Consider the following 144,179-nt stretch of genomic DNA (forward strand, 5'->3'; position numbering starts at 1 on the left):
TGCCCAGCATGATGCAAATCAATAGAACAAGAAAGCCTAAGCCAGAAAGGAGTCAGGTGAGATCCAAGAAAGAAGCCTGCTGTCTCTCCAGAAATGCATTTGAATTGTTAAGCCCCAGAACAGTTATGGCACAATCAAGAACACCGCAGACTTTTGGAGTTGAAAAGTGAATCTCCTTAGCATGTTATTTGGTCTCTGATTAAGATGGATGGGCTGAATCTTTTGCATATGCAGTAGTTCATTTTCGTTTTCATATATGGTGACAGATTCATAATAGCTCCTTTCTCTTCTTTGGGAGGGATAGGAGGAGGAAGATGCTGTAAAGCACATCATCAAACATGCCTCACCTGCCAAAGGTGACAGCAAATAGGAAACCCACAGCAGACAGGAACTGGCGAAGCATTCTCACCCCCCCCCCCACCTTCCACCACCATTCTTCTGCAAAAAGGCTACATTTCTCCATGCTGCAGTCAATAGATCGGGGGGCCGGGGGGGGGGATTTGCTGTGGTGAAGGAAAGCTAGGCAGCAGCACCCTCGTCTGGAGAGAAGGTGACACAGCAGCCTATGATGACCAAACCGGGAGAGGAAAAGCAAAAAGCATGCATCCATTTTATGCAACAAGAAGATCACACCCAGAGAAAAAAAGGAGTTTGGATTTATATCCCACTTTCCTCAACTATAAGGACTCTTAAAGGGGCTTACAAGTTCCTTTCCCTTCTTCTCCCCACAACAGACATCTTGTAAGGGAGGTGGGGCTGAGAGAGTTCGGAGAGAACGTGACAAGCTCAAGGTCACCCAGCAAACTTCATGTATGGGGTGGAGAAAGAAACCTGGTTCACCATATTAGAGTCCATCGCTCAAGTGGAGGAGTGGGTAATCAAATCCAGCTCTCTAGATTACAGTCTGCAGCTCTTAACCACTACACCACGCTGGAAAGTAAAGAATTTCCCTCCGTCAACACAACTAACCAGACTCCAGCCTGATTTGTGGGAATATAAAAACCAATCATGACAGGCATTTGATAGGGATTGTTTTATTGGGGACAGCAGGTCAACAGAATCCCAGATGATGTGATCAGTCCAATTAGCAGCAGAATCCAGGGGAACATGGCAGAATCCAATCGGAGACAGAAAGAGAAGTATCGAGGCTGGCAGCACGGACAAGCCCCTCAGCACAAAAGGTCTTCGTTGCCTTATGCCAAGGCAAGGTCCCCTGCTGGTCTACAAACCAAGTGGCCAAGGGAAGACATCTTGCTTGTTCAAGTCTGGACTTTAGTACAGTTTAGTAACAGGTCTTGTCTACTCCTCCTCCCCATGGCAAAGAGATGCATCAAAAAAGTACCACATACAAAAGGATCACGTTTCCCACACAAGGAAATGGATGCTCCAATTAGTCGCACACATACACATAGTCTTTCTTTCTCGTTCAAATATACAAATGAGCATTGCCATCTGCTCAGAGCCTTTTTTTATATCTCTTTTTTACAGTGTCACATTTTAGTTTTTGGCCCAGCATGGCTTTTGCACAGATTTCTCCTTTCTCTCTCTCTCTCATTGTGTCTCTCGAGTAGGGAAGTGCGGATGGCCCCATGCTTGGTTCCATCTGGGCACACTGCATCCCATCTTGAATGTGCACAGAAGTATAACTGGGAGAGGGAGGACTAACCCAGCAGGCATGGCTGAGAGTTGCTATGGCAAAATGAGGTACAGCAGCATCTTGTCCTATAGAACCCCTTTGGGCTTGGTCCCAGCTCTCAAGACAGGGAAAACAGAGATTAGCACTGTGATCCCAGGATAAGATAGTGGAATTTGCTCTCCATTTGCACAAGGGAGCACAACCTCACATCTCCCCATCCCAATTCCCAGGTGGCAAGCTGGCCCAAGCCACGTAGTGGGAAGGAGCCCAGAAAATTCAAGTAGAGACTGGGGAGGAGAGGGCAGGAGCATAGGGGCTGCTCTAAGCAGATGAACAGGAGTCTGGATTCAACCAGATTCCGAATGGAAAGCCACATGGGCCATTTCTCATCAACAGTAGACGTTGGTGGCAACCTACACACTTCAAAACTGCCTCTATCTCGGTTGGCCTTCACACACCTTTGGTCTGCAGGTACCACTGGCTCCCTGGCTCCACAGACCACACCAGGGGTGGAGGGATCCCTGAACAGAATGGCCTATATAAATACTATCACGTTGCCACCCACAACTCATATGGTATGGATGCCACAACTAGGAAGAGAAAGCTATGGAAGGGCACCAGGCAGCCATTAACACTGGCAGCATCTGCTCCAAACAAACACACATAGATACACAAACACCCCAGCTGCTAGATGGCAACCCATCCCTCAGTGGTTGTGGCTGGGATCGTGGCTCCAGTTTTGCAGAGGGTGCTGTGAGTCTGTGGAAGACGGCCCAGGTCCTGTTCCAGTGTCACCAGTTGGCCTTCACAGCATTAATGTCATTCACTAGGTTCTGAGCTAAGCAGATACCGAAGATCTGAAAGAGAAAGTTGAGGATGAGGCATGTGGCAGGAGACACGTCCACGCTTTCTCTTTCTCTCTCTCACACACACACATGCAGAGGTCAGTGTTGCACAAGGGTCTGGGAGACAGATTCAGATTCCCACTCTGCCATGGAACCCCCTGAGAGAACTTGGGCCAGCCACTCCCTCTCAATCTAACCGACCTCCACAGGTTATTGTTGTGAGGATAAAATGCAAGAGAAGAAAACAATACAGCCTGTTTTGGGTCTCCACTGGGGAGAGAGACAACATATAAACAAAGTAAATGGACTGTTTTCAGGTTTAAAGCCTTTATTGGCATTATAAATTACGGTAAAACATTTATCATAAATGGACTATTGAAGAGGCTCTCTGCTTGTGATTGTTTCCACAGGTGGAGTGAATGTGGAGGCTAATGGAAGATCCTGACCAACTTTGCTATTTCAATAAAGCAGCCCTTTTAACTGAACATTAATGGCACAATGGAGGAGGAAAAATGGAAGACTCCAGACCCCCTTGTTTCCTGATCAAGGCAGCCGCAAGTGTGAGGCTGCAGGGCTGGCCCAGGGCATTCTGAGTCTGGAGGCTAAAAGTCCACGTGGCTCATTTCCCCTTCTGTTCGTTACCAGGGAATACAATTTGCTGGAAAGGTCTGCTGTGAAAACTGCACTGCTCTTGCAAACATCACGGTAATTTCCGACAAGAGTTCCCGACCGTCTCTGCTCCCCTTAATGGCATCTCAAATCTTCTCTTGCCATGTGGCAGAGACACCCTCCAGGTGGGTGGGCTTCACAGTCCATTTCTCCCCGATGAAAGGTGGACTTTGCAATCACTTTGTCAGGCTTAGTGGAAGCTGTGTTTGAGAACCAGCTCCTTTATCAACATGTGACTGAAGGCCCCCAAAAGATTCAGCTTTCAAACTGCGTCAGGAAGAGGAGTCTAATACCATGATAGATCTATGCTCTAGAACTGCCTGTTACTACTAATGTTAACATTTAATGAACTCAGGTAATATACATGATACAGCCCATGTTCAAAAAGGCTCAAATAAAACAGGGACTGGGGAGAGATGGCCTTTCGATTTCAGAATCAGACGATCACAGAATTATAGTGGGAGGAAAAAGCAAGAACCCCCTAGACTTGATCTCCCATATTTTACAAGCTCTCTAATCAGCAAACATGGAGGAGGGCCTGACACATGAGGTGGGGGTGTGGAGTTTGAATCCTTTCCCCAAAATGTAAATTAGCACCCCATGCGCACACACAAGCTAGGGAAAGCATGTTTTCCCTCCTGGGGCAGATGGCACAACCAGAGAACATTTATGGCACAAAAAGTGTGCAGCGGACAGGAATGGAATTGGTGCTCCCTGTGGCTGGGAATTTAGAGAATTTAAAAGAGATGGGAGATCTGATCATGGATCTCCAAAATCTGATCTAATTCTGACCCAACCCAGTGCACTATAAACCCTGTTTTGTGGCTGAATACTTCCCCAACAGTGAGCGAACAGAAGATGGAGCTAGTCCCCCTCCCAAACATTGTTCCAGGAAAGGGTCACAAAGATTAGCCAGTGAAGCTCACCTTGGAAACAATTTGAGTGTATGTGTGAGAGTAGCAGGCTGATCCAAGCCATCATTGCCTTGCTTCAGATTAATGCAAGATCAGCTCTGGCTGAATTTGGGGGAGGGGGGCAGAGAGGGGGTGAAGGAGGATCCAGATGGCTTGCAAGCATTCTTACTGTGAACAAAGATATTCCCACATGGCAGCCAACAACCTTAACATCTCCGGAAAGAATACCTGGAGCAGAGCAATGCCCACAAAAGTGCCAGCCACCACAATGAGGTTGTCCTGGAGCCATTTCTCAAACTGGACAGCACATCCCTTGGTGTGGATAAAAGTCTGCTGCTCCAGCTCCTACAAAGGCCCAAGAGCAAGCAGACAGAACAGCAATTGAAACAGAAGGGAGACTTTCTTCCATTCGTCGCCAACAAAAGAGCGTAGGAAATGAAATACGGTTAAACTGGACAGCCCCTCTGCAGCCAATTACCCAGACGCCATCTGTTCTACAGCAACTGGTCTCAAAACTGAACACCCACCCAGACCCACAACCTTCAGTTCAAACCTGGGTGGAGGCGGCTTGGTTTTTTCCTCATTGCTTTACCTGTATCCTACTTAAAGATGCTATCAACCCCGTCCACAAGGCTGAGGCAGTTGGGGACGATGATATTGCCGCGCCACCTCCAGAGGGCTTGCAGGTGGTGCCGGAAGTCAGCAAATGCCAAAAGCTCACTGTAGGCCCTCCATAGCTCAAAATGGACATACGCTGTCTGAGGGCTATGCTGGGCAATCCCAGCTCCGAAGGCGGAGCTTGTCCTACAGTCAGCTCCGCCTTTGGGAACGCCCCCAGCAGTGGCAGCGTCCACCTGGAATCAGAAGCAAATGTGGGAGCCAAGCTGTCTCCCAGGTTGGTTGCCCCTGAAGTCCGCGGCACCCACCCACCTCCCAGTTTGCCCTCCCTGTCAACGTGAACGCCATGTAGGATTGGGCTGTAACAGAGCGATCCTAAACAGTTACACTCCTCTAAACCCACTGATGTCAATGGATTTAGAAGGGTGTACCTGTAAGTAGGATCACACTGCAACTTGTTCTGTCCCTGATCCGGCCTTGTCTCATAGCCACAGCCCAGCAAACACATTCCCCTGGCTCGTTCCACCTTGGCCGTCGTCTCTCACCAGTTTAAGGCGGACATCATAGCCACACTGAGTGTTGAGAACATCCTCCTGGGGAAAGAGCAGACACAAAGCTGGTCAAACAATCTTGTGCAACTCAGCGGCCGCTTTCCTGGAAGAGATTCCTAGTTTCTTCCTCCAGCATTTTGCTTGGCAAGCCACATCCCCCCAAACAACTCAGCCAGACCCCCTAGTCCATAGCAGTCCCAGCACATCCACATCTCATGCAGTCATTGTGGGTCAGATCGGGTCATAACCGAATCTGCATACCCTAAGCATGGATAGGGTTTTTCCAGAAGTTCATATGTCTAATTTCAATCAAGTCTCCCAAAGAAGCGGATGCTATTTGGATCTAGAGGAAACATGAAGCCCCGCCCCATCCTGAGACTAGTGGCTCCTGGGGTTAAAAGTGGGGCTTATTACTCATGCTTCTTGCTTTAACACCCATTCAAAAGGTGCCTCACCGCAGGATCTTTGACGCAGCAGGAAAAGGGTACTCCACAGCGCTCCCGGCTGGGATTGGAGTCCGTGCAGTTGAAGTAAATATTGAAGTTCCAATCGTTCGGCCCATGAGCACCACAACAAGACCACTGCAGAGGGAAACAGTGTTAGGCTGGGATCAGCATGAAACCAAAAGTCACGTCCTCCAGCAGCACCAACACATACATTAAAGCACACTATAGAACTCGGCCTAAGTGGTGAGCCTGTTTCTTTGGAATAATCCCTTGTAGAGAGAAGTACTAAGTGGGGCAAGGCATTTTGACCGACCTCTTACAGATTACAAGCAGACAATCTACACTGTTTCCATCATGTTTAACAAGCTTTCAGTTTCATCATCAGCCACTGGATGGCAGAGTCACCTCTGATTTGGGACATTCTAGTCCCACAACAATCAGCCAGCGGGACCAATCACAAATTAGGGATTACTGGAGTAACAGACAGGTGAAGAGGGCTCCTACTGGTGCCAATAGCGTGCTTGAACTCAAATGCTGTACTAGGGTTTAGAGCACTGTACCTCGCTTGAACTTATTCAGTAGCACAGTTACCTTCCCATACAAAGTCAACAGACATGAGTAATACAGGGGAAAGATGTTCCCTGAGGTGACAAAGAAGTATTTAAAAAACACATTTTCATGGGGAATCAAGTCTCATCGCTTCTGCAGTTCTAAGGATGCAGGACTGGAAAGGATTTTTAGGGACATCTTTGCAATCACTTACTCACAGCAGGCAAGTAATGCTTATATGTCCAAATTAAGATTACAAATCATTCCATGAACACATTTTGCAGACTACAAGGTGGCAGATTCCCGCTCCAGAGATCTTACAATCCAACAAAATCAACACACTGACAGGAAGGAGGTGATAAGGAGAAGAATCAACAGAAGTTTCAGGGACTGTGACCTATATTATTATACTGGATTGTGGCCGATACTGTTGTATCATTGCCTATCACTGACAGTATGCTCTGAGTATGCAGTTTCTACACCATTTAATGTATTGTGCTCAAATGATTATGCTTTGTTTTAGTTCTTCTTTAAATTTTGGCTTGTTTTCTGTAGTCAAAAATGTGTTGCACTGTTCATTGCGCTGCCCCATCCTCCTAACTATGTTTGACTTACACTCTCTGATCCGCCTGGAGTCTCAGTAAGAATGACAGACTATAAATAACATAAATACATTCATTTCAAACATTTAAGATTACTTCCAGTAGGGAAGGGGTTGCTCCTAAAAGTCGTCATGTAAATTACGAGCATGGGAGAGAGGTGGTGTCATGCTAGGGTTCTGGGAGGAGTCAGTAGGGAGAACAGGAGACCTGTGGACTACTGAGGGTGGTGGGGCTGAAGAAGCAGAGAATGCTGGCAGGAATGCCTTAGGATGCATCCAGACTTGCTTCTCAAGACATCTGTGAGTATGCTGTGGCTTTCTATGGTGGGGTGAAGACCATGTATAAGACTCAAAGTAATGCTAGCTGCAGCTCATGACTGCAGAGCAAAGTCAGTAAGGGTTCTGCAGGTCAGTAATAATGATCACGGTGGTGCCAGCCGTTGTTGTTGATAAAGAAGTTTAGCTGGTCTTTGATCCAGTCCTTGAAGATGAAGGCCAGGACTCCAGCTGTTAGCTCCAGGAAAAATATAAGCCCCAGGAACACTGAGAACTGAGAAGAGAGCAGATACAGGGAGGGACCCTGAGTGTCCAAGAAGTACAGGGTGTAATCAGCAAGAACAACTGTATCATTCCGCTACAGGATCAGAATTGTTGTTACGCTGACAGGGCAACTGCAGCTCATGGGAAAAGTGCATGGTTGAGAAGGTGGTAGAATCTCAAAGCCACAGTGATATCAAATATACAACTTGAGCAATCAGCACTGATCTGTGATGATCAGGGGGCATTCCCTCCACTGCAGTGGAAAGAAATCAAGTTATTACTGTGTTTAGGCAAGTCTATTAGGAAAGGTACAGGGGAAAAAAACCAGTAACAGCACCAGGAACAGAATATGAACAATCTGGTTGCAATCCTATTCTGCTCTTCATTTTCATTTTACACACCTCACATCTCTGAATGCTGATGTCTTTTGTACTTCTAAGCACCAGTGGTGACTACCCTCGGTTTGCCTTTTCATCCTTCTCCTTTACTACCAAAGGAAAACCTCCAAACTTTCTGAACTTTGGTGGCAAGCTTTTGCAGGTGTTCATTAGCCCTCTTGGCCCAATGAGGCTGGATCAGAAACATTCCTGTCTAAATATGCAGCTGGTGCTTTTCTTCTGAGGGCTCAAAAGAGAATCATAGAGTTGGAAGAGACCACAAGGGCCATCAAATCCAACCCCCTGCAATGCAGGAACACACAATCAAAGCACTCCTGATAGATGGTCATCCAGCCTCTGTTAAAAAACCTCCGAAGGATACTCCAGCACTCTCCGAGGCAGTGAATTCCACTGTCGAACAGCTCTGATGGTCAGGAAGTTCTTCCTAATGTTTAGGAGGAATCTCTTTTCCTGCACCTTGAATCAATTTTTAGGGACATCTAGTCTCTGAGGCAGCAGAAAACAAGCTTGCTCCCTCTTCAACATGGCATCCCTTCAAATATTTAAACATAGCTATCATGTCCCCCCTCAACCTTCGAGTCTCCAGACTAAACATTCCGAGCTCCCTAAGCCTCTCTTCGTAGGGCATGGACTCCAGACCTTTTACCATTTTGGTTGCCCTCCTCTGGACCCATTCCAGCTTGTACACTTCAGGTACATTAACTCTGTACTCCTATACAGTAAACCAGCAGTAGTACAAATGAGGGAATAAGGCTGGAAAAGAGAGCCACTTGTTCAAAGCCACCATGAGCTCATGGCTGAGATTCAAACCAGGGACGTTCACCTCATATTTTCCCTCCAGGAAGAAAGAGACTTACAAACTTGAGGAGAAAAGTGTTCTCCCTCAAGACTACTTAATACATAAAGCTTCTTGCACGAACATGTCGCCTCGATGCACAAGGAACAGCCAGACCGGGGTCCAAGCCTTTGAATTCTGTGATGGATGGCTCTGAACCAAGGAAAGCACGCCCTGAGGAGAGAAGGGAGCTGAGGGTGAGGAACAGGGGACTGAAGTCAGCAGCCAAAGCCCCTTGAAGCAAAAGTCGAGCCTCCCCCCAGAGGTACAGACAGCACTGGTGTGACCCGGCCTTGCTACTCCGAGGCTTCGTATGTTACATCTCTCTCCTTTGTTGCTTCTGTTCTCTGCTGTCTATCATTACCTGGTTTCATTTCTACCGCTTCATACACGTGTGTGGTTTTATAGCTTTTACCTAGTGTGCTGGAATTTGATTATTATGCCCTCAGGTGCCTGCTGCTTTCAGTTATGTTTTTATGGATTTAAATGTTACATTGTTTTACAGGATTTGTGTTTTATTTGTGTTTTATTTGCTTTACTGGCAGCTGCCCTGGGGGCAGAAGGGCAGGATCACAAATCTGCTAGACCAAAACACTCTTCTGATGTTATGTGATCATGCATGCACAGCTATCAGATTGCAGGAGCTATCTGATGGGAAATGGCTGGCAGGAACAGCTGGAAACAGGAGAAGAGAGCTGACTGCACCCTGGCGGGGTGGGAAGCTTTGCAGGGCACAGCAGACCTGGAACTCTCCGCACTGTCTGTATCCCAAACTGAGAATGAAGAAGGGGAAAGCAGGGATCTGTCTCCAAAGAAGTACAGCAACACAGGCACACACTGGATACGCTATATTGGCAGTGAGCTCCCAGTTCTAGCTTAAATGGCTTTACTAGGAGATTAGGAGATTCATAGTTAATGAGTTCAGCAATAGCCAAATGGAACCTCCACGGACTGAGAGAGTATACCTCTGAATGCATGGTGTCAAGGACAAACCACAGGGGAAAGTTTCACAGCCTACTTGGGCGCTCTATGAGCCATCTGGCTGGCAGCTCTTGTAAACAGCATCCTTGATGACAAGATGGATCATGCAACTCTGTTCATGCAGTATGCTCATGCAACTCTTTTTTTAAAAGAAAGAACTAGTACTAAACTATGGCAACTCTTGTATCATCAAGGTAGCTGGGACTTCCCCAAGACTGCTGGATAGAACAGATGCTAGGTAACACCAGGGCTCAGTTCCTTCTGTTGTGCTCCCACCATGGAATACTGACCCAACCTGCAAGATCTCCCCCATGCAGATGCTCTTTCATTAGGTATTATGACCCAGGACGTGTCACTCACAGCGCTCGGACTGTTCTTTGTTCATAGGGCAACATTTTATTTGCTGCTTTCTACTGAATTTACTTGATATGATAACCCATACAAGCGCCATGAGGTTGCTCTTCAGGGAACAGGAGGACAACAAAAAGATCAGGCAGTCCACATACATGTCTGGTGAACAGAGGGAAGGGGCCCATAACCTTCCTGGTGAACCAAACACAATAAACATCATGCAATCAAGGAGAAGAGATGTTGTGAATGAATAAAAGGACCCACAACACAAGGGCTTTGAATTGTTAACACTTTCATCTAGGGCTGGTTGATGCATGCATGTGTACAATCTGATTTCACAAGAATTGATGGCCTGCAGCTGACCCAACTGAAAAGCACAGTTTTGGAGGTGATGCAAAATCACTTGGAAGTTCTGCCTACGGCTGCAGATCTCTGAAGGGTGGCTCTCTTGCACATGCAAGTCATCGCCGGGTGGTGCAGGTTATCAATTTGTTTGCGTGATGACTGCATTGCTGACAAAGAAGCATCCTAATCCAAAAGCCATTTCACTTGGAAAGTAGCTCCACTGATTACAATGGAACTTACTTCCACTTAAAGGGGTCTGCCTTTTCATGTAATCTTCTGTGTGTTTTTTATATGAGCACCAAATCCTTTAATCTCAATTTAATTTTGAGCTGGTGTTTCTCAGGACTGTTGATCAGGAATGAACTAATGGGCAGCACAAGGACGCCCCACACAGGATTTGAAGGTCTGTCTATGTTTTATGCCACACAGTCAAAGGCTATTTGGAGAACCTGTCATAATGTAGGATGTTGTTGCTTCCATGCATCCAATCACCAACCAAGCAACATTTTCTCACACCATTTTTGGCAAGAGCAGCAAACCAACCCTTATTTTTGTGTGCCACGTTACAGGTACCAACCAGAATATCCCCTGAAGGTGTCCAAGGCACTGGAACACTCACCTTTTCTGCCCATGCCCACAGACCAATGGCCATGAAGGCTGTCCCCAGCAACTGCAAAAGAGGAAAGACCACAGTCCTGAAGGGTTCAACAAGCAAAAGCCACATACAGCATTATGCCCTGCTCATGCTCTAAAGGCATCTTCTGTGCAATAAATTCACCAGCATTTCCCTCCCACACAAAACTTCTGCTAGGCACTGCACAGACAAATGAGACAGATGACCCCATCTTAGTAACAGTCTCAATCCTGGTATCTTCCTCACAGATTCAGCTGCCTTTAAAGAGTATACTTGAGTGTATCTGCATCAGTGAGAAGTTGGAACCCTGGGGACAGAGCTAACAAGGAGCTAGCATCCCCCTCCCCCACAAAAAAGTGGGCAGATCCAAAATGTCAGCCTCTCTAGCTCCCTGTTTTCACCAATCAGTTACCCCCATACAGGTCCATTAGGTAGCACTGAAACCCAAAAAACCCTGGAGTCATGGCATGGTCAGGGGGAGGAGTCTCAGTACATGTTAAAGGACACTGAGAAGCTCACCATCAGCTGCAGGGCCAGCACAGTGGCTGCTCTCTTTTGTTGGTCTGAGTCCCAGAAGTTGGAGATCAGAATCCTACAACCCTCCATTTTGTAGATACAGAACATCATACAACTTAGCTGTATTACACACACATGGGCTGAGTTCAGAGGCAATGTGAAACCATTGCTTATTTTTAACTGAGGTGAGATAGCTTGTGAAACTAGGGTTCAGCATGCTGACGATCACTCAAATCCTGGCTTTCCTCAACAAATGCCAGTTCTGTTGTCTTTGCTCTGAACCAGGTGTCTCTATAGCCAGAGAGTGTGCTGCAAGGGCAGCGCCAGAGATAAGCCAGGATGACAGCTCATGCAAAACCATAGTTAAGACTGTAGTTAATAAACCAACTTCAAATCTTAGTTTCAGGCCCTGATTTGACAGTACCTAACTAATTCTGCATTCAGACAACAACAGTAACCATAGTTAGTTTAATTAAATCATGATGTTGCTTTACGTCTCACACACAGAGACACCCATACTCTCTGTCTGTTTTATGCATCCATGTTTTTGGTACAGAATTAGGGTTTTTGACAGTCTGTTGTCACAATGGGGAGGACATGCTTAGATAGGCGGAGAGCGGAGTGCAATGAGCCAGAGACTCTTACTGACTGACTGAGATGAGATGCCAGGAATTTCATGATTGGGGCTCCTCACGTTCCTTTTGATGCAGGTATCAAGGACATGGGGGCCCAGTTTTGTCCACTTTATTTCTGTACCTGTCTGGGAAATGGCATGAAAGCAAGTTTAAACTCCTCTCATGGTGCAGTCTTGATCAGAATCAGACCCCCACATACATAACAACCACTTAAAAACTCAAAGATGGAAGGGACTGCCATCTGCACAGCACAATTTTCTTGCCTCCTCACTCCTGCTGAAGCCCAAAATGCTGCCTATATTCTTTTCCACTGAAATATTAATGTGCAATCAGTTGGGGTATGGCAGAAGAGGAAATAGTATGCTTCCACATTAGGAAATAGTTCTGAATGAATATGAGAATTATCATTCATTTTTAAGCACTGCCTTTGTCAAAACCATTATTCTGTTCTTATTTAAACATGGTTCAGCGGGAGGGGGGCAGAAACCCACTGGGGGGAGGAATCTTCAGACTGCCTCATCAATGAGGTGGGATGGGGTGACGGCAGTGAAGCTTAGTTTGCTGGGGGAGCAGGAGGATGGGAAGGAGCACACAGGGGGCCACAGATGGCCAAATCTATACAGAAAGCTCAGCTACCTTGTGAGAACCACACCTGAGCAGGGTTCTGGGAATAAGGAATGACAAAGACCAAATGAAGGGGGCAGGGGAAGCAGAACTAGGTACTTACTAGCACCCAAGTGAAGCATTCTACGACAAAGATCCAGAATGAGTCAGATTAATATACAACTGTACTTTACTCTTTGCAAATCAGTTCTTTACATGATCTCTTCAGGAATGTTGTATAGATTGTATTTTGGCACTATGAGTATTTTGGTGTTTTTCTTCAGTTTTATTGTAATTTTCGATGTTAACAATTCATCGTCTATATCTCACAATCAATTCCTGGTCTTATGTTAGCACAGAGAATAGAGATTCCCTATCTTCTACTTCTAATTATGAATATGCTATTTCTGTATTGGCCATCCGGTGATGTCCGTGTATACTATTTGGTTGCCTGTTGGTTGCCTGAAAAGTGTATTCAAAATGAACAGAGGGTTATCGTCACATAATTCTATGACTTTTCTTACCAGTGGTCGAGCAGTCTGATTATTTTTAATAATGACCACTGATTAATTTATTGGTGGTTTTAATGGAGTATGGTTGAGAAGTGACATGGGATACAATTTTTAAATAAATATTTTCATTTGACACATGCCCCAGGAGCAGCATTTTAGAAGCATTTTGGGAAGGGCACCCATGAAGGAGCTATACTCTTGCTCACTGAAAGATGACAGGAGATCTGTGAATTAATTCACCATTTCCTGGACCTTCTTAGTTGTAGAATGCTCCGCTTGGGTCCCAGTGCCTTTGGGACAGATCATCTAGGTAAGCACTAGACCCAAGCGGAGCATTCTAGGACATAGAAGGTCCTGGAAATGGTGGATTAATTCACAAATCTCCTGTCATCATTTAGTGAGAAAGAGTATAGAAAAGATTAAGTGTAAGGATGTGTCACTGGCAACCGAAATCAAGAGGATGCATGCCATAGTGTTCCCCATTATTATGTATGGGTGTGAAAGTTGGACAATGAAGAAAACTGACAAGAAGGAAGTTGATTAATTTGAAATGTGGTTTTGAAGAGCCAAAAAAGCAAATCAGTGGATTCTAAATCTCATTAAGCCTCCCTAGAAACTCTCCCTAGAAGCTAAACAGACTAAACTCATACTTTGGTCACATTATGAAAAGACAAGGGTCACTAGGAAAAAGAATAATGTTAGGAAAAGTTTAAGGAAAAGAAGAAGACCCAACATGAGATGGACTGACTAAAAAAGAAGCTACAGCCCTCAGTCTGCAAGACCTCAGCAAGGGTGTTAACAAAAACAATCAAATGTTTTGGAGGTCATTAATTCATAGGGTCACCATCAGTCAGAAGCAACTCGATGGCATTTAACTCATGCAGATGGTTGAATGGAATAAAATTCTCACAGCAGCAGCTACTAATTCTGCACTGGGGGTCATGTTGCAGGTATAATCCAATAAGGTCTGGGAGGTTTTCAGATCTCTTGATCTCTCAAGCCGTGCTGTTTCCCTCTGACTAGAAAATGTCCTTCTTTGAATCAATGTCAGACTGTCCCTTTGTTTTGCCTGTAGTCATGGAATCACCATCCCTAATGGTACACAAGACTCTTAAGAAGTGTGGTACATCAGTGGTGGGATTCAAATAATTTAACAACCGGTTCCGGTGGTGGGAATTCAAATAATTTAACAACTGATTGTTTACAAGCACCATTTTAACAAATGGTTCTGCCAAAGTGATGCGAACCTGCTGAATCCCACCACTGGGTATAGTGGTTAAGAGCAGCTCACTCTAATCTGGAGCAACTCACTCTAATCTGAAGAACCGACTGCCCGGCAAGGTGACCCTGGGCCAGTCTCAGAACTCTCCCAGCCCCCCACCAACCTCACAAGGTGCCTTGTTTTTTTTTGGGGGGGGGTGTAGTGCAGGCAATTGTAAGTCACTGTGAGACTCCTTGTGGTACAGAAAAGTGCGGTATAAAAACTTCCTCTTCTTCTTAACAAAGGTGCAACCCTCTTTCCTTGATCATACTTACAAGGCCAGTGTTAGCAAAGATCAGATTGAATTTCGATAGTTTTCTAACCCCACCGGAATGATCCCCCCCCCCCCCTGCCCTCCGGAACATGGGCCCTGTCTGCACTGAGAAACAAAAGGCTGAGGCCAGAGAGCCTGGAGTCACTAGAAGCCTGGCACAGGGTAGACAATGGTCACTCTGTTCCCATGGTAGGCGCTGGACATTCCAGAAACAGCAGCGGCAACGAGAGCGCTTCTCCTACTCACAAATTAAATGTTACTTTCTTTCCATGGCACTTGCTGCTTGCCCAGGAGGACATATAAGTTGCTGAGATAATGCAACAAAGTGGTACAGATACTGACCAAAGAGGAGTGCAGTCCTACTAGTAAACAGACTCTGCATCTTTGCCTGAAGTTACCCCACACCTAGCCATGCTGTGCCCTAAGCAAAGGTTTTTTGTTTGTTTTTTTAAAAAACACCTCCTTCACATCAACCATATTTTTATCCTGCCTTTTCTCCAAAGAGCTCACAGCCATTTACATGGTTATCCCTCCTTCTAGTGCAGGGGTAGGGAACCTGCGGCTCTCCAGATGCTCAGGAACTACAATTCCCATCAGCCTCTGTCAGCATGGCCAATTGGCCATGCTGGTAGGGGCTGATGGGAATTGTAGTTCCTGAACATCTGGAGAGCCGCAGGTTCCCTACCCCTGCTCTAGTGGTTAAGAGTGGTGGACTCTAATATGGAGAAACAGATCTGATTCCTCACTCCTACACATGAAGGCTGCTGGGTGATCTTGGGCTAGTCACAGTTTTCTCAGAACTCTCTCAGTCCCACCTACTTCACAAAGTGTCTGTTGTGGCAAGAGGAAGGGAAGGAATTGGTAAGCCACTTTGAGATCCTTATGGTTGAAAAAGGTAGGGTATAAAGCCAAACTCTTCTTCTTATCCACACAACAGTCCTGTGAGGTAGGTTTTGCTAAGAGAGGCCAAAGGTTACCTGGTGGAATAGAGATTTGAAATCAGATCTCCCTGGTCTTACTCCAGCCTTCTAACCACTACTTCTAACAACTTCTAACCTCCCTTCTAACCACTACCACACAGGCAAATCAAAATGATTTTACCAGATCAATGTGCTTGGTATGGAGTAGTAAATGCCAGCATTCCCCACTTGAGGATTCATGCAGATATTTTTATGTACTTCTCACAACTGATATGGCAAAACATCCTTTGTACTGAGCTTGAGTTTATGCAATAGCCTGTAAGCAACTGAAATATTACTGTTCCAGCACTAGAACAACATTAGCTGAAGGCTAGGTGGGAATAATTTTTTTTCTAAGAGAATGTCATAACAAATAAGCAAAGACCTTCCCAGAGGAAAAGATAAAGGTGTGAACAGAAGTGCAATGTTATATAAAATATGAGCCAGGAGATCCTGCCATTCTGATAAAATTTCTCCATCCCAAATACACCACAAAATACACAGTTTGTCTCATGCAGGATCAGTTGTTTTAAACACAACCACATTTTCAGCAATTTCATTCATGAAGGAGACATCCTTGGAACAGCTGAACCAGACAGAAAATTAAGCTATTATTTTCAGGACTGACAGGCTGCATCTGGAGTTTGGCAGGCCTTTGACTGTATGCTCCATACATGCAACAAAGGCAACAATTAGCAACGAAGATTAAAATATAAGCCTTACAGATCAACTATAACTCACAGAAATGAAGATGGCAGGGTTTGGCCATCATCGCCTGCAAGTGCCCTGTTCATTCCTTCAGCCCCACTACAGCTTTGGGTAAAAAGGGTTTTAACATAGCATAGGCAAATAACAAATAACGGGGGGAAAAAAACCCTTACATTCTTCAGACTGAAGTTCCATTATCCTTTTTCTTAAGAGTTGACAGCCAGATACCTCTAGAAGGGCTACATGTAAAGAGAAGAGGTGAAATCCCCTCCAGTAATGGGAAATGAGAGATGTACAATTTCCTTTAAGCCATCATGGCTAATAGATAGTACCGATAACCTATCTTTCTTGAAGCTGTCTAATCCCTGGTTAAAACTATCTATACTAGCAGCCATCACCATGTGTCAGCAAATTCCATGCTATTTTATTTAACAGATTTTTATATTGTTCTTCAAAAAAGCCTACAAAAAATAAAACCACAACAACTCCCACAGCGTCCTATATCGGCAAACCATACCATAATCAACATGAAAAGATTGCTTAAAACCATGACCAAAAACAAGATAGAAAAATATTTTTTCCTGCCTTTGAACGTTAACGAGGGGCCAAATATATTCACAATTATGTGCTGTGTGGAGAAGCACTTTTTTGGTCTGAACAATCAATTTCATTCAGCGGTCCTATTCTTGTATTATGGGAGTAGGAGGCAAAAATTCTGTCTATCTACTTATCTGCACAATGCATCACCAATTACATATTTTATTTATATACATGAAACCTCTGAACAGGGCCCCATCTGTAGTTACTTAAATCCACGGATAGAGTTGTGGAGAGAGAAATGAGATTTATGGAGGCTCCCCCAGGCTTGCAGAAAAATCTGGGGGGGGAAATGGAGGGGTTGATAGCACAGGCAGCCCTGGATTAACCATTGAGCAAAATAAGCACGTGCCTAGGGCCTCAAGTAAAGAAGGCCAGCAAAGAGGGCCTCGCAAAGTGATTTCTCTGTATCTCTGCTAAGTATTGAAGCAGATGTGTTACATCAAATTAATTTTGAGGATATGATCAAAGATTTTGCAATTAAAAATGCAGGAGAAAACTTTTTTGTAGTATAAAGCTACAAGTATGTAACAGTAAACATTCTGCATCTTTGATTAGTATAAATTAAAATGCTATGTATTTTTAAGGCAAGAAAGCAATGGAATAATATGTGTTTCGTTTCATACAAACAATGATATTTATTCATTAGAATATACGGGGGCACCATAATTTTCTCATTACTTAGGGCTTCTAAAGGTCTTAACCTGATCCTGAGCACAGGCAACATAAACATGCCATCAGTAGATTGGAGGGAGCCCACTACTGCCCTCTGGGGGCTGATGGGCAGGGAGAAGGAGTGGCAGCAGTGCAGGTGGGGTGGATCAGGAGCTGCCACTGCTGTTCCCACTTCAGTCAGCCTGGGACAGGAAGGCAGATCGGTGGGAAGCAAGAGCCGCTGCTGCCCCTAAGCACCAAGCAATGGGGAGGAGGGTGGATGGGCAAATGAAAAGGAGGTGCCACCCCAACTACCCTTTGCCACTGCTGTGTACACCACAGAAAGCCAACAGAGGAAGGAGCAGCCAATACTGTTGCTGCCAAGCCATAGGGGGGCTGCAGTGTAAGCATGCAGGCACAGAAGAAGCAAGCAATGCAGCGCTTCCCCTCACTGGGAGCTGCTGTTCAGCAGTGGCCACTCCACAAAAGCCAGCATGGTGCAGTGCTTAGAGTTTGAGAATAGGGTCTGGGAGACCCAGGTGTGAATGCTCACTCTGCTATGGTATCCCACTGAGTGGCTTTGGGCAAGTAATAGGTTTTAAGCCAAACTGACATTATAGGATTGTTGTGAAGATAAAATAGAGGACAGAATAATTCTGTAAACAGCTTTGGGTTCCCATTTGGGGGAATAGTGGGGTACAAAAAGAAGCAAATAAATAATAAATAACCCTAAAGATTGGGGACAGATAAAAGGTAGCTTGGTTGGTGGGTAAGAAAAGGAAACAAGGAAAGGTGGGGACATGGGACTTTGCAGGAAGAGTAAAACAGGGCTCCTCCTTCCTTGCAAAGAGAATACCGAGAGAAATTCAAGAATTGTCACCACCAGAGTCCATCATACAAATTCACCTTCCATTGCCTCCTTGCACAACAGACCCTTAAGATTCCTCCCATCACAGGAGAAAGAAAAAGTAGGACATAGTGTGGGGAGGGTTAAATGAGATCCACCTTGCAAGTTCTTGCCGGTCCCTTCTTGTAATTTTGTAAATCTCTGTTTAGTCAATTTTTAGTCACATTTTTTCTGTCGCAAAAAGCCTCAATGCTTTAGCCTTTCTTCAAGAGAATGATGATTCACCTCTTAATCATTTGGATGCTCTTTTCTGCACCTTTTCTATTATACTCTTTGTAGGTGGGACAGGCAGAACTATGAACAGTATTCAAGGTATTATTATTTCTTTATTCTCAAACCTTTTCCTAACAATCCTTGGACTGGAATTTGCCTTTCTCACCACTGCTGCATTCTGAGTCAATGTTCTCATTGAGCTATGAACCATAATTCCAAGATCTTTTTCCTGGTCACTACTAGTTCAGACTTCTTCCATGCATACATGAAATCAGTATCCCCAGTATGCATCATCTCACATTTATGGTTGGCAACAGACTGGTCGAAAAAGATCTGGCCAACAAGCCTGTCTAATATTAATCAAACATTGTCAAATAATAGATCACATATCCTTACAGCATTGACTTTATTAAGAACAACAACATCATTTTAATAAGAGCTATAAAATGTCTGGGTACCCACTTACCCAGACAACTAAATTGTACCTGCTAGTATGGGGCTCATAGCTAAGAGATGTCATACGTGGGGCAAAATCCAAAGCACAATATCCTTTCCAGAAGAATGTCAATGTCAATGGCCCATCTTCCTGCAGATTTCAGCCACATTGTTGCAATGCTAAGTCGCTTCTTCTGTTACCCTGCAACAGTGCAGGCATAACTGGACAGGCTCCAAGTGGGAAATTTCAGGAGAGGGAGGGGTGAATGCTTTTGCTGCAGTATTCATGGATTAAAAGGACGTTTGTCTCCATAGACTGATAACTGGACAAAGGACAGAAAGCCGCTTACTATCTTTTTTTAAGGCCTATCAAAGTAACACAATATAAGTGTGCAAGATTTTGGGTTCTCCAGAACTCAGCCAGGATGTTCTAGAGAATTTGAAAGCTTCCACACTATGCTGTGATATTTTGGTTGGTCTTAATGAAAGGCATTATTACAAAGCATTTGTTTCTGGATTTTGCTATGGATCAATACATCTTTGGACAAATCACAGGAAGCAGAGGATAGGAAGGAAGAGACCTCCCTCCAACGTAGCTGTTTTCCAAACAGCCTTAATTTCCATTCTCATTTTGCATTGTAGCCTATTTTTGTTCCTCATTTCCACACAGCTTTGTTAGCAATCCCTTGCTGTCCTGGTTAAAGCGGGTGTGGGGGCATACTGAATTACTGAGAAAACAAGGAATTGCTAAAAAAGCTGTATGGAAATGACGGGGTGAGACGAAACAGTAACAAAGGGAAATTAAATTGGAACATTAAGGCCACAGGAAAGTAAACATAGGGCTCCTTCAAGATTCAAAGTTGGGACCAGTAGTATTTAATTTGTTCATAAAATATCGGGGGTCAAAGTCAGCACCAAAGTGGCCATCTTTGAAAATAAGACCAAATTATTCAGGATGAGGAAAACCTAAGTAGACTGCAAGGATCTCTGAAAAATCCTTCCAGAATCCAGGGAATAGGTAACAGTATAGCAAATGAGTTTCCATTGACAAATATTTGACTGAGATCAGTAGTAAGAAGTCAATTGACAATATATGGCCAGTTATCAAATACAGTTGCAAAAAAAAAACTTTAACGTGAAATCGCTAGTGTCTTAATAAAAATATGCAAAATCACTAAAATACATCATCTCACTGAAGAATTAGAATGTAATGCCATTTTTTAAAAAAAGGAATCCAACAAATGACAGGCCACTTAGCCCACCATCTGTTCCAGGTAAATCAATGGAAAGCATAAACGTAGATGAAGCACAGACATAAATATGGTTTGCTGAGGAAGAATCAACATAGATTCTGAAAATAAATATACTGCCTCACCAACTTTTTTGAACTCTTAAGAGTGTTCAACTTGCTGGATAAGAGATAGAGGGCATTATATTATATTAAATCTGATAGATAGATAGATAAATAAATAAATAAATAAATAAATAATATTATCACACTTCTCAAAAATATCTTAAGTCCTTCACTGAAAGTTCTGTGTACATACATGCAAAATAATTCAGACAGAGCAAAAAAAATCTTAACCTTACATATACTTCAGTGAGGTTTGAAATGGGGGCGTCGTCAACGTAATATGTAGTAAGACAAATTTTGTGCTAGGAATTATTTAAAAGTGTGAGTCAAAACAAAACAGCCAGTAATGAAAATAAAACATCCTGTATTGCCCATGATGCAGCTGCATTTGAAATACTATGAACAGTTCTGGTCACCCCATCTCAAAACCAACACTGTAGCACTGAAAAAGTTCAGAACAATAAAACTAAAAATGATAAAATGAACAGCTTACAAGAAAAGTCCAAAGACTGCAGAAGGAAGCTGACCAGGTTAGCAAAGGTGGGGGTGGGTGAGTGGGTGGGGTGAAGAGTGACAGAAGTTTTAACAATTATGCACATACTCTGGAGAAACTGGATATCTTTCCCCTTCACGCTGTGGCATCTATAAAAACTGATGGGCAGCAGATTCAGGGAAGACAAAAGGACATACTTTGTCACATTCTGTATAATTAACTACTGGAGTTTACTGCCATGATGTTTATTGGCAGGCAGTATCTAAGACAGTTTTAAAAAGGAATGGCACACAGTCATGGAGGAAAAGTCCATCAATACCAATTAGCCTTGACAGCTTGAACAGGACCTCCATGTTTGGTGGCAGTATACCTTTGCTTGGCAGTAGTTGGGTAGGGCAGCACTAGGGTGAATGGTTTTACCTCTGAGCCCCAGCTATGGCCCCTCTAAGACATATTCTTGGTCACTGTGAGAAACATGACACCAGACTGAATGAACCACTGCTCTAAGTGTGACTACATGCCCCTTCTGACATACACAGCAACACTACACAAAAGCATCCTCCTGTGCCCTTCCTATCCAAAAGGTTTCCAAAATGCCCACTGAACCTATGTCCTTATTTAGCACTAAATCCTTCCAAATCTCCTATCTCAGCTTGCAAAATTCTAGCAATAGCATACAGCCTACACAGGGTCCCTCAGGAGACACCAATTGTATGTGATTTTGTCTTCTATGGCCCTTCCTGCAGAAGCCAGTTAAAAGTTGCTCTGCAGACTTTAGAAACACCAGAAGTGTGGTTCTACTGTGGCTGAAGAATAGTTTGTCTCTTTGGTACTTGCTTCTCATATTACAAAATGTTCCTCCTGACAGCACTGTCTCATCTGCAACCCCTAGATGGCCCTTCAGTTTGGAACAGGGAGCATTTCTGAAAATGCCTTGGCAGTCCTGGATTTCAACATCCTACCTATTCAAGTGGGATATCTCTATAATTTTACTGATGGCAAAAGAACAGCAAAAAGGAGGATTTGGACACTTTTAAAAGTAACAGATTTATAGATTTGTATAGGGTAGAGCCCACCTGAGAATCTTACCTATATTCTATGTAGCAACCTGGATTTTTCTTTCACAATTTACTGATTGTAATTATAATCTTACTAAGCGATCCAAAGGGGGGAAGGTGAAGCTGCATTGGAAGAGGCAGAAGGGTTAAACCAGTGCCCATGCCACCAGCGCTGTGCAAAAAGGGGCACACCATTATAAAATGGTGGCCACCCTACAGCTGAGCTCCGGCCTGAGCTCTCTTGCCCACCTGGCCCACTTGCTCTCAAGGCCTCTTTCCACAGACCTACCTGTCAAGAAAAACTTAGGGACCCAGTGATGGTGGCAGGCAAAGAGTAGCTCCATGGCCTGGTCCGGAGCACAGTGGCTGTCCAGGGAGAGGCGGAGGGGGAGGAGGGGGGAAAGGGTTGGTGAGGAGAGGGACCACCTGCAGGCAGGGAGTGAGAGGGGCATGCCCTGCCTGGTCACCCACCTGAAGGGGCCATCTCCCACCACTTGCCTCAAGCCCCACAGTGGCAGCCTGGCTTGCTGCCTCATCTGTGCACCCAGCCCCTGGAGAGACCCGCTGTGTGCCCAGTGTGCTGAGCCCTCAGCGAGGTACCTCTGAGCAAGGGAGGTAGGAGGCTGGTTGGTGGAGGCTGGCAGAACTCAGAAGCCTGGAGGAGGTGTGGCGGTGGTGGTTGGTGTTGGCAACACAGCTGGGTGAAGTCCTGGTGCTCCAGAGGCCTGCAGACAAAGGGCGTGCCAGGCGCACGGTTTGGGAAGGCATAAGAACATAAGAACATAAGAACAAGCCAGCTGGATCAGACCAAAGTCCATCTAGTCCAGCTATCTGCTACTCGCAGTGGCCCATAGTGGGGAGCTCACATGTAGGATGTGAACGCAATGGCCTTCTGCGGCTGTTGCTCCCGATCACCTGGTCTGTTAAGGCATTTACAGGTGGATGAAGCAGGAGCACCGGTGAGGCAGGCAGGTGAGGCAGGCAGGAAGGCAAGTGGGAGGAGCTGAAGCCGCAGGGATTATGGGGCTGGGGGGCAGAGGCTTTTCACGTGCGGGTGGGTGGGTGACAGAGAGGGGAACATGTGGGTAGGCTTCCTGGACTGCAGGGGAAAGGGAGGGGCAGGGGGCCAAAATGTGAATGGCACCTAGGTCAGATGCCCCTCCCCCCATTCCTCAGATATGCAACTGCATGCAAAGAATATGCAAAGTGGCACGGACACAGGTGAAGAGGGACTTACCTCGGCAGGCAGTCGCTATGGCACTCAAACCTGGAAGTTTAGCCCTGCAGTGACAGGCCTCCATTACAACAGCCTCCACCAGCGGGGGGGGGGGGGGTGTTCCAGGGGGTGGAGCCGACTTTAGTTGGCTCCCAAAAGATTTTCGGCCCCGGAACACCCCCTATGACAGAAGCCAACTTACACCATCAAAAACTGTGGCGTTATAGAAATCCTGGGGAAAGGATTTATCCCATTGACCAGTTCTATCAGACTTAAAGAAGATACCACTGCCAATGGTGAGGCTCACTGACGAATTACCTATTGAAGGTGTGGTGCTGGGAAAGCAGGGAACATCACCATAATGGTTGCATATGTATGGAAGAACAAGGACAATTGGATCAGATTAATACTGAATGACTAGGAAGTACGAGCTCCAAACCCGTTAGTAAGGAACATACATTGGCATTATTATCATGGAATATAATGGGATGCAATTATTTAAGAAAATTTAATTTTATATTATTGCAAGAGACCTGGTGCCTAGATTCTCCATTCCAGAATGGCTTTCAAATGTATGATCTCCCTGCAAAACTGTCTATTAGGGGAAAGGCTAAGGTTGGGTTGGGCATTTTGGTGTCAATTACTCTAAAAATGAAGGTGATAGAATTGGAATCATTTGCTCATTTAGCTATGGCTGTGTTATTGCTCTTTAAGCAGACAAGTTGTTTAGTGGTTAACGTTTACTTACCTCCTGCTAAGATAAAATCTCAAATTGATAAAATGTAGGATGGTTTGGAAGGATGTATAAAACTATTGATGAAGAAATATCCAACCCCATATTTTATAATGGAAGGTGACTTTAATGCTAGAATAGGGAATAAGCAGGAGGTTCATGATTCCTTAAGGATCGAGAATAGGAAGAAGAACCCTCCCATTTAATAGATATTCTAAAGATACTCAATGTAACTATGCTGGGGGTAATTTGTTAAAACTAATTATTTCAGTTAAAGGCAGTATACTTAATGGCTCATTCCTTGCAGACCATCTGGCTGAATTGACTTATTGCTCAGGGGATAGGTTTAGCATGATAAACTATATTTTGGCGTCTGAGGAAATGATGAGCCTTACTGAAAACTTTCAGACTTGTACATACTGTGACAGTGATCACCTTCCTCTTATAATGAGGGTTAGAATTTCAAATTTTGACATTGCCATTCAGGATAGATTTGTACAAGATTTAATTTATGAGAATAAGCATTGTAAGGTCAAATGGGATGGTGCAGTTGAAAAGAATATGAAACAATATATGAGTACAGGCCTTGGGAAAGAACTGATATCCAGTATAATTAATAACGAAAATGTAAGGACCTGTATAGAAGCATATGAAAATTTGACAGGTGAGATGAAACAAATTATGCTAAACAATGGTCCCAGTGCAGATAAGAAATGTAAAGCACCAAAAATACATTCCAAACCATGGTTTGATAGTGACTGCCAAAAAGCCATTAAGAGCACTATATGCAAGATTTAGGAACTGTACAAACTGTGAAACATCTCTGAAACCAACACTTAAGAGCAGCAGTGGCATAGTTGTTAAGAGCAGGTGTACTCTAATCTGGAGGAACCAGGTTTGATTCCCCGCTCTGCCACCTTTGCTGTGGAGGCTTATCTGGGGAATTCAGATTAGCCTGTGTACTCTAACACGCGCCAGCTGGGTGACCTTGGGCTAGTCACAGTTCTTCTGAGCTCTCAGCCCCACCTACCTCACAGGGTGTTTGTTGTGAGGGGAGAAGGAAAAGGAGTTTGTAAGTCCCTTTCTCTCCTTACAGGAGAGAAAGGGGGGATATAAATACAATTCTTCTTCTTCTACTTCTAAGCTAAAATGAACTAAATAACCTAAAGTGCTTTTATGAAGAAACCAGAAACTGTAAGTCTCTGTGACAAGCTCTCTTGGGAAAAGTGTAAATATATTCCTTTTGCCTTCTGCTTTATTTGCCTCATCCAAATCCATCTCCAAGTTTAATATTTCTCCCTTTGCCAATTCCTCCACCTAAATCTGTGCTATTCTGTTTAAGTTTATACCTGTCTCAGTATTGTTATTATTATTATTGCCTTTAAGGTGTAGTGTTTGTGGAAAAGAAAAAGAAAAGTCAGCAGACATTCTTTGCCTTCTGGGCGTGAACAGGACTCAGGGATTGTGCTTTCAACCAATACTATCTTATTTCTGAAGCACCTCAGTCCCTGAAGGGAAAAGGTGGGAAAAATAAGACTGAGTGGTTTCCCTGCCTTGATGATATAGAAGGCTGAAGTAAGTGTCCATCCCAGAGTCCCTTTTAAAGAATTGGTTGACCTCAGAGGCTTATTCTCCATGACATCAGATGAACTGTGAGCCGAAGGGCAGGATGCTTCCAGCAAATTCCTCAAGTTCTCATCTGTATACTACTCATCTTTGCAAAGTCAACTCAAGAGAACTAAGTTGTTCCCCAAAACCCAGAAGCTCATTGCACTGAGCATGCACCCCACCTTTTGCCCAGCAGTCACAAGGGACTCTGGGTAACACAACTCTCTACAATTAGAAGGACCATCTCCTGCCATACTGTCCAGCCTATCAGTTAAGACCCACCTCTCAAGACCTGCCCTGTCTGCAGAAATATGGTGGGTGGTGACTAGAGACAGAGAACTTTCTGTGATGGCACCTCACTTTTGGAATGCCTTTCCCTGTGAGGCTTACTTGGAGCCTACTTTGCTTTCATTAGGCACTAGGCTTAAACACCTTTTTTGGCTTGCATTTCTAATGGCTTGTGTTTTATACTATAGCTTTGAATTGTAAGCCACCCTGAGAAGGACACTGAGGAGATGGCATAGAAATATTCTAAATAAATAAAATGATCATACAGCAAAGGGTGAAACAGGACATTGAAAAGTGGAAAAATTAATGAAGTTAAGCAGAAATGGTGCACAGCTCCATAACAGAGCTCATGATTTTCATCTTCATTTTAAAAAACACCTAAGGTATCAGGTTTGGTATAGACCTCTGCCCAAAACCTTGCAGATGCCATGTCAGTCGTATTACTAGGCCAGATGGAAAACCCAGTGTAAGACATATTCACAAATTCACAGGGTCTTTTCACATGGAGCTTTTCCACAGCTTGGGTGCCAAGCTTCAGTGGTTGTTCTCTGCATTTCCTCATGTCTTCATTTTCCATTTGCTGCCTTTCTGTGTTTTCCTCATCATTTCTTTTTGTTTTCTCAAACCACCTTTGATTTAATTTGAGAAAATGCACAAAAGCCACAGAAGTGGAAAATGAAAATGTTAGAAAGCTCAAAGAAAAACCATCATAGGTCAGCACTGAATCTACATTAAAAAAAAACTTCCATGTGAAAGAACCCCCCTCCCTGGAGATAAGCAAAACTTTAGGCGGGGTCCAAGATTAACAAGGCACCCAAGAAATCCACAGGGCACACATTCAAACTACGGCAGCACCTCTAGTCCTATTTGATCCATTTCTGGATTGTGCTGCCAGTTCATGTGCTTAATCAAAACAGAGAAGCCTCACCCTATTCTTTAGCATGCTGAGTCAAGTCCCAGGGCTTGCACAAACTCTGGCTGTCCCAGATGTCCTTATCAGAAGAAACGCCTCCTCCTCCCAGTTGCATGTACTCAGTTCATCTAAGGAGGCTCTGTTGTCAGCATCCCACCACCTTAGATACTGTAGTTTAGATGCAAGACTAATAGTCTTCTTTCAGGATGGTATTCCAGATATAGAAATCCCAACCCCAGGAAGGTCTCCTAAATCCTTTTTAGAAAGCAAGTCAAAAGAGAGAGAGAGAGAGAGAGAGAGAGAGAGAGAGAGAGAGAGAGAGAGAGAGAGAGAGAGAGAGAGAGAGAGAGAGAGAGAGAGAGAGAGAGAGAGAGAGAGATATTTATTTAACTTCAGAGAGCTTTTATGTGGAGTCTGTGGACATTTTAACATGGAGAGCTGCTGTTTTCAATTCCTGCCTTGTGCAATGTTTTAAACATGTTGTTAACTTCATGGGGTTTTTCTATGACATTTGTTTATAGCGGTTTTGTTGCTTAATTTTTATTGTGAACTGCACAGTAATGGAGGTGTCTTTCATACACATCAACATTCACTGTACATGAACAGAGGAACCATCAAGACAAACAATATGGTAAGCAGCATCATTGAACCCTGGCGACTGAAGACATACATGATAATGAAGTACTATTAGTCTAAATTCCAGATGTGGCCAGTAGTGTCTACATTCTAAAACAAACATTGGAGCTCTGAACAAGTCTGAATCCTTCAGGTCCATCTCAGTTTGGTACAGGGGTTAAAGTACTGGACTAGAATCTGGAAGAACTAGGTTCAAATCTGCACTCTGCCATAGAAGCATGCAGGGTGACCTTGGGCCAGTCACATATTTTCAGCCCAATTTACCTCAAAGGACTGTTGTGAGGATAGAAAGGAGATAAGAACAATTTAAGCCCCTTTGGGTCTCCATGGGGCAAAAAGATGAGGTAAATGAAGAAAATAAATAAAACACCCACACAGAAAGCACTGTTGTGGAATACTCTGCATGTAATGCCACCCACTTACAAATGAATGTACAACTCTCTATCTAGTGATACCCTTTCCCCCAAGGAGCTCAGCACAACAGACATAGTTCTCCCTCCCATTTTGTCCTTACAATGACCCTTGTGACACAAGTTAGATTTAGAATGTGATTGACCCAGTGAACTCCATAGCTGAATGGGGATTGGAATTCAGGTCTCCCAATCCTAGTCCGCCACCCATAGTGCCACCAGCAACATGAATACACAGTGTACACAAAAATGGGACTGGAAGCTATGGTCCACTGTGATCATGTACAAAATCTGTGCAACAGTTGCACAGTATGAAGAAATGCTTCCAATGTAAGACTCCTGCTAACTTGTGAAGTAGCTCTAAGTCTGAAAGCAGGCGTTCCCTTTGTTAAAAAAAGATCAACTTGCTCAAAGGCCCCAGAAATGGAACTGAATTGGGGGCAACTTCCCCATTAAAACAAAACAAGGACATAACATACAGGTAGCATAGCTAATTAGCATAATTAACCACGCAGCACCAGCTAATATTCCAGGAGGGAATTTGCCAGTGCAGTACTGTGGTGAGTGTGTGACAGGACAATATCAAAGGCTCAGCCAGGTTTGGTGTCTACCAGGAAGCCTTAAAAAGTTGTGTGATGGCCATTGGCAAAAACCACAAACAAACTTTGAGAGCCTTAGCTCACAAGCACATAAAACAACCAAAAAGGAAAAGGAATGCATCTTCTCATTGCCCAACTTCCTTTGCCAGGAAAAACAAAGAGAGGGGACCCATGGGTGGGTATTTATGAACACCTCTGCACTTATTCACAAAAGGCTTATTTGGGTTCTGAGAGTTCTCTCTGAATACACAGTGTTGCTAAATATACAAGACAGTGCTGTGTGCGTTATTCTACAGCACACTGGAAATTATAATTTGGTTTCACAGTCTTGAGCCCACCCCCTAGTATCAGTCATCATGGAGAGAACTTTGGGGATTCACCCCTCTCTCAATGCACACAAAGTGAGAACAAGGCAAAGGTTTTACTATTTGGATGAGGGACAATAATCAATTTTTGTTGTGGCAAGAACTAAGCAAGAGAACCAATCCATCACACTCCTCTACACACAAAGGATGCTTAGGTGGGTGGTCTAGAAATGGGGTTCACAGGAACCATCATTGACAGCTGTATCAAAAGCAGGCAGTTAACATGAAAGAACTTCCGTGCATGTCCCTAGAAAAAAGCGGAATTGGGTCTGCTTAGACTGCGTGTACAGAATGCCCTTTATAGCTTAGAAACAGCCCGCATTGTGTGGTGCAACAGAGTCCTGGGAGCTGGACAAATTCCTGCACCGAATCAGAGAATGAGGAACTTGGGCATCTTCAACAGCACTGGGACCGGGGACCAGAAGGGAGCAATAACCGGGACCCTACGCTTGTAGGAAGCCCCTCCCCAGCGCCAAGCCCTCGCAGGTGCCGCGCTGTCCTCTACAGGGAAAACCACCCGAGCAACCAGAAAGCCCCCTTGCCTAGGAATTGGAGTTCCTTCTCCCCAGCTTCCTGCTCTGCCCTGGCCCACCAAGGGCCTGAGAAGGAGGGGGGGACAGCCCCGGCTGTTTGCCGCGACCCCGAGCCGGGCCCAGTTGCTTGCGGCGGACCGGATGGGAGGCAATGAATGATCCAGTTCGTTCGAACCTCCCCCCACCCCGCAGATCCTGGCTCTGCACCTCCGCCAGAAAAGACCGAGGCGAGCCAGCAAGCACACGCGCCCTCCCCCTTTCCGGCACCCAGGCGGGCCGGGTCGCCTTCTCTCACCCACCCAGAAGAGCACATTGGAGGCGAAGAGCAGGTACTTGGCGCAGCAGCTGACCTGGGGGCCTTGGAAGTGCTGGGCTTTGCCTGGCATGGCGGGCACGGGCCTGGGCGCTGCCCGGCCGGCTCACAGCCCCATGCCGCCCGCCCGCCCGCCAGCCCAGCAGCGCCGCCACCGCTCCGCCCTGTTTAGCCCGCCCCCTAGAGGAAGAGGGTGGACTTGCAGCCCACCTAGTCAGAAGCCGCTACTGGCTGAAACTGTCGAGGATGCAAGCATGCGCTGGGCGGGCAGGATTGGAAAAGAGCACGCTCGTTCCCTTTGCGTTGTCAGCTTCACGTGCATCAAAACGTGTATATGCATCCTGGCAGCGATGGGGCAGGATTCAAACACGGCACCTGAAGGGGCTGGGGTAAGAATAAATGGAAACGCTCCTGAGCGGCTCAAGAGTGCATTTTCCTCCCTAGAAACCGATCCTAGACTACCTCCCACGGAGTCTCGCCTACAAGAAGAAATGACTGCTGGATCTGACGTACCAGGCAGCTCTGAAGCACAGCATGTCCTTTCCTGTAATCGAGGGCTCCTGTACACAAGCGTGATGAGATGCATGCTACTGCTGGGTGCTCGATGCAATTTGCCACCACGATGGTCCGAATTATAGTTCCCCAGCATCATCTGCAGTCACATTTTCAAAACGTGGATCTAAGGAATTTTGGGGGCAGGGGGACAATGCCTTACTTTGTTTTCATGTTTTATTTTTAAATTATGGCTAAGGGCCGCAAAACCTGGAAGTGACCCTGCACCTACCAGGAGCTCTGAAAGGGCCTACCTATTTCACAGACCACCTCAAAATAACAATGTTATTATTATCACTCTATTTAATAAGCCAAGAATCTATATTTCCCTTTCACTATTTGTACCTAAGAATAAGCACACCAATGCTAGGCTTTGGCTGGTACGAGGTTTCTGTCCTAAGACAGGAACTGTCATTCTGCAATGTGTAGAAGAATGGGAGGGAGAACTTTGGTATCTGGATGATGCAGAAAAAAGAAGGCGACTGGATGGAAGACAATGTCCAGCCCTGTGTAAGGCTACTGTATGAAGTAAGCTTATAAGGATGGCTGTCCCACAGGACAAAGCAAGGAGCCAGTATACCAAACTCTGCCATGGTTCAAGAGCCCCGTTGTTTGAATGATAAAATATTATGGTATTGGGCAGGAGGCTGTCATGAGGGCAGAAATCAGTCAGAGAGGGTAAAGAATCTCCAAATACAAATTCTAGGAAGACAAACAAAAACACAAAAAAGTAATTGGAGGGGGTGCTCTGGAGAAGAGAAAGAGTGACAGCATTCAGATACTGAAATTGATTCCTGGTAGAAAAGAATGACTGCTCTACAGATTAAAGGCAGGAAGATACAAGTTAAACATGATTAGGAAGAACTTCTTAACTATAAAAGCTCCAGGACAGTGGAATCTGCATTCTTGGACATTTTTAGTCATAAGTCTTATATCATATTTGACCACATGATCCCATTCCAATTACTCTCAACACCAAATTATTATACATTATTTTTGTTTGTTTCTCCTAGCCTTTCCACATAACCTTTTCTCATACAATTGACATTCAAACATGTGTTGCACAGGGTGTAAACGTGTTCTCTTCACTTAGTGCTTCAGTGACAAAGAGATGGGTTTTTTGATATATTTGGAGTACAGTATTGCGCAACTGGGAGAAAATCAGAATCTTTTCCCAAGTTGTAAATTCATAGGAAATGCAACCAGAGCTATTTGTAATGGGAAGTGTCAAACACAACACATGCACAAACATCCCACATCTGTTCCACTTTTTAATTTAGCTTTATGTGGCTTCCCTGAAAACTGCTCCAGATGGACAATTGTCCATCCACTGTCTTATTCAGCTGAGAAACCCGACTCTCTGCCAGCCCCGGATCCCTCTTCTGTCATGACATTCTCCTTCTGCTCTGTGTTTACCACCAAACTGAACCACAGAGTCTGTATTTGCAGTTGTTTTATAACTGCTGCAGTGTTAAAAGCCTAATAGCTTTTTATAATGCTGCATGTCCGGAGATAAAAGAACACAGAGCTAGTTAGGTGCATTGGTGACCAGAAAAAAAAACACAGAAGAAAACCCCCACTGTCATGAATTCTCACAGGAAGAATGCGCACACAGAAAAATCCCCACATGGAGGGTTGCCCACACGGTACTTTTTTCAGGTAGGTTTTTTTTAATGGAACCATGTGCATCACCTATGACCAGGCTCCCTATAAAGCACACTGCCAGGCTTCAGGGGTTACCAGCATTGCCCTCATGTGCTGCTATGGCAAATTGCAAGAATACTTTAAAAGCTCTGAATACCAGCACCAAGGTAAGGTGTATGTGTGTTTATTCGTCATGCCCTTTGTACAATTATCTGTAAGCAATGTACTGCATTTAGTGAACCGTCTGGCTTGTGTGTGTACTGTTTTGCGGTAACATTTGTTACTCCTCCCCCAAAACGTGTGTACTTCATTCCTATCTGAAAGGCATGACCACCCTCCTCCAGCCCTGACCTGGATGGCCCAGGCTAGCCCAACATCATCAGGTCTTGGAAGCTAAGCAGAGTCAGCCTGCATCAGTGTTTGGAAGGGTGAGTACCAAAGAATATCAGGGGTGCTGCGCAGAGGCGCCTCTGAAGTCTCTTGCCTGGAAAACTCTACAAGATCACCATGAAGCAACTGTAACTTGATGGCACTTTTCACTATCACCCTGCTCTAAAATCTAGTATGTTTACAGCCCAATTCTGATGGGCTGGCGGGAAAGGGTGATGCCACCCCTCTACCTCCAAAGGGCTTTCCCACAGCACAGGAAACCCAGAAAAGTTTTTTAAAAACCATCCAGAATCCCCTAAAGGGCAAAGCGGAGATACGCTACAGAAAACACCATCTGAGAAACCCTACTCATTGCCAGTCTCAGCTCCCTCTTCTGCCGTGACATTCCAGTTTTGCCCTGGGTTTTCCACCAAACCGAACCAGAGAGTCTCTATTTGCAGCTGTGTTTTACTTCGGAAAACATGGTCTACCTTGGAGGCTGGCAGCAGCAAAAGGGGGCCAACTAAGGTGAGCTCCACCCCCAGCGCAGCATTTTGTGCCATGGACCTGGAGGCAAGCAGCAGCTGCCGAATTGGGCACCGTGGAAAGTGACACCCCACTCTCCGCCAGTGCATTTTCACCTTGAATCAGTAGGATGGGCACCCACACCAGCGCAGAGGTGTACCAGCTCCAGAGGGGGATTCGGCTCCCCTCTCTCTACATTGTGCTGTCTAGCTAGTTTTTAATATCACTGTCTTTGAAATAGGACCTGGAGAGCATCTCAGAAAAACAACATGCAGTTGGGATATGTGCTGACCAAGAAGCTTAAACAAAAAATGGACGACTAGTATTCCAATACTCCTGATATTTGTTTCAATCATTTCCTTCCTATCGTTGAGCTTCATAGTCCTGCGATAGCTTTGGCCAGGTTCCTATTTCTGACATAAAAGGTTTTTGCCTTAATTTTATTGCTTCTCTTCATGTTTCTACTAATTTAGTTTTCATATTCCTTCATGGCCTGCCGTATGGGAGCTTTTTATTTGATTAGCCAGAGCACTGAGACTTTATTATACTATTTCCTTGCCACTTAAAATAATCTGACATTAACATTGTTCCAGCTCTTGTTACATAACCCTCTCTTTTGAAGTTAGAGGTCTGTTCCTTGTTAATGCAGCTCCTGCTCACATGCATGTTACGAAGTAATCAATGTTCATGGTCACCACATGGCTCAACACAAACTTCAGGTGTCACTTCTTGAGCACCACACTGATTCAAAGTCAAGTCAGTGGTTCTAAAATTATCCGCAGCAAAGCACAATCTTTTTTTTTAACTGAGAAATTCTGTGTCTTGACCTGAATTGACATGCAACTCTGAAACTAGCTGAAGTTGCCTTGCTACTAAATATTCTGTCCTTGTACTGCATCTCCTATCAGTTGTGAACCAGTATCTGAAAGTAGAGGATAGAACTTTTCTCCATTTCCCATAGTGCTAGAACTCAGAAACACCCTGTGAAGATGGTAGATAAAAAAAGTAGGTCTTTACGCAACAAGCAATTAAATTGTGGAATTCACTGCCAGTGGGCAAAGTGACAGCTATATGCATGGGTAGTTTAGTGCCTACTAGCCAGGCTGCCTAAAGAAAACCTTCCTTCTCAAAGGCAGCCAATCTCTGAATACGAGTGCCCAGAGGTCTTGGCTCCTATGCTGTGCTTTGTTGGCCCTCCAAGGGAACTGGCTGGCCAGTGTGTGAGAGAAGTTGCAGGATGGGATGAGCCACTGGTATGATCCAGCAGGTACTCCTAGAGTCCTTGGTGGTGTTCCACTTTCCCCACATTTTAAAAGCACTCTTCAGTTCAAACCCACCAACCCCCTTATTCAGTCACAAATGCATCAGTGTTTGGGCTGCGTGCTCCTTTTTGTCGGCTAGGAAGATGCATAATGCATCTTTCTATACTTTCTGCCCCTTCCAGATCTTGCACAGTTGATAACAACCTTACTATTCATTATGAAAAAAGACAACTGAAGTAACATAGCATGGATGTTTTTTTGAAGCGTCAGAAAGACAAACAGGCACACAAAAAGGCTAGAAGCAAAGAATGCCTGGGTTTCTGTTCCCATCACTAAAAGAAGAATAGAAGAGAAAGCTTCAGTTGTTAGGACAGATTAGCATTCATACACTTTGGATGCAGCCTGAAGCCTCCATTCAAGATCCATCAAAACTCCGGAGCTGTCACAGCTCCTGCCAACTCCTCTGAACAAATTTAGATAGGAAACATACAGCAGGATTGAGCTAGGCCTTCTTCTATATTCAGTGGTTAGTAGAAGCCCATTCATGGCTGTTATGATCAAGGCTAATAATAGCTTTAGTACTGGCACTTATTACTGCTATAAGCAAACATGGGATTTGTTGTGAACTTCTCCAGTTACCTAATCAACCCACCCTTTGTCATGCCCAGGAGACATAAGCTTATTTGAAGCTTACCTAGAGGTCCACAAACCTCTTTCCCAGAGAGGAGAGCCATAAAGTGTTCAAACTGCCCGCAGAGATGATAATTTGCCCAATTGCCAGGAAGAAGCTAGATGGATGGCTATTTGAATAACATGAGTTGAGGAATAAATAACGTTGCCAGCTCCAGGTCCACTTTTAAACTTGATTTTCAACCACTTTTCCTGCAGATGGCTTCACTTATAGCATACTTCAGGAACATCTTGTCTATTACTAGCCATGGATATTGCCACCCTTCTGTAGATGTCAAGTCTCTAGGGAGGTCACTTCCAGAAAGTAGCTTCATTGATTTTCAAATCAGTTGCGTAGCAAACCATTAGTCAAGAAAGGATTTCAGAGAAAAAGATGGGGCCAGAAACCCCTCCAATCCAGCAACTGCTGTGCTCAGTGAGAGCCATCCCAAAAGGCAGGTTACACTAGAGAAATACTGCATACCACCTCCAGCAAGGCAGGCAGTGGGGCCTACAAGTGACATAAAAGTTATGCTTGCATTAAGTTGGTCTTGCATTACTTCCTCCATTTCTTTCTGACATACAGAAGTTTAGGGAAAAATTACCTATGAGTGGGAAATGTTTTACCTTGTGCTAGAAAATAGAAGATGCGTCTTCTCACCAAAAACAGAACCGAGTTCCTTATTTGTCAGGTGAGAACTCATTTGCAGTGGGGGAAGAGAACGTCAGCACATCTACTATTCAGCTAGCAAATTGTCATTCAACCCAAGTGTCTGGACAGGGAGGTAAGCAATGTATAGCCTCACCCACAAAGAGATCCCACTCCTGGTAACCCTGATCAGTCCAAAGGAAGCCAACAGAAATAATTTTGAGGACAATGATTATTAACTTCCACAAATCCCCACCCCTGGACAGAGAAAAGAGTATAAGCGTTAGGGTGCAAAAGTTTAGTTTCTCGAGAACAGAGCAAAGTTATATCACCACTCACAATTGCTATCCTATATACCCACCCCACCCATCTCCATCTCCCTCCTATCCAGACCCTCCCCGCAGAGATCCTGCCAGCCGTGAGGCTCTATCACAGCTGCTCACACCACAAATTTGTTCTTCATGAGGGAACCGCTCTTGGTGGCTGTGTCTGCATGAGCCTGATAGCCAATCACCACCTTGGAAGACAGACCCAGGTGCTCCTTGTACACACGCCTGCAAATAAATAAATATTCTGTTGAAATCAGCCTGCTGACAACAGCCTTACTTTCCTGTAGCTACCATTTAGCACCCCCAGAATCCCTCCCAGTCAAGCAATACTTAAAAAAAATTAATTTCATTTTTAAGCCAACCACTCATTCTCATTTCAACCCCTCATTTCACATTTGATCATTGGGATATATTCCACCTGCTGGAAGAAGGCTGACATATCCCTCCTAAGTCATTGTCTCACACTCCACTGACAAATGCAGAGGGGAGAGAAGGATATAAAATGCAAAAATCAATAAAAACATAAACAGCTGAGGAGAGGGAATAGCCTCTTACCCAATGTGGGTGACGCCATCTTGATTCTCTGCCTCCCGGGTCCAGATTGCAATCTTGTCCCCCTTGCCGCGGATGTTGATGACAGCTCCACAGACATCATCACTGTAATCATCAAACATCTCTCCAATCAGACACAGCAGCTACAGGATTTTAAAAAAACCAGGAATTACAGGGAACCTCAGATCTCAGTATACACAGGTGAAGTGGGCAAAACGTTGGCCTTAAGGGGTCTTTGAACAGCTTGCCCTAACCAAGGGGGAAAGAAGCTACATCCTTTGGGGAAAGAGGGATGGGTTGGTTGCTTATACAAGGAAGGAAAACTTGCATGGGCAGAAGGACACCATATAGCCTTTTCTGCCCACCTTCCCAAGTTATCAAGTTACCAAGCCACCTTACATCCCATGAAGCACCATGGTTTTGGGAGATAACTACTGAAGGAAGGATTAGTTTTGTCTGTACATGAGTGAAAGAACAGTGCTTAAACCCAGAACAGAAACACAGGCAGGAACCCGTGATGACCTGTGTGTATGAACATACACACACACATCTTACTTACTGTCTCTAACCAGAAATGGTCAAGCTCTGTATGCCGCTGCTGCTTGGCCAGTGCAATAAGCCAACGGCCACCCCGCTTGTTCCGGTTATCTTCCCACATAGGCTCAATGCCATCCTATCAGGAAAGCAACAAGGAGTCCTCACTATCTCAAGACAGGCAATTCATACATATGGCACAACCCTGAGCCCTCCGGGGGTAGAGCAGTTTATCAAATTGAATTAATAATAATAATAATAATAATAATAATAATAATAATAATAATAATAATAATAATAATAATAATAATAATCCGCACAGCTGCTACATAAAGTTATGAGATGCTGGACCCCCAGCAGGCCAGGCAGAGCACTGTGGTGAATGGCACAGCTCAGCCAATAAGAAAAAAAAGTGCCTTCTGACTGCAGACTGAACGAGTCTTTTCTGCTCAGCATGCCCTCAGGACACTCACACAATACAACTGAACAGAGAGAGGGGTCAGCGATGAATGCTTAAAGTTACCTTACCTTGAAAAGGGAGTAGTCACAGCCTGGGGTCAGTTTGCTGGCAAGCTGGATATGACTGTACAGCCTGCAGACTCAAGGGGAAGGAGACAGACATAGTATGGAAAAAGTGAATAGTACATGACTCCCCACGGAGATCACTACCCCGTAAAAAGATGGCAGGAACGTCCCTCAAGTAGCAACACAACACACCCCTGAAAATATTCTTAAGAGCTTTCCACAAAAACAAAGAAGTACATGCTGCAGGGAAATGTGGTCCACTGGGAGTTCCCTACAGTTTGCAATTATATCTAATTTGTTTTAAAATATACTGCATGTTTCATTTTTAGCATATACTTGCACAGCTACATGCAAACATATACAGCAGCTGAATTCCACACACTGAATTAGTGACTGTCAGGTTCAGGAATACTAACAGCAAGAAGAGTGAAACGCACTCACGCCCAAAAGTCTTCCACAGTGTCAAACTTGGTGACAAGTCGCAAATTCTCCTGCCATGTCTTGCTCTTGCCATTTTTAAAGAACCACAAGACCCATCTGTGAAGGTCAGAAGACAACATCAATGAATACCAGCTATAAGCACTCATTTTACACAGGGGCCATTTCCGCACGGCCAAGCTCAGGGGGTGCATCGGCGTATATGACGGCAACGCACCCCCACAGGACCGTTCGCACGAACGGTCCTGGTAGGGGCAATGAAGACGGTGCAGCCTGCGCAGAGGCTGCGGCGTCGCCCGAATGCCTTACCATCCCTCCGACCTTCCGGTGCATCGCCCAGGCCAGGGGACACGCCCCCCTGCCCTGCACAACAGCTCTGGAGTCGCAGGGCGGGGGGGGGCATGTCCCTTGGCCTGGGTGACGCACCGTAAGGTCGGGGGGACGGTAAGGCGTTCGGGAAAGGGGGGGAATGGCGCCTTTCAGCCACTGCCGTTCGCATGGCAGCGTTTGGAAGCCACTGTTTCCGAAAACCTTGCTCAGGGAGCGAGGTTCGGAAACAGCGGCTTTGTGCCTCTCGTGCAAACCCCTCCCCAGGGATGCTGTTTTTAGCATCCCTGGGATGCTGGATTCCGCCCGTGCGGAAACAGCCAAGCACTCAGGCTATGGGCAAACATACCCTGGCCCACAGAGGCGTACCTAGGCAAACTGGAGCCCTAAGCAAAACCTGAGTTTGATGCCCCCCCCACGGGTGGCCACCCTCCCCCACCGTGACCAAACAATGATTTTTTTCACCAGGTCGTTTCAAAGTCACCATCACATTATAGAACATGCCCCAACTCACAAATCTGAACACAGCAATGGGCTATGCCACACAACAGAAATAATTTTTGGAAAACATTTTCAAAATGCTTTCAAAATGTTTTATTACTGCTATGAAAAACATTTTATAGTGTTGTATCCAGTCCCCCCAATTAGAGGAAACAGCATCACTTTCAATGTTATTTAAACTGGGGACCCTAGGAGTATCTGGGCTCCCTAGTTTAAACAAGTGATGCTGGAATCCACCCCCAAACAGCATCATTTTCAATGGTGTTTAAACTAGAGAGCCCAAATTCTCCTTTTAAATCCACCTTAAAGGGAGAATCTGGGATCCCCAGTTTAAACAACATTGAAAGTGATGCTATTTTGGGGTGGATTCTCCCTTTCAATGTTAAAACTGGAGACCTCAGATTCTCCCTTTAAATCCATTCCGAAGGGGGTGGATTTAATAACAACAACAACAACAACAACAACCTTTATTGGGCATTGAGAGAATAAAAGAAAGAAAGAAAACAAACATTGGCAGGAAGGGAGTGGATTTAAAAAGAGAATCTGGGGAAATTTAGGGGGTGCCTGTTGTCAGGGGTGCAATTATTAAGATAGCAGCACCAAAATTTCAGAGTATCTTTGTGAGACCCTACTGATGATACCACCCAGGTTTGGTGAAGTTTGGTTCAGAGGGTCCAAAGTTATGGACCATCAAAGGTGTAGCCCCCATGTCCTATTAGCTCCCATTGGAAACAATGGGGGATGGGGGCACTCCCTTTGGGAGTCCATACCTTTGGACTCCCTAAACCAAACCTCACCAAACCTGGGGCGTATCATCAGGAGAGTCTCCCAAAAAATCCCTGAAATTTTTGGTGCTGCTAGCCTAAAATCTGCAGGCCAAAAACGGGAAAAAACACTGAAAATACAAAATCCCCCACAAATGAATCTGCAATTTTGTCGCCCACCACAAGGTGGCGCCCTGGACAGCTGCCCACTTTGCCCAATGGGAGGAACGCCTCTACTGGCCCACAATGCCCACAAGTCAGAGATCTGCTCTTTCTTAATGGTGGCAAGGGGGTGCTGCTGTTCCATGCTCAGGTCAGTTCTTCGTAGCATGTATGTTCACACATGAATAAAAGAGAACTTGCAGGAAACACATGGTGGATTTTATGCAGCCATTGCAATTCAGTGCCTTCTCTCAACTCCTCCTCTTGGGTAGAGAGGAGATGAGAGAAGAAGTTTCCAGTAATATTCTCCATCAGGCACAAGTCATATAGGGATTACTTTCATGTCAGAAAGGGAAGATTGGTCAAAATGAATGTAAGATCCAGACATTCAGTCTGGATATACTGGTTAGATTGTCAGACTAGAATCTGGAAGACACAGGTTCAAATCCCCGCTGTGTCATGGAAGTTGGTTGGGTGGCCTTAGGCCAGTCACCCTCTCTTAGCCAAACCTACTTCACAAGGGTTTTTTAAAAAAGATAAAACAGAGATTAGGACAATGTAAGCTCATTTATGCTCTGGTTGGGAGAAAGTTGAGGCATAAATGAAGGAAATAAATAAGCAGACAGTTGGAGGCATTTAATCACCTCAAGGAAGAGATGCAGATTTCCTTTCCCATTCCACTGGCAGTGGGGAGCAAGCCTAGCCCAGTGTCACTAGCAATGGCACACAGGCTCACACACACCTAGCCCCTGGCACAGATCCGGGCAGCAATGACCACTTCCACACAGGTTTCTTGCTTAGGGTTCAATGCTTTGGGTAAGCAGGAAACTCCCCCTCCCCTCCCCCCCCCCCCCCCCCCCCCGCAGCATCATGGTACATATCTGCATCTTCCAGGGTTTCTTTGGCTTTTCTCCAATCTTTCCCAAACTGACTTTACTGCAAAGTTTCACAGCAAAGATCACAGCAACGCCTGGAAGGGTGCCATGTGGATATTCCCAGTCCCACATGTAGCAGATCATTGCAGTGGCTAGAGACTTTCCAAAGTGATCTATGTGAATTCAAAGGTCATTTTAGCATCATTTTGCTATAGCAATATCTAGTTGTTGATTTTTGACAAAAGTGAAGAAGCCCTAGGATTTTTTGGTGTGTGTGGGAGGGGGGATTGGCTGCTGACAGAGTACTGGGCAGGGAACTAGGGGAAGTGAGCCACGTGGAAGTGCCGTTGCCACTGCCCTGTACTGCAGCAAGGAAATTACACACGCTTGTCTATATGTGGAAAGGAACAGTGATAAGTATGGTAGACCATTGCTCATTGCCTCCTCTGCACTGCCAGACATACTGGGGAGAAAACCAGGCCCCTCAGGTGCAGCACTGCCTTCCTCCCTAAACAGCCTCTTGTGTGGAGAACTGGCCCTGAAGAGGAGTGGTCCCACTAGAGCAGGGGTAGGGAACTTGCGGCTCTCCAGATGTTCAGGAACTACAATTCCCATCAGCCCCTTTCAGTATGGCCAATTGGCCATGCTGAAAGGGGCTGATGGGAATTGTAGTTCCTGAACATCTGGAGAGCCGCAGGTTCCCTACCCCTGCACTAGAGAGATGGCAGTTCAAGGGCAACTAGGGTGGATGGATGGTTTTGCACTGCAGATAGAGAAAACCATTCCAGCCACAAGTAAAGGGGAAACAACCCCTCCCCTCCTCCCCAGATGATTTCAGGTGGGGTTTGCCTGTAGCGGTAAAAAAAGCAACAGAAAATGTTACTATTACATTTGAAGACATAACACTTTTTGGATGCAATTCTATGCAACACATCTGGAATTTATACTAGCATCAGGATTTCAAGAGACAGTGGTCACTCAAATGATACACAGTGGCCTATAAAACATTTAATGAAAGCAAACAAAGCAATACATATCTGCTGAGTACATACTCTTCTCTAGTTGCATTTGGATGCATATAACCAAGACATTTCAGGTTCATGAGAAAAACAGCCATTAATCCAGGAAATCTAAGATAGCAAAACTGCACTGGGGCAGACCAATCGGTCTGACTCTCAGTGTGGCAAAATCTGTGGATACTGAAATCCAGAGACTGGAGTCTTGAACACAAGACAAATCTTCCCACAAACATGAAAAAGTCCCAGGCTTACAAAAAACAAAACCCACAACATCTGAAATGGTTAAAAACAGAATAGTAGTAGTGCATGTAGCTTTAAGGGAAAAAATCTCCTTACTGGCCTCTGGTGGGCAACCATGCTGTGACAGACAGAAAGCTGTACTTCCCCTGCAGAAAAAAATGAGCCACTCAGATGAACCCACAGGAGTGCTGCAACCATCTCACAAGTGGGGACAAACCTCTTCAGGGGAATGAGATTTTGGAGGGAACACTGGAAAAGGAGTAGAGTTCTGCCTCAGGGACACAGCAGTGACAGCTCAGATCTGGCTCTGGAGAAAGGGTAGACAGAGTGAAGGGGAGCCCTACCTGGTAGTGCAAGAGAAGAGAGTGCTTGTTAGGCCTGTATCTCGTGATGAGCAGACCTTAGTATGACTCTAGGCAAAAGATAGGCTGGTTTGGGGGGAATCCTGTGCTTGAGAGAAGATCCAACCTAGTGACTAGTTAATACAAATCTGGTTGAGCCTGAAAACACTGTGGAAAAGTCTGTAGAAAAATATTTAAAAATCTTAGTTGCTTATATATTAATCCACCCTCAATGATCTCAATAATCTTGTGCATCACAAAGCTTACCACACAGCAGTGACCCTAACTCTTATACACTAGCTACCTGTACAGCATCTGGAAACTGAGAGGAAGGTTTATAGTTCAAAATGAACCCAGATCCCAAAAATCTTAAGTGGTTGTAGGCATCTCCTCAGGAAAAAAAAAGGCTTTTCATACATGTCAAGCTACAAGACTTGGTTTCTATCAGTAAAAGGCTCACCTAGCTTGGCTGCTTGCTATTGGCTGCTTGCAACTGTTCAACAGAAGCCATCTCACAGAAATCAGTGTTGTGCAATGGTTGAAGTTTAAGAATAGAATCTGGGAGACTCATGCTCGAATCCTCACTCTGTTATGGAAACTCACTGGGTGACTTTGGACCAATCACGCGTTCTCAGCCTAATCACTTCTCAGGGTTGTTGTGAGGATAAAGTGGAGGAGAGGAGCATTCTATAAACTGCTCTGAATCCTCATTGTGGAGAAAGGTAGGGTATAAATGAAGTAAATAAATAAATATAACTGAAGATGTGGGCAAATTAAAGGTGGGTTGGTGGGTGAGAATGAGAGAAGGAAGCAGGCCAAAGTAATGTTTCCTGGATAGGGCTGTCAGGGAGAGTGAACGAGGGAACGTTGAAGATGGCAAAAGCGGGGAGGGAAGGAAGCAGAAAGAGGGGATAGACTATTGGAACTGGCACAGAAGAGAAAGAGGAAATAGTGGGGGAGGGGACTAAGATGCACCCTGCAAGCACTTGTGGGTCCCCTGTTTTGAGAAACCTTCAACTGCTCAGCCTGTACCTGTTCTGGAGAGGATGTTTCCTGAAGCGTTCCACAGTCACCTCCTCTCTCCTGGCCTTGCATTTTCGCTGCTCTTCCCTTGCGCTGGCCTGACATTTGCATGAGTGGATAACATGTCAAAACAAGGAACACAAACACAAAACAAACAGAAGGATTGTCCCTGCAGTCACAGTAAATGAGAGAAAGGGAAAGTAGAGGTACTTCACATTTGTACAGGTACTTTTCTTCAGTGGCAGAAGTGTTTTGGATTAAAGGTTTCCCCAACTAGCAAAATAAACATTCAGTAAGCCTCCAAAAAGCTCTCCATTCCAGCATGCCCTCTCAGAAAAAGAATAAACTGCACAGACACTGGAACTGCTCACAGCTTTATCCCACCCCCCGCCCCCAAAAAAGAAAGAGTTGGCAGTACCTATAAGAGGAAAAAATAAAACAAGCTTTGCAGTATTTTAACAACTAGCACATTTTTATTCCTGCAGAAACATCTGTGGACTAGCACCTGCTTCCTCTGATACATCTGAGAAAAGGAGTTCAGTCTACAAGAATTTATGCTAGAATAAAAATGTGTTAGTCAAGCATTGCAAAACGCTTGTTTTGTTTTGGCTGCAAATGACTAGCAGAGCTACCTCGCTGGAAATCCTATTTTTATTTACTTTGTTTATAGTCTGCCTTCCTCACCAAGACTCAAGGCAGATTTAATTAAAATGGTGAAACCACGCTAAGGCACAGGATATTGTGGCAATGCTCTCAAGGAAAACAAAGCAGAGCTAGAAATATAGGTGTCACAGGAAAGAAGCGCATAAGGAGAATTACCATGGGGATCTTTTCATGCTAGAAATTATTAGGAAATGTACTGAAAATAAAACAGCCAGTATTGTGATGCCCATGTATAGAGCTTTGGTATAGCCTCATTTAAAATACTGTGTGCAGTTCTGGTTGCCATATCTCAACAAGGATATTGCAGAGCTGAAATAACTGAATGAGGACAACCAAGACAATTACAAGGTTGGAGCACCTTTCCTATGAGGAAAGGCAGAGTATCTGGGACTTTTCAATCTAAGAACAAAATACCGTGGGGGGGGGGGGGGGGAGAGACACGATAAAGTCTTATAAAACTATACATGGGGTAAAATAAAGGAACTTTTTCTCCCTGTCTCATAATATTCGAACTCAGTGGCACCCAATAAAGTTGTTGAGTAATAGGCTGAGGACAGACAAAAGGAAGTATTTAATCTGCAGAATTCACTGTCAGTGAAGGTAATGATGGTCACAACCATATAACTAGCTTTGAAAGGGGACTAGATTCAGGTAGGAGAGGTTTATCAATGGCTACTAGCAATGGTGACTTAGGGAAACCTCTATCCACAGAGGCAGCAAACCACTGAATACAGAGCTAGCAAGCAATAGCAGGGAAGTGCCTTCACCTCTGTGTCCTGTTTGTTTGGCCCTCCAGGGTAACTGATTGGTTATTGTGTGAAACAGCATCCAGGAGTAGATGGGCCAATGGTCTGGAACAGCAGGCTGTATGTGGGTTCTAATTTCTAGTAATTTGCTAATTGCTCAGTCAGATGCATCAATAAAAGCCACTTATTTAAAATAGCTATAATTCATCTTTCTACTAACCACTTAGGACTCAAGGCAGTTTACAACAAAAAGGAAAGACCCATCACACAGGGGAACTAAAAAGTACACAAAAGAAATGCCATCCATAGCAAACACAGCATAAAACTACAAAGGGCAGCTGTTGACTCTTCTCCACTTAAAAAAACAACCTGATTATTTCAGCTTTGCATGGTCTCTTAAACACCACAAAGGCAGATAAAGTCCTTGTCGGTTTAACAGATCATTCCGTGGTAAAAGGTAATCTGACACCATATCAGTTATTCTCACCTGCCTGGAGAATAGGATACATACATCCACCAAAAAAACAAACCAAACAGCTTAGTCCCTTGGGGAATAACAATGCTAGTAGAAACAATATATCGGATATCTAATTCTGAAACTCCCCCCCCCCCACCCACACACACACACACACACACACACATTTCTGCCTTTAACAGTTAAGCTGTAAACAAAAGATCAGAAGGTGAAGGTTTCCTCCCCCTCAGTCATGCAAAACAATGACTGATATCCTTATAGGCAGCCCTCTTATATGGGGGAGGCCTATTCAACAAGCAGTTTCTCTCATCATCACTAGCGTAGACTCGCTAAACTTAACCCTCACCCCTGCCTCCTCCTTCCCCACCCCTCCACCCACCAAGCCTCAGCAAAATACTGCCCGGTTTATGGGTTATGGTCCCCAAAAATGACTATTTATTTTCACACAAACAAACACAGAACTGCAACTTTAGTGAGGAAAAAACAACTTTACACTAAAAAAAACAAACCCTGGACAAATTAATCAGATTAAAAAAAACCCAACAGAACAACACTATTAAACCTAACCTAACCTCACCTTTCTTCTTCTTCCAAGTCAATAGGACTTTTGAAAGTTAAAAAAGACTTAAACAATTGTTTAGGAAAACAACAGCTGTGACTTATACAGGGCAGGGAGAATCACTCACCATCTCTACTGCTACCCTCCTGGACACTGACTGCTTCAGATGTCCTTTTATACCAAAGGCCCCCTTCACAACACCCCAAGAGAAGCCTTACTTGTTAAAGTCCTCCAGCCCTCCTTTTCCTCTTGCCTTCAAAGGCCCGACTACATGCAAGTACATCTGTCTCCCCCTAATGGTTGAAACACAACAGATAGGCTGAAAAGGGCCTAGGAAGTAAGGAATGTAGTCACTTTTGCCACAATAACAAAAAAAGAAAGGATGTCAGATGGATTGTCCTGGTGGACATTACATAATCTACATTTTTAGGGAACTGGCCAAGTGACATGGACAGAGGACCCCCTCCCCCCATGAAAAGCCTGAGCTTGGGGAGAAGATAAGGAATGTTGGCCCTAAATTGATAAAGGAGAAACGTGGGAGGAGAAACTGCTCAGCCTCTTAGTATCCTGGAATCACAGAGATGTGTGATAGTGATTTCCAAAGTGTGCCCTCCTTCCATAATCCCTTGTGACTCCTGGCTTGTTTTATAAAACAAGAAGCACCTGGTAGCTGGAGTTGAAGATTGCCACTAGATATAGACTTGATTTGCAGCCTCTGCCTTAACAGCACTTACTCTGTGAAAAGAGGCCATTTTGAGCTTTTGCAACCTCTGTGCTGCAAATGAAATGCCTTCCATATGGTAACATCAGAATGTCTCAGAGGTCCCATTATGCAACAGAATGTTCTAGGGAGACTGTTTCTAGAAAAAGCCTACCTAAAGCCAAACTTATATTAAAGTCTCCACATATGAATGGAATTTCAATTGAATCTGGAAAATAAAATGACTTCATTTGAGACTGACTTGCCATGTTTTCTGGCAAGGCTAAGGAGAAGGTTTTTAACAGCAGCACAACAGGGAATTCAGTAGGTGATGCTTTCCCTGATTTAATCTCCATTGAGAAAATGCATCATCTGTTGAATTTCCACATGAAGCCATAGGAGTTATGCCAGAAAAGCATCAGCCTCTGTTTCAACAGCAACTAAGGAGGAAAGTAGTAATGATATCAGAAATAGCCAAACATTTTTACTACTCAGTTCATTCCTAATAGAACCATTTACAATGCAGTTAGAAACAAAGTTAGAACCTTCTAAATCCATTTATATCAGTTGTCTTAAGAGAGTGTGACTCTGTTTAGGAATAATATGGCTAGAGAGATTTATGGCATTTAACCCTGGTGTTCCCAGTTCCAACAAAACACCACATGGGCTCATTTTCTTTGCACATGGAAGAAAGGTACGACGGACCTAAAAAGCAGGCAGAGGCAGAAAAGCCTAAATCTAAAGAGATAACACCTCACAAAATCTGAGTCTGTGAGTGACAGGCTGGGAGTGGGTGGAGTCTGAGTTCCAGGGAGATGAGATGTCTTTAGTGTTTGTGAAAAACCAGCACAGCATTGGGGGTAGGAGAGTGCTGGGGAAAGGGGGAACTAGTTTATCTAGGGGAGTCAGAGGGGACAGATGACCCTGGTGCCATTCGCCTGGGTTGCCTGGGGGGCACATTTTGACCACCTGTCCCCTCCCCCCCTTCAGGCCAGGCAAACTAGGGCCAACTGACCTGCAAGCACCACTGGAGAAGTCCCATCGCTGCTGCCTCAAGAGCAGTGCAGGGCCAGATTGCTCCCTCCCACTCTCCTTCTGACTGACCTACGAACTGCTTCTCCTGGATGATGAGCTGCCCCCTGCTTCGCAGACTGGCACTGATGGCATCTGCTTGGTGCTTTGCACCAGTATTATGCCAGCACTGGTCTGTGAAGTGCCAAGCGGAAGCCACCAGCACCAAGTGGGAGGCTGTTTGTCCAGGAGAGGCAGCTTGTATATCAGTCGGAGGGGTAGAGGGAGGGAGCAATCTGGCCCTGAGCTGCTCTTGGGCCAGCGCTTCTCCAGCCATCGGGCCATGTGGTGCCCCAAGAGCAATACAGGGCTGGATCACTGCCTCCCTCTCTCTCTCTCTGACTGACTGACCTGCAAGCCCCTTCCCACTTTGTAGACTGGTTTCTTGATTTTTTTTCATGGGGGGAGGAGTACAGCCAGAGTTTGGCTGGGGGCAGGGAGGCAAGGCACCCAGGACAAGCCCTAGTGAAGGTACACCACTGAAAGGGGGGCCATGCTCTTGCCATGAAGGAAATTATCTTCTAAGGAGAGAACAATATCTAGCTCAAGTTCTTAGAGCACAGCTAGTTTATTTTTTGGACAGAGTGGTTGGTAATGAGGGAACTGACTTAGGAAGAGTTTTGTCAGAGAGAGACCATTCTCTAATCAAAAGGGGAATTTACACTGCGCGTGGGAGAACAATTCCCATCTGTAGTTTTTTTAGAAGTAATTACTTCAAACTGGCTGCCGTGGGTTTTCTGGGCTGTATGGCCATGGTCTGATAGTTTTTGCTCCTAATGTTTCACCTGCATCTATGGCTGGAATCTTCAGAGGCGTGTCATGGTGAAATACCGAGTTTATTCTGGCTGTGAAAGCCTTCAACAGTGCAACTGCTTCAAACACAGAGTGTTCCTTACATTTAAGAAGTCTGAAGGGAAAGTGAGTTCAGGGAATGCTCCTCTCCATATAACCTACAGGCACCAGAGTGAACACATGAACATCTGAGTGCTAGCTTGGATATAATCCGTGAAACATCATGAAAGTCTACCATCTATTAAAAACATTAAGAACTCAATTACAAACTGCATTACACACCCCAAAGGGGGTGGATTTAAAAGGAGAATCTGGGGAAATTTGGGGGATGCCTGCTGTCAGGGGTGCATTTGTTAAGCTAGCAGCACCAACATTTTAGGGTATCTTTAGGAGACTCTCCTAATGATACCACCCAGGTTTGGTGAAGTTTGGTTCAGGGGGTCCAAAGTTATGAACCCTCAAAGGTGTAGCCCCATCTCCTATTACCTCCCATTGGAAACAATGGGGGATGGGGCACCCCATGCTGGATGCCATGCCAGTATCTCTGTGCTCCCCCCACTGCCACCAGCATAATGTGAGCAGTCCAGGGGCGGTCAGTGTAATAGTTGTTGCCCTGTTGTGCCAGAGGCCCTTAGGACTTACACCACCTTTAGTCCATTAAGGCTAATGAGGGCTTTCTGGCTGCAGGGAGGCATTTCTGCATTCCAAGCCTTCTCATGCCACCAAGAAGCCTCCATGGGAGCAGGTGAGCTGGTGCAGCCACAGCACCGCAGCCAGGTGCGCAGCCTGTTGGATGGGGTTGTAAGGGGACATTCGTTGCCTTTGGGTATAAGAAAGGTAGGATATTTTTCCCCCTTGAGATCCCCTGCCTTTACAGAAGGCATTTCTAGACTACATAGATATGTGCTAAGAAAGCATTTGCTAATATGCCCCAAAATGTATTTATTTATTATGGAATCACAATTGATCATAAATTGGATGAATGGGCTAGAGATATAATACTAGAGAATAATTAAACTTGTGCATCATCGAAAGCTTTCATGGCCAGAATCACTAGGGGGCTGTGGGTTTTCCAGGTTGTATGGCCATGTTCCAGTAGCATTTTCGCCTGACGTTTCGCCTGCATCTGTGGCTGGTATCTTCAGAAATGCCAGCCAAAGATGCAGGTGAAGCATCAGGAGAAAATGCTACTGGAACACAGCAATACAACCCGGAAAACCCACAACATCCTAGATTAAACTTATTTCAGATCAATTTTAAATACTGTAGTGGCTTACTCAAATATTTGTTCTGTCAGTGTATATTGCTATGTAGGATTGTCAACCTCCACAGGAGGAGCTTGGAGATCTCTTGGAATTACACATGGTCTCCAAATTGCAGAGATCTGCTCTGCTAGAGAAAATGCCTGCTGGATGACATTATAGCTTGCTGAGGTTCCTTTCCTCCCCAAAATCTGACCTCCCCAGGCTATACCTCCACAGGAATTTTCCAGCCCAAGGTTGGTGACCCTGAAAATAAAAAATGAATAAATTATAGTTATTTAAAAGTACAATAAAGCCAAGCCTTTCTGGAAAGATTTTTTAAACTTAAATTGTAAATTAATTCTGAAAAGTTTAGTCCATTTTCAAACTGTATGAGAAATTCTGGTTTTCATTATTTATTTAAATTTTCTCTAGAAAATAAAAATAAAGACCTAACTTGTTTTTTCAGTTTTTGCTCTTTTCCCCACTCAGAATCTTCACAGTCATTGAATATATTCACATTCGTTAGGGAAGGTCTTGACAGTTTGCATCTTGACAAGCTCAGTTCAGCCTGCCAGCAGTAAACGGCCCCTCAACTAAGCCTCCTGTTTCTTTGCTGCTTCTTTGGGGACCAAACTTGGTGATTAGGATCTCCCACAGCTCTTCAGAATGTCCAGAGCACAAACTGGTGTGCCATTTTCCTGATCTCAGTTGTCTCCTACTGCAGGGGAAAGTGTAACAGCAGCTCTGAGGCAAGGTTGGGGTAGCAACAAAGGCTGGGGAAACTGTAGCCCAATCCATATCTAGGGGCTCCTTTGACTGATTTTAGCTCTTTTTAAAAAATGAGGAAGTCCTAATTGAGACCTAATCATGTCCTCAGTACTTTGGCTTCCTGGATCTCACTGTGGAGGCCTGCATTAGGAGACAGGGAGGGTTTCAAAAACAGGGCTGAGGGCCCCCCTCAAGTTTCATACTAGTTTTATTAGGAATTTGGTGTTGCTTCTCAGAATTCTAGGGGTACAGTATTATTATTATTGTTGTTGTTGTTGTAGATTTCACAGCTGCCGGATCTTTAGCTGGTTGTTGGCCTTCATTACAATTCGGGCCTCACCCAGAGGCCTAGGAAGTTGTAATTATCGGAGTAGTATTCGTGCAGATCCCAGCAGGGCTGCCTTCTGAATTTGACCAATGTTAATTTTGTCAATTCGAAGATGTTTCAAGTGCTGCCCTAGTGTTTTCAGGATGGCGCCTAGCGTCTTTCCTCATTTGATTGTCCATAGTGAATGATCTTTTCCCTTAGTTGTTTCTGTCTTTCTATCAGATGGATAGAATTAGAAATGGCTGGATGGAAAGTGAATTGGTGGCTGTATCAACAACTGTATAGCATCATAAAGAAAGAATCGACTCCACTGTGGACTCAAGGTTTTGAAGACACACTTTACTTAAATCTTCTGGAAAAAAAATGACCATCTAATTAAACGGATGTATAATCTATGTATAGATTTAGATATGGAAGACGAAGTAGTAAAAGAATATATGATAAATTGGGCCAGATATATTGGTCACACACAATCCCACTGGAAAAATGGGAAAAAGTATGGAAATCAGGATTTAAAAATATTATCAGTAATGATATTAAAGAAAATCTGTATAAGATTTGGTTTAGGTGGTACATTACGCCAAAACAACTGGCTAAATTTACCGGTACGTCCAACAAATGTTGGAAATGTAAGTTGGAAATAGGAAGTTTATATCATATGCTATGGGAATGTAAAAAGGTTAAGAAATTTTGGTGTGATGTACATAAGGAAATTCAAAAAATTCTAAAGGTAAATATAAAATGCACTCCTGAATTATATTTGTTAGGAATGTGTGACAATAGGCAAATAACTGAAAACAGAACGCTATTTCAATACCTATCAACGGTGGCTAGGATTATGTTAGCTAGATATTGGCGTCAGCAGACAATTCCCTCGATACTAGAGTGGCAACATAGAGTAATGGACCTAGTTAAAACAGCAAGACTATCAGGATACGAAAAGTTGGAGACGAATGAAAAATTTAAGAATTTATAATTATTATGGATTAAACATATCGAGAAGTTAAAACAAAAATATGTGATCTTAGATATAATTTAAGAAGTATAAGAAATAATAGAAATATAAAATAAATATAATTATTAGATTAAGGTAGTAAATGTTATGGTTTAGATTGGTATGTAATTGCGGAAGCTCATCAATTGTATGTTACGTTGAAAATGGAATAATATGGTAATGACACACACACAAATTTTTTTTTCTGTCATGGGGACTTTCTCTGGAGGTTGTACTATTATTTTCTCCCCTGTGCTGACGTTTTCATCTTGCAGTTCTATTATTATCTCTCCTGTTGTTTCTGAATTATGTACTGTTTTTCGTCTCATGTTACAGTTGCTTTCTTTTCATAATTTTTCTGGATTTCTTCTAGTTCTATCTCTGTAAAGACTTTATTCCGTGTGATGAATTGCCTTTGATCTGCCAGTCTTTGCTCAGTGATGTTCAAATCTCGGTAGTGTTGTTTCCACAGTTCGTACATCCGCTTCAAGTATCCTCTTTTTTCTGGCTCTGAGTTGTAATAACAAGCCATGATGGCATGATTTTCTTGTGCACTATACTTCTTTCTTTTGGATGGTTGGTCCACTTGTAGCCCACTTGTCGACGCATGCCCAGGGACCCCAGCATGCGAGGCGGCCCTTGTTAACCCACGCGATGACTAATGCGGTATGGAATAATCTTTCGTTTTTATCACCATATTGTATGGGTTGGTGGACGCTCTGAGTCTGGTTTCTCAGTTGAGACCTGTCTGGCATGGGAGCCCCTTCTGGTAGAATACACTATCTCCAGCATAGCTCTCAACGTAATCGAAGCACGCAAGCCCCTTCCCCATGACAAGGGGGTGCCCATGAGGGGATGATGATGATGGTGATTATTATTATTATTATTATTATTATTATTATTATTATTATTATTATTATTATTATTATTATTATTATTATTATTATTATTATTATTATTATTTGATAGACCGCTCAATCCCCAAGGGGCTCTGGGTGGTGTACAACAAAAAATCCAGATACAAATTTTAAAACAAATTATAAATTACCAATATAAATTAAAATCCCTTAAAATCACAAGCAGCAGCAACAGTAATGTTAGATGCTTTGCAAAGTACTGTCTGTCAAGCACATCCTCAGTTCAGAAGGGCTTTTGCAGACCTGTCATTAAATCTACTCGGAACCAACAGACCCTGTGTCGCCGCAGGGTTTTGTGTGTTGCATATTTAATTCACTAAGCAGGGATTTCCCCCTTGAGTGACTGCAACCTAGAAGACTTTTCTTTTCTTAAAATGTTTACAAGGATGAAAAGGCTTGTGCAGATGTTTGTCCAGCAGTTTGTTAACTATGGTTACATATCCACACTGCAGGTTTCACTGTTATTTCAAGTCATTTGGGTTTGCCTTGGCTAGAATGCAACTGTATTAGCAATAGGCCATAGTAACATTCTAGAACAGTATGTATGCTTGCAGTGAGTGATTCTCTGTGAAGTTTTATATGACAGTAAATTTATGCTTTATTTGTTTCAGTAGTCTCTAACCTAGAGAGCTAATGTGGTGTGGTGGTTAAGGTGCCGGACTAGGATCGGGAAACCCAGGCTCAAATCCCCGCTCGTGCCATGGAAACTTGTTGAGTGACCTTGGGCCTGTCACACACTCTCAGCCTTGACCCTGGCAAGTATTTGGATGGGAGACCTCTAAGGAAAACCAGTGCAATGTGGAGACAGGCAATGGCAAACTACCTCTGAACATCTCTAGTCTTGAAAATCCTATTGGGTTACCATAAATCAGCTGTGACTTGATGGCACCACTAACCATGCCTATTTTCATGGTAGCGTAATAATCCAGTTACATGCAGTTTGATGAAGAGTTCTAGAGAACTCAGATACTTACAGACTATTTAGTGTTACGTGGTTGGTCCTCATTGTTGGAAGATCCACACCTGGTGCGTGTGTATCCCTTGAAAAGTAGCAGAGTGGCACAGAGGCTAAACACAGGGAAGCTTACCTTAGCACGAACACGTGGTTGAGCTTGCTAGAGAGAACTTCAGACACAAAAGAAAGTCAGAGTCATTTGTAGTTTCTAGTCTAATAAAAAGAGTATTTATTAGTGAACTCCATTCTGGATAGAAAGGTGGAGAGATAGGTTCACTATCTAGTCTAATCTAGCTGGATGGAGGCGGATGCGTAGGAGACACATCCTCTCCCTAGGCATGGTGAAGGTAAGAGTAATGGAGAGTTTCCGAGAAGAAGGCGGAAGCAAGGGAGGAAGTCCCTAAGAGTATCAGTCTACATCAGGGGTAGGGAACCTGCGGCTCTCCAGATGTTCAGGAACTACAATTCCCATCAGCCTCTGTCAGCATGGCCAATTGGCCATGCTGGTAGGGGCTGATGGGAAATGTAGTTCCTGAACATCTGGAGAGCCGCAGGTTCCCTACCCCTGGTCTACATCAAAGGGATAGACTCAGCATGATAGAGTAAAGGTGACAAATTCCTAAGTCCCTATCTAGCCACTAGCTCGCTAGTAAAAAACCCCTCTGTAGGACGAGGCAGGAAACAGCGTAAAGTCCCTTTCTTCCAACACTCATAACAGGTATTTCACGGCTTTCAGTGGTCTAATCCAGTGTGATTCCCAACCTTTTTCCACTCCTGTACCCCTCAGCAACCAATTTCCCTAAAATTGTATCCTTATATTTGCAAAACCATTGCATAATTTTTTCATGTACCCCTGTGGGTACAGGTACTCCAGGTTGGGAACCACTGGTCTAATCTAATCTAATAAAAAGATGTCCCGTCATCTAACTTGGAAAGGATTCATAATGCCAGATGTGAACATAACTTCAGTGGCAGCTTGGTATTATAGCAAAGCACTCTGCACATGGACAAAAGAAATCTATCTATCCATCTACTTATTTATTAGTTCATAGTCTTGGCACTGAAAACAGACTATGAAACTGTCCATGAGCTGTGGTTCAAATTAAGCAGAATTCAATCTTGACGCATAAATCCTAGCTATTCAATTGTCCAATTGTTTGCATGTTTATTCAGAAGAAAGCCTTACCAAACTGGGTTTAGTATTGAAGCTTTAAATAGTTACCATCTTGAGTTTTACATTCCCCTTCTGTTGCCTTCTGTCCTATCACAAGAGCTTGTCAGTGGCAGATATTGTTGTACATATTGTTTACCATGTCCACTTAATCCTTTGTCCTGTACCATTTTCCCAATCTAAATAGTCTCTTATCCAAAAAGCTGTTTGTGCCATGGCAGAATCTTCAGAATCCCTTCAAGTGGAAGCTTGCATGAACGCGCCCCCCCCCCCCTCAACATGCGCTGGTTTTCTAGGCGAAGGAGGGGGGGATCCAGTAGTTGTTCCCACCTGCAGCCTGAAATGGTTCAGTCCAGATTTAGAAACTGTTTTTTCTGTGTGATGTGTAACCTCCCTTTTCGGCAATTTTTTGCAGGAAGACAGGCTCAAACCAATTCTATGGGCATGTAACAATCAACATTTACCCAGGAATTTGCAAAACCTATTTACTTGTGGCCATCACAGATGAGATTGAAGAGGCGGCATTTTTAATTAAGTCTCAACTGTGAATATCTAATTTTAAAATATAATTTTACGTCGAATTTACCGGGCCGAGAATATATGAAGCAACTTGTCTGCTATGGCTTTCTAGCGTGAAGACAGAAAGAACGAGCATTTTCTGGGCGCAAGGCCTCTGGCTTCGTAGCCACGTGCCAGCCTAATCGCCGACCAGCGACTACGTGCCTGGCTGGTTGGGCAAGTGCAAAGCTCGCCCCCTATTCCCCCTTTAAGAAGTTCAAGGCTCTGGCTTACTCGCCCATCAGTCTCAGTCCCTTCTGTGGTGCCGGGGCAGAAAGGTCTGACTTGCACCCTCCTTTCAGACGCCCCACCCCAATCGCCGGGCGGCAGACAGGCAGCTATCCAGGCCGGGGGTCCCGCTGTTGCATCCGGGCAGGACGGAGGGGCGGGGAACGCGGATTGCGCGCTATGATGAAATCCCCTCGCCGGGCCGGTATAGGGCGCGCGGTGGCTCATTGCAATATTCAGCAGCAGCAGCAGCAGCAAGGCGAGGGCATCGGCGTCTCCGCTCCTCGCTCTTGCTCCTCCCGGAGCTGCTCCATGGCAGAGCTGCCCTGACTGCCCCGCTGTACCGCTCCGCCACTGCTGCTGCCGCCGCCGCCCGCCCCAGCCCGGAATGATCTGAACCCTCCGGCGGAGACGCACCCGAGTCCAGAGCTATTGCCGATCACAGGTGAGTGGCGGCGGCGGCGGCTCGGCAGGGCTCCCTCCATCTGTTGGGAGGGAAGGGGAAATTGCAGGTGCAGGGGGGAGAGCACGAGATCGGCGAGATCTTCCATGGATTGGCCAGGGCGGGGGGTCACAGCGTCGCCCTGAAGGTGAAACTCACACACCCGTTGGTGGGCTGGCGACGCGTGGCTGAGGTATCTCTTTTGCAAGGGAGGGGGGGGGTGTCTCTTTTTATACCTGTCAAGCTTGGCTCTGAATTGAGATGCTGATGAAGATAGGAGAGGTTGCATCCTCTTGGTACCTTCCCCAATAATTTACAGAGCGAGCAGCCTCACCAGCCCTCCCCCCCCCCCTTCCTTCTCGGGTTTCAAGGACACGGAGTCACCCTTCTCTTGGTTGCCTTGATCCTGGTTCAATCCCCGTATCTTTCTTACATATAGGGAAACCAGTCGTGGCTTTCTAGATGGGTATTGAGAGATGTGGTTTCAGTCTCTCCCCCATCCCCTCCACCATGATAATGAATAGGAAGGGGGCAGCTGTTTGTGCCATGGCAGAATGTTAGGTCAGGCAAGGTAGGCCAGGGTGATGGCCGCTGGGGAGGGGCAGCCTTTGCAGCAGTAGCAGCTGCCACTAGACTTGTTGAGTCTGGGGCACAAGGGTGCCCTTTCCACAGCAGCAAGCAGGACTTGGCGGCATCCATGTGGCTGCTTCTCTTACCTTTGGAGAGCCACGGCTCCTGTCTCTCCAAGCACAATCTGGCAGCAGGGGAGCCAAGTCTGCAGCACAGTGTTGCCTGGAGCTGAACAAAATGGGCCACATATTCTTCTCGCTCTGGATACCAGCCTAGGGGAGTGCTGTGCCAGCCGCCAGTCCAGTCTTTCCTCATTTCTCCAAAGCCAGGTTCACCTCCTCCCCACCCCCCACCCCAAGCAATGTGACCATATCCTTGTAGGAATCAGCAGAGCCCTCTGCTGAAGCCATCTTGCTCTGTCTCTTCTCTTCACACAGACCTCAGTGCCGGAATGGATGTGTTTATGAAGGGCTTGTCCAAAGCGAAGGAAGGGGTGGTTGCTGCAGCAGAGAAGACCAAGGAAGGGGTAGCAGTGGCAGCGGAGAAGACCAAGGAAGGTGTACTGTATATGGGTAAGACAGCTGCAGGCGCAACTGCAGAGCTTCCCCACAGGCTGTGCCCCCTTTTGAGGAAAATCAAAGGGGAATATATCATGTAGAGAAGAAAAGGGAGAGGGGATCAAGCTTCCATGGGGAGGGGGGAGTTTGGCACATTTTAAGGAGTCCTTCTGAATTGGTAAGTTAGCTTCTTTCTCCTGTTTCCCTCTTTTTCTGGTTAAGGAGTTCTAGGGCAGTGGTGGAGCACAGTGCACAGGAAAATGGAGTCTGAGGCAACCTTTATAAGTCATTTTCTTTCTCTCTCACCCCTCTTGGATGGGAGTGTAATGGGGGCCGCATGCCAAAGATGGCTCTTCACACGTGGTAGGTTTCATCGTCTCAAGCTGATCTGTGGGGACCTTGCCGTTTGTTTGTTTGTTTAGTTAGTACCACACAGTATTTATTGTACATAATGTGCTGTGATCAGATGATTGAGAACCATAGTTCTCCTTATCCAAGAGTGAATTACATTCCCATATACAGGCTGAGTGTCTGTGATACTGGTGGAATACACCCAGGATTTTTGAAAACTTAGGTTGGAATTCAGACTCACTGCTTAGAGTGCTTTATTTGCTACACAAATTGCTGACTTTACTGGTTCCTTGGGGGAATGGGGGTGGGGGGTGTCCAACATTGATTAAATTATATATATTTTTTCATTGAATCCCTAGTTTAGAAATAGCATGCACATGCCCGAATATGATGTAACTGTTCATCAACCTAAATGAATCTAGCCAATGAATGGTCCCATTTTTCCTAATGAAAAACTTAGCCTGTACATATTCTTTAAAGAATAGCTTAACCAGGCACCCTTGACATCTGTCTGTCTCTTTTCCTTTACATACAGTAACATAGCACTGGCCATTGACTTAATGTCTTCCATAGGCATTATCTTCAACTCCCAGTTGCTGCCTGTATGCACAAGCTCCATAACACAGCACTCTAGGCTGGCGTTCAGAGGTCCTTCTGCTAGGGTCAAAATGGTGTGCAACCTTATAGTTCCATTCTAAGCAAAAGGGAAGGGGCTGGTTCTCTGCTGGCTGATTTTGTCCATTTCAGCATGACAGTTCAGTGGATGAATATTCATAGATGTCTTCTCTGCATTCAGGAGCTGCTTCGGTTTTTACAGATTTGCTAACACACACACAAATCTGTTGGGGAAAGCCAGAGATGTCCTCCAGTCACACCACTCCTTCCAATCAGGACAGAGACACATGCAAGCTGAGCTCCTCCTCCCAGGAATTCATCTGTCATCTTCTCACCAGCCCTATTGTCATCTGTCATTTCATTTCCCTTTCTCCCGTACTAATCTTCTTAAGTTTCCTGTGCGGGAATGGTCACTCCTCCTAGAATTGTAAGCACAAAATTTTGTTACTGAATTAATACAGTTGCATCATGATAAGTGTGGTACATTTTGCCCTGGAAATGAAACAGCAGGCATCCATGATGGGATTGTGAAACTGCTAGATTCAGATTGGAAATTCAGTTCTGTTAAAATAAATTAGCAGACAAAAATGCACAAGGCATTGTAAGAGCATGGGTGCCATGGTGTAAGTGTGCAACTGGAAAACAGGAGGCTGTGATCATGGAGGAAGAAGAAAGCAAAGGCCAGAAAGGAGGAAGAGTTCTGGCTTAATTTCACCATGTTCATGCAATTCAGGCTTTTTTTTGATGAAAAACTGGGGAATGTGCAAAAGTTATCAATAAACAGGGCGAGATGTGGATGATAACTGACATTTTGATCAGACTCCAACATGCTGTTCTGCTCCTGTCCCTTCCTTGCTTCTGTTCCTGACTCCTAAGCTTGGCTTGATCTTCCTTCAGTGCAGACATTGGAGCCCAGAGAAGAAGCCTGATTTGAACTCTGTATGTATTCAGGGATTGTTTGCCCCAGGTTCCCTGCTTATCCAAAACCATCCGTGAGATTTTTAGACTGTTGTGAACCTTCCTAGATCTCCAAACCAAACAGAAGTCCAGCGGCTCTTATACATTAGGAACATTTATTCTAGCATGGCCTGTCATGACTCAGAGCACACTTCTTTAGATTCAGTGAGTAGCTCCAGCCATAAACTAAGGTTTCACAAAAGCACAATTATAGACTTCTTTAGATGTTATTGAAGGAGCCCCGTGGCACAGAGGGGTCAGCTGCAGTACTGCAGTTAACAGCTCAGCTGATGACCTGAGTTTGATCTCGACAAAAGTCAGTTTCAGGTTGAGGCTCAAGGTTGACTCTGCCAACTGTCCTTCCAAGGTTGGTAAAATGAGTTCCAGCTTGCTGGGGGTAATGGGTGGACGACAGGGGAAGGCAATGGCAAGCCACCCTGTAAACCTGGTTAGCCTAGTAAACGTGATGTGACATCACCCCTTGAGTCAGTTATGACCCGGTGCTTGCACAGGAGACTGCCTTTACCTTTTTAGAAGTTATTGAGGTGGAAATTAGTAACTTCTGTACTGTTCACACATGCATTAAGAACAGAAGCCCTGGACTGCTTGGGATCAGGGTCTGTGAAAGACTGTGTGCACCCATGTGTATCTGCCTGCTGATTTGAAATTGTGCTCAGAGCTCCTTTCTAAAATGCCCCCATTCTCAGATGTTAGGCGTGTGGCTGCTGAAGTTAAAGGCTTACATGCCACAGTATCATTTCACAGAGTGGGGCTTTCCCGCTTTCCGCTCTTGTAGCAACCCAGAGCCCAGTTGATTCTCAGGGACAACAGAGGAGACCAAATAGGGGTCTACAATGGGAGGGGGAACTGGCAAACATCATCCCCCTTACCCCTTTGGAAGCATGATTTGTCTTGTTGAAGGGCTGTGTGTGCAGCCCACAGTGCACATACAACTGCCCCCCCCCGCCCACCAATAGGGCCAGTAGTGCCACCCTTGACCATTTCAGATCAGAAAAATGGTGTAGGGGAGAAGCTGAAGCTCCTTCTCATGGTACATTCTTCATCTGGATTCCATGCACTATGAGGAGTGGGTTAGGGAGCTAGTATGTTTAGTCTGGAGAAGAGAAAGTTAAAGGTGACATGACAGCCATGTTTAAATATTTAAGGGATGTCATGTAGAAGATGGAACAAGCTTGCTTTCTGCTTCTCCAGGGACTAGGACAAGGAGTACTGGGTTCAAGGTACAGGAAAAGAGATTCCATCTAAACATTAGGAAGAGCTTCCTAATGGTTAGAACTGTTTGACAGTAGAATACTCCTGCAGAGTGTGGTGGAGTCTCCTTCTTTGGAAGTTTTTAAACTGAGACTGGATGGCCATCTGTCAGGAGTGCTTTGATTTGTGTTTTCCTGCATGGCAGGGGGTTGGACTTGATGACCCCTGTGGTCTCTTCCAACTGTACGATTCTATGTTACTTGGGACCCTGTGGTGCTTCCGAATAGAGTTTCTACAGGAAACTCACAGCTGCAGTCTGGCTGCAAGTCCCCATGGTGATCAGGTGTTATGACTTAGCATCTGGTTCAGGCCTAAGGTGGTTGTCGAATGCTCTCCCCAGAGACTCTCTTCTCTCTATACTTTAGACACCAGGTTAAGACTATTACCTCAGTGTTTTAATTTATGATGCCTTTTTTGCTGTTCTTAGTGATTTACAGTCTTTTTATTCTTAGGGATATTATTCTTAGCAATTCATTGTAATGTATTGATGTATATATCTAGTTTGCCTTGGAAGCTTATTAAATAGCAGTGCAGAATATCAATATATATTTTCTCTCTGGAGGACCATTCTTCGTGAGCAGGGGGTTGGACTTATCCCAGAATTCTTCCTATTCCACAAGCAGCCATATTGTCTTTGGTAAACAAAGGCGTTCTGAGAATGAGAACAGTAGGTTTCACCCATGTGATGCTCACATGAAGTGAGGGTATTGCTGCATTTAAAAAAGCATCCTGTATATCTTTTCCTTCACATCGAGTGTTCCCAGGGGGTAAATGCCCCCTGACTGAATGTCCTCTGGGCAGGCTTTCTGTTGCCTGTTCCTCCCCTGGCTAAACCTTCTCTCTCTTCCTGGCTAAACAGTGGAGAAGGCACTTTCCTCGCTTTAGCTCTGCTTCCTATGAGGGCAACGTAGAAATGTGACCTTTCGTTTTTATCCGTGTGTCAAATTCTGTCTTCATCTTCTGCTGATCCCGTCCATCTCTACCTCTTCTTCATACTCCATCCTTTCATTCTGTCTACCAGCTTCTCACTTTTTTTCTGCAACTGTAGTTTTTTCCAAGTTCTTGGTTATTTTACTGTAGAAAGGAACATCAATCCTCCTGCGTTTGGGAAGACTTACTAATGAAATTAGAAACCCCTTAATTAAAGTCATATAAACAGCACTTCCTGTTGGCAGAGGCAGATGCCTTCTAGTTTGCACTGTTAAAGAGACCTCCAGACACAAACTGTACCTTTTTTCCCCCCTTCAAGCACCCTTCTTCTGAAAGCTCCTGTACACTGTGTTGGTCCCTGTTTCTTTATATCATGCCCTACTGGGAGTAGCTGGGGCTCCAGGTAGCTGCCATCCTTTTAATCCAATTTTCCCAACTGAGAACTAAGATTCTGTGGCCAGAATAGATTATGCAAATTTAGACAAGTGACTTTAGTTTGTTAATTTCGCACAGCTTACATAATTACATGACATTTGGTGGAGTGAGAGGTTTTTTTCTTCATAGAATTGCTTTATTATTCATGTTTTTTCCCATAGAGATTGGAGTTGCAACATATTCCAAATAATGGGGAAAATAATATGATTTGAAAGAACAGAGAGATGTTGATGGGAGAGTCACAGGTAGTAGCTGATGGATGTGCTAACTAAAGATGTCACGTCGTATGAACACTGGATACCCTTTCCGTTTTTTCTATTTCTAGCAAAATATGTCTGTCACATTTTTTTCCCTCTGCGACCAGGTGGGCTAGAACCTTTCTATTAAAAAAAGAGAAAAGAATCTGAGATATTTAAATTCCGCTCAAGTAGTTTGGTACTGCAGCCATGGCCTGACAGACTCCTGGCATGCATTCTTCCTGTTGTGTATGTTAGGAAGCTCTGCTATTTATTAGAAGAAGGAATGATGGAGGAAGTATTAAGTACAGGGAGAGTGCCTTGTCAGTGTGGTCCCACCCATTATGGACGTGTAGCTCATATGGTCAGAATCACTAGCTCTAATAGTGTAGTCCCTACATTTTCAATTTGTGGAATAGTCTCTTTTGAGAGTATATAGGGTATTTGGAGGGTGTGAATTCCAAGACAGCATATAGTTTTAAGATGGTTGATTTCCCCCCCCCCCCCGCTCTTCCCCCCTTCTACCATGTTTGGGATTGTAACCAGAGGTTACTTGATTTGAGACTCAGAAATATCACAGACTTTACTACAATCTTTCCAAAATCTGCTTTACTGTGTTATGTTTTTTGAAAGATTACAGCTGAGCTGGGATAGACAGGAGAGTCTGGTTCTTTCCCAGTCTCTTTTCCAATTTGAAGCCACTTCTGTTGCTTCATGGTCGCGATTTCCCCTCCTGTGGATCTTTGTTTTTAAAGTAATTGATGCATAGCTATGGCAGTGTGGTACTGATTTTTTTTAAAAAAAATACTAACCCCAAAGCCATCCCTAGTAGTGCTGGTAAGTGGGGTAGGAAAATTGCAGGGAAACCTGCCATGTGGTATCCCTTTGCTTGCTACTGCACTGATCTGCCACTTGCATCAGCAACAAGAAGACCACAGAGAATTGTCATTGTTCTCATCAGTTTCCACCAGCAAAGGGAGATTGTCCCCTCTAGGGCACAGGGGCATAGAGCACGGCATGACTCAGACCCCTTTTAACCTTGCAGGTGCTGACAGATTACAGAAGGGTGAAAAGGTTGTTGTGTTCTGCTCTTTTCTGTTGGAGAGAGAGAGAGAGAGTGTGTGTGTGTGTGTGTGTGTGTGTGTGTGTGTGTGTGTGTGTACACACACTTAAGGGAACCAGTGTTCTTAATGGGGAGGCACTGAACGGCATCTTGTTCTGCCCCCACCATTGCCTGGAGCCAACCCTGAAGCTGCACACACATATGACCGTGTGTGAGGATGTCTGTCTGCTTTATCTGTAGAACAGATGGTACATGCTGGGCTGGGAAGTAGCTGAGTAGGCCAAGAAGGTGCATCCAGTTCGTGGCATTGCCTTTACCCCCCATTGCACTCATTATGCAGAATGGGATGGTAGAAAAATGAACTGTATTTTTGAGTTCTGTTTCACATTAAATATATCCCATGAATATTCTAAATTAGCACACTAGGGACAGAGGTTGAGTGTATGAGGAGCTTCTTAATGTGGGGGAAGATTTTCTTTTTTAAAGAAAGGTCTCCCCTACCTGCATGCTGAAGTGGTACGGTCCACTGTTTTGCTTTATTTTTGCTGCATATTCTACAACTGATATTTAGTCTGACAATTCTCACAGATGTAACCAAGGCTGTAATTTGGTGTCCATGTAACTGAAAGTAAATGCCATTCGACTTACTGAGCGTTCCTTCAAAGTAAACGCATTTAGCACTGCACGTTTCCTTCTGTTATTACTGTCTCAAGTGTACTGAATTACATTTGGCTGAGGAATCCAATTGACAGACAAGCATAGTTTTTTGTCTACAGGAGAAAACTCCACTCTTCTGCAAGCCAGGAGCTCATTTGTGTTCAGTACAAAAAAAAGGTTGCATATATGTAGTACAGCTAAGAAGAGAAATGACATCCTTTCTACACCTTAATTTCACTGATTGTGTGAGGGGAATTATAGGATGAACTTATCCAGGCAGAGAATTCTTTGGATGAGATGGAATGTTGATTCTCAACTACAGTAGTGACTGCGCAGATGAACCGAGGAGCAGGTACCCTATCTTGGTCAGTATTTAATTCAGAATCAAGATCTTCTGAACACATCTAGAGCTACTACTTTCCAGGATGGAGCATCTCATTTCCTAGGTATGCCCTAGATTCTTTGTTCCTAGATGGATGACCTTGCATTTGGCTTCACTGAAATTGTTTTTGGAACAGGCCCAGCATAACAAACAATCCAGACTGCTGGAAATGCCTAGTCCTCCTCATTAATTACCGTAGTACTCTGGTCATTTTGTATCTTGGACATGTTTTATTGGCAGGCATTGCAGTACCTTCCACCAGACTGCTAGCTAGAGCTTTCTGTGTGTCTATATATATATATAAACACACACACATATATAAAAACTAGATTCCTCTGGGATTCTAATCTGGGCATGTCTACTTTCTTCGTACTTAATAATTGGATTGTGCACTTCATTGCTGTCATATAGTGCTGCTGTTTTAATTGGAATGTCCCAAGGAAGCGAGTCAAGTCGCTTAAAGAGATCTGTTATAATGACTCGGTTACCCTTATGAACCAAAGCTTGTAAATAATGTAAAAAGAGCTCTTGGGAGCTGCTGGGCAGGAAAACTACAAGAAGCAAGGAAAGACACTCAGACGCTAGCTGGACTCCTGGCACTGTAGGGTGGATACAGTGGGCTGGCACTGTAGGGTGGGTAGCCATGTAGAAGACTCACAGTGGGAACCATGGTGAAAACCAGGACAGAAGCTCAAAGGAGAACAACAGCTTCAGTCCCCGTCTTGAGCCTAAGGAATAAATTCCTGTTATTTTAGCGTAGGCAAGGCTACATTACCATTACATACAGATGCTGTGAATTCAAAATCTAGCGGCAAATGTGCCAATCCAACTGGCAGAGGGCCACCATCAGATCTTTTCTCCATGCTGCACAGGATTGGCCCAGTGGCCTCAATTCCTGTGATGCAGCAATGATACTTATGCTTCAAAAGCCTAATGCCCAAAGTTCAGTTATTATCTACTTCATTTAGAAGATGGTGGGTAACAAAGATCCCTTCCTGCAGTCCTGAACATCAGTTGCCAATCCAAGTACTGGGCAGGTGGATCACAGGAACAAAGCAAGTTCATGAGCCTCCTGCTGCTCCCCCACCCCCAGCCTTCAGAAGTTTCAGCATTGTTACGTCATTGCTTTTTTATTTCTGCAACAGTATCCATGTGGTGATTATTATTACTATTCCCATTTTACAGAAGGAGAAAAAACCCACAGGGAAATTTCATCCAGAGCTTTTAAGAAAAAAAGCAAATAGAATTTTGCACCAAAGTACCCCCAGTGCTGCGACAAGATAAACTGGCTTCAACCTCTATAAATCATGCAAATTAGTAGTTTCATTTTTTCATAACACATTTTACCTCAGCTATACTCTTTTCCGATGAAAGATTAAAATGTGATCAGTCATGGTGTGGCAGAAGAGGAAATAGTATGCTTACGCATTAGAAAATAGTCCCAAAACCATTATTCTGTGCATATTTAAACGTCTCTTGGTGGGCTGGGGGAACAGGAACCTGGGGGCTGGGGGAGGAATCTTTAGGCCTCCTCACCCATGAGGTAGGAGGCAGCGGCAGCAGTGAGGGTCAGCGGGTGCAGGGAGCAGGAACCCACCAGGAGGAAGAATCTTTAGGCTGCCTTGCCGATGAGGTGGGAAGTAGTGGCAAGGTGGGGCAAGGTGGTGGGGGGCAGAATCATAGATTTGGAAGAGACCCCAAGGGCCACCAAGTCCAACCTGCTGCAATGCAGGAACACATAATCAAAGCACTCCTGACAGATAGTCATCCAGCCTCTGTTTAAAAACCTACAAAGAAGGAGACTCCACCACAATCCAAGGTAGTGCATTCCACTGCTGAACAGCCCTTACTGTCAGGAAGTTTTTCCTGACATTTAGGTGAAATCTCTTTTTCATCACCTTGAACGCATTACTCCTGGTCCTAGTCTCCGGAGCAGCAGAAAACAAGCTTGCTCCCTCACCAACATGACATCCCTTCAAATATCTAAACATGATGTTGTGTCACCTCTTAATCTTCACCAAACTAAACATACCCAGCTCCCTAAGACTCTCCTTGTACAGCATGGATTCCAGTCCTTTTACGATTTTGGTTGCCTTCCTCTGCACCCATTCCAGCTTGTCAATATCCTTCTTGAATTGTGGTGCCCAAAACTGTACACAATATTCCAGGTGAGGTCTAAACAATGCAGAATAGAGAGATACTATTACATCCCTCGATCTAGACACTATTATCCTATTGATACAGCCCAGAATTGCATGGGTTTTCTTGGTTGCCGCATCACAATGCTGACTCATGTTCAGTTTGTGGTCTAAGACTCCCAGATCCCTTTCATATGTAGTGTTGTCAAGCCAGGTATCACCCATCCTATATCTGTGCATTTCATTTTTTCTGCCTAAGTGTAGAATCTTACATTTATCTCTGTTGGAATTCATTTTGTTTGTTTTGGCCCAGCTCTCTAATCTTTCCAGGTCATTTTGAATTTTGACTCAGTCCCCTATGGTATTGGCTAATTTGGTGTCATCTACGAATTTGATTAGCATGCCCTCTGTTCCATCATCCAAGTCGTTGATAAAAAATATTGAATAGCACTGGGCCCAGGATGGAACCCTGGGGCACCCCAGTAGTTACTTCTCTCCAGGATGAAGATGAGCCATTGATGAACACTCCTTGAGTTCGGCCAGTCAACCAATTAGAAATCCATCTAATAGTAGCATTGTCTAGTCCACATTTCACTAGCTTACTTGCAAGAATATGGCACCTTGTCAAAAGCTTTACTAAAATCAAGGTATGCTATGTCCACAACATTCCTTTCATCTACCAAGCTTGTCACTGTATCAAAAAAAGAGAGATAAGATTAGTTTGGCGTGACTTGTTTTTCAGAAACCTATGCTGACTTTTTGTGATCACAGTATTCCCTTCTGAGTGCTGGTAGACCGTCTGTTTCATGATCTACTCCAGAATCTTCCCTGGTATTGATGTCAGGAGGATGAGCGGGATTGCACAGATGGCCACAGATGGCTGAATGTACCTACAGCCAGCCCCAAACTGCAGCAGAGCCAGGCAACTCCCCTTGTCCAGCCTGTTATAGAAGAAGGAGGGACAGCAAAAGTCGAACAGAGGGGGTGGGGAGCAGAACTTAGTAAGCATTGGAACCCAAGCGGAGCATTCTACAACAAAGAAGGTCCAGCATGAGGCAGATGAATATAAAACTGTACTTTAATCTTTCAGTGAAAAAGAGTATAAAGGGGAAAAACCCCAAGGAGCTTGCATGGGAAACTGAAACCTTGCTCCTTGATTGCTGTAAGCATTATTCAGTAGCTTCTCTGGCTTCTGAGAGTTCCTCAGGCATTGCCTACCTAATCTTCACAAACATAAGGTCTAGACACTTTTTGAAATGAAGCCAATATTCTATTCTGCAACTTTTCCACTGCTCAACAAAGGCATGACTGACAAACGGTGTAAACCTTTTTGGGCCCTTGTCCCGCCTGGTCACTAGCTCCTCTTATCTCTTTTATGGGTCTCTCTTGGTTCTCCAGGATGAGACAGCACTATGGAGTACGGAGGGGATACGAATACTGTGCTGATTTTGATGCTTGATCTCCGCTATTCCAGCTTGTGCATTATCCCATATGTGCCATAAGAAAAACATGCTGAACTTGGCCAAGGTCTAAGGAGTAAGGTATGCCCAAAGGACAGATGCTTAAAGGTGTCCAGAGGATGGTTGGAGCAGAGGATGTTTACAACTATCAGATTACCCCCTCTGGGAGGCTGAAGGTGTGAAAGTCCTGATTGCAGCCTGGCCTTTGGGCAGTCAACATGATAATGCTCTTTCCCAGAAAGGATTTACAGAGTGACACCCTTCTGAACCCACTGCCCTCTATGGAATTAAAAGGTTGTCTCTCTGCTGAGGACTGGTTAGCTTTTTCAGTGAAATTGCCAGCTACGCATCGTTTAAAGGAGGCAATGGGCAGAGCCTCTGGTGGGCTGCCTTTCCCTACTTCCAGCAGTCAGGTTTGTGATTCTTGAGGTGTGATGCATGCCTAGCTTGATATGTCCCCATGGGACTTGTGAAAGAAAATCAGATCATAGCCGATTAAGCTGCCTGAGAGATGACTTACAGTAATGGCTCTGACAGCAGCCTGCAGCCATCACGTACTGCACTCTCTGAACCACTCTCCCCTAGCTGCTTATGGAATTCCCTGCTGGGAGGGCTGTATGCCTTGGTGTTGGCTGCATTTCCAGGAGCCAAAAGGCTGTTACCAGCTCCACAAGGGCCTGCAAAGGAACACATGTTATTATGAGCAAAACCCCCAAGCAAGAGCCAAGAGCAGGAAAGCTTAGAGAGAGAAAGGAGCAACCTTAGCTCAATCAGTTGCAGTTATTTTGGGAGATAAATGCATCAATGCTGCTTGGATGCAGGGAGACAGGAACCTGGATGGGAAAACAGGCTGCAGCCCTGGCTGAAAATACTAGTATGAGTCCTTTCCTTAAGGAAATGGGCAACATAAATTAGCCCAGCTAGAACTTTCCTAGTATTGTCCGTAAGGGGGTGATGTAACAAGCAAGATGAATATATTGATTATAAGAGGGCTTTGGTTTTCACTAGCTCTTAGGTTCTGGAGGTACCCAACAAAAACAGTGGGATTTGGGAAAAAATATCACCCATCAAGTTGCAAATGAAAGCTCCATACAGGACATTCTCCGAATTTGAAAAGGGGTGAAACAGCTTTTCATGGCTTGACCCAGGTACTAATAGTAATATGTAGTAATAGCAATGGAGCAGTAATAGCAATGGAGTAGTAATAAGGAAGAGTGTGTCTGAACATGTACAAAGTTTACAGTTGAATCACTTTATGCTTGGAGTTAGTGCATTTTATAATAGAGGGTTGGTTTTTAGGAAGGATTATGTCCAGGTATATCTTGTTTTATAACTTAACCTCTGGCTACTACTATTTGGATTTGATATCTCACACTCTTTGCATGCTCAGACAGATTGTATTGTAATGTATTATTCGATTTGTATACTGCCCTCTCCCGAAGGGCTCAGATGTGCAAGTTGTGGCCCTGTGTGTGAGTTACTACAGATTCAGATAGATTTGTCATGGTAGTTACATTCAATAACTCCCTTTTGCAGAGGGAAGCTCCTGCTTATGCTACTGTGCATCAAGAGGAACCGTCTCACTGTTATTGTGGCCTCCCTTTCTTTCCCCCTTCTCTTTGGTTGCTTGTATGTGGTTTCTGTTTTTAGGATATAGGGTTGGGAATTTTCTTGGGACTGTTCCTCCTTAGTTGGATTAAGTACCATGCATACATGTTTCAGACTGCATTGTTGTTTGTATGGTATGTTATAATTTTATTATTTTACATTGTATGAGCCGCTCTGAATCTGCTGTGGCAGAGAGGGTAAAAAACAAACAAACAATAATAATGGGGTGTCCCACACCACATCAGCCTGTGTGTGTTATATCAAATTTAAATGAAAGCTTCTTCACAGAGATTCACCCACATGTAAGGCTACACTGTGAGATGTGTTCAGGTAGCTAATCCATGACATGGTCAGAGAATGGCAGATTGAGAGAGCTCTTAAGCTCTTTGCAACTCAGTCATTTGGCTTGTGAGTAAATCATTTTATAGTCCCCCCCCCCCCCCAATCCCACAGGCTAGGAACTAAGTATTGGAAACTGAATTTAACATAGTGCCATGATTTGGAACCAATAGACACTTTAGCTGAGAGGAGGGAAGAAGAGGAGGAGACTCAAAGGGGTTTACAATCTCCTCTCCCCCACCCCAACAAACACCCTGTGAGGTTGCTGGGGCTGAGAGAGCTCCGAAGAATTATGACTAGCCCAAGGTCACGCAGCTGGCATGTGTTGGAGTGCACAAGCTAATCTGGCTCACCAGGTAAGCCTCCACAACTCAAGTGGCAGAGCGGGGAATCAAACCCGGTTCTCCAGATTAGAGTGCACCTGCTCTTAACCACTACACCACACTGGATGGGAATCATACTTTCTTCGGGACAAAACACTGCAGATGAGCTCTGGAAAAATGCAGTATAGTTGTGACGGAATCTGTCTGCAGGAAAGAAATCTGGTCACTCTGTGACAAATGCATTTGTATGTTTTTAAGTGCCCCCTCCCCCCCTCCAATTTGGAATATTTCAACTTTGGTTGTGAAGTGGTAGGAATAGTTAAACTACATTTATCCAGTAGGGGGCCTTTTACATCAAGACTGGTGAATTGAGAGCCAAGAATGGTGGTAACTTGAGAAATGGCATCTGGTTCCATCAGGAGCGTCAGCAGTTCCACCTGGCAGTGCCAGACATTGTAGCCATATCATGACGATGCATCCTGCTGGCTTCTCGCACCATAATCTGCAGAGAACCGCTCCTAGCATTTTGTGTGGCATTATTCTGCTGCTAGTATTTTGCGTAGCAAGTCGGCATGTAGTTGCCACCAGCCATGTTCATTGAAACGACCAAGCTTGTTCAATTTAGATTTTGTCTTGTTGTCTCTGACAACCCCTCAGGGTCAGCTTTGCTGTCAAATATCTGTGCATTTGGTGCAGTTTGAAGCTGCACTGTGTTTTAGGATGCTATTTCAGGGATCGTGTGTGTTAAATGCTGTCAAGTCTCTTTCGACTAATGACAACCCTGTGCATCAATGTCCTTCAAAATGTCCTGTCGTTAATAGCCTTGCACAGGTCTTGCAGACTGAGGGCTGCAGTCAGTCCACCTCATGTTTGGTCTTCCTCTTTCCCAGCTGCTTTCAACCTTTCCTAGCATTGTTGTCTTTTCCAGTGACCGTTGTCTTCTTCTTATGGGACCAAAATATGACAGCCTCAGTTCTTAGCTTCTGAGGACAGTTCAGACTTGATCTGATCTAGAATCCTTTTGGGGGGGGTAGGGGGGCATCCATAGTATCCATAACAGTCTCTTCCAACACCACATTTCAAAGGAATGTACTTTCTTTCTGACAGCTTTCTTCTTTGTCCATCTTTCATTGTCCATACAGAGTAATAGGGAATACTATGGCATGAATTAACTTGATTTTGGCTGCCAGGGACACATCCTTAAAAATCTTAGGAATCCATAAAAAGCACTGGAGAAGAAACACAGCTCATGAGGTGTGACAGACTGGGAGTGCCAGGTGACATCTCTGAGCGTGTGCTACAAGGACCGATTCTATCTTTTAAAATCATAACTGCATCCTAACCAGCAGTAATTCAGTCATTACTTTTGATTAGACTTGGTCTTTTAATCTGCATCTTTTCTGCCAAAGCACAAATACCACAAATAGGTGTTTGGAATCACATTGATTGTCTAGGGTGTTGTGATTGACTGTGGCTCTCTGTTGAGTGGCACATGGTGGGGCTTGGGAGGATTTCAAGCCTTGTTTACAACACTGCTACTTTTGCTCACAACAGGCCTTCTCAGGATGCTGGATTCTTGCCAGACCTTGTTAATTAATTCATTATGATTAGTTCCCGTCTACCCTTCACGGAGCCCAAGATGCACACAGCAATTTCCTTGGAGGCCTCTCAGCCAGGTATTAACTAGAGCCAGACCAGGCTAGCTTTAGAGTTATTAATGCCTTCAGACCATGCTTTGGGTCTAACACCAGAGGCAGTGGTTTGTAGTGGTTACTGTGTCAGACTGGGATTTAGGAGACCTGGGCATGAATGCCCACTCTGCCATGGTAGACTACTGAGTGACCTTTGGCCACTACCTCAGAGAGTTGTTGTGAGGATAAAAGGGAGGAGTGGAAAACAGAAGCCACTTTGGGTCTCTACTTGCCTTAATAGGGTCTGATTGTGTGACTGGAGCAGCCAGGACCAAAGTGCTTTAAGTGCCAGGGGCTAATCATCTGTCCCTGTTTTGTTTAAGAGGGTCCCTCTTTTATATTATTTATATTATTTTAGCTCATCTAGTTTGGAAGCAGGGTAAGAAGAACCTTTCCATGTCTACTGCCTGCTGCTTTCCTGGACTCCTCTAACTGACCCATGATTTCTTGGCTAGCCTTGATCAAAGAGGAAAACCCTGACAGCGATTGCTGGAAGGAAAAAAGGAGCTAAGGGAAAAGACAGTTTGGGGTGGAGAACTAGCAGGTGGCAGAGGGGTGCCTATGTTTCCTCTGTGATGCAAGGGAGAGCTAAGCTACTTTATACTGAGTGAGATCTTCAGATCAAAGTCTATCTTGTCTACTCGGTGTAGCAGGGGCTCTCCAGGGTCTCCAGTTCAGGTCTTTTGCATCACCTAATGTCTGCTCCCTTCAACTGGAGCTATCATGAACTGATAAGTAGGGTCATGAAGTAGGGTCCAGGGGGGCTCAAGCCCTGGCTGGGCACTACTTGAAGGGATCACATGGGGGGCATGTTTGGCTGCCCCACTCTTCCTCCTGCCCAGAGTGAGGAGCTGGAACATTTGTGCTGCATGCCGCCACCTCCTTCTGCACTCCCTCCACCAGCCTTGGCATCCCACCTCCTCGGGATGCTTCTGCCACTGTGGCCACCAGCCTGCCTCTACCAGCCTGCTGTCCTCGGCTCAGGTTTCTGCCAGGGGCTGGAAGTCGACAGGAGGAGAAGTCGGCGGGAGAAGCAGCTTCAAGTGGTGGCTGGGCAGAAGTCAGAGTCTTCCTCCCTCATCCCCCTGCCCAGAAGTAAAGATCTACAGCATTTGTGCTGCCTGCTGCCACCCCCACCATCCTCTGTCTTCCGCTGCTTTGGACTGTGGCTGCTACAGCAAGCCACTGGCCATCTACCTGTGCTGCTACTGGTGGCTGCCCTCCACTCAGGTTTCTGCTGGAAGGCGCCCTACTGGGGGCCAGCGGCAGGTGCAGAATCAAGCCAGGCTACATCTGTGAGGTCTCAACAACTGGTGTAAGGACAGGGAGAGAGCAAGGTAGTGGGTTCCGTTTGTTCCCTTCCCTCCCCAAGTGATGCTGTTGGGGCATGCCAAGGCTTCAGCTTGTTCCTTTCCTTTCCTTCCCTTTCCCTCCTTTGCAATGCCAGGATCCAGCTTTGCAAATGGGAGATACCTATGGAGATGGGGGAACTCACCCCATCTTCACAGGCATCCTTCTGGCTCCCCCAGTGGGAGGGTGCCTGGAGATGATGAGAATTCTCCCCATTTTCACATGAACGTTGCTGCCTCCCCCACCGTTGCAAAGCTGGGAACCAGCTTTGCAAATTGGGGGGTGCCTACAGAAATTGTTAGAACTCTCTCCATCTTCACAGACATCCTGCTGGCTCCTCCCCTCCCCTTTGCAAAGGTGGGATCCAGTTTTGCAAATGAGAGGGTTGCCTATGGAGATGGGAAGAATTTTCCCCATCCTTACGGGCACCCTAATGGCTCCCTCCCCTTTTTGGAAAGCCAGAAGGTGCCTATGGAGTTGTGGAGAACTCTCCCCATCTTCACAGGCACCCTGTTCCTGCCCTTTGCAAAGCTTGGGTGTTGTGGGGGGGGGGGGGAGAAAGGAGGTGTGCAACCTTCCTGTACCCTCCTTCCTGGACTGAAGCTGGGACCTTCTGCATATCAACCAGGTGCTCTGCCACTGAGCTGTGGCCCCTCCCCTAAATTTTATGGTTGATTATAGTAATAGTAATGTAGTGTTTGAAGCATTTTCCATATGTTATGTCAATGATTCCTACAGTAGACATGTAAGGGAGGCCGATATTGTAGATGAGGGTCTACAAGCTCATCTAGCCCCAGTGGATTAATGACTGAGAAAAGAATTGAGCCAGTGACCTCCTAGATCGCTGCTTAGCCACATTTTGTACCAGCAACCTGTGGCATGGAAGGGGCGTTAAGAACCTTCATTGAAAATCATCCCTCCCAAAACTGCTTTTCTGTTTAAGAAGCAGCCAGCAAAATTTTAAAGTGAACACTTTTTTGTGTCAAGTGTAGCTTGGCTCTGAGTTAGACTTTTCCTTAGCCGCTTGCTAACCATTCATTCCACAGGAGGATGTTTGTGTGGCATGTTCAGATGTAACTGTCAGTATAGATGCAAATGGACAAAAAGGGTGCTGCTTGCCCTTTCCATTTCTGGTGCTAGAGTCTGATGAGGCTTGGCACCATTTCATTATTCCTCCTCTCTTCTTCCTACAGGGTAAGTTATTCTTTGCATTGCCAGATGCTGTATTGGTTCAGTGAAATTGCTCATAGGCAAAACCAAAAAATGGACCATCCACTCAGTGGGGTAGTATTGCCCAGGAATGACCTCCAGCCATTTTTCTTTGTTCACCTTCAGGAATCCCAAGTGTCCTAACTGATGGTGATTGGCTCGTTTCCGAAGCCTGAAACGATGCTTCTCACCTGAAGAGGGTCAGTCTGTATTCCAAATAGCTTGTAAGCTATATTGAGACCAAAGTTCATGTTTTTGTTCAGCCATGAGACTTTCTTGAGCAAGTAACTTTCCCTTTGGCATAATTAAACAAATGCAACAGTCATTCGCTCTCCAGAGAGTGTTGTTAGATCTCCAGTCCCTTTCAGGGGGGTTGGCCTTGAGCTAAAGCTGCACCAGAACTTGCAATACCTAAATTCATTGACAATTCCCAGGCTTTTTTGGGTCATCTGCCTCTACCTGTGTAGCTACAGAGATGTCATCTTCCTCATAAGGATTCAAAATGAGGATGCTGCTTGTTTGGAAACCAGTGTTCTAGGTGGGCCATAAACACGTGTATGTTTCAGTGCCATGTGGTGCCTAGGACAGTGCAATGGATTATAAAAAACATTTTATCCATGATTTTGAAAGTTTTTTTCATGACGGATCAGTAGCAGCTTGGGCAACAACTTTCTCAGGAATTGTGCCACAGTTTGTAATCCATCTCCGTGAAATGCAAGTGGATTTAAAAAATATTGTTTTCAGTGGAGACTAATATGGCTATGCTTCAGTAATTATTGAAAAAGTAATTAGCAAAATTGATAAAAACAAAATTGCAGTTAAATGTAAAGCATAGGAAGAAACTGGTTTTCTTTTTTTGGCAATAAGTTTTTATTTCAACATTCACAAAATACGATGCATAAACAGATACAGAAATTTCAGTCTAATATTTACATTATAACTAAAGGCATTTCCAGTGATTCCATAGTTTAAAAATAAATATATGTAAAGACAAGCAATAAACCAAAAAAAATCAATAACAATAAAAATAAAGAAAATAAAATAAAGAGAAAATAGATAGTAGTAATAATAATAATATTAAAAGAAACAAAACAATAAACATAATAAAAGAAAAAACAAATACAAAATTATATACCATATATAGTTACATGGTTATATTAATATTTTCCTTTTGTATAAGTTATCCAGTTTCTCCATTCCTTCCTAAAATCAGAGTCCAATTTATAATCTATATGACTTGAAAGCCTGGCTGGTCTAACAATATTTATAATCTTATGTTGACATTCTGTTATTGATGGAGTTTTCTTAACTCTCCAGTATTTAGCCCAAAATATCCTAGCTGCTGTTGACAAATACTGTGTTTCCCCAAAAGTAAGACAGTGTCTTATATTAAAGATGCATTAGGGCTTATTTTCAGGGGATGTCTTGTTTTTTCCATGATTTTGCGCCCCCACGTGACCAGATCAGCTGCGCCGGGGAATCTATAACTAGGGCTTATTTTTGGAATAGGGCTTATATTTCAAGCATCCTCCAAAAATCCCAAAAAATCATGCTAGGGCTTATTTTCGGTGTAGGTCTTATTTTCAGGGAAACAAGGTATCCAAACAGCATAGCCAATGTAGCGTAGTGGTTAAGAGCAGGTGGATTCTAATCTGGAGAACCAGGTTTGATTCCCCACTCCTCCACCTGAATGACAGAAGCTTATCTGGTGAACCAGATATGTTTCCGCACTCCTACATTCCTTTTACATTCCTCTTCAAGAATATCTAATTCTTTAATTTTTTAAAACTTATTTTTATCAGAGTCATAGCAACCTTTTAAGAAACTAATTTTCTAAGCTATAGGGTTGTCATGATATAGTACATAGGACCCAGTTACGTGGTCTGCCTCCATGCAGGGACAGATTTTTGTAATTTTGCATGCTAAGTTGCAAACATTACTCCTCCTAAACTATCATTTATTTAGAATGGTGTTCTGGGTTTTTTTTAATCCTGCCCTTCCTGCAGTGAATTTAGGGCAATGTACATTGGTCTCGCCTCCTTTCTGTCTTCACAGTAATCCCATGAGAAAGATCAATGTTGCATTGAGCTAGGGTTGTGCAGAGGGTTCCTGGTTCAGTCCCCAGCATCACTAGTTAAAAGGTTTAGGGAGCAGGCTATCTGAAATGCCTTTAAACTGAGACCCTGGAGAGCTGCCACCAGACAGAGTAAGTAATGCTGACCTTGACAGACCAATAGTCTGACTCTGTATAAAGCCGCTTTATGTGTACTAGGCTGAGAGAGATGAAGAGCGACTGACCCAAGATTCCCCAGGCTGCAGTTTCAATCTGGGTCTCCCAGATCCTAGTCCAACACTTGAATCATTACACCAAAGTGCCAGACATCCCTCCAGGAGCTGGTGTGAGTTTTTGTACTTGGGGCAAACTGCTTTTTCCATCTTGGTGCTCTGTCTCCATGCTTTAGGAAAGGTTTCTTCCAAACTGTTTCTCCTCTAGTATCCCCCCAGTTAACCATTTATTTGGTGGTATTTTTAAGAAGTCACTTGGGATTTTTTTTTAAAGAAATTGAAGCAATGCTGTGTGTGCTGGAAGAATGTGGCACGGGTTATCCTACCTACCTCTGTCTGCAAATCAGGTTTTGTTGGTCTATCTTCAGGGAGTTCAGGATCCACCTCTGAGGGATGGTGAGAATCTGGTTGGCAACTCAGCTGAGGAATTCAAGACTCACAGAGGCTCTTAGTTGCCCTCTCCCTCTCTTAAAGGCTCCTCAGATTACCAATAAGACAAGGGAAATTAAAAGGATTAGAAGACAGAGCATGGTTGAAAGACAAATTGAATTAAACTGAACAAAGCGCACCATAGAGCTCATTTGAAAACCTATGAGGTAGTGAAGACAGTAGTGGAAAAATTCTCCCCCCACCTCTAGCAGTTGCATTTGCACAGTCTGGCTTAGTTATTCAAGACTGTGCAAAGCCTAGTAATGCTTAAATGAGATTTGGTTGACTTGGAATCAGACAGTAACGTTGATAGCTTCCTGCTTTATTTGCAGATACAATTTCTCTTACTTGATTCAACACTGTTAGCACAAATCAGGTAGCAGAAATGTAGGTAGAACCATCTTACTAAATAACTGATTGATGAACCAGAATTTGTGAGGGCTACTGGGAAGTGTAGTCCTCAGCCATCTAGGAGAGCCCAGATTCCATCACCTTCTGGAGGGCCCATTTGCAAAGTTCGGGGAGCCTGTCTGGGTGTAAGGGGAATTTGTTATTAAGCAATTTTTAAAAATTTAATAATTAGGCTAGGTTTTTGTTATCTGTGGTAAATTGCAGGGCCTAGTGGGGAGGAAAGGCAGGAGGGGTTGGCCCCCTCAGCAGTGGGCACCATTAACCCACCAACAGATTTCTAGAGCCCATTGTCCTTGTTCATACAAGGACCTTTACTGCTAGTCTGATGATCACATTTGCGTGTGGCTAGTTTAGTGTTGGCCTCCTTAATGGTTGTTGACAGGGTCATGGAAGTTCTGAAGGCCTGCATATTAGGTCCATTCCCATCTTGGTTACTTAAATCATATATGAAGACGTTGATGGTACTGCTACCTCAGTTCACAGTCAGAAGGCTATTTCCCAAAATCTTTAAAAGAAGAGATGAATATAACATTGCCAAAAACGGCCTCCGTGCCAATGAATGTTCCAGTTTCTACTGCACCCTTTCAAGGTGAGGTGATAGCCTGCATTATGGTAGAACATTTCCAGGTTTTTCAGGGTGACACATTTGCCCTCGACCCTTTGCAGTTTGGCTTCAAGCCTGATTTGGAATGGAGATGGCATTGGGTGGCTCTGATAGACAATCTGCATATGCAAATAGATAGAGATAAAGCTTTGCTGCTGGTGTAACTAGATCTGTCAGCTGTGTTTGATACGTTAGATCATTTGACTCGTCCGCATGGCCTGAAACACCAGGTGGACATTGGAGGAACAGCCGTGATATAGGTTTGATCTTTCTTCTGCAACAGAATGCAGAGAGCCATACAGGAAGATGCAGAAACAGTCTGATGGTGTAGCTGTGACATTGGTGGATTCGTTTAGAGTTTGAGGGTATTTTTGAACCCAGACTTGCAGATAGAGAAGTCGGGTAGTATTGTTGCTAGGAATACTTTCCTTCATTTATATCTAATTTGAAAATCACATCTACTTCTGGATTATGAACAATCTAGCTCTACTGAGCCATTCTACTGTAACCTTGAAGGTAGATTACTGTGGGGTTTTCGGCTCACACGAGTTATTCCTGTTTTTCATAGCAGTCAATCCACTAGCCTCGGAACTGTGTTGAACATGGAAGTTCTGCACATCATCACTCCCTTCACATCATTTCAGTTGCTACATCGGTTTATTTTCTTAGAGGTGTGCCTTACAAATCAGGATTTTTGAGAGAGAGTTCTGTTTTATTGCCAGCCCCTCTTTTTTTCTTTTTGTTGTGCATGCACTAGAGGATGGCCTTGGTATTCACCAAGTAATGAAGATAAAAATTCCTTGTTACTGAGGCATAGGAAAGATTGCACAGGGTAGAATTGTCCCCTGGTCACATGTTCCAGTCTGGAAATAGGAGGAACCAACAAAACATAGGAAACGTTTTACATATAAATGAATATAACTCAAATTTGATTGCTAGGTAAACTTGAAATAAAAGTGGTCCCCCCAAACCCTGAAAAAAACCTGGGAACAAATGCAAGATGAAAAATAATGGCTCCAGAGAACGTGTGGAAGACAGAGGACAAACCAAAGCAGTAAGGGACCACAACTGACATAATCGCATTATGCAAAAACCCCTGTAATACATTTTGGGTGAGGATTTTGAAGATATCTTGGAAACTTCAGGTAGCACAGAATGTTGTTGACCGGAGCTAGCAAATTCAGCCATATTACTGAGATCCTGACAGGTGCCTGCTGCTGATCTGTTTCAGAGTTCAGTTCAGATGTCTGGTTCTAGCTTTTAAATGTCTTAATGGCATAGGACTTATATATTTAGTTTTTCCATTTCATTTATTCCCCACCCCCACTCCTCAGTGGGGACCCAAAGCAGCTTATGTGGTTCTCTTCTCATTTATTTTATCCTCACAACAATCCTATGAAGTAGGTTAGGCTGAGCATATATCCCAGTTGGGGGGTATGCATTCAGATATGGCAAACTGGAAAAAGCCGGAAAAAGCTGGGGAGGGGGGGAGGGGTTGGCTGAAATAAAAGGCAGAATTTTAATGCATCCAGAAAGGCAAAACTGGAAAAAAGCTGAATTATTTAAGATTCCCCGCCCCCCCCCCCCCCCAGCTTCTTCAGGATCATTATCGTTCTGGAGCTCAAAAGCAGGGTGTGTGTTTGAGGTGGAGCTGCCAGATTTTGCAGTGAGGGCTCCTCATGAGAGCTCATGAGTTTAGTTAAGTTTGGGCCAGGGGTCCAACTCAATAGGCATCTAGTTTTCCTTTATTTGAGGGCCCATATAATTGGAGCCCCTGACCCAATCTTCACCAAAATCAGGGTTCTTGTAAGAGATATGTGCAGCTCTGCTAAGGGCTGTGCATCCAAATATAATAGAGTCCAAAAAAAAAACTCCCACAAAAAGTCAATTTCAGCTGGGGGGCTCCCAAATTTAAAAAAAAATGGCTATCCAGATAGAGCCAAATAGCTCAAGTTGAAAAAAGCCAAGAAGCTTTTCAGCTATTCCCTACCTCTGAAGCTCAGGCTGATTTTTTGAATCTATTGTTCTTGGTTTTAATTTTGCTTTAGGTTTTATCTGATTACCTGGAAACTGCTTTGAATTTTGTAAAAAAAAGTAGCATAAGAAATACTTTTATAAGATGGGTTCATGATTGCCACAAGGGCCAGCCAGTCTGCACAAGGCACAGCCAGCCTGTCCTGAATTTTGAAAAGAGCTGGTTGTTTTTGGGCTACATTCACTGTGGAAGTCAGTCCAAAAAGGGGCAGTTGTGGAGCATCTGTGGAATCAGTACTAAAGCCGTATATACCTGTTTTCTCACTAAAGATAATGGACTCAAGTCATTCTTCACATTTGATTGTATACTATTCTGGTCTACCTTTCTGTTAAACCCTGTTGGCTCAGTTAATGTTTTTGTGATACCTCCTGAGGAGCCATTTGTGTTCCAGAATTTTGCACACATTTGGATCTCTGCAAACACTCTTGACAGAGCTAGTGTCTTTACTCCTCCCCTTCCACATCTCCTTTTGTTTATGACTCAAGGATGTAATGGATACATTTAATTAATTGAGGCATTTATACCCTGCTTTTCTTCCCAGTTGGGAACTTAAAGCAGCTTATAACAACATTGTTTTATCCTCACAACAACAAACCTGTGAAAAAGGTTAAGCTGAAAGAGAGTGATAATCTCAAGGTTGTTTTTTAAAATACAGCAATCATCCGTGGCAGCGTGGAGATCCCAACCTCGCTCTCTCCAATCCTAGTCCTAACAACTTCTGCATGCTGGAAGATAAATAGAGCTTTTCGCCTGAGCAGATACTGTTGCACTGCAAGTATGGCAGGTCTCCCAAAAGGAAGTCAGTTCAGCATAATTTGGCCAGAGAGACACAGTGAGAGGTTCCAAATAACATTTTTAGCCCAAGTTGCAGCTCGCAAAGAACAGGCAGTTAGTGCATTTGAGGTCTTCAGTCAAATACAGATGTCTGAGCCTTGCCTGTCAGGGAATATTACTAGTGTCAGTGTGAGCATGCCTAGTATATAATCCCATTTAAATTTTAATAGTCATCTGGCACACGGGGCCATCAAGATGGCCAGAAAAACAGCTGCTCCCGAGGCGTTGTCATATGGTCTGAAACCACTGTGCGGCCTTCTGAGAGGGCTGGCATCCTGAATTTCCTCCCGCATTCCAAGATGATTTAGAGTGCCTGGCTGGGACTGGCAAGATCTAGGTTCTATCTTTATCTGCCATTTCTCTAGGGTGCTCAGAGCAGCATACTAATCCACAGTTCCATTTGGTCCTCGCAACAATTCTGCAAGGTAAATTAGGCCAAGAGACTTCAAATCACTACAGTGCTGTGAAGCAACTTAAGGGGGCTTGGGCCAGTCACTTGCTAAGCCTAATGTACCTCACAGAGTTAAGATTATTTGGGAAGGAAGGAGGGGGCCAGGATCATCTATATTTGCCCTGAATTTCTTGGAGTCAGGCAGGGATACAAATCTAATAAAATAAATATGGAAAGTAAATTAATCAAAGGGTGATTTTCATACTTCTCAAATGACTTTTATCCTAGGAGAGGCTGTGGCTGGGATATCTGGGAAATGTTGACTGGGGCTGAGAACTTAGCTAGCTTGAAGTGTTACTGCTCAGCCTGGTGACAATGCCATAACCATGTTTCTCCCTGAAAATGCTCACCTTAGGCTGTTTTTCCTATTCATCATTTTTTCCCTCTCTCCTCAGGAAACAGAACTCGGGAAGGTGTGCAAAGTGTGGCCTCAGGTACTGCTGCCCCTGTGCTCCCATAGCTGGCTCTCTCTGGCCATTGAGTGGGTGCTGCTGCTGAGAGGATGACAGGCTAATAGGACAGTGATGTCAGTAGCTTACGTAACTGGGCCCAGGACAAAGCCTTCCAGCTGCTTCTCACACATCTGCAAAGCCAGCTGCAGAGATCAGCTGAGATACTGCCCCAGCATTTATGAGAGGTGGGGCTGGCAATCTGAAAGGGCTGGTGAAACATGCAACATAGTCGGGTAGCAAACAGAATGAATGAGTTTGTGTAAATCAATAGGCAATGGGTGCAAGAGTAGATGTCCTCTGAGAGCAAAGGATGAAGATTTTCTATGGTGTGGGATGGCTGATTGCTTTGTCCCTTATAACATATGGCTAGATATAGTGGAGACTATGTGGCTGCTCTCTCTGCTTTGGTCAGTCGCCACAGTCCTGCTTGACCGCTTAGCAGTTTTCATGATCCTTCGCAGACCATAAGAGGCCATAAGGAGGAGCAGTAGCAGCAGCAGCAGCAGTAGTAGTAGTAGAGCAGGTACAGAATAAGAAACCCATTGCCAACAACAGAATGACTGTAACTTCACTCTCTTCTGGTTCTTGGCAGTTGCTGAGAAGACAAAAGAGCAGGCATCCCAGCTGGGTGGAGCTGTCTTCTCAGGAGCTGGCAATATCGCAGCTGCCACAGGCCTGGTCAAGAAGGAAGAATTCCCCACTGACCTGAAGGTGAGCATCCCGAGCCCTTCAGGTGACTGTGAGAGCTGTTACAGAATGGTCCTTAGCTGGTGGTAATATGAATCTCCCGTGGGAAGGGCAGCTGATTCCCAGGAAGGATCTCTTTTGGGGGATAATAATAGATGCAAGTGGCAGTGGGGTTTGGCACAAATTGCAGCCTACCTTTATTGCACACAACAGAATCTTAGCTGCTTGGCTGGGGTTTGCCTCCCAAGTCTTGCAGAAGCATATGTACATTAGGTGAGCAGCAGAAAATGGGATGGCAATAGGTTTGTATGATGGGGACAGGACATCCAGGATGCCAATGATCATGACATCCTTCAGTTTGGGAGGGCACAAACATTGTGCAGACATCCACTGGCACAAGGAAAAAAAATGTTCACCTACCAGGATGCCATGTGCCACTGAGTTTACATTAACACCCAAATGCCTATACCAGTGGTGGTGAACCTATGGCACGCCAATTGACCATCCTGGCAGAGGCTGATGGGAATTGTAGTTCATGAAATCTGGAGTGCAATAGGTTCGCCACCACTGGCCTATACACAGGCACAGTCTGAGTGTGTTTTTAGCTCCTTTCCAGTTCTGCATATTCTGGGGTATATGAGTGGTCATTTATGCCAGCATCACACACTATTATGTGTACATATGATTTGGGCATGCTTTTTCTTTGTGTGGGTATGTACATTTGTGCCAAGGTGTTCAGATGCATGCCTACGTGCACATCTGAGAGTGTGTTTCTCACAGTTGGTGAGTGGGCAGCATGCACTGAAATGGTCTGGCAGCTGCAGGGCTGGTCGATCTGAGGAAGGGCTCTTGAATCATGCAGCCGAGCTGCCACAACGAGCCGAGCCGTTTGCTTCCAGCTTAGCTTAAAATAGCAACAGCTGAAGAAGAAATGAGGCCAGCGCAGCCAGACAGGAGCAGGCGCTGAGCTCTGTTCTGCAGGGGGAGGAGGGGATTTGTTCAGCATCCCCCTCCTTCCTGGCCTTTGGACAGCTCTTGCTCTGGGAAGGGATCGGCTGTACTGGCCAGTCACTGCTTGCATCTGCTGCAAACTGAAGATGAGTCCAGCTCCCCACAGCCTCCTCGGGCAACGGAGCCAAGGGTTATGGATCCCGCACCTGTAGTCTCAAGGAGCCTTCACTGGAGAATGGGAGACTGAAATGGCTGAGTGTACTTCATGGGGCCAGCTGCTTCCAAATTAGCTGGAATTTGTAAGAAGTCAAAATGGTGTATGAAGATCGCTCCCACACATCGAAACAGGGGCAAGCCAGGCAGATGCCATTTGTCATCATCCTTAAGCGCATGGAACAGAAAAACCTGAATGATACTTGGTTCCCCATCCAATTGTAACAGTGCTGCATCAGGAATATCAGCTGTCCAACTTCTCCCTGTCATGCAGCCATTTGGGACCAGGAGCTGACAACAATAACTGAAGGCGATTTTACATCTGCAGGTAGAACAGAATCAGATCTGAAACACATAAAAAAAATCTGGTCCAAGTGAATCAGGGCTTCAGACAGTCTTGGCAGAATGGATCTGCATTAGCCCAGAATCTCCTGCTATAGTCCCTAGGTTAGTCCTGAAATGTAGTTTTGGCAAGCCCCAAGAATGGGCTGGGCAGTCCAGGGAGACTTTATGAACTCCCAACCTATTCATGTGTTGTTAGGAAACAAACATCTTCTGGCCTGAAATACGTTTATGAAATGTTTTGGAAAGCAGGCCTATCTTCCTCTGATCTATATATATAAAAATCTAACTGTGCGTTTGTTCCTCACGCTCTAACGCCGAAACGGCTGGACCGATTGCTCCCAAATTTTGACACGACGTGGCTTCCCATTGCGGGCAGGTTTTGCGACCTTCACCGGGCTCACAGGTCACACTGGAGCCCAGTAAAACGCAAGTTTCCCCAAACCCACGGTGGACCAATGAGGGGCCGCCGTACCGGGGAGGGTGTGTGGCTTGGCCACGATCGCCACGGCGTGCGTGCTCATGCCATGCGAACCTGCCTGCTGCTGGAAGCGCCCGCAACACACAGGGACAGGAAGGAGGAGCGTTCCAAGCCACGCCGTGGGAACAAGCCGGTATGCCTCTTCCCTTCCTCCTCCCTTCCGTGTGTGGCTCCACACAGTAAGCCACAGCAAAGCGTGGCCAGGTCCGCTAGTTATGTATAAAATTCTGAAAGCACTCAAAGGATCACTGAGCCACAGAGAGTGTCCAGCACAGACCCAGGAGTGGGAAAGAATACTGGATCACAACAGAAAGATGGTGTGGGCAAAGCTCCAATAGGATATTAAGCAGAATCAAGAAAAGGCTCAATAACACTTGTAAGGTATTATTAGCACCTTATAGTTCCAGGGCCAAATCCTGCCCCTTATGTTTTCTGTAGGACCAAAGTATTTGTGTGTGCACTGGATCAACTAGCAGCCCCCCTTCAGGAGACAGATAAAATTCTGATCCTTCACTTGTTCCTCAAAGTGGTCCTGGTGAAGCTAAGTAAACTAGTCAATGGTTACTAGGGCTATGGAACATGTTATGCCCGCCCAGTCCTGCTCTTTGTCACCCAGCATAGGAAATGTTCTGTTAACCAAATAACTAGCTATTTTTTATTTGAATGACTATGAAACTCATTGCAATGATTTTATGTTATATTTATTGGGTAGTTTGGTCCACAGCTGGAGCTTGCGGGCATATGGGTATCCTGGGGGTTTTCAGAGAAGACATAGTGGGAGGACAATGTCAGCCATGACTGATCTGCCCATCTTTCCTCTGCAGCCGGAGGAGGTTGGTCAGGAAGCTGTGGAGGAGCCACTGATAGAGCCACTGTTGGAACCTGAGGGTGAGAATTATGAAGAGCCACCACAGGTCAGTTGGGAAGAGCTGAAGCAGTCTGGTGGGGATATGAGGGTAGGAGATTCTGGGAGACAAAGGACCTTTGATCATCATTCTTTGAGGGCAGAGGGTTGTATCCAGCAAGCACTTGTGCAAAGACCGAGGGTGTTCCCCACTGTCTTCTGATCACAGGCATTATGCCTGAGGTTTCTGGACCTGTATGGAGCAGCAGCCAAACAGATCAGTGGGAAGAGGCAGGAAGGGCACTTTCAGAAAAGCAGCTGTTCATCCACTGCTTTAAAAAAAAATCTGTACAGAATGATGTGGCCTGTCATTTCCCAGTCTCTCTCCTGCCCTAATAGAACAACTTTTTTGAGCCTGTGGGCAGTTTTGGAATTCTGATGCAGGAGGGGAAGGCACAACTGCAAAATGGCTGCCACAGAAGGAGGAGCCAGCCACACAGAGGAAGCCCAGATCAGGGCAGAAGAGGCATCATTTAAATATACATTGGTAAAGGGATGACAGAGAATAAAACAAACATTCCACTGCCACTGGCTATTGGCTACGCACATTTTCATGTGCGTAGCCAATGGCAAATCTGAGGGAATCTTGGGCAAAAGTCCTACCTGGCCCGCTCACTTTCTAAAAACACTTGGTGGGTGCCAAGTAAAGTGTTGGTGGGCAACATGGGGATGTTGGTGGGCAACATGGGGATCAAATTGGGGATCCTTGGACATGGACATATCTCCCCAAGACAGTGCCCAGGGCAAGCTCAGGTGCTGCGCCCCCCACTCCCTCCACAGCTGCCCCTCACTGCCGTCTCTACATGGAGATTGGGCGTGGGACTGGCCCCACAGGGGCCTGTTTGAGCCTGGCCTTAGCCACGCTCAGACTGCAGCTGACTGCTCTGGAGCCTCTAGGTTTATACTGTTGGCTCTGCCCCCCAAGCTCCATCTCTGGTCAGGTGGAGTCAACAATATAAAGCTAGAGGGATAGAGAGCAGCTGGCTTCAGTCTGAGCTCAGCTGATGCCTGGCTTGGATCTAGCTCTAACCTGCAGGCTGAAGCTTAAAGCTGGTCCCAAGCCGGGTTCAAATGGGCCCTTGCTGTTCCCATCTACATGTGGAGATGGGGGTGGGCCAAGCCCGGCTGGCCCCATTTGCAATCTCCACATAGAGATTGCAAATGGGGCAGCCTTCAACTACACTCATGAATGGAGAGTTCCCAACTGCGCCCACAGTTGGTGGGGGTGGGGGTGGGATCATGACTGCAAAATGTGCCCCCCCAAGAGTCACGCCTGGGGCTCGAGACCTCCTCTTCCCCACCACATACTCCACTCCTTGGGCAAGGGTATGTGATAGAGACAGCCCAGTGGCTTTAGCTGTTGCTCTCTGGCTGATTATAGACAAAGGTCAAGCCTCCTTGTTGCTCCCCCTGGATTTATTTGCCACTTTTGATAGAGCTTATCAAGATATTTGGAGGCAAAGTAGGTACCAGGATGTGTTTTGGATTGGTTTAAAGTGTTCCTTGCAGGCTGGACCCACAGGGTTGCCACTAGAGACTAGTCACCATCAGTGCAGGATTTGTCCTTTGGGGTTTGTCAGAGTGTAGTCTCTTATCGCCTGCTGTTCAATCCCTATGTAAAGCTCCTAGGATAAGCTATTCAGAAATTTGGAATAGAATGCCATCAATACACCAATGACAGCCAGCTCTCTACCCAGATCTCCTGGTGATATGATAGAGATCTTGAGCCACTGCTGACTGCTGTGGTTATATGGCTAAGCGTGAACAAACTGAAACAGAATCCTGACAAGACTGAAGCAGTTTTGGCTAAGAAGCCTGACATGGAAGGACATTGTGGTTCCTATCTTTAGTGGCGTTCAGATGACTTGGTTAGGAACCTAGGACTTAAACTGTATCAGCATTACTGTTGGGAAAGCAAGTTAATCCAAAAATAATGCTTCCAACTTAGTTTAGCACAGAAGATGGCTGTCTGAGGGATTCTATCTAGGTGATTGAGTTACATTTCCAGAATCGGGCAACTGCTTAAAACAACAAATTGCTGCTGCTAGAAAGGTATATGTAACCAGCCTGCAATATGTATCCACCACCATCTGTGCATTCTTTCCTTGATCTTTACTTTATAGCTTCACATGCATGTAGACCACTGGGCTTCCCCTGGTACTCCTGTCCCACATTAAACTACTGCAATGTCCTCTAAATGGGTCCATCCTTGGAGTCATTTCAGAGAATCCAGTTTTGCTCATCTAAGCTGGGCCATTTATGGTTACCACCCTGCAAATGGGCAAGATCAGCAATTGCCCATACATATGCATTCTCTGTTGTAGCCCCCCACTGTGGGGAATTACTTGCCAAAGAAAGTCAGGAAGACTCCCACGCTTCTGTTGTCCTGCAAACAATGTAAAACAGAATTGTTTAGGAGGACATTTTTATAAAGTTAATAAGGACTATATGAAATAGTTTAGGAAGATGTTTTAATAAAAGGAGTAGCACTGGGGACTCTTCTACTGCATACAATATGTATTAGTAGTTTGCTGTATGCATTATCCTTCTCCCTTATATTGTCTTCTACTTATGTACTGACATGTTCTACGTTGTTTAATGTATCGTGTCTTAATGCTTTTTTATCTGATTCAAGTGTATAATTCTATTCCAATTGTATTGTTTATTAGACATCATATCTGATTGATTACCTGGACTCAGACCATGCAATCTGCTTTGAGTGTCAGTGAGAAAGAACTATAAATTAAAAAAATAAAGCTATGCCTCCTCCTCAGTTCAGCCCACCTATCCATCTGCTATTACTCCATGCTGTTCCTCCAGCCTCAGAAATCAATTTTCCCAGGGCTGGAAGGGATTGCCAACTGGAGAAGAAAGCAGGGAAGATCCATGACAGTCACTGCCATTTACTGACTGACAGCTGGATGCAACCAAGAGCCATTCATGTTCTGAGAGCAGCTGATTAAAGGCAGGCTCAAGAGATGCCTAAGTAGGCAAAAGTGTGGAATAAGGCTTGGGCAGACTACTCTCTGGGAGGTCCCAGTGAGAATTCGGGGATATTTTAAACAGTTTCTCTGGACATGGAAGCGAATGGACTGTATCTGCATTCTTGTACTTGGATGCATATATTGAACAGCCCTGAGAAAGGCCAGTTGCGTGAGCTTTTGAGAGAAAACAATGAAATGTGGTGATTGATGAAACTAGTGTAGTCACCCTATTAGAAAAAGGGGTTGTCTGTTTTTTTAAGCGAGGACTCTGGTTGAATGAACTCAGGTGCTGTGTCTCATATTAGCTGTCCCAGCATTTCCCATGTAACCTCTGCCTGAGATATGTTTGGCCTGTGTCCTTCTTTCTTCTCATGCCCAATGCAATTTGTTTCCTTCCAGGAAGAATATCAGGAATACGAGCCAGAAGCATAATGGCCATCCCTGTTCCCGACACTTCCACCAGCAGCACAACAATAATGACCTTCCCCTTCCCAACCCTTCTCCGCCTCTCCAAAGGAAAGCTTTGAGGCAGATGGTGATGGAGAGAAGCCCCCCACAACCCATCCTGCCATGAGTTCTTCCTCCAGTTCTGCTCCAAGGGACCTCATTGGGATCTGTGTTTTATGTATCGTGGTCTTTAGCATTAAGAGAAAAACAAACAATTCTGAAGACAAACCCTGACCGCAGCGGTTTGTGTGTGCGAGTGTGTGTGTGTGTGTGTGTGTGTGTGTGTGCGTGTGCGCACGCATTTGTGAGCCTGGCCTTACTGCCCTGTCTCCCTCCCAGCACAGTAAGGCCAGGCTTCCTGTGTCTGTAAGAAGCATGTTGTATCTTCTCCGTTTTTAAGCAGCGCATTCCATCATCTTGGCTGGGACCCCATGCTGGGCCTGCTGTACATTTGCTTGCACGTGAAATCATGCCGACTCCACTCCATTGCCATTGGTGGAACTTTTTTTATATCTCTGAATGGATTGTTTATGCCTTTGTGATCTCCCCATTTCCTGACCCCCCTGGTCTTGTAAAAGAGACTCCCTAATTTGACGGTGCAGAAGTCGTGTCTGTGTATCCCAAACAAAAGGAATACCTTCCCTTTCCTGCCCCCAGCGCTCTGTGTTGTGACTGTGGCATGGATATATACCTCCCACTGTCGCTATGTGTGCAATCCTGGGGCAGCTGCCAGTGACACAGCTGCCCCTGTGTCCATGAATAAAGCCAACTCTTGTCTGTAGCTGCTTGTCTGCCTCCACGTTGTTCACGAGTCAAGATGGGAGCAGTTGCCTTGCTTTGTGCTATGAATAAGGTGGCTTTTATAGGCCTGCCATCCTGCAGCTATTGGAGCTTTTCAGGGGTCTGACACAGTAGAACTGGTATTTCCTAGAGGAAACAAGTGATACAGCTTCCAGAAATGCAAGCAGATACAGCACCGCCCTCGGCTAGGGGGCAGCCAGAAGAAAGACTGCTTTACTCAGCACAGAATCAGGCGGTTCAACAGGGCACCACTGCATGACAAGTTGCATCCTTTAAAGACAGGAAGCCATACAACTAAGGTAATTAAGAACTGGGTCTTCTGAAACTCCATTAATAAATTTTATTGTTTTGTGGTGTTGTGAGCTGCTCTAAGCCTGCTGCAACAGGGGAGAGCAGGATAAAAATCTAATAATAATAATAATCGGCACCCTGGGCGCCATTCCGAAAACACTAGGGCGGCACTTGAAACATCTTCAAATCGACAGAATTAACATCCATCAGATTCAAAAGGCAGCCCTGCTGGGATCCGCATGAATACTATGAGGCTGGAATTGTAATGAAAGGCCAACAACCGGCTAAAGAACTGGCAGCTGTGATATTAAACAAAATTAAATAATAATAATACATTAAGGAGATGGCTATGCAATACAGACCAGTTCACATCCAGTCTGCATGCACCCAATAGTGGCATGATATTAGTGACATAGGTATAGATTTTTTTATGGAGGGTTGGGGGTGGTGCCACACCCCCACCCACCCATGGGGGTGTGGCCATGCTTCCCCAAGCCCTGCCCCTGGCCTCAGTGCTTCTAAAAGCAGCTTTCCGAGGCCAGGGACAGCAGACTGCCCTGCCCCCCCCCCGCCCGCACCCCCTCCCCCAGGCTGGGCTCGCAGTCGGCAGTCTCTTCTGCCCTTCCCTCCGGGCAGAGGCGTACTTGGGGAAAATCTGAGTTTTGAGCCCCACCCCTGCTGGAATCCACCCACAAACAGCATCACTTTCAATGGTGTTTAAACTAGGGAGCCTATATGCCATTAAAGGTATTCGAAATCGAACTAGGGAGCCCAGATTCTCCTTTTAAATCCATCTTAAAGGGAGAATCTGGGGTCCCCAGTTAAAACAACATTGAAAGTGATGCTGTTTTGGGATGGATTCTCCCCCACCCTGAAACAGCATCACTTTCAATGTTTAAACTGGGGACCTCAGATTCTCCCTTTATATCCATGCCAAAGGGGGTGGATTTAAAAGGAGAATCTGGGGAAATTTGGGGGATGCCTGCTGTCAGGGGTGCATTTGTTAAGCTAGCAGCACCAAAATTTCAGGGTACCTTTAGGAGACGCTCCTGATGATACCACCCAGGTTTGGTGAAGTTTGGTTCTGTAAAAAGCTGTGCAAGAAAAAATAAATTCTGTATTCCAAGTTTCTTCATCTGAAGTTTTGACCAGAATCTGGTTGCGGTCAATGTATCCCCTTGAAGTGTCAGGTAAATCAGATTTTACCTAAGCTCTTGGCTAGGGCCAACTGTGCAGTCTAGCAGCCTGTAACCAAGTCCCAGATCAGTTTTCATTACTTATTTATGATTCTTCCTTCACAGGCTTTGCAGAATCCTATTGGATTCCTACCCGCTTTAGTGATTGCTTATCCCTGCTTAACTGCTAAGGCAACTGTTGCTACAAGAAGTGATTGAAAGACAGCGCCAATCAGTTTTCAACTGACTGTGCTCTACTACACACGACTAGTAATTTGTTCAATCCATATCCAATACCATGTACTATTCAATAGGAGCTAAAATTGGTATCAGACTCGCTGCAATACCCCTCACCACTAGCAGAGGCTTTCTGAATGTGCATTTTCAAGCCCTTAAACTTTGTCTATATTTCTGATTTTGCATATAGCTACCTATATAGCAATCTAAATTTTTATCAGTGCTTTCACACCTTCTAGTACTCTAAATATGGCCTGGGTTTCTTAACATACAGCTGTCAAGTTGTTTAATGTATACATTACCAGCCTGAGAAGACTGAAACACATCTTCATTTTGTTTAGAACAGTAGCTTTATGTTAGACTTTTTCCAGTTTTCTCAAATCATACTGATAAAGAAATTTGTTACTATCAATATATCTTAATTCTCAACATGGTCCCATCTGCAGATACTTAAGTCTGGATACTAGAAACAGGGACAGATGAAACAGATCTTTCTACGAACCTGAGAAAAGCCCCAGATTTGCAAGAAAATCCAAAGTCTAAAGAAAAGATAAAAGGAACACCTGTAGAAACAGATGTCCTCAGTGGCTGTTACTAGGCAACCACAACAGTATTTAAACCTTGGTTGCTGTCAATAAAAGGTGAGGGAAGGCCCTTTCAAAGGCTTTTAAAGGAAGGCTTACTCAGGCCAAGCCTGGTAGCAGCCGCTGAGCACCTTTTTACTAGGTGACTTGTATGACTTAATGAGGCTTGGTTGCTTGTAGAGAAGAAGAAGAAGAGTTTTGGATTTATATCCCACCTTTCTCTCCTGTAAGGAGACTCAAGGTGGCTTACAAGCTCCTTTCCTTCCTCTTCCCGCAACAGACATCTTGTGAGGTTGGTGGGGCTGAGAGAGTTCCGAAGAACTGTGACTAGCCCAAAGTCACCATGCAGGAGTGCAGCAGGGGTGTAGGGGGAGAAAATGGCTCCAGAGGCAAAATGGTGCCCAGGCACCCCTTGCCCCCACATGGTCCAGTCCCTGCAGCCTTACTCCCCTGCCCCTGCCCCCCACTTACCTTTTTCTGCTGGCTGAAAACAGCTATCTGTCTGCTGAAAACAGGCCAGGCTGGTGGGGTGGGTCCAGGCCTGGTGGGGGGAGGGGACAGGGGCAATTTTCTGCCGCCACCAGCGTGGGCCCGGTGCACGGCACAATCCTTCCCCCTTCTAGCTACACATCTGGAGTGCAGGAACACATCTGGTTCACCAGATTAGAATCCACCTGCTCTTAACCACTACACCACGCTGGTTCTCCCATTGTACCCATTAGCCACCTCGCAAGAGCCATTATAGTTACTAGAGATTCCTAGTAGGATCTGGGAGGCCTAGGTTCAAATCCCCTGTCTGCTGCGGATGCTCACGGGGCGACTTTGGGTCAGCCTAACACTCTCAGCCTACTAACCTATCTCATAGGATTGTTGTGGGGATAAAATGGAGATGAAGAGAATGATGTAGGTGTCTTTGGGTTCTCATTGCAGAGAAAAGAAAGGTGTAAATGAAGTAAATAACAAATATAGCCAAAGATAAGGAGGCTGGGTTTCTTTGGTGAGTGGGAAGTTATGAAGGAAGCAGGGAAAGGGGTGGATATGGGGCCTGCCAAGAGGATGGAAAGAGTGTGGGAAGGGGATACAGGGAAAAGTGAGGTGCCTCCTGCAAGTCTTTGCAGATTTCCCACCACACAGCTGAGCCAGGCTCAGCCAGTATTGCACAAATTGGCCAGATTTTTTGCAAGGGAGTGGGAATTGGAGTGAGCTAAAGGCAGATAAAGGTAGGTTGACTGATGAGCAGGAAGGAGAGAAGGCAGCAATAGAGGAGGAGGCATCATGGGACTTTCAGAGAAGGGAAAGATAAAATAGGGGCGGGGGAGAAAAATGGGTTCCCTGCTTGTTAATATAGCTAATTCTTGACATGGCCAAATCTGTGCATGCTTGTATCCAGAGATTGCAGCCATGAATGTACAGAACGGATCTTTCTGCAAACCTGAAAAAGTTCCAGGTTTGCAGAAAAATATGAAAAATAATTTGTTGGGGTTAAAACTTGTCAAAATAATAGAAACAGCACTATAGCTTTAAGAAAGAAATGCCCCAAGGCAGTCACAGCAGTAGTGCCAGCCTTCAAATCTAGTCTTATGTCAGTAAAAGGCAGGGTGATGGCCCTTCCCAAGGCTGCTTTTGTCTTTGAGAACAGACGCATCAGAGCCAAGTCTGACAACTACTGGTGACTAGGAACCACATGACTTCCATGACTTATCCAGGTCCAGCTGCTTGCTACTGTTCAACAGCTACTTCATGAAAGCTACAAGCTATTGCCACCAATGTGAAAGTTACCTATTGTATTTCATTTCTTCATTCCACGACTGCTGGTGGTTTTTCCAGTTTACTAATGATTTTGTAACACTGGCCAAAACCTTTAGTAAGGAAGAAGAGTGAGTACTACTTTTGTGAGGGAAAATTAGAACGAGAGTAGTACTGTTGTGAAAGAAAATTAGAACGATCGGCCCCACCACAATGCCTTTGGCAAGGATCAGGAAAACTGGAATGTGATCCAAGGTCAGTAATGAATTGTTTTAAATAGTGTGACCAGGAGAGTGACACATTTACTTTAGGAATGCAGAGTCCTGTGAGAAATCTACCATTTAGATTTCATTTAGTGGCCATTAATCTTTCCAGACCTGGGACCCAACTGTAATGCCCATGCAGCACCATGTGATTGACAGAGTTGCAAAGGGCATTACAGGAAGTCACAAAGCAGCAGAAACATCACAAGAAGAATCAGAATTGTAACTGCATAGGTGGGAAGCGGGGGTGTGGCGCCCCACTACAGTCATGCATACAGCATGGGAAATCTGTACAGGGGAAGAGAAAAAAGGTGTAAGAGAGCTATTTGTGGAGAAGGGAATTCTTTGAACTAGCCAGGGCTAAAAGGTACTCAACTTAGTACCCTGAGGATCCTTTCACTATGTGCACATATACAAGGAGATGCACGCTAGTGATCAATTCTTAAGTAATATAAATCAAATTAATATTTTTTTAAAAAAATCACACAAACATGTATAGGGTTTTTGAATGTTCCCTAGACTCCTACTGATATTTTGCAACTGTCTTCCAACATTGTTCCAAAGGTATGTTTTTCCGAAGAACAAATTAATTGCTAATAAATGTCTAAACCATGATTATTAGAACAGGATTGTCTTGACCTTTTCCTATCCTGCATACATAGCCACCCTACTGATCTAGTCCAAAGAGAATGCTACACTCCTGTTGAAAGCTCAGACTGTAACAGTAATCCATAGGTAGTGTTCCACCACATCCACTCCCATTATTTAGAATTGTGTGTGTACCACTGCTCTTACACAGCCGATCAGGAGACACTAGCTTGAGGGCATTATCTCAGTTAAGCTCAGCAGTTCTGGTACAGCTGGAATTTCTGGCTTCTCATGGACAACGAATGTCCACAAGAGCCAACTATTAGAGTGGGAGGAAAGACCAACAGTGAGAAAATATCCAAATGATTACATGATTTAATTGTACCATGCAGCACCTCTAAGTAGAGTGCTAACTGCGGTGAGCAGTCATGACCTGGAAGAGCATATATTTGTACCAAAATACAAATATAGGTTAATTTAGGAATTATACAGTATACTGCTTACATGCCAAAAGGGTGACTTCATAATGGAAATCCATCATTATCACTGGCTTCCACAGCAAGAACAGATTTACATAGATCAGTAGCTCTGCTATCTCTGCACTTAATATGCAGGTACATATTTCTCAGAAGCCACTTTCCAGATGTCACATTTCTATCTCTAGGTCTACTGTTACCTCAGTAGCTTTTTAAATTCTACAGGATTTCTATAACATCTGATGGGATGTTGGGATAAAATACAGCTGGAGAAGGACTTCTTAGCGTGTAGCTTGTTTAAAAAGCAGATTTCCAAGCAAACAAAACTTGAGTTGTATTCTAGCCTAGTCTCAAATTTAGAGTACAGTTTATTTCACCCTTTGGCTTAAAGAAATTTTATATTCATCTGTCACTAATTACTCTCATAACTTAATCCATTAGGTTCAATCTGGCCATGCTGGCAGGGGCTGATGGGAATTGTAGTCCATAACATCTGGAGTGCCAAAGGTTCGCCACCATGGGAGGTCAAGGGGTTCAGGAATTCTGGCAGGCAGATGCACTAGGAACAGGGGTCTCGAGGTGTCAAACAGGGAACCAGATGAGAGAAGCATCACACACACTTGTACTTAGGCAGAGCTCAGCCCAAGAAAGGGCTTAAGTAAGACACCCCTGCTCATGGGGCCAGGCTCCTGCAGCGACTTAGTCCTCTTCAGATGCAGATGTCTCTAACTCAGAGTCTTCTGTCATACTAAGCAGCAATATTCTCCTTTTACACTGTAGCTGCAGCCTGTCTTTGTCTCATTCAGGCAGCTGGCTTGTTACTTACCTGGTCTGAGGCTCCTAATGGCTCTCCCAGCTGCATGGCATCAAGCTCTGCCTCAATGGCAGGGAAGGGCTTGGAGCTGCCTCTGCCTTGGCTTGCAGGGAAGGGCGTGGAGATGGCTCTGTTGCCTGCATCTTCTTGCAAGCAGCCAGTTCTGAATCTGTCTCCAGGCTCCACTTCTGCGTTATTGTCAGCTGGGGACTGGCTCATGATACAGATGAACAAACCAACCAACCCATTCAGACCACAATCAGAACAGGAATGTCTTAGCTAATGGAACCTGTATTCATGGACTATGTGAAGAGGCAGCCTATCAGCTTTATGGTTGGAAGAAACAGAATTTTAGTATGCAGAGTCAACATGCAAAACTAATACTGGATTTTCAAGTACTATACAAACGTGATTGCATTCCGCTCTCTCCTTTAGCTGCTTATTCAAAAACAAGCTGGAGAAAAGAATCAAGGTGTTGATTCAATTCGTTATTCTTATTTCCTGATGTGTTATGCTTGTGGCTTCATTATTGAAATCTATTGTAACGCAAATAAAAGATGTGGTGTATAAACTTTCATTTAGCCCAGATCTTGAAACCTTTACAGTCAAAGTAATAACATTCTGTAATTGGGTGTTAAAGGTTTAATTTGATATATATAAAACTTGCTTAATTCTAAAGTGTTTAACATTATGCTGTATAAAGAACTGACACATATATAGACAATAATCCTGAAAATTGTTTAAGGGGTTAAACGAATAACTATTGCATTAGGCTATATAACCCCCTTGAACCTGCTCAAGGTCAGACTGCAGACCTATGCTATGATATGTAAGCAAAATAGTCCAGTTACTGCTAATTTCTTACAGTTAAATTATCAAAGAATCTTCTAAAATAATACTTTAATCTTTCTAAAAGACTTTTTCAGTTTTAGGTTCCAGAAATTTTTAATTTACCAGGATCAGGAAATAACAATGAAGAATTTAATCAAGACCTTGATTCTTTTCTTCTGCTTGCTACTGCTGGTATGGTCCGTACTTTTTCCTGGTTATTCAAAAACAAGAGTAGGAACTATCTAACATTCTGCATGGAAGCTACCTGGAGAAGAAAGTTATGAAAACAAACTTTTAACTTAAATAAAGCATTATGAATTAAAACCTGGCTTTTCAGACCCACCCCTATGTTCCAAAATAGCATAGATGTTTTCCATCTCCAGAAGTGTCTTTGCATTGAAATACATAATTCATCAGAATTTTTTTCTCAAGCAAAAACAGAGCAGATCAGGACTGTATTTCAAGACAGCAGGCAATGGACCTGCTTGATATGACAGCTCATGTCTACAAGGAGCACCATATCTACTTATACAGCCCAATCCAGATGTGGGAGGAGTTCTGCAGCATCTGGGGACTACATGGTGAAGACAGCACTATGCTACCTCCAAAGGGGTTTGGGGCAGCATAGAAATGAGGGAAATTGAAAAACCCACCTCCTGCCCAATTAATTCTATAGGCTAAACAGGTTGACACCACACTTTCCAATGGTGCAGGTCTGTGGTCATGAAGGGAGGCGTTCTTAGGTTAGAAGCCTGATAGGAGTTGACAAAAGTCGGCTCTACCGCCAGGAACACCCTGGTCCACCTCCTTCCCTGCTGCCATGCCTGCATAACTTCCAAATGGTGGCTCCTTCTGGGTTGGAGTGCTGTGGAACTGTGCGGCACCTGCCTGCTGGCATCTTTGCTCTCTCCACAGCAGGATAGGCAAACATGGTGATGTGAGCCTGCGCTGCTCCCACGGGCCATTCCCCACCTCATCTGGGTTGGGTCCGTAAGGTTTTACAGATAACACAACATCGTGCATGCTGACATCCAAACAGTTCACCGCTTTTTTGTAGCTGATAGGTCTCCTCCTAAACAAGATGAGAACAGTGGTAAGTTCCAGTCCATTAAAGCCATTCTTCTATCTAAACCATACAGGAGACCCCTGGATTCAGACTTCAGCAAAGTATTGAAAAGCTTCTTAACAACTGCCATGTAGCATTCCCAAAACAGACCAACAGCAGGCACACAGAGCCTCCTCATGCACTGTCATTTGCACTGCTGGCTGCATTGTCTTTCTGGGATGATTTCTGCTGCATGACTGAGCAGCAAAGGCAGGGTGACAGCAAATTACATTTCTTCCCAACCCTCTAAATGGCAAGGAGGGACACATGTCACCAGAAGCAGTGGTTATTTTCCAGTGATGTATTTACTGAATCTCCTGGAAAGTATTCTTCTTCCAGATTCACTAAAGAAACAGCAAACATAAACATGCACAGAACACCTAGTAGACGTGCCGCCAACAAAATAGGCCTCAGGCTGCTGAAACCTGACATCATTTGTGTAAATCTGCAGACAAACAGAATAGTAAACAACAAGTTCCTCTCAGAGGGTTAACACATACATTGACACCAAGGTCTCCACTAATCAGTCAATTTTATATTCACTTCTCCAACATGCAGTGGATGTAATGGAAAGATTCCAGTGACAAAAACTGCTCCTATATCGGTCTCAAAAGACGTGCTGATTCACAAAATTATTTTTACACAACAGGGTAACTTCTTTGTAGCCCTCTCACAGGAAAACTATAGACAGCCTAGTGTTTTCTGAACATGCTTGACACATGGTCCAATCATAGGCCAACGCAAGTTAAATTAATTGTGGGGGGAGGGGGAGAATCAAGCCTGCCCTACAATATTCTTCTTTGAGATTTAAAGTGAGAAATGCACGAAAACTTCAACTGGATCTTTAGAACACTGTGACAGCACATGATACTGCTTCTAGACAAATCCTCCACTGGCATCTGCAACCCTAATTCAGCAGGCATAATGATAAAATAGCCAAGTCCGCCAATCAAGCCTCTTTGTCAGACTCATAGACACTGGCATAATGCCCATTGGGCAAGGTGGGCAGCTGCCCAGGGCATCACCTTGTGGGGGGCATCAAAATGCTGGGTTCGTTTTTGGGTATTTTAGTGGTTTTCCATTTTTGGCCTGCAGGGGGCGCAGTTTTTAGGCTAGCGGCACCAGAATTTCAGCGTATCACCAGGAGACTGTCCTTATGCTACCTCCCAAGTTTGGTGAGGTTTGGTTCAGGGAATCCAAAGTTATGGACTCCCAAAGGGGGTGCCCCTATCCCCCATTGTTTCCAATGGGAGCTAATAGGAGATTGGGGGCTACAGTTTTGAGGGTCCATAACTTTGGCCCCCCTGGAAACAAACTGCATAAGAAATTGAGCAAAGGGTATCGATAGGGCAGTCTCCTGACTCTTCTTCTAGAGAAGTTTTGAGACACAATTGCTTTTAGAAATGTGCCCTTTACAGCCTGCAACCCCCATTGACAGCCAATGCAGAAAACTCAATGCAGAACAAAAGATTCTTGGGCAAATTTCTGGGATGTTCACTGCAGGAGGTGCATTTTGGATGTATCGGCACCAAAATTTCAGGGAGGTATCATCTGGAGATGATGGCACCCCCAAACTTGGTGCAGTTTGGTTCCAGGGGCCCCAAAGTTATGGACCCCTCAAAACTGTAGCCCCCCCATCTCCTAGTATGGCTCCCATTGGAAACAATGGGGGGGAGGAGCACACCCTTTGGGAGTCCATAACTTTGGACTCCTTGAACCAAACCTCACATGAAACTTGGGGAGTAGCATAAGGACAGTCTCCTGGTGATATGCTGAGATTTTGGGTGCTGATATGTCTAAAAATGCACGCCCCTGAAGGCACAATATCCTGGTGCAAAAAAGAAATTTGGTTAGAGTGGTGGAGCCATGGGGGGGGGGGGGGGCATCCAACTCAGGTTTTGCCCAGGGCTACAGTTTGCCCAGGGCTGCCTCATTACACCCCTGCTCATAGATTCATAGAGTTGGAAGAGACCATAAGGGCCATCAAGTCCAACCCCCTGCCATGCATGAACACACAATTGAACACGCAACCTTGACACATGGTCATCCAGACTCTGTTTAAAAACGTCCAAAGAAAGAGACTTCACTATACTCCGAGGCAGTGTATTCCACTGTTGAACAGCCTTCACTGTCAGGAAGTTCTTCCTAATGTTTAGGTGGAATCTCTTTTCCTGTACCTTGAATCCGTTACTCCTTGTTCTAGTCTCTGGAGTAGCAGAAAACAAGCTTCCTCCTTCTTCAACATGATATCCTTTCAAATATTTAAACATGGCTATCATGTCACCCTTTAACCTTCCATTCTCCAGACTAAATATATCTAGTTCTCTAAGTTTTTCCTTGTATGGCACAGATTCCAGATCTTTTACCATTTTGGTCGCCCTCTGACATTCCAGCTTGTCAATATTCTTCTTGAATTGCGGTACCCAGAACTGGACATAGTATTCCAGGTGAGGACTGACCAATGGAAATAGAGAGGTACTATTGTGTCACTTAGCAAAGAACTGATGCTGTGGCTGCAGGCAGCACAATCATTCAATAAAGATGCTGAAGCTCATGTATCAAAGGCTGAGCTCTTATTTTCAACCATTCTGCTCCAATCACAATGTTCCTTCTGCATGGTACCTGTAATGATCTGTAAGTCAGAGCTGGAACTGTACCATTAGCGAGTGGTCAGGATATTGCTTAAAGCCGTGGGCACCACTGCATAGACTCCTTGCAAAGAATTCTTCAATGCATTCTGTATCTGAGAGGAGGAGATAAAAACTGCTGTGAAGAAGTCCTTTGACAGTCTTTGGGACCCAGGCTGCAGCCAAAGGGTTACACCAATTCTGCAGATACGTTCTGCCATGAGTTAAAGCAATTATTATTTCCCCAACCTAGATTCAGGTAATAGGAAACAGGACACGTTCAGCACATTGGATCATCATGGTCACAATTCACTACAGAGTATCCTGAAAAATGTAGTGTGTGGGAGGGTCAATCAGCCTTCATTTAAAGCAGTCCCAGCAAGATGCTGCTGCACAGCAGTACAGAAAGGGCATGCAAATTAAGTGAATGTGGGATCTAACAACGGCGTGTGGGATATGGTGAAAAGGGTATTTTGATAGCGTGGAGCAATGTTCTGCCCTGAGGCCCAAACCCTGTTCGACACTAGAAGATGATACACCTGATCTCTGTGGTAGCATTTTGACTCACGGCCTCAAAACATGCTCATGTTCTCCTTTCAGGTTCAAAGAAGCTGAGAGATGGGAGATGCGGAGGAGAACAGAGGGACTCTTCAAGGGGAGTGCCAGAATAGTTGAAAAGAGCACTGTAGTGGTGGTGGTATAGATCTTCACATTTTATATGCAAGTATAATATTTTAAAGCTATGCACCAGGAGATATATAAACCAGATTTTTTAAAAGTACAGGAGAAAGGAAATAAAGTCTATTGACAACTAGGACCCTTATGGCAGAGACGGGATGAAGTGAAAAAGAGCTTAAGGTGCTGCTGGGACACCTTTCATTTGGGGAGCGCTACTGCAAGCAAGAGCACCTGAATACAGAGATTAGGGATGTGTATTGTATAGTCTAACATTTGAAAAAATATTATCTGAGGGGACTATATTGCAGGAAAGGACTGCATGTTGATGCAGCAGCCTGCACTGAAATTTGTCCCTTCTACCTTTGTGACATGGGATAAATTTTATCATGAAGGGACAAGCCCTTGTTTTTCTTTTTCTCTCAACCAATGCCTTCCTGTCCGTCAGTCCAACTGCAGTAAGGATCGAGGCCACTTTCACAGGAAAGTTGGAGGCACCATATCTACAGCTACAGTTCAGGAACCAACTAAATTATTTGGGCAAAAGTTAGGGTAACTGCAATATGAGCATAGACTTGAAATAATCGAAGGGTCCAAGGAAAATTTCCAAATTAATGCAGTGGATCACAGCCACACAAAATAAAACGATTGGTAAGAGACAATATATGAATGATATTGATGGTGACTGATAGATGCTTACTTTCAGCCATTATACTGTACAGTCCATCAAATAATCACCATCCCTAGGTTGTTGGCACCACCTACAGGTCTACTAAAAGAACAGCTCTTAGAGCAAACATGGCTAATGCTCTATACTAGGGGAAGCTGCAAACAGGAAAGGGTGGAGTGAGACACAAAGGGCAAAAGCTCCCAGGAGACCACAGCGACATCTCATGGGCCTGGTTTTTCACTGTAATGTTTTCTGTTCTCTACATAACACACACTTTTGCCCATCAGCCAATGGAGATAAGTGGCCTCAATATGAGACCACTTGATTCACTCAATAAGCTTTTAAAAGGAGCCCGCTTTATATGCCATTAATGCAGCAATTCCTTTGGTCTGAGCCCAAAACAGGAACTTAATAAAGGAGATTCATGATCCTCAAAGCATACATTCCAAACAGCATGGTTTGATGAGAATGGAGTAGCTGTACTGCTGTAGTAGTGAGAACTGAGATTGTTCTATAAGACAGTGAGAGCTTGATCTGATATCCCAAACATATTGAATAAGTAGAGAGATACCTACTTTGTCTGAATGTTTCATGGCACTGGGCCCCTTTCCCCCTTGAGTCTCCATGCAGTTGCTGTTATTTCATGGTCTTGAATACACAATTTCTCCTCTGGGGCTCCTTGCAGGGGAAGAAAATCTCAAGGAAGGTTCAAAGCAGCTTACAAACTCCTTCCCTTCCTCTCCGCTCAACAGATACCCTGTGAAGTAAATGGGTCTCAGAGAACTGTGACTAGCCCAAGATCACCCAGCAGGCTTCATGTGGAAGAAAAGGGAAATAAATCTGGTTCACCAAATAAGAGTCCACCGTTCTTAACCATTACACCTTACCAACTCACTGACTCCAGATGGTGTATAGGCAGTGGTGGGATTCAATTTAACAACTGGTTCCGATGGTGGGATTCAAATAATTTAACAGCTGGTTGTTTACAAGCATCATTTTAACAACTGGTTCTGCTGAAGTGGTGTGAACCTGCTGAGTCCCACCACTGTGTATAGGACTGTGCTCTCTTACAAATATTTATATATTGCATTCGCTGCCCTATTGCTGGGCAGTCTTTGAGTCAGTGGACTAAGAACTATGAAACTCACTAGGAAAGTCACCACAGAAATGTAGCTCCAAGGCAGCGGGGGGCACAATGCACCAGGCGCCTTGCGCCCTGTGGGGCATGTGAGAGTGTTCCACGTGGGCATGGGGGGAGGCATTCAGAAGGACAGAGGTGGAGGAAACTGGAGTGCACTGGGCCACACATAAGTCTCCATGCAGTTGCTGTTATTTTATGCTTGCAGAATCCTACTTATACAGCCCTGTGCTAGAAAAAAAAAAGAAGGGGAGGATGGAAATATAATTAACTAAATAAAATATAAGCTGGGGTTTGAGGGAAATCTGCAGGGTGAGGCATCAATTTGGAAACTCAAGCTGTTGAGACCCTAATAGAGAATTTAGCCGCTAACTTTTATGAACCCCCTTTGCAAACTATTTTGGGGATTTGTGAGTGTGCCCTCCTTCTGTTCTAGATGCACATGAAGAATTTATCCCTTTTGGGTTGCAGTTTTGCTGGATCAAAACTGAACAAGAAACCAATCTTGGCAAATGTGCTCTTCTGAAGACTTAGCCAGTACTCTACAGCAGAGATAAAGTTTAAGGTGGCCTTTAAAGCACAGCTTGGCCAAAGGCTTTTTCTTTGTTTTTAACTGTGTTACTCTGTACTTGTTCATAACATATATTCATTAAAAATACATCAAGAATGTTATGCATATTAAAAACATAACAGTCTGATTGCCAAGGATTTTTCTGACTTTATTGCATTGTAGAATGGAATATGCCCTAGAAATTGTCATCTCATGTAGCTTCACTTGAAACCAGGGAGGGGCCCTAGAGACTCATAGGCAGAGAAACACTGGAAGAAAAAGGACTGGGTATGGTAAGGACAGAGCCGAACCAGTGCTTTACTGCAATCCTGGCCTGGAACTCTGTCATGGGGACCACAGAGATTTCACCATTAGTCTTTCCAGACTCTGCTACCCTGACATCAGGAGGCGATAGAGTCATGCTGATATTTGAAGGTGAAGGCCCCACAGTTGACATGGTTCAGATTCAAAGAAAGAGATAGTCACACCTCCTGGATTTATGTACAAATCCTGCAAGAAGGAAGAAGTGGTTGTTATAGTTCCCTGGGGCAAGATCATAAGGTTATGGCTATCAATTCAGAGAAATCTGCATCTTCTGTGTCAGCACTTCCTTCCAGCAACCCCTTTCTTGCAGAAACACAGCCTCAGCACAACAGCAATGTATATTATTTTATTTAGATAGTAGCTCTGCATTTCTGCTTTGGACAAATCCCAAATTAGGAGAATTAAGAACTGCTAGTTCTGCCACATTGCTTCCCAATGCAAGAGAAAGGGAAGGGATGAAACTGTCCAGCTGGCAGGTGCAGACCCCCCCCCCCCCGTGCAAGTACCTGTCAAAAGTACAACAAACTTGCCCTTTCTACATCCATCACAGCCTGGAAAACCCACAACAACCAGTTTATCTGTTCTGTTTCTGTTTTGTACTTCAGCAAGTTGTTATATATTCTTTACATCAAATGTTATTTCTGCAAAGTAATCTCTTTTTCAAAGTTTGGCATTTCACATAATACTCCTCTCTGTAGTTTTAATTTTCTAGACGCCAACTGAAAAATATCAACCATTGTATTCTCTTGCCCTCCTCCTTTATCTCTTGACATGATTTAATTTTCCCTTGCTTATTGGTCATTTCCTTGTAAAGTATATTATCATTCTTTTTCAGTGTTTCTTTATCACAATAAGCTTCTATGTGAGATTTTAAAGGTGAAGTTGGGACACTGAGTCATAAATACATTTTTCCCAGATTTCAAAAAGTCCTTTTCTTATCACATGGGAGTCTTTTCATTGGCTTTTCCCCTCCATAAATGTATACCCATTGTTAAAGCTGCTGTTTCTAATTTTATAAGTCTCTGAAAAGGGTTTTGTATACCATCAGAAATTCACACAAGTCCTGCTGCTATCCCCGCCCTCCTCTAAGTGACAGCTGTTCAAATACTTGAAGAGAGCAATCATGTCCCCCCTCACTCTCCTTTTTCCAGACTAAACATTCCCAGGTCCTTCAGCCTTTCCTCACAGGGCTTGGTCTCCAGGTCCCTAATCATCCGTGTTGCTCTATTCTGCACCTGCTTCATTCTGTCCACATCTTTTTTGAACTGAGGCCTCTAGAACTGTCCGCCAGGGCAGAGTGCTTGAAGGGCAGCCCTGGGAGAACTGTAGCCCTGGGCAAACCACAGGTTAGTGCTAGGCGGCCACTCCACCATGACCAAAAAGTTTTTGCACCAGGACGGTGAACCTGCAGAGTACGGTTTTAGACATAGGCACTAGAGTTTAGCATATCATCAGGAGAATGTCCTTATGCTACACCCCAAGTTTTGGTGGGGGTTTGGTTCAAGGAGTCCAAAGTTATGGACTCCCAAAGTCCCTCCCCCATTGTTTCCTATGGGAGCTAGCCAGAGTGGGGGCTACAGTTTTGAGGTCCACCGCTTTGCCCCCCCCAAACTGCCAACTTAGGGACCTCATCTCCAGATGATACCACAATTGGTGCCGATACATCAAAAAATGCACCCCCTGCAGGAACATCCTAAAAATTTGCCCAAGAATCTTTGTTCTGCATTGAGTTTTCTGCATTGCTGTCAATGGGGGTTGCAGGCTGTGGAGGGCACATTTCTGAAGGCACAGTCTCAAAACTTTCAGGGTCTCATTAGGAGACTGCCCTAATGATACCCCCCAAGTTTGGTGCAGTTTGGTTCAGGGGGGCCAAAGTTATGGACCCTCAAAACTGTAGCCCCCAATCTCCTATTAGCTCCCATTGGAAACAATGGGGGATAGGGGCACCCTTTGGGAGTCCATAACTTTGGACTCCCTGAACCAAATCTTACCAAACTTGGGAGGTAGCATAAGGACAGTCTCCTGATGATACGCTGAAATTTTGGTCCTGCTAGCCTAAAAACTGCGCCCCCTGCAGGCCAAAAATGGAAAACCACTAAAATACCCAAAAACGAACCCAGCATTTTGATGCCCCCCACAAGGTGATGCCCTGGGCAGCTGCCCACCTTGCCCAATGGGCATTACACCAGTGACTCCAGGTGAGGCCTGACCAATGCAGTGTACAGCAGCACTATGACACCTTACGATTTGAATGTTATGCCTCTGTTAATACACCCCAAGAATGCACTAGCCTTTTTTTGTTGCTGCACCACACTGGCTGCTTTAAGTTTGGGAGGACAGTAAGTTAAATTCGAGCAGCCAGTGTGATGCAGCAACAAAAAAAGGCTAGTGCATTCTTGGGGTGTATTAACAGAGGCATAACATTCAAATCATAAGGTGTCATCAGTAGCGGAGTTACAAGGGGGTGGGGTGAGGGTGAGCATTGCACCAGGTGCGCACCTGGGGGTGGAAAATCGCCCCCAACCCCTTCCCCTCCCGTGGCACCCCGCCCCCTGCACCTCCCACACCCCCTTTAACCTGAAAAATTTCAGGCTGAAAAGCAGCTTGAAAAGGGCCCTGGTGGGAACTACACTACCCAGGAGTATATTCCTCATGTTTGTTACCCAGATATAGAACTCAGCATTCATCCTCATTGAATTGGATCGTGTTCACATCTGTCCACTTTTCCAGTGAATGCAGATCTTGTTGAATTCCATCTCTATCTTCTAGAGTGTTTGCTGCTCATCCCAATTTGGTATTATCTGCAAATTTCATGAATAGTCCCCTCCACACCTTCATCCAGATCATTTATAAAAATACTGAAAAGAACCAGGCCCAGAATCAGGCCCTGTGACAATTCACTAGCCACTTCTTTCTACTGAGATGAAATGTCATTGACAACTGCTTTTTGAGTGTGGTTCTTCAACCAATTCCCTATCCACCTAACCATCCTAGAGGCCAGTCCGCAGTCCTCTAGTTTACTCATCAAGACATCATGGGGAACCCTGTCAAAGGCTTTACTGAAATCCAGATATCATTTGCGACCCCAAGGAGGAGGACACCAAATGGACACTGTGCAGGAAAACCCTTGTCACTGCAGAGGGTCTGAGAGCCACTGCTAGGGAATAAAAAACTTGCCCACACCCTTTTCTGTTCATCCTGAGAAATGCTGTTTCTATTGATCCAATCTGGGTTGAAGGAAGTGGATAAATCTTTCATAAAAGTGTAATTCAAGAGGTATCTAATTGGATAGCTGTTCAAAATCTCTGTAGCCAAATGCTTTATCATTCATCAAGCATAGAGGACAAGTGATTCTATACATGATTTATTAATGAATTCCACACCACAGCAAAGGTATTTATATCATATAGAACAAGCATTTGACCTTCTACATATGCCTCTGCTTCAGATTGAGGGAATTTGCATTAAGCAAGTAAGTAGGAAAATAATGGCAACATACCCCAGAGCAAACCCCCCCCCCACACACACACACACACATACACACACCTTGCTTAATGTGTTGCTCACTGTAATCCCCTGGATCAAGTAGTGTACACCCAGTTACTATCATATCAATCCTCACTTCCATCATCACTACGCTGATAAGTTCAGTCATGCTTGTTTGCGCAACTACACTGAAGAGAGCTTACCCAATTCTGCTACAAGGGAAATTATGCTACAGTAAAGAATACTCAACAGAGCAAGTTCAGCTGGAGACCCAAACATCAAATCAGATGCCAGTGGAGACAGGAAACACGTCAGACACAGTAGCGTAGCCACAAGTAAGGCCGTTGGCACTTTCACCAATAATCTGCAAGGCACAAGTACCAAACAGAATGGCAATACCGGCAGACAAGCCTTAAGCAACTGCCGCAGCAAAGTATTTTAGTACAGGGTACGGAAATGAGTCTGTAACAAGTTATTTCAAGAAGCTGTTACATTTAACACCAATTCATGTGTGTTCAATTAGCAGAGAGCACTCTAAGCCTTTCCCAACAGACTGCAGCTCCACACACTGCCTCTAAGGAATGAGTAAAGTTCACATTTAGTAGAGAAGACTCCATCCAGAGAAGACTCAGCTCCATCTTTAAAACAGAGGGCAGTGCCGTGGAGAATATTGCTTTCAGTTCCTCCACAATTTCAACCATGTATCAAACTGTGGAAATCCTGTATGACCCACGTGTTTCCTGTTGCTATGGGGCCAATGTTCACCAGTTGGCCTGACAATCCAAGCAGCCCAGATGTTCAGTGTTTCAGAATTGTTATTTCTTTCCTTCCAAGACTGGGCAAGGCTTAATTTTTCTTTCTGTCTCTAAATTGGAAGCTCTCTTAAAATATGGAACAACAAAAGCTGTTCTATTTATCACCTGGCCAAAACTGAGGAGGCCTACTTATATCACTTGTTCCAACTGTAAAGATAAAAGGAATGCCACAATGGCCTTTCGTTATTCTGGGGATATTCATACAGTCTGTTTTATTTAATTCAAGAAAGGCACTGGGTTAAATCAACACTAAACACAAAAATAAAAAAATTAAGGAATCACAAAAACATCCATCTAAAGGTGCTAGTCTTTAACTCCAAACCCCTGATATTTTTGGAGTAGTAATACTTAAACAGCACTGACATCTTCAAGAGTACTTCAGGAGTGCTTCCAAACAAGTTTATGATTGCTGCCTAAAATCACTTTCACACAGTGGTAGGTAGAATGGAAATTTTTCCAATACTATATTTTTCTGTAGAAATTTTCCATTTCTTAACAGGTATTGTTCCATAAAATCAATTAGGGATGCAATGCCATTCACATTTCAGAGTCGTAATTAATCTTTTTTTTTCCCCAGGTGATTATTTCTAGAGACACAAAATATATACTAATTCTCTCTCACCTACATAAAAATTAAGTCAGATTCTGGGCTCTTTATTTGTTTTTACTAATTAAATATTTAAATTCAATTAGCTTTGGTTTTTCCAAGAACGTTTGATATTTGTACAGCATGTAAAGTTAACATGACATAATTCCATAGTTCTGCGTACTAAATATAAATAAAATAAACATGTTAAATCAAGACTACTAAATATAGGATACAAAACATTTCCAGTGCAGCCCCCCCACCCCCCACCCCCCAGGCCCCAAGCCCACATAACAGCTTTCATACAAGGAAAACAGGTCTCTTTTAAGCTCAGAACGTTGTAATTTTTCTTCCAAGGCCAGTTTTGTACTATTAGTGAGTTTACACAGTGCACAAATAGCAGATGCAATCAGCCACCCACAGTCCAGCTGCCACCTTGCCATACAGTTGCTACATGTTTAATGCATCCATAAAGCACATCTCTCTACTCAGGCCTCATACTGGGTAGAGCTAAGCTATATGAAAAACACACTGCAGACAAAATTTTGTCCCCAATTAAATAAATGAGGTCCCACTGCTTGTTACTTTTTTCCTGGAAAGAGGACTCAACAATATTTAGACAATTCAGCACCTTCTCTAAAGTCTACATTTGCTTTGATACAATGAGCATTCTCCTTTGACAGTTGATTCTCAGAAGCTGGAGTCAGGATAATGCAAGGCACCTCAAGGGTGATGCTTTCAAAAACTGAAGCTTCTAAAAAGTCAGCTGGGGTACCATGTTCCTAGAATGATAAAAAAAAATATTCCAATTGTGTTTAGCCTGCAATTACTGCTAGGTCTTATAACCCATAAAGTACTATTTCATGGAAGAAATTACTCTGATCTTTTTGAGCTACTTATTTTGTTGCTGTTTGTGGAGATAAACATGCATTGGTGCCTTTACACGGAACATGCTTATGTGGTATTCTATATACCATCTCATGGTCTTCTAGTTCCTTGGGGGGGATCCCTTCAGCATTGTTTATGGCACCATCTATCTCTCCAACACATATACTACCTCTCCATGGAAGTGCAAGGCCTTTTCTGCACAAGTTCTTAGAATGTTTCCTGAATGTTTTCAATCTCTCCCTTTACCATGATGTTTGTCTGCACTCACTTCCTCCAAACTTTTCATGGTCATTGTAATTTTTTTTGCTTTTTTAATTGAAATGATACTTTGTTGATTCATTGATTTGATGCTTTGTAGATTGTTTAATCAATGCTTCGTTGATCCACCCAAACAGTAAAAGCAACAACCCTGCGCGCAATTATGTAAATGAAGAGGTGAGTGGGAATGGAGTGAGGTGAGGGACATTAAAAAAAGGGCAGACCAGGCACCAAGGGTAAGAAAAAGTTATTTGGAAATATTTCCAAAACCGGGGGTGGGGGGGTGCAGAACACAGAGGAAATGTTTTATTTCAGGGTTGGAAATGTTGTAAATGGGATGTGCCGAAAAGGCCCAGGTATTGCATGGCATGCAGACTCATGGTGCCAAAGCCCCAGTGGCAAATTCAGGTCAATGAAATCAGTAACCCACACACCCTGATCAAAGTGGTGTCATTAGGTAGAGCTCAGTGTGCCAGAGAGAAAGACTTATTAGGTAGGTTTCCTCAGCACTATCCCATATTCATACCTGCAGAACAAACTTGTCTCTCCAGAAGGTAACCATGACATCCTTCATGAGAAATCAATTGTAGGCTACATTATTATTTTATTTTATTTTGCTTTGCAACCTCAGTTTCACCTTCACCCTGCTTTCACTAACGTTAATAAACTCATTTTTCATTTGCAAAAATCATATGAAGAGTTATGTGATCAGAATATGAAAGACCCATCACGACTCCAGCACTAGTGGCTATGTTTTACTCATGCATATTTTGAAGTCCACTTGCACTGAGAAAAGTACTGCAGGCGTTCCATAGAAAGTAAAGGCAAGGCTGGTAGAGGTCAAAAAGGAGCTTCCTCACATCTCAGAGCAGCCATGATTGAAAAAGTTGGTATTCAGAAGAGAGCACCTGAAAGCATCCTTATATGCTGTAATACCAGAAGCAAACATTTCACTGCAAAATAAAGCAAAACTTCTTTGTATCCTCTTGTGTTGCTCTCTTGAGAAGTGCCCATGTTACTCAGTTTTTCCTTAGATGCAGGAAGTGTTTTCCATTTCCATTATGTATTTAAAATATTTTTAGTCAGCCTGCTTTTCTGTAGTTACAGATTAATGTTTACAGCAGTGGGGAGAGTGTACGCCTTTATCGCTCGTGCCATTGAACATGTTCACTTATTGTCTGTCCCTTCACCAAAGAAATCTGTTGTTTGAATTAACTTTTCAAAGGAAAAATCCAGGACAGAAACAATAACCAAACATGACAACTGTGATTGAACATTGCCTCAGGACAACAGCAAGTGCTGAGGCAACAGCCAAGTGCACTGCACCATCTATTCTTGTTCCATTCAACTCTAAATTAACTGCCAAGAGTAGAAGAGAAAGATGATTACAGATGAGAATGATTCACAGTAGCCAAGTTCTTCCCCTTAGAGCAAGCATTCATCCACCATTTAGCTCCTAACTCATCTGTTGTACTACGTGATTTCTTAGAAAATAACTAACACTTGATTTACTGAAGAAGGGAACTCCCCCCCCCCCCAATATAAATATATATAAAGGTGACATTACAAACCCCAGCAGACTTCACCTCTTAGTTTTGTTTTCCTGGTAAATAAAGTACTCATCAAGTGATTGCTCTGCAAACTTCATTCAACAGAGGTAATTTAACACTGCAATTTTAAACTGACAGCTGAGAGCTTTAAGTGAAGACAAGTAATGCTTTTTTCTGATAGATCTGTCCCATGGCAGGTGATTCCTTGTTTCCTGTTGGACCTTGCTGATTATTTTTTCTACATTCCCTAATAAGTACTGTGATTTTAAAAACACTTAATGTAAATTTTACTGGTGATCAGAAGGGCTGAAACAGATGATAATATCAGAGAACATAGCCATTAATAGTGGATTATGTAGAAAGCTTTAGAAGGTAGCTGAAGTACATATACCTGTGTTAAGCACTCAGTAATTATATGCCATGTGACAGTGAGCAAAGATGTCCATCCCGTCGGCAGTCCTTGACTTCCAAGCAAGAGACAATGTCTGTTTCTTCGTTCTGGAATTAGGGTCAGACTAGTGAATTATCGCCACCAGTCATAAATTCAATTGCATGATTCCTCTGAAAAACTCAGAAGCAACTGCAGTTCAGCTCTCCCCGCCGGATGTCCCCCTATTCCTCAACGAAGACTACATCATCAATCAAAATGACTAAGAGGAATTTCATCTACACCTGAGGAGAGATAACCTTGCTGGTGAACTTATGGCTTGTCTCTAAGAGCTACAATTGGAATTTAACGAGATATAAAACTCAAGACAAGACCCCAAACTATTTGGATTGAGGGATGTAGATTTTCTTCTTTATTGAAGAGTATTCATATTGAGCTTTTTTCCTTAATGTTTTTTAATGGACTGGAGGGTGGAATTTGGTTTTTTAAAATTGTGACAAAAGTGCCTTTGGGAAAAAAGTGTTAATCTGGACAGATAAAGTTCTTGTTGCTTACGAATGTGACCTTGCAACAGTAAGATTAAGAACAGAGTATTATGGAATATGATAGTTCTGCTGAATCACAAACTATAAGCTGTGGAAGCCTGTAAACTTTCAACTCTGAACTGTAAATATAGGGGATAAAGGGTGAAACGTACTGGAGAAGATTCAGAATCTCTGTTGGAGAGAATTTACCAGTATAAAACTTAACACTTTTTAAATTCTGAGAAAGTTATAAATCTGTGGAATATTGGGACAATAGAGTTACAGAGCTCTCTGGACTCAGGGAAGAGAAATTACAAATAGTGACCTAAAAGGGCTCGCAAGCAAGAGGACATTGTAAAGAAATACTTTGAACAATTCTCAGCTGAATTATTGGAGCAGAGGATGACATTATTTGAGTAGAGAATCAACCAAAAACATGATCATGTAGATTAAAAAATAGAGATTTGGAAAGAAGAACTCACAGAACAATTTAAGAAACTTGAAACTTCTGTGAATGATTTAATGATATTAAGCAGACTACTCAGTTGGTGAACAAACAATTTAAAGCAAGATTTTGAAAAATAGACAATATCACTTTGTATGAGCTTAGACAAAAAGAATTTTCTCTAAGGCTCAGAAATATGCCAGAAATTTCAGGAGAAAATACCAGTCAAAGGATTATATCTGCTCTTGCAGATTGTATGGAAATGGCAAAAAATGAGATTGAGTTGGAGACTGACAAAGTATACAGAGTTCTCAAATTTGCTGAGAGGAGAAAACTGCCAAGGGATATATTTGTTCAGTTTGTGAGAAGACGGATGAGAGAGGCAATTTTGCAACAATATTTTGATACAAAGCTGAAAACGGATGAAGTGGATATAATAGTTCTGAAAGTAGTACCTATCAGTGGTACCCTGGTGGGCCAATGCGAGTAGCACAGTGCTGGACTAGATGAACTCTGGTCTGATCCAGCAGGCTTGTTCTTATGTTCTTAAAATAATATGTAAAAAAGATCCCAGTTGAGAAGTTCACCACAAATTATCGAGAAATACTGAATTAAAATATATCGATGTAGAAACTGACATAGGCAATTTAAAAAAATTGAAGAAAGGTGACTACCAGATGGCTTAACCACAGAGAAAATAAATTTAATATTACTTGAAGTGATGAACTCCATCAATTCTTCTGATAACTTACTATCTTCATTGCAGGAGGCATCTATAACAGTGATTCAGAAAGAACGGAATGATCCAATGCAGTCATGCAGTGCAGACTCATTTCTTTATTGAATGTAGATTACAAACTTTTTACAACAATATTGACAATTAGATTGAGACAATACACAATCTAATTCATGAAAATCAAACTGGATTTATCCCCAAAAGATATATGAAGGAAGTGATGTTACTAGAATAAAAAGTCTTGTGGCTCCTTAAAGACAAATAAATATACTGTGGCATAAAATTTTGTGAGGCAGACTTCACTTTCCTAGGTACATAAAAGGTCTTCCATAGTTGGCAGAAAATTATACACACCCACATAGTACACATGGAAGAGAGGGTAGAGGGCTGAGAGATGATAAAGCAAAATAAAATAGTGACACAATGCATTATATTACTGTGCAAAGCACACATATGAAAAAAGATTCAGTCAAAAGAATAAAAGTTACCACTGGAGTGAGTGTGCATCACTTTCCACTTATGATAAATGGGCAAATTAAAGAGATTAAATAAATCTCTAATGAGGGACAATTACTGTCTGTAGCAGTTCCACAATCTATTGAGCCAGTTTCAGGCCGACATATGAATTCCAGCTTAGGAGTTTTATGAAGGAATCTCCCTTCAAGGCTTTTTTATTGAAATTTGGCAACACTTAAGTATGACTGTGTCAGGAGGCCTGTTATTAAGGGGATTTTGCTTTTGCTGCTTTCTGTATGCTGAGGGTGGAGGAATGGGTTAATTGCATTTCTAACTGACTTTCCTCTGTCTTCTGTATGATGTTATACTGTACCAGGTGCTGCCCAAGATCAGTGCCTGGCTGTCTTCACCGTTATCTCATTTACAGTCCTTTTGGGCATGCATTCCCACAATGGGGGGTGGGGGGTGGTGCACTCTGCTTTAACTATTGGGGTTTGTGCGGGCAAACCTTAGTTCTGGCATTGACCAGAGAAGGTCTCAATACTCAATAAACTGCTGTTCTTTTACATTAGTTTGTTTCAGTTTTTGGGATTCTGACAGACTGCCCAAGAAGGCTGGAATACTCCTCCCACTGGTTTTTAGCATTTCCACTTTTAATGTCTTGTGTGTGCAATACCAGAGATGTACTTCAGATGGCTGTTATAAAAGTAAAACCCTCTAAAGAATACCAGCTGCTCAACAAGAACAGTAGTGGATGCGGTAAATACCTGGGCAAACAGCCTGCCTCTTAATACTAAGGACATGAGCTTGGATAGTTCCAGTTCTCATCATTCAACTGGAAAAAAAATTCAAATTCCTAATTTCCTGTTTACTTGCAGCACAGATGCTTCAAGGCAGGTTTCAAGCCAGTTTGAGGAATGGATTCTGTACTGCTGATATGGTTTTCAATTCCATATAACCCTTTCACAGAAGGTAGTTGAGACTGATCTATGGGTTCCTCCTTGACCAGTGGGCTTCAACTGATATCCATAATTTCAAGCATTAAAGAGCAATTGACAGGACAGTGTAACTTCGTAGTTATATAGAAAAAATTACTTATTTTATATTCTTCCTTTTCTCGTGGCTCAGGGTAGCTCACAAATAGTTAAAATATTAAAATTTACTTCCAAACCCCCAGATATGCCTGTACTCTATAACCCACTGAAAAATCCTGCACCTCCTGCAGATTTCGAATGACAGCGCTTCCCTTACCTTCTCAGGGAACCCATTTTACAAATTAAATGGGTATAATAGAATGCCTGTAATATTTTATTTTATTTATTTATTTATTAGATTTTTATACCGCCCTATCCCCGAGGGGCTCCGGGCGGTGTACAACAATAAACATAATAAAATGGCAAAATCTTTAAAAGCTGCGATAAAACAGTAAAAGCTAAATCTTATAAATACAATACAATAAAATACAATAAAAATACAATAATAAATATAATACAATAAAAATACAATAATAAATATAAATGGCATCCAGCTGCTCCGTAATAGAATGGCATCCAGCTGCTCCGTAATAGAAAATACCTGGTTGATGCCTGGCAGCCACCTTAAGTGGGATAAGAGCCAGTAAATGGCAGCCTGAGGACCAGAGTTGTCATGTAGGAAGGGAGGACCTGTGGCTTTGCATGCAGGAGGTCCCAGGTCCAATCCCTAGCACTGGAGATGTGGAGACACGATCTTATCCTTTTATCTGGACATGCCAGGGACTGAACTTGGGACCTTTTGGAGAGCTGTTGCCTTTGGCCTTGATGGACCAAAGATCTGATTCAGTAGAAGACGTCAGCGTCATATGTGTTCCTGCGTGCATTCACAGAAGCATATAGAAAGAGAGAGTGCTTTAGCTTTGTATGTCCTGAGGGTTTTAGAGATCATAACCAGCACCTTGAATTGAGTCGGGGGGGCGGGGGGGGGGAACAGGGCTGGCAGTCAATGTATCCCTTTTAAGATGTTCAAAATGCAAGTGTGGTGTAGTGGTTAAGCGTGGCACACTCTAATCTGGAGAACTGGGTTTGATTCCCAACTCTTCTGCATGAGCAGCAGACTAATCTGCTAAAATTGGTTGTTAATAAGCGATCTTAATTTAATGATGTAATATATAGTTTTTACTCTTTTAACCTTTTCATATTTTTTCTTGTGTATTAATAACATGCCATTAAAGGTTTATTGTATTGTATTGACTCTAATCCGGTGTACCAGGTTTGATCCCCGACTCATCCACATGGAGCCTGCTGGGTGACCCTGGGCTAGTCACAGTTCTCTTCAAACTCTCATCCCCATCTACTGTATATGGTGTCTTTTGTGGGGAGGGAAAACAAAGTTGATTGTAAGCCACTCTGAGACTCTTTAAAGGTAGGGGAAGGTGGTGTTATCATACTGCCCTGGGGCAGGGGGTGCTTCTCAGGTACCCCTGCCCACTTGCCAGCCTAAGAAGAGTGATGTTGGCATTGCAGAGATGAGAAGACCATTCTCTGGCAATAGCCAGGTCAGCCTAAAATAATTGTTTTCCGATTCTCATGCTCTTAGTCTGCTTGTTATGTCAGCACATTTTTAGTGCATAGCCAAGGAAGAATGTGTTCTCAACATGATACAATAGCCCTGTTGAAAGGATACTCATTTCCAGCTACAAGAAGACTCCTGATGTCATTGCCTTCCTTGATTATCTTAACCCCGATAATCCCTTCTGCAACTAACTCCTTTTGACCACCTTACAGTACACTCCATTGTTTTTCCAACAATCCACCCGGACACCTCCCAGAGGTTGTCCTGACTTCCCCCCAAGGGTTGTCCTGACACCCCCAGAGGTGGTCCTTCCCCCATAAATCCCCCATCCTCCAAAAAGTCATTGCCTAGTGCTGTTGACACCTTTCTGTCTTTGTCACTGTACCCACCGCATTGCACCCTCCCCCCCCCCCCCGGAACCAGATGCTAGTCATTTGGCTATGGACCCTAGATCTTCTTCACTTCATGATCAGGTCATATTACCCATATACCCCATACCCTTTTTCTATTTAAAATCTATCTATTTCCAACCTACCTATATCTTAGGAACTCTGAGCGTGCATGTTTACTGAATTAAATGCTGAACCCCTTAACTCTACAATAAAGACTGTCAAGTTTCCATCATATTCCTCTCTGTGGATTTTCTTCTAAGAGCTGATCTTCTTGTATACTGGTATTAAAGACTCTATAATCCAACTACAAATTTACAAAAGCATGGATTAGTGTGGCCAGGCCAGAGGTGGAGTGAAAGGAAACTGCTCCTCTGCCCCTGCTGTGGCATTGCCCGTCATGCCCTGCCATGTTCCCACAACACCCGCCACACCTCTGCCACTGCTCCGCCCAGGGCACCCCCCCCCCCGCCTCGTGGGTGCTACACCACTGGGCCAGGCTGGATGAGTTCAAGAAAGGAGAGAGTTGGCAAACCAAGTGCAGATGATAGAAGGCCACAATGCTAACCTGACAACCTTAGCAAGAAAACTAGACAGTTCAGAACTAGGTCCTCCATGCACATGTGTGTAACCAAAATATTACGAACACAGGTTTGCTAAGTGGAACAGAAACTGCAGAATTATTTCAAGTCAGCCCTCTGCTGAAGGATACTGATTAAGCTGCAAAGCTGTAAAAAAAAAGCAAAACAAAAACCTGTTGGGTCAAACTCTTCAATGTCTTCTGTCTTCCAGGCAGTCAGCAGTAAGGATCCAATGCAGGAACATACTCAGAAAGAGGGAGGATCCTCTGAAGATGCCAGCCACAGATGCAGGTGAAACATCAGGAGAAAATGCTACTGGAACACAGCCATACAGCCCAGAAACTCCACAACACCCCAGAGGGAGGGCTGTTCAGCCAAAAGCCGAGCTTTGCTGAAATTATCTCTCAAACTCTGTCTGTAACATGGTGGGCATGCAGATATAAGCAGATCCAATTTATTGAATTGAAAAAATTGAAAGTATTTCACAGGGGAAACACTCTGTAATTGGCTAAAGAGCATTGTCGCCTCTATCCTGAAAGCCCGTTTGGCCACTATTGCCTATGCAAAAGTTTTGGGCTGCAGAAACATAAATTGCCTGTAGAATGCTTGTCTGCCATTGGCCAAACAGATAATTTGCAGCGAGCTCTCCCATTTACCAGTGAAGAATGCCTCCCGGTTGGCCTGGAAACTTAACCACACAGAGGGCAGGAAGAGGGAAAGGGAGAGTCTAGCAGATTCAAGGGCAGGGGTTTTTTTGCAGGTCTGCATAGACCCCCAGGAAGCCCACTACACAGTCCCAGCCAAGAAAAATTAGAAGATTTTTTTTAAAAAAAATTAAAAACCAAAAAGCCAAAAAAAATTTGGCTTATCTAGTCCCCTTGTATTCTGTTTGGCTGTTTCCGTGGGGGTTTTTAGGGGGTGGGGGTAGAAATAAAAGAATAAACTGACAAGGTTTTTTTCAGATTTGGGGGGTAATTCTGGTTTATCGAATCACCACCTCTAATTAACAGATCTATTTTTGCAGAACCCAGTTTTCTCCATGTTGTGTCCAACTATCAATGCACACTGCACTGCACTCAATGGCTCAATCTCCACCTTGTATTGGTTTAACATATTAGCCTCCAATTCTAGAACTGTGCTGTCACCTCCTTGGCTAAACAAATTGGTGTGTTATATATTTCTCCTCCTTCTTCCTTTTGGGCAAATAGCTGCAGACAGTTCCTGATTGCTGCCTGACAATGCATATAATTAAAAGCTGATTTACACATTACAAAATAATTTCACATAATGCATTCCAATTGCTCCTGTGGGCCACATTTGCAAGAGCAATTGTAGTATGTGAACTGAACCCCCACAGATATAGCCACAGCTACTCTAAACTAATTCCTCTGGCAAAGACAGCAGAAGTGAAGCTATTACAAATGCATAAATTGCCACAGGAATCTGTGGCTATATTTGTAGTGCATTCAGTTCCCAAGCTATACTTTTGTGCAAATGCAATTCATAAGGACAATCAGAACATACTGTTCTTATAATAGGATACCTTGATAATTTCTAAGTCAATCTTACAAATACTCATATGTCATATTTGACATGAAATTGAAAACCAACTACATACATATATTCCCCACAAAGTGCAAAGGAAAGGGCATATACTTAATGAATACTTCTTTATATCAATAGTCACAACAGCCCTTTAGCCCCAGCAAATGGAACATCTGAAAGATACCAGGCAGACATATCAACAACTAGCCATCTGGCTTCCTAGTTCCTAACCTCATCAGGTAGAGGTGCCAGAAAAACAATTGCTTTAAGAACCGTTGGAATTGTCCAGAACTTAAGCTCCACTCTAACATGTAGGCTCTGAATAGGCAACAACATTTAAAACCGATTAAAAAACAATCTGCCACTGAAAGCATCACCTGCACATCCCTGACAACAAAATGCTTGCCAAAATAAGCAGGCCTTGATGGTGCTTGAAGATACTCAGGCTTTGTCATAACCTAGGATGAAAGTATTTCCTGAGCTGAAAGAGAAACACTAAGACCAGTTATGGCTTTCAACAGCCCAACGTTTCAGCTACACACACTAGTTCAAAGAACCCCTTTAAAGCCACTAGTTATAACTACACTTGCTGATCTCACTGGCCTTCCCAAAGTTAGTAGTCCAGTTTCTCTCAGACTTTCTTCTTTCTTACCTAACCTTCCTTCCTTCCTTCCTTCCTTCCTTCCTTCCTTCCTTCCTTCCTTCCTTCCTTCCTTCCTTCCTTCCTTCCTTCCTTCCTTCCTTCCCCTCTTATAAGTATATAAAAATAAATTCCCTCTTTTTTAATTTAACCTAAAAGTCTCCTATTATTACTGCCATTGCCACACCTCATGCTGGCTAGTGAGAATCTTAGGGACAAGCCTAAGCAAGTCTACTGAAAAGTAAGTCCCAGGTTGTTCAGTTGGCTCACTCCCAGGAAAGTGCGGCCTTAGAGTCCTCATATACTCTGATCCACAGAAGCAATGGCAGATCCTGGCCTGGATTGCTGTTGTGCCATCCTTAAAACAGTTCCATGGATACTTAGAAGATTTGTTGTTAAGCCTCTTGCCCTCCAGCCTGTTAACGAGGCTGCATTACAGACTTGATAAAATGAATAATGATGAAAGGTGAAAGAAACTGGGCAGGTGAATTTTTCTCACCTCTCAACAGTTCATCATTTTTTTAACTAAACATTGCCCTCACAGTTCCCATTATATCGACTGAAATTATTTTAGCTAAGCCAAATGTAATCTGAATGTAAAAAGCCCACACATACATTTCTGTGCATATCATCACTAGCCTAGATATTTCAATAGTGTTACTTCCTGCTGGAGCACACCCTGGTGATGTTATAGTGATCACTTACCTACCATTGCACTTTTATATGTTATTAAAATGCATCTGACTAGGAAAGCTCAGGATAGCCTGAGCTCTTCAGATCTTGGACACTAAGCAGTGTCAGAGACCACCAAGGAATTCCAGGGTAATGACACAGAAGCAGGCAATGGCAACACCTCTGTTAGCCTCTTGCCTTGAAAACCCCATGGGATCGCCATAAGTCAGCTATGAGTTGATAGTTCCCCTAGACCCAAAAACAGCTAAAGCTTTTACTTCAGCAGTAACAGGAACGGTAATTAATCCCTGATGAAAGACAGAAAAGCAAACAAATGCATCGTCTATACACAGCACAAATACATTCATTTATATTGATTTATAACTCCCTACCACTATCCAGTCCAATCCAATTATTATCCCTTCAACCATGAGTGGGAGCACCCAATCAGGCAAAAGAAACCAAGCAGTGAGCTCTTTAAACTTGCTCTGCTATAACTGCCGCCAAATATTTGGCCACCTGTACCGTAATTTGAATCAGTGTAATATAGTGGTTAAGAGCAGCAGACTCTAATCCAGAAAACTAGGTTTAATTTCCCACCCACCCACCCCCAGGCCATGAAGTCTATTGGGTAACCTTGGGTCAGTCCCAGTTTTCTCAGAACTCTCTCAGGTCACATAGAGGCAAGCAATGGCAAACCACCTCTGAATGTCTCTTGCCTTGAAAACCCTACAAGGTCACCCTAAGTCAACTGGATGCACAGTAACATACACATACACAGTAATTTAATTTTCTACATTTCTTAATAAGCAAGAAATTTTCTCAACCAGGGAATCAGGGCATCAAGGCCAGCTCCCATGGGAGAATTAAGGGTAATCTTAAATTTGAAAACCAGGACAACTTAATATTATATGGTCAATAGAGACTATTCAATCTGAACCACAGGTGTATAACCAATCAGAAAATGGTATAACTTGGTATCTTCCCATTAAAACTGCAGATGGCAAACCATTCAAACATGTTAAAATAAATGCCCTTCTTAACTTTGGTGCTGTCAGCAGAAAAAAAATCTTGGCTTTTTAATCAGAGGGGAATGCCAATAGTAAAAACAGAACTTACTCTCCATGCTCCAGTGGTTGTGATTCTGTAGTCTTGATCCTTCAAATGACATTTTAACAAATTGCTCATTTCCTGTTTTCTCAGGGCAACCATAATTTCATTTGTTATATTTACCGGTAGATATAACATCTTACTCTCCATCATCCTATCCCAACTGGATTTATAAGGATCACTTCTAACAAGGTTCAAAAGCCTATTTTACTATTAGATTTTAAAATTTTGATTTTTAATAAATAAAAAGCATGCCATGCTTGAGCTTCTAAAGACATTTCTCCTATTTCTACATGCAAAATTAGCCCAGCAACATATTTTGGGGCGTTCAGAAAGTCAATATTTTCTGTTACTACATTAATCCAAACACCTGCTTGCATACAATGAGCATCCAGTAGCCATAGCACGGAAGGTCCAATTGCAGCTAGAACATATTGTCCTCCTGCGGTATTAAAAATAATCTTGTGATGGCTCCAGCTGAACTAAAGGCAGCCCTCAATGCCAAATTCAGATAGATCTTCCAGGAAAGATTCACATGAAACATTGTTTCCAAATATCCAAACTGCTCAACTTGATCAATCTTATGACCAGCAATTGACCATTTATCCTTTCTATTCCTTGATATCATACTAAAAAATTTTTTTTTAGGTTCTGGGTAATTAATAACCAGGCCTTCTTTGAAGCTGTAATCTGAGAAAGAATGAAAGAACCTATGTGTCCCCACCACAGATCTTGCCAGTAATACTGTATCACTGGAACGTAATAGTGCTGGCACCTAAGTATGAGGTTAAGTATGATGAATGGAAACCACTACAGGACAGAAAAGTGCACAAATCATTATATAAATGCCATGTAGCAGTGGTGCAAGGGTGCAACCCTGCTGTAAACCCTTATTCAATACAGTTTGACCAGACAATTGACCAGAGGGGCCACACTTCACTTGAACAGGAGATCATAGAAAACCCGGAAAACCCACCACTTCCTAGATCATAGAGTTGTCGGATTAAAAGTAATAATCTTGTCCTCAGTAATAATCTTGGCCTGTTCTTGACCCAGAATTACCTCTTCTTCCAACCAGGTTGGTAACTTGTTGGAAGAACTCAGCTGTCTCACTATGGATAACAAACCAATAGGACAGCAATTATGCAGATCCAAAAAAATCACCCTTTTTATAGATTGGCACAATTATCAAATTGTTATCTATTATCTTACTCTCACTGGTCTGGGTAAAAATCACTTCCAGAATCACTGCCAGAATTTCTGCCCACCAATCAGCATTTGCATGTTAAAGCTTTGGAGGAATCAGAACCTGGTACCTTACCAGTTCTTATCTGATTTATCAGACTACTGAGCTCTGTTTTAGTTATCAGAAACCACTTATCCATTTCAAAAACATAGAGTCGAACATCACCAGTATCCATCCTGGGTGTGGGTGTGGCAAATAAAGCTGTAAAATGCTCTTCCTAGTGGTTAGCAGGAATATAGAAGGCACAGGAAATCTCCCATTTAATTTTGTTACTGTCTTTGGATTTTACCATCTAGACCCAATGATTCCATTTACCCAATACCAGCTCCTAGTGCCATCCATTCCAATTCTGAAGATGCAGAGCAGCACAAGTGAAACACACATGTTGGGATGTGGTGGTACAATCACTTTAATACAATCACTTTATTATAAGTCAGGTCATTATAACTTGCTTGATTCAGCAGCTTAGGGAGCTGGGTATGTTTAGCCTGGAGAAGAGAAGGTTTAAGTATTTGAAGGAATGCCATGTTGAAGAAGGAGCAAATTTGTTTTCTGCTGCTCCAGAGACTAGGACAAGGAGTAATAGATTCAAAGTACAGGAAAAGAGATTCCACCTAAACACTAAACACTAGGAAGAACTGACAGGTAGAACTGTTCAAAGACTGGTGAAGTGGATTGCCATCTGTCAGGAATGATTTGATTGCGTATTCTTGCATGGCAGGGAATGGGACTGGATAGTCCTTGTGGTCTCTTCCAACTCTATAGTTCTAACAAGAGTTATATGCATGGGCACTTCTGTAGTTGTTCCAATTATAGGATATCACAAAATAAATTACAGAAGCAACCATCTGGAGTTATTTGCTCTGAAAACAGTTTAATGTGATGCCTCTTAACACTTCTGTTCCCTTTTTGTGTCAAACTGTGATCTGGAATGCAGAGGTTAATGGGAAAGAAGGGGCAGGGACTGTCGTAGCAAAACAGAAATGGGGAAACAGGGAAATTGGACTCTTCTTCAAACCTTTCACTGGATGTATTCCTTCTTTCAAGTTTTATTTTTTTCTTATTTACCAAAAGACAAATAGGCATGCTAAGATTCTTGCAAAGCAATTTGCTGGTCTGCCTTTAACAATTATGGATATACTGTGTTTAGAACTCTTTGAAAGGTTTGATATAGAAGATACTGTTGTTTATATTCTAGTTTTCCCTCCAAACTGCCTGTTTTTTTAAAAAAATCTCTTTCAAATTCCTGTAATTTTTATTAACTCTAGTTTTTGATGTAAATGGCCTCCTTTTATTTCCAAAACTATAATTTTCTGGTTGGATTATGTTGCCATTTCTATTAACATGCATTTTTTTAAAAAAACATGCATGGTTCTAAAGATCCCATGCTAGAAACTGTAGATCAATAAACAGCAGTGCTTTTGTGCTGAGCTAGATGGTAGCATTAACTAAGCAAGGAAAAAAGCAGGATTCACAACATGTTATAAAGGAATGTTGCTGTCCACTCTCTATTACTTTTTTTTTTTTTGGCAAGGGCAGGAATTAGAAATCCAAGTGACTATGCTGGAAAGCCACCAATTAAGGCTTAAATAAGCAGGCTTACAGGATATTTATTTATTTATTATAGGTTTTGCTATAGTGCCCACTCTTTCAAGGACATAATTTGTGCCTAGTACTTTGTTTTTGCTCCCATAAGATATTAAGCAGAACTGCACAATTCTGTAGTGAGGTGTTTACTTTCCCCAAACTAAGCAAGAAGTGGAAGACCCTGTAGTGGGTGGTGGACTGCATTTGTCAGGAATCATTCTCTTTGTTTTTACTAATTTGGCGGCAGCAGAACTATGGTCTTTGTGCCCACTACCTGGAAAGCAAGTGATGCTGACTGTGTTGGGTCTGGTAGCCCTTATTTATTTGATTTGACTTATACTTCATCCTTTCCTATCAGAAAATCACTTCCTAGCTGTTAATGTTCCTGCAAACAGGAAAGGCCACTTCCAGGAGATGGATGCAATTCCAGATCCCATCTAGGATGCTTCTGAAATTTTTCAGCCTTGGGAGGGCATGACGACTGACCCACTGCTTCTGGACCATGCTGTAGAATAAATCAACCCTGGTGAGGAAGCTGGTATCCATGCCTGCTGACTCAGCATGTGGCTACCTATGTGGAATGAGCACAGTGCCACCACTACTGTCCAGCACTTGCCCACAGATATCAGCTTGTTGCTACTGCAGGAAGCACAGCCTAGTGTCCCTCCAACCCTGCCAGAAGTCTGAGCCCTCCTGGTGATCCCCCAAAATCTAACCCTGGGTCATTTTGCACCCTTGGCAACTACCACATTTCAACCACAGAGGAAAGAGGGGGAAAGAAATGGGCCATTTGAGAAGAGCTTCACCACTTTTGGCTAACAAAAATACATGAATGAACTGGCAAATGACTCAAAGCAACTGACCGGATTACAAATAGCCTTGAGAATTTGAACCGAAGACAGAGCACCACTTCTGACTGGCATAAAGTCTGTCCAGTGGGAAGAGGTTCGGAGTTGGGTCATAGATCATTGGAACCCTTTTCTTTGGAGCACGAGCGTGATGACAATTTAAGTGTGTTTAGGGAGTGGCCAGGCCAGGCTGGGATTCTGATAGGGATGCCAACCTTTAAATTGGTCCCTCTAGCTGTCCCTTTAATGTCAGTTTGATTTGTGAGCAATTATCAGTTGACAGTTAACTTCCTGTGAATAAAAGCTTTCACTGCCCATTTCTGCTAATAAAACATGTAATAGAGCTGAAATAAGGTCAAGTTGGGCACACAAAGCTTAGGGAAAAATATGTAAAATGTGCATTTACTCTCCCTTGCTGTCATCCCACTAAGAAAATGGCACATATCTATGAATACAAATTGAAACAACAAAGCAGGGGGCCCAGGTCCATTTGAGCAAAAGGGACAAGCCCAGCTCCTTGCTTCCTTTCAACAGAAGTAAACTAAAAGTCTTTACTGAACATAATTCAGGATCAAGACTTGCGGTCTGTCAGTTGCCTCCTTAATCAATCTCATCTTTGTGGGCCTCAGGCAAGTTACTCCGTATGCTCCAACTAGAGGACCCCCCCACCCCATACCATGTGCATGTATGGTACAATAGTAATATTAATTATCACCTGCCTAAGAGATGGTTAAGAAAAGGTAGTCTCCTGTGCAAAGACCAGGTCATTAGGGTTAGGGTTAGTTTTGTTAGTTTTTCTTTAATAAAGGATGAGTGGCATTTACTGTTTATCCTGTGGTTGGGCTTGCAGTCACTCTCACTGAGGGTCAGTGGTTATGGGATGGTAATACAGGCCTAATAGGCCACATTCTCAGTTGCGATTGATAATCACAATAATTCCCTTGGGAAGGAATTGTGACGTAAGTGTTTGCAGTAGCTCTCCCTGCTCTGCAGTGACAGCATAATGTGATAATTCAAAAACGTTCATTCTCTAGACTATTCTTATTCTTCTTATTCTTCTTCTTCTTCTTCTTCTTCTTCTTCTTCTTCTTATTATTATTATTATTATTATTATTATTATTATTATTATTATTATTATTATTATTATTATTATTATTGTAGATTTCACAGCTGCTAGATCTTTAGGTGGTTGTTGGCCTTCATTACAATTCGAGCCTCACCCAGAGGCCTAGGAAGTTGTAATGTATCAGTGTAGTATTCGTGCAGATCCCAGCAGGGCTGCCTTCTGAATTTGACCAATGTTAATTTTTTCAATTCGAAGATGTTTCAAGTGCTGCCCTAGTGTTTTCAGGATGGTGCCCAGAGTGCCGATTACCACTGGGATGACCTCAGCTGGTTTGTGCCATAGACACTGAAGCTTGATTTTCAAATCGTGGTATCTAGTGACCTTCTCGTGTTCTTTTTCATTGACCCTGCTGTCACCGGGGACTGCTATGTCGATGATGGTCACTTTCTTGTCCTCGATCATGGTGATGTCTGGTGTATTGTGTTTCAACACTTTGTCCATTTGTTGTTGTTGTTGTTGTTGTTGTTGTTGTTGTTGTAGATTTCACAGCTGCCAGATCTTTAGCTGGTTGGTAGCCCTGTGGTGGTGGTGGTGGTGGTGGTGGTGGTGGTGGTGGTGGTGGTGGTGGTGGTGGTGGTGGTGGTGGTGGTGTGTTGTTGTTGTTGTTGTTGTTGTTGTTGTTGTTGTTGTTGTTGTTGTTGTAGATTTCATAGACCACCTCATCCCCGAAGGGCTCTAGGCGGTTTACAACACGTAATATCTAACAACAATTAAAACATAATTACAACCCTTAAAATCAACAGCAACATACAAAAATCCTGAAACTGAGGCAGCTTAAATCGCATATGGGTGGCGCCTGGGTCCAAGGCCAGGAGGGGCAGCAATGCCAAGAGATGGAACCAATATGAGGCATTGCTAAAGTTGACAACATACAGCAGGGGCCTCACCAGGGGGCAGCCAATCCCCTGCCAGCCTCTCCAAAAGCCTGGCAGAACAGCTCAGTTTTACAGGCCCTGCGGAACTCACCAAGGGCCCGCAGGGCCCGAACAGCTGGTGGGAGAGTGTTCCACCAGGCAGGGGCCAGGGCTGTAAAGGCCCTGGCCCAGGTAGAGGCCAGCCACATCATTGAAGGACAGGGGACTTCCAGCAGCTCCGCTGATAAGGAGCGCAGCGGCCTATTTGGGACATATGGGGTAAGACAGTCCCGCAAGTATGAGGGCCCCAAGCCGCGAAGGGCCTTAAAGGTTAACACCAACACCTTGAAGACGACCCGGAATTCCACTGGAACCCAGTGCAGATGGCACAATACAGGGGTAATATGGTCTCGAAAAGAGACCCCCATAAGCAATCAGGCTGCTGCATTCTGGACCAGTTCCGTGTCAGTCTCAAGGGAAGGCCCGCGTAGAGCGATTTACAGTAGTCCAATCTCGAGGTGACCATCTCATGGATCACAGTGGCAAGGTCAGTCTGGGAGAGGTAGGGGGCCAGCTGTCGAGCCTGGCGAAGATGGAAAAAAGCTACCTGGGTAACATGGGCCACCTGGCCCTCCATAGAGAGCAAGGCGTCCAGGCGGACCCCCAGGCTGCATACCAGGGAGGTTGGGGCCAGTGTGACCCCTTCCAAAACTGGCAGCTGAAAATCCCTAGGCCTCTCACCATGACCCAGCCAAAGGACCTCCGTCTTCGATGGATTAAGTTTTAACCTGCTCTGCTTTAACCAACCAGCAACCAACTCCAGACAATGCTGTAGAGCTGCAGGGGCAGAGGTCGCCCCCCCTCAACAGAATGACCTGGGTGTCATCATATTGGTGACAACTCAGCCCAAAGCTCCGCACCAGCTGAGCAAGAGGGCGCATGTAGATATTAAATAACAGCGGAGATAACAAGGCCCCCTGGGGTACCCCGCAATGGGCACCGTTGGGAGGCCCGGTCCCCGCATCACACCTGCTGACCCCTATCTCGGAGAAACGAGGCAATCCACTGAAGGACAGTGCCCCGCACCCTGGAAGCAGCCAAGCTGTGGGTCAAAAGGTTGTGGTCGACCACATCAAACGCTGCAGTAAGATTGAGCAATACTAACAGCGTCGATCCACCCTGGTTGAGCTGCATGCGGAGCATATCTGTGATAGCGATGAGGACAGTCTCCATCCTATGTCCAGCACGGAAGCCGGACTGGAAGGGATCAAGTGCTGATGTGCCCTCCAGAAAGCCCTGAAGCTACTCCAACACCACTCTCTCAATTACCTTCCCCAGAAATGAAAGATTCAAGATGAGGTGGTAATTGGTCAGATCACTGGGATCTAAGGATGGTCTTTTCAAGAGTGGGTGGACCACCGCCTCCTTCAACCCACCAGGAAATACTCCTTGCTCAAGGGAGCCATTGTAGATATTCAACAGGTGGGGTCACAACTCCTCCCGGCATGCTTTTATTAGCCAGGAGGGGCACGGATCCAGAGGACAGGTAGTAGGTCTAACAGCAGCCAGGACTCTGTCAACATCAGACTCAGTGAGCAGGGAAAACTGGTCCATACAAGAACCTGAAGATGGCAACGGTGCCTCGAGTTCACTAACTGTATCAAAAGTGGCCAGAAGGTTCCGGCGGAGCAGCGTGACTTTATCTGCAAAAAAGCTCATAAATGCCGCACAGCCAAATGGGAATTTGTGGTCCTCTCAGTCAAAGACGTAAGGGACCGAATGATCAGAAATAGTTGAGCCAGGTGAGAGCTAGCAGATGTGAGAGAGGATGAAAAATGCCCCCTTTTCACCCTCTTCGTCGCCAACTCCTAGGCCTTCATAAACGTCCTATAAGTTGTTCGTGCAGCCTCACCACCAGACTTTCTCCACACTCGTTCTAGACGTCTGAGCTCCCATTTCATCATGCGCAGCTCCTCGGTATACCAGGGAGCTCGCCGTGCACAGGGGCGCAGAGGACGCCGGGGAGCAATCACCTCAATGGCATCAGAGAGCCTGCAATTCCAGTCCCCCACCTGCTCATCGAGGGTGCCAGGGGGTTCAGGATCCCGCAGAGCATTCAGGAATCCAATCGGCTCCATAAGTCTCTGCGGGCGGACATAAATCACGAGCATGTCCACCTGGACCTCAAAGACAAAATGGTCGGACTATGGCACTCTGTCAACAGAGGATACAACCATATCAACTCCCAACCCAAAGACCAAATCCAAAGTGTGACTGGCCTCATAAGTGGCACCAGAATTTAATAAGGAGAGGCCTAGCATCGCCATGAATGACACTAGGTCCACAGCCACTGAACATGAGGCGGTATTGACATGGACGTTGAAGTCACCCAAGACAATAAGTCTAGGGAACCGCAATGCCCAGTCAGCCACCACCCTCAGCAGCTGTGGCAGGCTGTTCCCTGGTGCGCTAGGCGACTGGTACACCAGGAAGATGGCCAACCTCTCCTGAGACAGCTACTCAAGACCAGCACATTCCATGCCAGTGATCCTTGGGACAGGGATAGCCCTGAAGGGGATCGAATCCTGGATGAACATTGCTACACCACCACCCTGGCCCTGAGTTCGAGATTGGTGGACATATGCGAAACCTGGAGGTGAGAATTCGCCGAAGGCAACTGTCTCCCCATCACGCACCCAGGTTTCGGTGCTACATGCCAGGTCCATCTGCTTCGCCCCAAGAAAATCCCGGAGCATTGCAATCTTATTATTAATGGACCTAGAATTAATCAACACCAAGGATGAAACAGGAAGTACCTGAGCCCCACAGCCCACATTCCTCGGGATAAGTTGGAGGTCAGAAGGGGGGGGCGAGCATAATTGCTTCTCACCCGCCTTCTCTCATATGGCCCCCGCCTACCGTCATATCTACCCCGTCCCGATCCAACTGGAATCCTGTCCCGATAGTGCTGCCCCCAAGCCCCCACCATCCCCTCCCATTACCGTGACCCAAGACGTGACTAGAGCCATCGGCTGCACTGCTCTTTTTGACAATAAGTTATTCACAAAACATTTTAAATAAATGCAACTACTTCATTTTATATTTAAGTTTTCTCCAAAAAAGTGGGTTCCTGAGTCAACAGTAAATTTTCTCCAAGCAACTTAATGGGACATTGACCTAATAAATCTCCAACACTATCGGGTATGTGATACACATTGAGTATTAAACCCAAAGGTAGTTTTTAAAATTTAAATACTGATATCTTTCAATGTATAGAAAGTATTTATAGTATTTAGGGCTAAAAAAAATCCTTACTCTTCCCTAGGCTTCCAGGAATTGAAACTTTAGATCATTGGTGTTAACACCTGAGGTTACAATCTTGTTGCATTCCTACTTGGGTGTAAGTCCTGTTGAACACAGGGGGCCTTATTTCCAAATAAAAAGTGCAGAGTATTAGAGGTCATGCAACTTAACATGGTAATTTTTTAATGTACATTTGAGAAGCTTTATATACAATGTTTAGACAAGAATCTTTTAAAAGTGTAGGATTAAAATTAAGGTAATTATTTTTATTTATTTTATTTTAAAATTTCTTTCAATGTGTAATTATTATCAAGTAATAAGCTTTGACATGCTAAAAGTCTGCATTTTTGTTGACCACTGTTTGACTGAAATATGTGTAAGGTATCTTCTCTTTCTCAATCCTCTTTCTCTCTCTGAGAATCAGCTATATTAACCATTCAAAAGTTCAGTGTCAATCAAAAGTCGATGTCAAGACCATTGTCTATGTCAAATTTCCTCAGTTCTCCATCAGTGCTCTGCTTCCTGCAAAGATAATTATTTCAGGCTAGCAACCCAAGGCATGAGAAGATGGTGGCTAGGGAGCACTGCTCCTCTCTAGCCATGTTTTATCCCGTCTTACCATCATTGGTGGTGGTTGTCATCTCTCTGTGTTATCCTCCATTAGATTTCTTCTGTGGGTGTCTCTGTGTGCTGGTGTTACCCACTCCACTCTTGTGTGTGTATATGTTCTTTCTTTCACCTTCTGTGCAACCATTTTGCAGTAGCACCTGCCACTCTGGCTCAAAATTACAAATGTGCCTGGAGAATCAAAAGGTTGGAGACTGATTGGGGTTAGACTATCCTATTAGGATCTGATAGACTCAGGTTTTCTTTTCTGTCATGAAACCTTGCTGGATGACCTTGGCAGCCAAACACCCTCAACCTAATCTACCTCACAGGATTGTTGAGGATAAAATGAAGTTAAGGAGAACATTGTAAGCTGCTTTGGGTCTCCATAGGAGAGACTCATGGGATGGATTCATGCAGTAAAATCTATAACATTAAAGACTTGCTGGATCTCCTAAGAGCAGTTGATATTTGAGCATAACTGTGATTCCTGGACCAGATCTTTAATATAGCCTGCACCAATTTCATTCAGTTTCCTACCATCCTGCCTACTTTTGACACTGTGCAGTTTGCACAGAAGTTTTAACTTACTGAACATAAGTTTTAATTTATCCAGCACTTTTCTCAGAAGTTTTCCAAGTCATATGATACAACCACTCTGCCACAGTGAACACATTAATGACAGCCAATTTGTCTTACATTTCAGCTTTGATTTCCAGAGAAAATGGAAGTGCATGTTGTACAGCAAGCAATGTGTGTGAACCTTAGTTTTCAGTTTTCATGAAAAGTTACAGTTCTGATTGTAGGAGGAAGCTTAAAAACGTGGCTGCAGTTTCCTTTCCACTTTTCAACAGTGTTATAACGTGGACACCCTCTGTGGTTTTCTTCTTTTCATACAATAAAGTGGCCGGCTGAGATTAAACTCTTTGTGCTGATTTCCAAATCAGGTTCTTTACCAATTCCTCATTATGTTCACTCAGACATGCAAGCCCCACAGTAGCTGAAAGTCTATTTGTTTGAATAGACTCTCAAGAGCACCTATGTTTTCATTTGAAAGTACAGTGTTTATAGTGTGAGATAATGTCCGTAGACTCCATGATGGATAAGCCGCTTTCAGCAGCATTAATGCAAGCTTTGTCATTTAGACAAAGCATCCATGCTGTGAGGCATTCTATTCTGAACAATAACTTCATCATTCACAGGCTGTTGGTTATCACCACTTGCCCTTCTAGTAGTGTTTTTCAAGCATTCGTGGTTCATTATTTTGCTCGTACAGGAAGCTCTGGGGAAGGAGAGGCACAACTCTGGCTACTATGCTACTTAAAAGGAAATAGGAATGATCCCCCCCCCCCCAAAAATGGATGTATCTAAGTTAAATCTGTTAAGAAGGAACAAGCTATTTTTAGGTCATATGGATTTGTCAGATCCCCTTGGTAACTCTCAGATCATCCAAAATGTCTTTTTTCCCTCCTGACAGACCTCAGATGGAGAATTCCTTTTGATGCTGTTGCATTTCATTGCTCATTGCAGTTACTTATCTGTGCATTAGGATCTGTTAAACAGGTTCTCATCTTTAGAATTTTAACAAGGCAGTTATGGATACATATTGCCCTTCAGCTCCTTTGTATTAGGATCGAGGGTAATGAATGTTACATTGGTTTAAAAACAAGCTTTTCTAATTGAGTTTCTCCTTGTAAGTGAATGCAGTTCCAGGCTGCCAATGAATATATAATAATAAAATCTGTCAGATACATTTGTTTGGCTGCCTAATGCAGGCACAAAACTGATTAGTACTGGGTGACAACAGTGCAACACTCAGGCCAAATCTAAGGCATGGCTAACCAAAGGGGAAGTGTCACATACACTGACCTTTGGTTCCCAATTATCTGGATGATGATGAAGCATGACCGACATAATCAGAGACCTCCTAATGATAATTGCCACAATTAGTTGAAAGTCCTGTCTCTTGCTGTAGCTGCTTTTGGAGAAATTTACAAGATGATTTTCTAAGATGACCCAATTTTAGGTGTTTGTCTAAAACAAGAAGTAGAGGTATGCAGTGAAAGAAGAGAAAGTATTGAAATAGCCTCGGTGCAAAATTTCCCTTTATGTAGTCTTGGTAAATTTTAAAGAGTTACTTGAAGAATTCAATGGCAGATTTCATGAGCCACTAGTTTATACAGATTTTCTGTTCTGCCAATCTCAAAATTTTCCTTTGTAGTCAGAATTAGTCCATCCTATTTCAAGGGTGTTAATTGTTGCCACTGCCATATATTTTAGATTTGATTTGTTGCAGCAGAAGTAATAGACAACTCTTGCAGAACGTAGTGATACAGGTCTTGATAGGGACTCCATATCAAGCCCATTGTCATGATCAGCCTCTGTTTAATCCTGCCATGTTTGAACTCCTAGGCAGGATATGTGAACCTCTCTTTGCTCATTCCCTGCTCCTCTTCTGCTACACCACTTTGATTTTTCTCAGACATGTTATCAGCTTGTTAGATACCTGCTGTTGTAGCTCTGTAAGTAGTGTGGAATGTAGGCTGTTTTGACCCTGGTGGGGGAAGGAAGGCAGTTTATTCCTCCAACAGACCATGGGACGGGGGGGGGGGGGCATTCTCCCTTAGGAACTGGTTGGCCAGAGCAGGGTGGCAGGACGTAGGGGGTGATGTGGGGTATAATGATGACTGCAACATTGGCTATGTTTAGTTCTGGCAATAGAAGTCTAAATGCTTTTTCCTGATACTGTTACATAATACAGAAATCAACTGAAAATGGAGTCTTGTTATTAAGCAGTGTGGGGTATGACACCCATATAACATCAGTGCTCCACTAGCTGCACTGGCTCCGTATTCATACATTCACTCACTCACAGCTGTTATTTCCGTCCATCTGTCCTTAGAATTACTTTAATTTGAAATTCTAATATTTATTTGAAACATTTATGTCCTGCATGCTCAACCAGAATTTGTTCCCTGAAGGCAGTTTACTATTCTATAGTAACAAATTAAAACATAAATAGACTGCAGCAATAAAATATCCCCGAATCTGCTATAGCAAAAAGCAACATAGTGGTTTCATAAATATTGAAATTACTGTCAACAAGAAGCACTAAAATGAGGTATCATCCAAAGTTTTCAAGAACCACTATCAGTTACAGTAAGGGAGAGAAGCCATTGTTCAGTGATAAAGCATCAGCGTTACATGCCAAAGGTCCCAGGCTCAGTTCCCAGCATCCCCATTTGACAGGATGAGGTACTGGACAGTGGCCATCTATGCACGAAGTGCTTATCTCATGGCTGTTTGCTTTGCAGTGGGTTTTTCCTGTGAAGTCTCCTATTACTACCACTTCTCTCATTTCTGAAAGTCTGGTCATCTGTTCCAGGAAGGCATCATCTAGCTCTTGAGTCCGGCTTGGGGGTATGTAATAGACTCCCTCAATGAGATGTGTTGTTTCCCTCCCCCTTAATTTTTACCCTGATGTTCTCAACCTGGCTTCCAGGATTTAAGTCATGGACCTTCTCACAGGTGTAAACATCACTGACATATGATGCTACTCCTCCTCCTTTGCTAATTGGTCTATTTCTCTGAAATAGGTTATGCCCCTCAATTATTACATTCTAATTATGGGACTCACCCACCAGGTTTCAGTGATGCCTATTATACCATATTTGCTTTGCTATGTTAAGAGTTCCCCTTTATTTCTCAGGCTCTAGTGTAGAGACATCTAAGACCATGGGACATTCTCCCTAGCTGCTTATTTAAGTTTTTTTCCCTCCCACTGTTGAGTTCTTGAACTATTTGCTCAATTCTCACTATAAACTTTGGGCTATTATCTTTAGCATTTGATGAACTCCTGCCCGCTTGAATACTGTCTCCCTCCCCCAGATAACTCAGGTTAAAGCCCTTCTGATCAGGTTTGTGAGCTTCCTAGCAAAAATGTTGCTAGCTGCTTCAAAGCTCCTTGTCAGAACAATGAACATAAGAACATAAGAACAAGCCAGCTGGATCAGACCAAAGTCCATCTAGTCCAGCTCTCTGCTACTCGCAGTGGCCCACCAGGTGCCTTTGGGAGCTCACATGTAGGATGTGAACGCAATGGCCTTCTGCGGCTGTTGCTCCCGATCACCTGGTCTGTTAAGGCATTTGCAATCTCAGATCAAAGAGGATCAAGATTGGTAGCCATAAATCGACTTCTCCTCCATAAATCTGTCCAAGCCCCTTTTAAAGCTATCCAGGTGAGTGGCCATCACCACCTCCTGTGGCAGCATATTCCAAACACCAATCCAATACTCCAAACACCAAACACCAATCACACGTTGCGTGAAGAAGTGTTTCCTTTTATTAGTCCTAATTCTTCCCCCCAGCATTTTCAATGAATGCCCCCTGGTTCTAGTATTGTGAGAAAGAGAGAAAAATTTCTCTCTGTCAACATTTTCTACCCCATGCATAATTTTGTAGACTTCAATCATATCCCCCCTCAGCCGCCTCCTCTCCAAACTAAAGAGTCCCAAACGCTGCAGCCTCTCCTCATAGGGAAGGTGCTCCAGTCCCTCAATCATCCTTGTTGCCCTTCTCTGCACTTTTTCTATCTCCTCAATATCCTTTTTGAGATGCGGCGACCAGAACTGGACACAGTACTCCAAGTGCGGTCGCACCACTGCTTTATATAAGGGCATGCAATCTTTGCAGTTTTATTATCAATTCCTTTTCTAATGATCCCCAGCATGGTTTCAGAAATGTTACTGAACGAATAAAAATATACTTCTGGGGACTCTCAGAAAAGCAGAATGGCCATCTTTCTTTGCAGTGTTTTATGCAACCTGTAACAGAGGGCCAAACAGCTTTAATATGGTATAGTGGTAAAGGTGTTGGAATAGAACCTGGGAAACCCTATTTGTGCCATGGAAGTTTGCTGGGTGAATTTGGGCCAGTTGTACACTCTCAGCCTGTCTAGTGTTTGGATGGGAGATCTCCGAGGAATACCAGGGTTGTGATACAAGGTTGTGATACAGAGGCAGGCAATGGCAAACCACGTCTGAGTATCTCTTCCTTTAATATCTTATGAGGCCGCCATAAGTAAACTGTGACTGGATGGCAAAACAAAATAAAACAAAAGTAACAACAATAAACATTATTAAAATACACCGGGGGGGGGGGTAGTTTTAGTCTTGAATATGTCTAAGTGCAGTCATTTGAATCTTGTTGTGGATCTCCACTAACATTACACTGAACCCCTCCCCCACAAAAATGTGAATGGAATTCCTAGCGTATGCACAATTCTCCTTTATTACTCCATCTAATCTTTTCTTCCTGAAGTCAAGAGTTGCTTTCTATCTGTCATCACTACATCTGCTTTTGAGTCTGGCCTTTCTGCATGGCTGCCTACAGGAATTGGCAAAGCACTGTTGCAGATAAAGCAAGCACTCATGTGTGAAAGGGGTGGGTAGCATCGCCTCAAGCATTTCTGTGTTTTTTTAACAAGAGAAAATTCTAAGTGCCAATTCCATGCAATCCCAGCCAAGCAAATCAGATCTACAAGGTGTATTCCACAGGTGGGTCTTATCATGATCTTTTCAGTGTCCTATTCACTTTCCTCCTCTCCTTTTCAAGTGTGTCCTCACATCTGTTGCAGGTTCAAGGAGTTCCACCTTGCCAGTTCAAGTACCTTTGATTATTAAGGGAGAGATTCAGTTGACAACATTGCCATGGCCAGTTATTTCTTTCTTTCTTTAATCAGTCAGACAAAACATTAAAATGTGCTTAGATGTAAATGATTAGAATATGCAGTTTTAAATTTGTTTGGGCAGGAATGATTAGCATATATAAAGGAACAGTGCCTCTGAACTGACACCATTGCTGGGTGGAGCTCTTAAAAGGGAGCTCAGATAGCCAAGAGAAGGTGGGTAGGTGGGTGGATAGTCTTTGGCAGCTGAGCTGAGAGACACCAGCTGGAAGGAGAGCCAAAAAGAGCATAAATGGGAGTGTCTGAAATACTTCCTTCAAGGTTGCAGTGTCAGAGGAAGTCCTCCCAGCCCCAGCTCATCAGTTCCTCACCCAGTTGTATGAGAAAGAAAGAGAGAAAGAAAGAGAGAGAGAGAGAGAGAGAGAGAGAGAGAGAGAGAGAAGTCCACCTTCCAAAGCAGCCATTTCCTCCTGGTGAACTGACCTTTGCCGTTTGGAGATCATTGGAGATCTCCAGGCACCACCTGAAAGTTGGCTGCCCTAACACTAAAATAGACAAAGCTGCCCCAGGTATGTTATTAATAGGTCTCCAAATTATCTCTTTTCCATAAGTCTACCAGCCACACAGTGTGCATTACTTCTCTCATTCATTGTGTGATATCAGGAACAGTCTTTGCCTTCTGGGCCCATTGTAGTATCTTGCTGCTCCTAGTAATACCCCTAGCCTCTACTATTGTAAAGTACTTTATGAGCAGCTCCTCTTGGAGTCCCAGTCAGCTATTTTTTCTCTTAAAGAAAAAAAACGTACAAGAAAGGTCTGATCACAGATCTATCAGTGTTTCCTCTGTAGTTGTAAGTGCTACAATGCCCTGGTTTTAACTTTTAAAGCCCTTTGTGGCCTGGGACCATCTAATTTGAATTGCCTCTCCTTATCATCCTATGTACAAGTTACAGATGGGAAATCAGACCCTCCTCTGGACACATTCCAATTAGAAATTATGAGGAGTAGGCCTGTTACTACCTGTACTTCTGAGACTACTTCCACATGGCAAGGTTTCTTTACTTCTGTAGTCATTGCAAATAGAAAAGCAAGCGCATTCATGATGGAGCTTTCACATAGGGAGGTTTTGGCGACTGAACACTGAATTCCACCCCCTAGCTCAGTGGTGGCGAACCTATGGCACGGGTGCCAGAGGTGGCACTCAGAGCCCTCTCTGTGGGCCCACGCAAACAGAGTGCCCCTCCACATCTAGGCTGGCCTGGGCCACTGGGCTCAATTATTAGCATTAAACCTAAGACCTAGTTTTGGGAAAGCAGTGTAGGTAAGCACTGTTAAACCCCACTGATTTTCATGTGAAGAACTAAAGTGTGATCCTTTACCTGGAGTAAGCTTGGTTGCTGGCAACGAGGCTTGCTTCTAAGTAAACCCTCCTAGGGTCATGTTTCACCCGTTGGAAGAGTTGCACGGTTGCTTCAAAGCAAAGCCACCAACTACCACCAAGCTTACTCTTGACTAACGCACACCTTGGAGCCAACCGTTTTTTCTAAACTAAAACCTCAGTATTCAGGTTAAATCGCCTTGTTGGCACTTTGCAATAAATAAGTGGGTTTTGGGTTGCAATTTGGGCACTCGGTCTCAAAAAGGTTCGCCATCACTGCCCTCGCTCTAGCCATCTTGCCACTTCCTTTTCCCATTCATTTCCAAGCAATCTTGACAAAACCTGCCTGCGTTTGTGCCCTTATCACAGCACAAAGGGCCAGGGACTTCATTTTAAAAAAATGAAAACTACATATTCAGTTGAGTTATAATTTGAAAATGGGAGTAAATAATGATCACTCTAACAACATCACACTATAGTGTAATAGCAATTACCAGTTTTCAGCTTTATGAATTAATGGCCGTGAACTATTTTTACATTTTCAGGTTTACACAGAAACCTGTTAGGTTGCATTTTACCACTTTGTGTGCGAACTGCAGCATGATATCACGTGGCTCGCTGGACCTTTTAATTTTATCAGCCAGCAACAATTTACACATTCCCCCCCCCCCCCCCCCCCCTCTATTTGGTCACTTCATTTAATTATTCAATGGATTCAGCTGGTTTGCTGTTTATGCTGCCATCATTTTAGGTCAATGGCCAGGTGGATTCTGGGAAATATACTTCCAGGTCTGTCAGAACCGCAATATTTATCACACAGGATCCCATAATATCCCTGTTCTTTTATTCAAGTCTATTTTGTTTTTCAACAAATGTGCAAATCATTTCTGCAATCTGCGAAGTCTTTAAAGTGATATGTGGGAGTCTAGTGTGGCTGACCTGTTTAAGTCTATAGGTGATATGTATCTAATAGATAGTGCAAGACAATATGTTCTTTTAACCCCAGGGTGTTCTGGTTTTTAATGTGTGGAAATTATGCAACATGTGCTTTTGAGACACCAAGCCAGGCCATTGGACTATCAATGTCAGTGTCGACTGGTAAGATCTCAGGTGGTGGTCTTTTATATTATCTGTTAGCTGAACCTTCTAACTGGAGATGCGGGGATTAAACATGGCCCCTTTTGCACGATAGCAGCTCCATTGTGGAGCTGATGACACTTGTTCTTGCACTATTCTCTCAAAGGCTGACATTTTAAAACCTTGTGTAGAAGCTTTAAAAACAAAATAGACCCTTCCAAAGCAGAGCTGATCCTTAAGCATGTAAACATGTGGCATTCCTTAAGGACTCAGCACTCTCTCCCATCCCCTTGCACATGTATGTACGTGCCCTGACCTAGATAGCTCAGGCTAGCTTGATCCCCTCAGATTTTAGAAGCTAAGAAGGGCTGCCATTGGTTAATACTTGGTGGGAGACCAATCTAGTAGCCAAGGGTCATTATGCAGAGCCAGAAAATGGCAAATTACATCTGAATGTTTTGCATCCTGGTAAGTCAGAGGAGTCTCATATTGTTTCTTTTCACAATTTGATATTTTTCTCCAGGTTATTCTGCTTTTGGAGATTCCATCTTATATGTTTGAATATTTTGGGCTGGCAACCTAGCATTTGTTGGTAAATTAGAGCAAGGTGTGTGTATAAAACCTGTGCAGCTGTTGCACTGTGTGTAATCTCTGGCATATGTCTATAAATGAAGAACCCTGGTGTGCAGAGGGCCCATATGTTTCCATGCTTCTTTCAGCACAAGCGAGAGAAGAGTCTGGGGGTGGGGGATGGATGTGATTCTGCCTGAGCTGCCTGCCTCCTCCAGCACAGGGACTGGGAGCATGTGTTTCCAAGGCAATCAGTAACATCTTACTCACCCAGCTCTCCTATTGTTATCCTGCCAATCTGACTTCACTTAGCTGGGAAAAGGAGGATGGACCAGCTGTTGGTACAAGGGCCCATGCTGCCTCAACCAAGGAAAAACACCTCCAATTAAAGCTATTTATCTGCATGTAACTGCAGAGAATGGCATCCATATACACAAAAGGCTACATTCTTAACCAGATCTAAAGGATTTGCTGTTTTAATAACAGAGAAAGGCACAAACACTGAAATGGGATGGCATCAGATTTGTAAATAATTCGATAGGGGGTAATTACATATACACACTGCTCTTGTCACTCACTTCCTTTTCCATCATTCTCACCTCCTTCCACATAATACCATAGGCATAGCTCAAACAAACTACAAATAAAGTGGCATTACCAAAGTTGATCCTAGACTGCATCAGACTGCAGGTGGCAGATCCAGAGGTGGGATTCAGCCGGTTTGGACCGGTTCTCTAGAACTGATAGCTAAAATTATAGCTAGTTCACTGAACCGGCTGTCTGGGGCTATCTCCCTGCACTGGGAGGCAGCCCGGTTGGCTGGGAGGCAAGGATCCTTGCCTTGCTCCACACACTCATCTCCCAGTCAGCTGGGCAGCCTCTGCATGGGGAGCAAGCCTCTGGCAGCCCTCAGCCAAGGGCTGCTATTTGGGGCTTCCTTCCTGCACTTGGAGGCTGCCCAGCTGGCTGGGCCTTGTCCCCCAGCCAGCTGGGCAGCCTCCACGTGGTGAGGAAGCCCCAGACAGCCCCCAGCTAAGGGCCTTGAACTTCGGGTGGTGGTGGTGTCTGGGGCTTCCTTCCTCCCCATGGAGGTTGCCCAGACCTCCCAGTTGCTGCCCTAGCCCGAGAAGGCCACCACAGCTTGTCTGGGGGGCCTGGGCAACCTCCAGCAGGGCTGTGCCCCGGGTGCTGGAGGTTGCCTAGGCCTCCACGCACCACTGTGGCCTTCTTGGGCTAGGGCTGTGGTGGCGAACCTTTGGCACTCCAGATGTTGTGGACTACAATTCCCATCAGCCCCTGCCAGCATGGCCAATTGGCTATGCTGGCAGGGGCTGATGGGAGTTGTAGTCCATAACATCTGGAGTGCCAAAGGTTCACCACCACTGGGCTAGGGCAATGGCTGGGAGGCCTGGGCATCCTCCAGTAGCCGCAGCTGCCCTCTTCCCTCACCTCCCCCCACCCAATGTGGAAAAGGGAGGCACAGCAACTAGGTAAGTGGGCAGTGGTGGTGGATCGGGCCGAACCGGTTGTTAAAAAAATTAGAATCCTACCACTGGGCAGATCCAATGTCTGAACACTCTCAATTCCAACTTGTACATAGATGTTGACTGCATGTAATGAGTTGCCTGCAAGCAACCAGGCAGAGAATTTTTTTAAAAAAAATTACCCCTTCTTTGGCTGTCTTTGTGATCCCAAACGACTGACATAGGCAAGTATGATTTGTTGCAAGCTGCCTTGCGCAGGTCACTGGAAAGGTGGCATTCATATTTTCTAGACAGATAGTTGGCTTTTAATATTTTTTATGGGTTGGGAATTAAAAAACTTATTTACAAGCCTGTCCTAATCCATGTTCTATTATATCAAGCCCAGCCCCATCATTTGCTCAAGTCTCCTCATATTCAGGCTCATATTAACATGACCAAGCTGTAGTTTCATGTTTTAAATATGTATATTTATATTGATTATTTATTGTTATTATTGTTTCTGGAATATTATTTTGTTGTTCACCGCCCAGAGCCCTCAGGGGATGGGGCGGTATACAAATGTAATTATAAATAAATAAATAAATAAAATAAGCATTCCACTAATGGGGGGCCCACTTCCAAAGTTGCAGTGTTTACATAGTTGGAATTGAGAGGCAGATGCATGTCAAGGTGTGGGATAACTGATGCTATATCCACATACTGTGTTATGGCAATCATTCAAACTAGACTGGCTTATCCACACATGCATGTGATTGCCACAGCTCAACAACAGTACAGTGTCCAGCAGTGTGTGGATGCAGACAGAGAGTGGAGTGGGAACTCCATGAGCAAGAGCCAAACGGGGAGCTCTGTGTAATTCATTTTGATGTGTAAAAGCAGAAGAAAGTTCTTTTGAAGTTTTGGCTCACATGTGAACAGTGAAGAGGGAGGTAACTCTCCTGACTGAAAGTCAAATACATGGGTTGATTGCTTAATTGAGACAAATGCTGTAATCATACCCTAGAACCTAGTAATATGGAAAATATTATAAGACGTTCCCCCATCTGTCCAAGCTTTTCTCATTTTTTTTTCTTTTTGGAGGAGAGCACTGAAGACTTTTTAGTGCATACATTTTAAGTGCCGTCAAGTTGCTTTCAGCTTACGGTGATCAGTTAAATCAATGTCCTTCAAACATCCGATCATTAACAGCCATGCTCAGGCCTTGCAAACTGAGGGCTATGGTTATCAATCCATCTCATGTTGGGTCTCCTCCCTCTTTTCCTGCTGCCTCCAACTTTTCCTGGAATTATTGTCTTTTCCAGTGACTCTTGTCTTTTCATTATATAACTTAAGTATGATAGCTTCAATTTAATCATTTTAGCTTCTTGGGAGAATTCAGTTTTAATTTGATCTCAAACCCACTGATCTGTGTTTTTGGCAGTCCACGGTATTCATAAACATCATAGTTTTACACATTTTTTTACGCATAGTTACAAATGCACAAGTAGAGCACAGGTAGAAGTAAAGGGGAACTTCTACAAGATCCATTACCCCATATCAAATCCCCAGTGAGAGATCCTGCAACCCCACGAGCCTTCAGCAAACTCACAGCCTTTCTTTACAGACACACACATACACAATACGCCTGCTTCCACCTTTCAGCTGGCTCAGCCCTTCTAAACTCACTTCAGTAGAGCCATTGGGGAACCATCTCTTAACAATTAGACCCCACTGAAGAAACATCAGTCTTAACTAAGGAATACTAACACTGTCTTGGGATTTAGCATCAGCCCCCTTAGGTAACCCATTTAAACTGAAGAGGTGGCAATTTTCCTATACAAACATATATATATAAAAGTTTGCCAGCAAAAATAGCACCTGTGATAGGTACACATATACCTCTCCTAATATACTAAAAGTCACAGTGTATTGGAAATAAGAGGAAGTGAAAGGTCTAGTCTGTGGAAGTTGTTAGACTGTTTATTGTGTGAAAGACTGAGGATCTAGCATGTTAGTATTCCTACCTGTATTAGGCCTGCAGATTAGGGGGATTTTATCCCTTTGAATGCACCTTGTCCTGCAGATGCCCCCTATTCTGATGGTTTAATCAACTTTATTTTTGTTCCTTCTCTATTTTTAGATTTCTTTCCCCCCTTGTTCCTACCTCACTATTTACTGGAAAGAGCGTTTTCTCTCTTTCTCTGCATCCTCTTGTTGCTAAGCAACCAGGTGCACCATGGGTGCCAATTGGTTGAGGCAGATTCAGCAAGCGCTGGAAGTATTGTACCTCCCACCTTCCTCTCTTCATATAGAGCCACCACATGATCTGTATAGAAGGGGGAGTTGAGTACAGGTGGGAAAGGGAGATGATTGTGGGAGACAATGTAACAAAACACTTAGCTGGGAGACATGGGTGCTTCAGTTATCACAATTCACTCTATCTGAGCATGTCCTTGGAAGCAATCACAACCTATTTGCCAGGCCTATTCTGATTTGATGGAGTCATGCTTTAGATTCACCTTCTCATTTCTGCTATGGCTAAACATCAACCCATATTGGGGTAACTAAAGTACCCTTTCCCATTTCCATGCAGGACAAACATTGATTACTCAGCTGCACACTAGTCTTCTCAACCTGTGATTGTTGCAGTGTTTTTACAAGATTTTAACAAGATTTTAATTTTAGAAGGTTTGGAATATGTTCCTAATCCTACTATCTGGGGCAGGGTTCTGCAACCTGTGGCTCTCCAGATGTTCATGGACTACAAATCCCATCAGTCCCTGCCAGCATGGCCAATTGGCCATGGGGCAAGTAGGCCTAGAAACATGGATCTTCAGATTGTTTATAGGTGTCACTCAGGGCTGCACAGTATGATGTAAAGATGGCATGAGAACCTATCGGTTGCCTCTGATCTAGTCAAGCTATAGAAACACCAAGTTGAGACAAAATCCCCCCCCCAAGCTATTTCCCTTTCCTGAAAGCCCCACAGCCTCTCCCCTTTCCCTGCTTCATTCTGTCCTTCCCACCCACCAGACACCCTCCCTTTATTGCCCCCTGTTTTCAGCTTTCCTTCCTTCCCTCTCCCTGGCAGCATTTACCCAGGAAATTTTGGCCCAGTTGCTTGGTGCTGGATGCTTGACTAGGTCCGGTTGTGCAATCCCAGCTGCTGGGCTGGGCCAAGCTGCATGGTAGGAAACCTTCAAGGAGTTGCAGAGAGCACCTCATTCCCCCCAGTATTTCTCAAGGTTGCCAGCTTCTAGGTGGGGCCTAAAGATCTCCCAGAATTACACTTGATCTCCAGATGACAGAGATCAGTCTCCCTGGAAGAAACAGCCATTTGGAGGGCTGAGCTTTATGGCATTATACCCGGCTGGGGTCCCTTTCCAAACCCCTCCTTCCCCAGGCTGTACCCTCAGATCTCCAGAAATTTCACAACCAGCTGTTGGCAACTATATCCCTTCCCCATACTATTTCTTCTTTCCCTCCACTTTCTCCTGGCAACCCTATATAATCTTTACCCCTCCCTGTTTCCTCATCTCCTTTACACCCCACCTTTCTGCAAATGGACATGATAAAAAACTGCCCATACAGATGCACTGTCTGCTGAGGCCCTTACCTGAGGAAGTCAGCCCCCCCCCCCCCATCCCACC

At 44.0% G+C, this 144,179-nt stretch overlaps 3 protein-coding genes across 3 annotated transcripts; 1 reads left to right on the forward strand and 2 right to left on the reverse strand.

Annotated features, from left to right (window-relative positions):
- Window positions 1-1,018: 1,018 nt before the first annotated feature.
- On the reverse strand, window positions 1,019-29,874 carry TSPAN17 (tetraspanin 17). Its single transcript, XM_048487357.1, is given in 9 exon segments — window positions 1,019-2,493; window positions 4,293-4,409; window positions 5,228-5,275; window positions 5,689-5,814; window positions 7,242-7,379; window positions 8,625-8,657; window positions 8,660-8,776; window positions 10,899-10,949; window positions 29,693-29,874. Coding segments are annotated over 9 exon segments (783 nt in total). The 5' UTR covers window positions 29,780-29,874; the 3' UTR covers window positions 1,019-2,427.
- A 5,730-nt stretch (window positions 29,875-35,604) lies between these two features.
- Window positions 35,605-55,403, reverse strand: EIF4E1B (eukaryotic translation initiation factor 4E family member 1B). Its single transcript, XM_048488058.1, has 7 exons — window positions 55,182-55,403; window positions 43,016-43,104; window positions 37,758-37,853; window positions 37,320-37,383; window positions 36,817-36,930; window positions 36,261-36,400; window positions 35,605-35,930 (listed from the first exon to the last, which is right to left on the reverse strand). Exons 1-7 carry the CDS (start codon window positions 55,401-55,403, stop codon window positions 35,816-35,818), a joined length of 840 nt encoding a protein of 279 aa, XP_048344015.1. The 3' UTR covers window positions 35,605-35,815.
- Window positions 55,404-55,431: 28 nt separating this feature from the next.
- On the forward strand, window positions 55,432-89,052 carry SNCB (synuclein beta). The gene is made up of 6 exons (XM_048488059.1): window positions 55,432-55,620; window positions 56,625-56,759; window positions 81,206-81,244; window positions 81,855-81,973; window positions 84,761-84,850; window positions 88,224-89,052. Exons 2-6 carry the CDS (start codon window positions 56,639-56,641, stop codon window positions 88,254-88,256), a joined length of 402 nt encoding a protein of 133 aa, XP_048344016.1. The 5' UTR covers window positions 55,432-55,620; window positions 56,625-56,638; the 3' UTR covers window positions 88,257-89,052.
- Window positions 89,053-144,179: the final 55,127 nt, after the last annotated feature.

The sequence above is a fragment of the Sphaerodactylus townsendi genome, linkage group LG03 (assembly GCF_021028975.2).
Source record: "Sphaerodactylus townsendi isolate TG3544 linkage group LG03, MPM_Stown_v2.3, whole genome shotgun sequence".
Classification (NCBI taxonomy): Eukaryota; Metazoa; Chordata; class Lepidosauria; order Squamata; family Sphaerodactylidae; genus Sphaerodactylus; species Sphaerodactylus townsendi.

Bases quoted from the DNA above. Each gene is read 5' to 3' on its own strand.
- EIF4E1B (XM_048488058.1), bottom strand. From the start codon at position 55,403: ATGAGCCACCGCGCGCCCTATACCGGCCCGGCGAGGGGATTTCATCAT. The intron at 43,105-55,181 runs GTAAGCCAGAGC...TGCAAATGTCAG, and splicing joins GGACTGAGACTGATGGGCGA to GCCAGCGCAAGGGAAGAGCA. The intron at 37,854-43,015 runs GTACAGGCTGAG...TGACCTTCACAG, and splicing joins AAACATCCTCTCCAGAACAG to ATGGGTCTTGTGGTTCTTTA.
- SNCB (XM_048488059.1), top strand. From the start codon at position 56,639: ATGGATGTGTTTATGAAGGGCTTGTCCAAAGCGAAGGAAGGGGTGGTT. The intron at 56,760-81,205 runs GTAAGACAGCTG...CTCTCTCCTCAG, and splicing joins GGAAGGTGTACTGTATATGG to GAAACAGAACTCGGGAAGGT. The intron at 81,245-81,854 runs GTACTGCTGCCC...GGTTCTTGGCAG, and splicing joins TGTGCAAAGTGTGGCCTCAG to TTGCTGAGAAGACAAAAGAG.